The following is a 144,179-nucleotide window of genomic DNA, read 5'->3' as shown; positions in this document are numbered from 1 at the left end:
TTTGTTGGTGGAATTCTTGAACAACTCAATCCCAAAAGCTAATTCATGTGTTGAGGATTATTGCATAAGACCATATATAAGGAGACCAAATACCTTAAATTCCACCAGTGTAGGAAAACTCAACCTCCCCCGCCCCTCACCCCTCCCCACACGTTCAGCAAACTGGAGCATGGATAACATAATATATACCAACAACAACAACCCAGTATGATCCCACAAGTGGGTCTAGGAAGGATAGTGTGTACACAGACCTTACCCCTACCATGTGGGATAGATCGATAAAGAATTGGACGTTAGATCTAACTCAACTAAAAGTTAACTTATCAAATTAGGATCGCCCAAGACCAAGGACCTCAAATTCTACGAATATATGACAACTCAATATATAGTATCTGGTACATTAATCGAGAAGCGCTTAAGTGAGTTCAAACATTATTTTTATTGAAAAAAATAAAAGGGAAGAATTCTTCGTTATCAATTTTGGAATGGTAATCAATAGTAGAAACTACATATATAGCTCCGGGAAAAGGAAGAAAGAAAAAAAGAAGAAGAAAAATCGCCTTTCTCTTTTTTTTCCTTTTCCTTTTTTAATTAAAGATTCAATTACTTCCAATAATATTGCTCTAAAATGCAGGACGATTTGTTAGGCATGCAGTAATGTCATTCATAATTCCAACGACCTACCCTTTTTTTCTCTAGTCTAAACCCAGCCCCCCCTATCACTCCCCTCCCCCCCCCCCCAAAGCAAAACAAAAACGATCTTTTTCACGTCCTTTGGGATCTTCCAAAGGCCAGATTTAGGAGTACTTTTTTTATTATTTTATTTCTCCCCGATATCCGGTACCCGCATTTTTCTCCCTGATATCCCGGTACCCGCATTAGAGCCGATTATATTCGAATTAGTTCAGCGTAAGTCCTATTCAAAGGGAAGCGGAAGAGCAGTCTTATTTACTCCATCACATCATTTGGTGGTTGGAGGAGTACTTCTTGTAATTATATATAACGAGAAAAGTCTGTTTATAATACTAAAAGAATTAATACGCGGAGATTAGATAAAATAGCTCGTAGGAAAGTCGTCCAAAATTGTAGGAAATTAAAAGATTACTTAAGTAAACATCAGCTTGATTCGTGTTTCCCTTCTTTAACGGAATAGGTAATCTCCAATCCACAAATTTGAGGACAAAAAAAAAATGTCCACAATTTTCAAGAGGAAAATGATTGGAACAAAATGATACACGTTAAGCTCTATAATTTGCATTATGTTAATAATAATTTCTTTGTGCATTATTTTACTCCATATATGAGCTTTGCATTTTAATCAGAGGCGACGGGATAATCTGAAATATAAATTTGATGTGCTCATTTATTTTATTATATGCTCTATCAACTTCTAATAATAATATGATTAGCATACTATTTTTTTGTTAATTATTAAGCCTTTCTTTAATCTTTACTTAACTTGATTGTATTTGGCAAAAACTTGAACATGTGATCTGCGTGCTTATGACTTCTTGCTGCCGTCCAACCAATCAAAAGGTAGGATATTTACTTATTTCTCTCAGATTTTGATGAGATTCTTGAACAAGTTCAGCCTATTCATTTTAATTAATTACACAGCCTCTATTTTTAATTCTGTTTTGAAAATGCTTTTTTTTAGATTGAGTATTTATCGAAAATAGCCTCTCTACAATATATAAGGTAGGGATCAGGTTGCGTATACCCTACCTTCCCAAGACGTAAAAATAGCACGGGCTAGCCAGTTTTCAAACTGGTAATTGAAAAATAGCCAGCGTTTGCGACATCATTGAAAAATAGCCACTATTTTGCTGCAACACAGAAAATTCCAACATAATATACTGGAGATTGGAGCACGTATGAACTTCCAGCATATTATGCTGGAACTCCGGTATATTATGCTGGAACTCCGGTATATTATGCTGGAGTTCATATGTAAAAAATTCGAACTCCAGTATATTATGCTTGAATATTTTCTGGATTTTGAACAGTGTTTTTGTTCAAATTTATCTTTACATGAAAAGTGACTAACTTTCGATTACTTTTGAAACTGTGGCTATTTTGCAATTATCACTTATAAATCTGGTTATTTTTGAATTTTACTCAGACCTCGTTTATATGATCACATTAAGGGGTCGTTTGGTAGGGTGCATAAGAATAATGCTAAATATGGTATATTAATAATGTTGGTATTAGTTATACTTGCATTAGTTATGCTGTTATTAGTTATGCTGACATATTTCTTATCTATTGTTTGGTTTGATGTATTAAAGCATTAGCTCGGGATGTTAATCAATACAAGAAGTCGTTTTTTTAATAGAGAAAGATATCATCCCTTTTTAGACAAATTATTAAAAAGAAAAATGAATCACGTAAATGGAACATAGGGAGTACCTTTTAAATAGTAGAATTTTTATTGAGATATTAAATCTTCCTAATTTTCATTTTTTTAAAGACATTGAGACGTTATGTGGAAATCATTACAACAGGATCCTAACTAGTACAAATATCAAATGCTTCTCACTAGTCTTCACAAAGTCCCAACTTCAATAAAAGGTCTTTAAATACAAGGGAAGAAATTCATAATTCCAGAAAGCAACATAAACAAAAATAAATATTTCCATCACTGAAATAAGATTATCATCCCTAGCTATACTGTAGATAAAGTAACCACCAGAACAATTTCCTGTTATGTTTCTCAGTCAGTTACTTTACATAATATATCGCTTTTATGAAAGCCGGTATCTCACTTTTGAAAGAAATATCGACATGTTGTATACACCTAGCTCCATTGTTGGGCTAGAGGCCGATGCCTTCTCGGAAACCTTCCACCACTGACTGATGCGGACGCGGTTCTCTTGTTGTGAAAGGAAACGCAGAGACGAAGAGCGTTCTTTGCTGCTATAGATTTCTTGAACATGTAACAGTTCTTGATACTGACATGTAATGATAAATATTACTCCATCTTTGCAAGTAAATTACAGTAGAGAATGGCCAGAAGCAAATAGCAGGAATTTGGAATGTATCAACCAGTGCTGCCCGAGAGGTCTCCAGAAAGAGCACTACCATAAGACGCTGATCCAGTGTATGAACTAGTAACTCGAGACGAACTAGCAACACGGGTTTTTTGTAATTGGCGAATCTTGAAAGCATCTCTAGGAAGGGGCTGGCTTTGTACAGTCGACGATTCATCATCCTTTTGCCCTGCAACAAATTAACCAGGCCTTTGTATGTTATAAACGACACATTATATTTAGCATCATTATGCGAAGGCATATATGGGCATGGCAACATAATGCAAACTTCCAAAACAACAGTAGGGAATAAGTATTTGTGGATTACATGAAGCGAATAATAGGAATTAAACAGGCCTACATGCGAAGAGCGAAAGATGAAAACAGACAATGATTTGGTGCAACAGTGAGGCTGTGAGAAGAGACACATTCCCAGGCATTGCATGAGCAAGAACATAAATCATATCATAGGAAAAGGTTTACATACTATCCATGTCTTTCCTCTTTCCAGTCTGTCTGTCTCTCGACCTGAATTTGCTTGAATCAGAGATGTCACTCGTAGATGGAGCAGGGCCTGACTGCAACGGAAAAGAGGCGGTTCCTGATTTTCCGGTTGCTAAAGGAATGTTGCTTTGCAAACATACGGATATCACGAAATCAGCATCAGGAGTAGGACCTAGCAGTTCCAGGGAAAACTCAAGTTATTAAAGAGCAACACATACTTTCTGATAGAGGAAGGAATTAGCAGCCTTATCCTCCAGGAGAGATAATTGCTGTTTGTGAAAGTTTGATATTTAGATAGCATTGTAGGATAATTTGCAATGTGGGAAATTCTGTAAAAAGCACTTTTAACAGCATGTACTCAAGTTACCGATTCCCCTGTTTTTTTTATGCATCTACGAAAAGACTAGGTACAATTAAATGATGTTTAATAAACAAATTAGTTCTTTTTTCACCTTTTACTGTTCTTCAATAGTTTTAGGTATAATCTCCTTATTAGACAACTACTAATTTAGCTCCAGTCCAATCATTTGCACGTGCTATCTATGTTGCTGTTTCATTTGACTGCTGATTTTCATTTAAAGTTGGGATTAAAATACTTATAACATTCACATAAAAAATCTTCTCTCCAGATCTATGCCCACCTGCAGCAGATTCAATTGACGACCTATTGGATCCCACAAACGTAGCAGACATAATATACAGGAAGTAGAATGGAAGAAAAGAATTGAACTAAAATCACACATGGCAATTCCAACATTTAAAAAAAAAGAAAGGAAGCTCCAGAATTTTTCCATGAAAGGTGTTGCGCCTTCTTCAATTGGTAGACCACTATTGGCATGCAAGTGTAAAGTAGTAATTTAATAAAAAAGAAGGCTAACAACAGACTAAAAGCGATTTTAATAACCTTTATAAAGCACTTGATTAAGATTTCCAAGGTTAAGTGACTGTTAGATTTGATAGAAAGGAAGAGGAAAACTTGGAACTATACCTTCAACAGCTGGCAAATTTGCCATGAACGCTGCAAATGCAGGGGGCAACGATTTCAGAATATCATTAAGAGCATTTGGTGGTCCACCACTGCTACCAGAACAAGGTAAGGTGCCTGAAGCAGATGGAACCGCAAGAGCAGCAGGACCTGGAAAACAAGGATCATCCAACAAACATAAAGAGATGCAACTCTTCTAGCTTATAATAAAATTTCAAATGATTCTCAATGAAACTTGAGAAAAGGTTATTCGCTATACCCTACTATTCAGATCTGGATATAGTTTAGGCAACTGTGACCTGAAGGTGTGATCGAAATCTCAATCATGTGCAACTCTTTTAAAAAAATAAAAGTCTTCGAAAAGGTTAGAAATTATCCTTTTAGTAGAAAAAGAGAATCTGTTGATGACATTAAGAAGCATAATTTATTGAATAAGAAGTCAGAACATATTGCACCATTTATTCCTAAGTTTGTTAATCACACCTTAAACTTCAGAGTCAAACAATTGTTCACAGAACTTGAAAAAACAGTATATCTGTTTGGGAGCTTGTCAAGCAAAGAACTGCCCAATAGAATAAGAAGCTCCAAAGGCATACCTGACATTTGCCTTGGGTCATAAATTGTCATTTTTGAAGTATCTGGATACACAACCTTGGCAGGGGGATTTGTGTTGGACAAAACACCAGAAGAAGTCTTATCTAAGATGAGGAGACCAGGAGTTAGAGAGTCACAATTCAAAACATGAGTTTAATTCTGTATTAAATCAACCAAACAATGATACCTGCAGAACCTGCCTCAATACCAAGAGTAGGTTTGTCAGTTTTTTTGTTGATGTTCCTCGCGAGCCACTGAAAGGAGGGTAAAATTGCAAATAGGCAAAAAGTGCAAGTTAAGATAACGCTTGAAAAATGATAATAGTGCCCAATAACTGAATATCAGACTCTTCTGATTGCTAGATCAAAATCTGGAAAGTAAAACTGTGACACACACACACGCGCACAAAAACATATGCTGACAACCTCTTGGCGTGCTAGATGATCCAAGTCATTTGAAGAGCAAGGCCACAGATCCATGAAACTGTAGCGTGATACAACATCTTGCAACGAACTCTCTAACTCTGATGTTCCATCATCACCTGTTCTGGAAAGAGCTTCTTTCCTTCTCTGCTCAACCTGCCAATACAAACAATAGGGTGAACGCAGATGTAATAAATGTATATAATGATATGCCCTCCAAAGAGGGATATTCTGAATATAACTTCCCTGTTGGTGTTTAGTTGAACAGATTGACTGAAACTGATTCTAAGTTCATTTCATTTGCATATTACTTTAATGGACAAAGAAAGTAAACAAGTAGTTAGAGTTCTTGTGTTGGTGGATACCAACACTTGTTAAATGCAAAAAGGAATACGATCTAGAGGATATGCTACCTGGACATACCAATAGTTCAAAACAAACTAGTTTAATTTGTAATTGCACTTGAAAATAGTCCACAAAGTTCAAAAGAAAAACCAAGAGAATGTATAGCAGCATCAAATTTTCTGGATGTTAAATAAATTTACCTTCAACATGCTGGCAAGATCTCCATACGTTTGCTCAAATTGAGTGAATTTTTTCCAAACCTACATAAAGAGTAGGTATATTATTTCAGTACGATGTCATTTAAGCAAGAGCGGTCACAAGAATGTTAGATTTTGAAAACAGAGAAGAGTGGTAGTGTACAAGATATTTAAATTAGAATTTTCAACTTTCCAACTTCAGGAGTCCTGACACCACATGATCAAAAAGACTCCAACAAACCTAAGAACCAGGATGACACCTAGCTTATTTTATTGGAGTTCTTAACTGGTTATATTACACCAATAGAGGGAAGAAATTAGTCCGGTATACAAAGATGCTGAGAAGCACTTAGCAGTCTGTCTTAATTTTGGAGCAGCACAACCTCTACACTAACATTTGAACACTGCTTCATCAGTTACATGCTATCAGGCGGATAAGACAAGGAAATCCCCATGAAATATATGAGCTATGTACAGTAAAAACACAAAGGATACTTAGAGATGCGACCTTCCACATCTTTTGAATCATTAGCAGAAAGAAATCACCAAACATATGAGAGATGCAGTCAAGCTCATCCACTTAAAAGTAAGTACAACCAACGAATCACATCAATGAGCACACATAAAGGGAAGAATTGTTCAATTTCTAAACAGGGATTACTCGTCCAAAGACACTCTGAAAACAAGCAAGAACTGCAAAATTGGACAATTAAGAAAATAATAGAAAAAACACCTCAACAGATTCCTCTGGGGGGAGTGAGCTCAATGCACGTTCAAATAATGCTCTGATGTTTCTATCGTCATTCAAACGATAAAGGAAATCTGCATACCTGCAAAATTTAATTAGCTCCTGGTTATTTGTGCTCAGAGCAGAACGGAAAGCAAACCTTGCTACTTGTTCCCAGGCAGAATAGTCGTCAATACCTGTGTTACATGTTTTAAAAAAACTCCCTCCGGTTATTTTAAGGTCGTTTAATGTTTTGGCACACGCATTAAGAAAAATGTTTGATAGCATTTTATTAAATAAGGGGTATGACTAATTAACCCTTTACCTCTTCTCAAAATGATGGCAAAACTTTTACGACAGAAATCCTAATTTCCTGATTTCACGGGAACATCATGCAACCACCCCTCCACAGTAGCATTTATTAATTAGAAGAAAAGGAGACTCACTCAAGGATGTATCCAGGCTCATGCATAAAGCGTTTCAACCCTGCTTCGAAAACATTGTGTGCCATCTGCATGAATGCACAAAACTGAATGCATATCATCCAAAGGATAAGACAGGTAAAAGAAACACACAGGAACCTCTAGAAATAAAAGAAATTCAACAATCATAGACCAATTATTTTGAAATGAAACAGTTAGGATTGCATAATTTGGTTTAAAATAACAAAAAATTCAACATGTACGATCCAACAGATAATGAAATTATTATACACGAATTTGTGGGCAATGGCTTTAGAATTCCAGACATATTCTCTGAGATACAGAATTCCCTATCAAGTTCCATGCACCTATCCCATGCTTGGAACATTTGAAATTAAGATAGTCCTAATCACCTTTGCATCCTTGTCAAGACAAAAAGCCATCATTGCGTGAGCTACATAGACATGGTAAGTGCAATTTGGAGATTTCCGTGCATCAAGAAAGTATTTGCGAGCTGCTTCAACTCCTTCACTTCTTCTTAAAAACCTTATAAACTGCGGTATCAAGGAATAGAACAATTAAATGAAATTCACTGCTAGTCCATAAGAGAGTTGCAAATTGATACCTGTCTACTGACATGTTAGCTACTAATTGGGGTGTACCTTAATTAATTCAAAACTATTTTGTGTAAGGATTTATTAACAACTTTTTCTTAAATACGACCTAATTTCTTCAATGTAATTTCAAAATAGTCCAAAAAGAATTTCTTGCACTTGACTTTTGAACTTATTTCCAAACAAGATAATTTCTTCTGAAATATTACAAAATTTACTCGTCAAAAAAATTGCTCATAATCTAAAAAACTACTATCTTAGTCAAGAACATTTGAGTGATCAAACACAAAATCGTCCTATCTAATTATCATAGAAGCTACAAGGCGAATTGCTTTGTTATTTCCCACGTCCCATGAACATAATGCACACATAAGGTAAACATACTATTGATCCATCACAAAGTTGTTGTCACGTCCAGGGCTAACTGCCAAGGTATTGTTCCCTTAGGCCCAAAATCTTTGGGCCGCCTCAAGGATTTTGAGCATCACGATTTGTCCCCTTGGGCTTTAACCCCAAAGGCGGTTCAATAGTTGTATCTAGACTCGCACTCATATGGTTCCTAACTTTCCTCTCCCGTTCCGATGTAGAATTTGCCATGGCAAATTCGCTGCGAACCCCCTTTCGAGTTCAACCGCTAGCGATCGTCGAGCTGTTACACTCACCCCTCTTAGGGACTCAACGTCCTTTCAGAGGTTCACTCCACCATCGTACTAGGGGAGGTACCAGCTCTAATACCACCATTCACGACCCAAGCCCAACTGCCAAGGTATCGTCCGCTTTGGCCTGACCCCTTTGGGCCACCTGAAAGGTTTTTGCACCTCATGATTTTGTCCTTTTGGACCCAAAAGTGTCTCAACAATTGAATCCTGACTCACCCTCATATGGCCTCTAACTTCCCCTCCCATTCATATGTGTGATTTACCTGAGGCAAGTTACAGCACGAACCCCCTTTCGAGCTCAACCGCTAGCCGTGTGCTATTACAGTTGTACTCTCCAAGTGCAACTCTCTTGTACTATTGTTTTAGCTAAACCATACATTCCATGGTCTGATCTCCATCTTGCCTTCTGTTTCTCCAAAGGAACAAGGGAGAAGATGCTTTGGTTTACCAGCCTTTTTGGAATGGCTCTGAAGAGAAATATTGTCCTTCTATTCCGTTTAGTTCAACCAAAATGGAACAACTTTTAATGTTCCTTTAATTTCTCAGTTTATTAAGCTTGATAAGTTCCGTAGCTCATCTAAGAGTATATACTGTATACATTGGAGAATGCTACTCTGCAAAATGATTGTTCGGTGAGAATTTATACGTGTTCTAGTCTATTAACTTTTTAATTTCTCTACTGGAAGTAAATGGCTAGCACGAAGACTGACAACTAGAAGAGCTTCTTTTCTTTTTTCTTTTTCTTTTTTTTTTTTTGGGGGGGGGGGGGGGTTATGGATAAACTGACAATTATAGGAGCTATAAAGACCAGGATTACGATCATTGATGATAATGATAGCAGAGACCAGCGAATTATCCAGATGCAGAATAGTATGGTGCCTGCTGTATATGGTGTCATAGCACATTAGGACAATACTGAACACTGAATTTTGATTGATCTCTATGGTGCCGATCCCCCCCCCCCCCGGGCCTTGGGAACAAGAGTGTTACACCTTGTGTATTCGGCGTTATCGTGCTGTAAATGGGCTAATTCGATAGGAAGATAATTTCTATGAAATATTTAAATGATGTGATAGTTATACATTAAGATTGGAAGTCATTTGAGTTGTGATTAAAAATTCGACAAAGATCGAGCGCAAGTTACGGGTTTAAATTTTACTGGAATTTGGATAAAATGTTGATGAGCGTTTCTCTCAATATACTGGGAGTTGTGGTGTGTTCTACCTACCGAATCGAAGGTCTATGAGTCTAGTTTCCAACGCAACAAACCGTTCATTAATACGACTTCGGAGTAGAGAGATATTAACATTTTCGTACAGGGGTGCACACTGTTACGGGAACAGTGTGCCTAGTCGGGTTTAGTCAAAATTTCCTTATTTAAGTCAATTTTTTAAAACAGAACCCCTGCGTTTTATCCTCTCCAAAACAGAACCAAAAACCTAGGGATTTTCTCTCAAACTTCTCCCATCCATCTAGCCAAGCATAACAACAATTTAGTCATCCTCAAGATGGAGAACACCATGGTAGCTTCGGAATCGTGAATTCTTCGGTGTTTCACTTTTCATAGCAAGACTCCGCCTTGAAGTAATTTCGAATTTTGAGTAATTCTGGTCACGTAAGGTATGATTTAACTTCTCTTTGATCTTTGTAAACTTCTACCATAAGAATTCTTAAGAAATAGTTGAAACCTCTATAGAAATATTCTTGATTTTTCTTAAGAAACCTCTATTAATATGGCTTGATTGTTGGGGCTGTTCTATATGGTTTTATTGTGTTGTTTTGATCTGTGAAGACATGGATGGAATTCTGTTGATGAGGAGATGTAGTAAAGAAAAATTTGGTGGTGTGTTGGGGGGAAATTAATCTACAAAAGAGTCTACAAATTCATGGCCACAAGTTGTTCGCGTAAATGTCTAAATGAAGAATTATTTAAGCTATGAGCTTGAATTTGATTTTGAATGGTTTGTATTATGTAGGAAATCATTCCTAAGGCTTTTGAGGTCTTGGAAACAGTATATAACTCCATCGACAAGGTATGTAGGGCTTTCGCTATACTTTTCGGCATGACTAGAATTCGAATAAACGTTTATCGAATTGTCTCGTCGGATTCGAGTTATTTCACCTTCAACTTATAAAGATGCTTAGACCTGATCTTTTCTCATAGATTGCTTACTCTAGAGGATATCTATGAATTCTCGGATTTCCTTGTTCCTTGCTTAAAAAGAACTAGAGCCTTTTTACTCGTTCTCATTTCGACATTCATATAAATCATGAATAAGGAACACTTACTTCAAAGGTATTCATAATACATAACTCTCATGTTCTTAGTACTTGTTGGCTCGTAGTTGAAAAATTATATATTTTAGCAACAACCATGATAGTTGAGGAATAATGATGATAGGCCACTTCGACTCTTCTTAGAATACGTCTTTTAAGGTTGGTTTCGCATTGCACCTATATAATTCATGATTTAGTACATGTATGTATTTACTTTCATTACCGAGCCGCACTATAGACGGCCGGGTATGACACATATTGTGTAACCACTGATCAGTTGGGATTACCGAGCTCCACGTGGCCGGGTACGATTCTACCGAGCCTTTATTATGGCCGGGTATGTTATGGATATTATAGCCCCACAGAGGGATTTATTATTATATAATGTGATATATTATAAGTAGCGATAGTGAACGACGGTGTCACGAGCATACATTTATATCCATGTTGAATTTTAGTTTCCTACCGAGGCTAGTTTCAGAATTCAAATTATCTCTATGTCTCTTCTATTGTTAATTACATTTTTCATGTTACACTTGTCGCCCTACATATTCAGTACATATTTCGTACTGACGCATTTTTATGCGCTGTGTTCATGCCCACAGGTTCGAATAGACAGAGTGGCGTGCCTCCTCAGTAGGACCCCCAGGATCAGCGTTGGGTTTCGCACTCCACTTCTTCGGAGTTGCTGACTTTGAGTCCATAGGTACTATTACAGATGTATATGTGTGGTTTTGGGCATGTCGGGGGCTTTGTTCCGCCCTGTTGAGATTGTCTTACACTCTTAGAGGCTTGCAGACTAGCGGTCATTGTATATATATATTTTTCGTATCGCCCTATCGACCTTCTGGATAGCTGTTATACTGTTGTTACAGCCTTGTTGGCCTAGTTTTTATATATATATATGTCGTGTTGGGCTCTTCTGCCTGCAGGTTATTATATTTCAGATCATATCTCATGGTTGGTTCGCTCGGGCCTTCGGGCATCGGGTGCCAGCCACACCTCCCAAGGTTGGGGTGTGACAAACTTGGTATCAGAGCAGGTCAGTCCTAGGGAGTCTACAAGCCGTGTCTAGTAGAGTCTTGTTTATGGTGTGTTGTGCACCACACTTATAAACATGAGGCTATTGGGCATTTAGGATTATTACTTTCTTCTTGATCTAGATCGTGCAATAGAGCCTAATCATAAGTGTTCATTCCTAATTCTCTTTTTGTTTACCTTCTCAGTGATGCCTAACACTAGGAGAAGACAAGTGGCTATGAAATTTATTCAGAGGTTGGATGAGGAGGCGGGAGAGGGCACAAGTCAGGTGCCACCTGCTAATGTAGATCAACATGAGCCACAGAATGAGGTTGATTCTCAGGCTTCCGGGGCAGTACCCCCACCACCCCCGGAAGAGCGTAGAGGAGCTAACATACCTCCAGGCCCTCTCCCAGGTGTTCCTGATCAGGACCTAGACATGCGGAGTGCTGTACAATTGCTGACTCGAATAGTGGCCTCCCAGGCCCAACACCAGACCTTCGGTATTGCTGATAGGTCCGTGAGTGCGAGAGTTCGAGACTTTATCAACTTGGATCCTCCAGTATTTACAGGGGTTGATCATAATGCTGACCCACAGGATTTTCTGGATCTTATGCAACGGACCTTACAAATTATACATGCCACGGATGTTGAGTCAGTGGAGTTTACTTCTTATAGACTACGTGATGTTGCTGTGACATGGTATGAGACTTGGAAGCAAACTCGGGGGCCTAATGTGCCACCAGTGACATGGAAGGAGTTCTCTGAGGCATTTTTACAGCAATATTTGCCAATCGAGCTTCGAAGAGCCCGACGAGATAGGTTCTTACACTTAGAACAGGGTAATATGAGCGTTCGGGAATATAGCATGCAGTTCAACTCTTTGGCTAGGTATGCTCCTACGATTGTTGCTGATATGAGTGATCGGGTACACCAGTTTGTTAGTGGTTTGGGGGCACACTTGATAAATGAGTGCACTACAGCTTCTCTAAATCAAGGAATGGATATTGCCCGTATTCAAGCATATGCACAGGGTCTAGAGGATCGCAAGAGGCAACAACGAGCCAATCGAGAGCATGATAGAGGGCAACAGAAGAGGGCGCGGTTCGCAGGTAACATAGGAGAGTTTCGAGGTGGATTTAGGCCACAGTTTCCCCGGCGCCAGTCTTATCCGGCAGCCAGTGCACCGCCACAGTTTCAGGGACAGCGCCAGGATCGGACCACTTATTCTGGTCCAGGTCAGAGTTCACGGACCCCAGGTCCACAGTTTAGAGGCGAGTTCAGTCAGATGAGGCCTCAGTTTCTTAGATGTGATCGATGTGGCCGAAATCATTTTGGACCATGTCGCCAGGGTTCTGATGCATGTTATACATGTGGACAGCCAGGTCATATTATGAGACATTGTCCGATGACAGGTGGAGGGGGTATGGCTCAGCCGACGGCATCTGCAGGGGCTTCTTCTTCCTCGGTACGTCCTCCTAGACAGAGTATGCAGACATCAGCTGGCAGGGGTAGGGGAAGATTTGGAGCTTCTGGTTCAGGAGGTCAGCAGAATCGCATATATGCTTTATCGAGTCGTCGGGATTTAGAGTCATCTCCGGACGTGGTTACAGGTATACTATCCGTCTTTTCTATCGATATGTATGCCTTGATAGATCCTGGTTCTACATTGTCGTATATCTCCCCCTTAGTTGCTAGTAAATGGGATAGAGAGCCTGAATTATTGCAAAAGTCCTTTGAGGTATCTACGCCAATGGGTGAGTCTGTTGTAGTTAGACGGGTATATCGAAGTTGTGACGTGAAGATTCATGACCGCCATACGTTAGCTGATTTGCATGAGCTAGAAATGGTTGATTTTGATATCATTATGGGTATGGATTGGTTGGCTTCTTGTTATGCCAATGTAGATTGCTCGACAAAGATTGTTCGTTTTAATTTTCCAAGTGAGCCTATTATTGAATGGAAAGGTGATGCTGCAGCGCCTAAGGGAAAGTTTATTTCTTACCTTAAAGCTCGAAGGATGATTTTGAAAGGGTACATCTATCATTTGGTACGAGTGCATGATATGGAGGTGAAATCTCCAACCCTTCAATCGGTTCCCGTCGTGAATGAATTTCCTGATGTATTTCCTGATGAACTTCCTGGTCTTCCTCCAGAAAGAGAAATCGACTTTGCTATTGATATGCTTCCAGATACTCAACCAATATCTATTCCTCCATACAGAATGGCTCCTGCTGAGTTAAAAGAATTGAAAGCCCAGTTGAAGGATCTTCTAAATAAGGGCTTTATCAGGCCCAGCACATCTCCCTGGGGTGCACCAGTATTGTTTGTTCGTAAGAAGGATGGTTCGTTAAGAATGTGTATTGACTATCGCCAGCTCAACAAAGTGACTATCAAAAACAAGTACCCTTTACCCAGAATTGATGATTTGTTTGATCAGTTGCAAGGTGCCAAATATTTCTCAAAGATTGACCTTCGATCCGGCTATCACCAATTGCGAGTTAAGGAGAGAGATATTCCGAAAACGGCTTTCCGGACTAGATATGGCCATTATGAATTTCTTGTGATGTCTTTCGGTCTTACTAATGCGCCAGCAGCTTTTATGGATTTAATGAATCGGGTTTTCAAGCCATTTCTAGATATATTTGTAATTGTTTTCATTGATGATATTCTGGTATATTCTCAATCAGAAGCAGAACATGAGGATCATTTGCGTGTGGTGTTGCAGACTTTGAAAAATCAGAAATTATATGCTAAATTCTCCAAATGTGAATTTTGGTTGAATTCAGTGGTTTTCCTTGGGCATATCGTTTCCGATAAAGGTATTAAGGTAGATGGTCAGAAAATTGAAGCAGTACAAAACTGGCCTAGACCCACAACTCCTACGGAAGTTCGTAGTTTCTTGGGCTTAGCTGGTTATTATCGGAGATTTGTTGAGAACTTCTCTTCTATTGCTGCTCCCATGACAAAATTGACACACAAAGCCGTTAAGTTCCAATGGTCTGATGCATGTGAAAGGAGCTTTTATGAGTTGAAGAAACGCTTAACATCAGCACCTGTTCTAGCACTTCCTGAAGGATCTGAAGGTTATGTGGTATATTGTGATGCATCCAGGGTTGGATTGGGATGTGTTCTAATGCAGCATGGAAAAGTTATTGCATATGCTTCAAGGCAGTTGCGGAAGCACGAATACAATTATCCGACTCACGATATTGAGTTAGCAGCCGTTATATTTGCCTTGAAAATATGGCGTCATTATCTTTATGGTGTTCATGTGGATATCTATACAGATCACAAAAGTTTACAATATATATTTAAGCAGAAAGACTTGAACTTGAGACAAAGAAGATGGCTTGAATTGCTGAAGGACTATGATGTGGATATTTTGTACCATTCGGGCAAAGCGAATGTGGTAGCTGATGCATTGAGTCGCAAATCCATGGGCAGCTTGAAGCATGTAAAAGCTGGGAAATTAGAAATGACTAAAGAGATATATCAATTGGCTAACCTGAGTGTACGGCTACATGATATAGGTGACCAGGGTGTAGTAGTCCAAAATATTGCGGGGTCATCACTGGTAGCTGAGGTAGAAATGCGTCAATTTGAGGATCCGGAGTTACTCAAAATTAAAGAGAGTATCCCTTTTCAGAAGAAGCAGTTGTTCGACCAATCTGATAATGGAATTCTAAAATATAAAGGTCGATGGTGTGTACCTAATGTTGGGGAGCTTCGTAAGCAAATTATGACAGAGATGCACCAGTCTCGGTACTCAGTTCATCCTGGTTCAACCAAAATGTATCACGATCTTCGTCAGCTATACTGGTGGAACGGCATGAAGAAAGATATAGCCACATTTGTGGCTCAGTGTCCTAACTGCCAGCAGGTTAAAGCTGAACACCAGAAACCTGGAGGGCTACTTCAAAATATTGAGATTCCAGCTTGGAAATGGGAATCGATTAATATGGATTTCATTACAGGATTGCCCAATTCTCGCCGTAAGTTCAATTCTATTTGGGTCATTGTGGATAGGCTGACGAAATCAGCTCACTTTCTCCCAGTTAGGACCACCTATTCAGCTGAAGACTATGCGAGCCTGTATATCAAGGAAATAGTTCGGCTACATGGAGTTCCGTTTTCTATTATATCTGACAGAGGTGCCCAATTTACAGCTAATTTCTGGAGGTCTTTTCAAGAAGGTTTGGGTACTCTTGTTAACCTTAGTACAGCATTTCATCCGCAGACCGACGGACAAGCCGAACGCACTATTCAGACACTCGAAGATATGTTGCGAGCTTGTGTCTTAGACTTCAAGGGAAGTTGGGAAGATCATTTACCGCTTATTGAGTTTGCCTACAATAACAGTTATCATGCAGGTATTCAGATGGCACCTTATGAGGCACTATATGGGAGGAAATGCAGATCTCCTATTGGCTGGTTTGATGTTGGCGAGACAAAGTTGCTAGGACCTGAATTGGTACAGCAAGCTGTAGAAAAGGTAAAGTTGATCCAGGAAAGGTTGCGTACAGCTCAAAGTCGACAGAAATCATATTCAGATAACCGACGTCGAGACTTGGAATTTGCTGTGGGAGACTGGGTATTCTTGAAAGTGTCGCCTATGAAGGGTGTAATGAGATTTGGTAAGAAAGGAAAACTCAGCCCTAGATATGTTGGGCCATATCAGATTGTTCAGAGAATTGGGCGAGTAGCCTACAAACTTGACCTGCCACCAGAATTAGAAGCAATCCATCCGGTATTTCACATTTCCATGCTTCGGAAATTCTTAGGTGATCCTTCTTGCATCAGCCCTATCGAGGATATTGAAGTTTCTGAGAACTTGTCATATGAAGAAATACCTGTTGCCATTCTTGACCGTCAAATCCGTAAGCTACGGACTAAAGAGGTAGCCTCAGTAAAAGTACTTTGGAGTAGCAATAATGTAGAGGAAATGACATGGGAGGCCGAGGAGGACATGAAGTCCAGATACACCCATTTATTTGAGTCTTCAAGCGATATGCTTGAGACAAATATGGCAGGTGTTGCACATATATCAACCAGTGACAGTTGAGGTAATTAAGTTATGGCTAACCTTCTTATTATCATTATTGTATAAGTAAATGGTCGTGTGAGGCCAAGTTGATGTTATTATTATGATGTGTAGCCCTGTGTGGCCTTAGATATGTATGTTTGGGCTGATGACAGGTTTTGGATATTTCTATTTATAGGGGAAACTCTGGCGAAATTTTTTTTAAAAAAAAGAATTCAGAAGTTAGGTTAACCGTTAACATTCGAGGACGAATGTTCTTAAGGAGGGGAGAATGTTACACCTTGTGTATTCGGCGTTATCGTGCTGTAAATGGGCTAATTCGATAGGAAGATAATTTCTATGAAATATTTAAATGATGTGATAGTTATACATTAAGATTGGAAGTCATTTGAGTTGTGATTAAAAATTCGACAAAGATCGCGCGCAAGTTACGGGTTTAAATTTTACTGGAATTTGGATAAAATGTTGATGAGCGTTTCTCTCAATATACTGGGAGTTGTGGTGTGTTCTACCTACCGAATCGAAGGTCTATGAGTCTAGTTTCCAACGCAACAAACCGTTCATTAATACGACTTCGGAGTAGAGAGATATTAACATTTTCGTACAGGGGTGCACACTGTTACGGGAACAGTGTGCCTAGTCGGGTTTAGTCAAAATTTCCTTATTTAAGTCAATTTTTTAAAACAGAACCCCTGCGTTTTATCCTCTCCAAAACAGAACCAAAAACCTAGGGATTTTCTCTCAAACTTCTCCCATCCATCTAGCCAAGCATAACAACAATTTAGTCATCCTCAAGATGGAGAACACCATGGTAGCTTCGGAATCGTGAATTCTTCGGTGTTTCACTTTTCATAGCAAGACTCCGCCTTGAAGTAATTTCGAATTTTGAGTAATTCTGGTCACGTAAGGTATGATTTAACTTCTCTTTGATCTTTGTAAACTTCTACCATAAGAATTCTTAAGAAATAGTTGAAACCTCTATAGAAATATTCTTGATTTTTCTTAAGAAACCTCTATTAATATGGCTTGATTGTTGGGGCTGTTCTATATGGTTTTATTGTGTTGTTTTGATCTGTGAAGACATGGATGGAATTCTGTTGATGAGGAGATGTAGTAAAGAAAAATTTGGTGGTGTGTTGGGGGGAAATTAATCTACAAAAGAGTCTACAAATTCATGGCCACAAGTTGTTCGCGTAAATGTCTAAATGCAGAATTATTTAAGCTATGAGCTTGAATTTGATTTTGAATGGTTTGTATTATGTAGGAAATCATTCCTAAGGCTTTTGAGGTCTTGGAAACAGTATATAACCCCATCGACAAGGTATGTGGGGCTTTCGCTATACTTTTCGGCATGACTAGAATTCGAATAAACGTTTATCGAATTGTCTCGTCGGATTCGAGTTATTTCACCTTCAGCTTATAAAGATGCTTAGACCTGATCTTTTCTCATAGATTGCTTACTCTAGAGGATATCTATGAATTCTCGGATTTCCTTGTTCCTTGCTTAAAAAGAACTAGAGCCTTTTTACTCGTTCTCATTTCGACATTCATATAAATCATGAATAAGGAACACTTACTTCAAAGGTATTCATAATACATAACTCTCATGTTCTTAGTACTTGTTGGCTCGTAGTTGAAAAATTATATATTTTAGCAACAACCATGATAGTTGAGGAATAATGATGATAGGCCACTTCGACTCTTCTTAGAATACGTCTTTTAAGGTTGGTTTCGCATTGCACCTATATAATTCATGATTTAGTACATGTATGTATTTACTTTCATTACCGAGCCGCACTATAGACGGCCGGGTATGACACATATTGTGTAACCACTGATCAGTTGGGATTACCGAGCTCCACGTGGCCGGGTACGATTCTACCGAGCCTTTATTATGGCCGGGTATGTTATGGATATTATAGCCCCACAGAGGGATTTATTATTATATAATGTGATATATTATAAGTAGCGATAGTGAACGACGGTGTCACGAGCATACATTTATATCCATGTTGAATTTTAGTTTCCTACCGAGGCTAGTTTCAGAATTCAAATTATCTCTATGTCTCTTCTATTGTTAATTACATTTTTCATGTTACACTTGTCGCCCTACATATTCAGTACATATTTCGTACTGACGCATTTTTATGCGCTGTGTTCATGCCCACAGGTTCGAATAGACAGAGTGGCGTGCCTCCTCAGTAGGACCCCCAGGATCAGCGTTGGGTTTCGCACTCCACTTCTTCGGAGTTGCTGACTTTGAGTCCATAGGTACTATTACAGATGTATATGTGTGGTTTTGGGCATGTCGGGGGCTTTGTTCCGCCCTGTTGAGATTGTCTTACACTCTTAGAGGCTTGCAGACTAGCGGTCATTGTATATATATATTTTTCGTATCGCCCTATCGACCTTCTGGATAGCTGTTATACTGTTGTTACAGCCTTGTTGGCCTAGTTTTTATATATATATATGTCGTGTTGGGCTCTTCTGCCTGCAGGTTATTATATTTCAGATCATATCTCATGGTTGGTTCGCTCGGGCCTTCGGGCATCGGGTGCCAGCCACACCTCCCAAGGTTGGGGTGTGACAAAGAGCATCTAAACATTACATAATAATCATTACTTCCCACGTTTTAGGTGTTATAAGCATAAGAAAAGAACTCAATTTTAAGGACTTACTTTCTCAATCACGTTTACAATGAATGTGATTGCATTTCATCTTTATGGGAACCAAAGATAGTAAATTTTCATCTCAAAGAGAAAGAAGTAAATATGCATATGATTCTCATATGAGATTCATGGTCTTACCTGGATATGTGACAGTGCTGAGGCATTGGATCCATCCCCCAGAAGATTTTCGTATACTTTTTTAGCAGCCTGCACCAGACCGTGCAGCATAGGAAAATTGAAATACAGAAAACTGTATATTGAGGGAAAGTAAATGGATGCATAATTACCTGAAGGGCTCCACGTGATTCCTCAAGTTCAGCATAAGCATATCTGAGCATTTCGGAGTCTAAGCATAAGAGGCAAAAAATTATCTAAAATCAGAAGAAAATAACATCAAAAAGAAAAGACAAGTATCATCTTGTCATCAAGCATGAAAAGAAAAAAGGAAAATACCAGGAAGAGCTTTTAGAGCTCGCTGGAAAACCTTGATAGCAGAGTCTATTGAACCAGCTTTTGCATGCCATGTGGCATATTCATACCATATGTCAGGATAATGATACAAATACATGAGGCACTGTCATAGAACATCCAGATCAGTAAATCTTGTTTGAGCATAGAAATCAAACATAGACTAATAGCCACCAAACCCCAAAACCACTTCAATAAAAAAAAACAAGAATATCATATGTATCAATCAACTATACCTCAATGTTATATTAATTGGGGTTGACTGTATGAAAATCTTATGTATCCATTCCGCTTTCAGAGTTCAATTTCATTCCAATACAAAATAATTTGACTTTTACAGCAACTTTAGGAGCTAAAACTTGCAGTTCTCTGATTCGCTTATCACTGCACCGGATACAAGTCTTTAATCCGGTTAAAGGACTCCGAAAAAACAAGTTTTTTATGAGGCTAATCACCATTCTAGAAAGAACTAAATAAAACTAATGTGATGACATAGTTATGAAGTACAAAGTAGTCCTTAAACAAACTAAAGCAGCTCCTGACACTGTGTGTGAATGCAGAACCAACAATTTACTAAGACTCCACCGATATCAAGGTAATCCTTTGTCTGAGAGCTAATGATAGTCTTCAATATGATTCTTTATCTCGCTTCAGCACATCAAGGCGGTTTCAAACTTGTAATTTAAAAATAAAGCAAATGCATTCAGAGCTTTTCTACTCAATGGGGGTGATAGACCCTATGGAACATTTGGGAGCCGATTATCTAATTCAAGGATGCAAGTAAAGATACATAAGAAAAAGTCACATTATCATTAACTTTTAGATTAATCCAAAGAAGAATCTCTGAACTTTTAGAAGTTTATTTTAAAAACATTACTCTTAACAATAAATGTTTAGATGATTTATTTGGATAGGTAACAAAAGTTTAAAAGGTTGTGCTACTACCACTGCAAATCTTTACAGATCCATTTGTTAGGTGCTTATGTTACCACTAAACATATGCAGGCACGACCGAATAGTAGCCACAAGTTTTTACAGATCCTCTTGTCAGGTGCTTATGCCATATTAAACATGTGTGCACGACCACATAGAAAACGTGTATCAGAAAAGTTAAGAAGAAATCCACAGCTAGCCAGCCAGGAACCCTCAGGCCTCAGGTTGCAAGTATTGAGCTTCCCGTCCAATAGGAAGAGATTTGCTAAATGAAAGTAAGGTCAGTAGCTAAGCAAAAGGTCTCTCAATTTTTTATTGAAAGCACATATCAAAAAGGCAAGTACTTCAAGATACTATATAAGTCATAGAAGAATATAACATATGGGAACCACACACATAAAACTATACATTGCCATCAGCCAGAGAAAAGGAAAGAATGAAAATCTAAGTAAAGAGGCAATGATATTTTAATGTTTGTCTCCTGTACCTGCTCATATGTGAACACAATTCTTTTATTAGCAGAAGCACTGTCTATCCTCTGGGGGTTTGCTCTGACATGAAGACCAGAATAATTAGATGAAACTATTTTCGATTTTACTTTCAAAAGAAAAGAATCCACGATAAGAACTGACTTTTAAAAAGGAAAAGGAGAGTAACAAAGCAGCAACATGTGTGAAAAGTATAAACTCTTGCTTTTATAATAAAAAAATATTAGAAGTATCTATACACTCGGAAATCAGGTAGGTCATCACGCCAAACAAGTACATTAGTTCCAGAATAGAAAGAAGTATAATAGGTGAATTCAGCAGTTGATGTGAACATCGGGAATAAGGAACTACACAAAATTTATATGGGCCTCTGTTATAACTCCAAGTTACATGGTTAAAGCATTAGCAAGTGAAATATCAATAAGCAAAAGAAATTACAGACTTATGCATTATGTTAGGGACTAAAAAGACAATCAGAGAGGAACTAACTAATTTCGACTAAACTAATGTCTTTTAACTAGCCATGAGGCCAAAATTACAATCTAGCTGACTGACTGATGTTACAGGACCGTCCCTTACTTCTCAAAGGCTAGAAGTCTTTTCCATGCCATCCATTGCATTTCCTCCTGCAGACACATGAAAAGTGATTGATGTAAGCAAACATGCAGAAGTATAAGTGCAACTTGCAGAGACACAGAACTATCCTGTAAAACTTCTATGTCATCACTTTTACATTACATGAGAGTCTCAACATGAAACTAGTTGAGGTGAGTATGACACATTTCCATTAAACATCTATCTCGCATGCATGACGATGTTGAACATGCCCAATTAATGGGGTGGTGAAATGTGCAATCTAATTGGCCTGATTCAAGTGTAACTTAAAAGTTTACTAAAGATACTTAAGGAATTGCCTTGGAAGAGCCGGAAGGTGGAATCGCTAGCATATTCCAATCAATTTCATCAATGTACTTCTTCCTTTCTCTGTATACAGCCCTCGCACTGTTATATTTTGGTTGGTATTCAGACACCAGCCCTTTTGCCTGCAATTTAATCAACAGAGAATATCTCAAAATACCAGTTACTACTATCAGCATACATGCCAAACATTTATACCAGAAAGATTGCCACATTTTGAAAGAATTTAAAGAAGGTTAAAGTAATGTCAATGCCACCTTCTGAAAGTTAATATGAGCAAGTAGATGACTTCTACAGATAACCAAGTGGAATATGCCTAAACAAAAGGTAGATCTATCCTCCTACGAAGAGTTCAGGAACAAGAAAAAGTACAGAAACTTAAAGCATTATTCCAAATAACTTATTAGATTAACCAAATTAAGTTCCATCATAATGGTGTTGGGAGAACAAGTTGAGGGAAGTTTTTCCTAACTATATAGTGTATCTTGCTAGAGAGGAACCTACAAGATTGGGAGATGGAAGAATTTCACAGTTTGGTTGAGATTTTGCACGGATTGGACACACCAAACAATATATCGGATGTATGGAGATGGCGGGAGAGTACAGGTCCATCTGTTAAATCTTACTATAAGAGGTTATTAGTGAGAGAGGAACGAAATTTCCCTCACTGCTCTATTTGGATCCCCAGAGCTTCGAGAAAGGTCTGTTTCTTCGTGTGGTTGGCGGCAAGGGGAGTGATTTTGACAGCGAAAAATCTGAAAAAGAGGAGGATCACCTATGTTAGTTGGTGCTTCATGTGCAAAAACTCGGGTGTAGATGTAGATCATCTTTTACCGCAATTGTCAAGTGGCTAATCATTTGTGGAGGGTGGTCCTTAATTTGTTTGGGTGCAACGGGTGATGTCAGGCACATGAAGGAGGCGGTGCATAGTTGGACCCACATGAGGGGACAGAGAAGTCCAAGGGCATGGAGTGTTGCCCCTTTAGCTATCATGTGGGTTATTTGGAAAGAGCGAAATAGGAGGGCATTTGAAGGGGTGGAACAAAATTTTGTAAACTTGCAAAGAAGCCTTTTGTCTCTAATTTCTTTTTGTTGGACTCATGAGGTCCCTATTTGTATAGAGGATTGGACCTTCCTTGTTGAGAACCATATTATAGTATAGGTTCTCTTCTTTTGATATATGGATTATAATTGTTAATAAAATTATTTATCTTATCAAAAAAGAAAAGTTCCAGCATGGACTTTTATTATTTTGATAAATCAACATATTTTGATCCTATTCTCATGATATTTGGCTTGATTGCAGCTTGATTTACTAAAAATGTTACATATGAAGCTCTTTCTCTATTTTCTCTTCTTGCCTAAGAAAAAAAATCACCTTCAGATGGCTTTACGAGAAAGTCTACATGGTCATTTCCTAAGATCATCTGCTATTCTTCTAGCTAATTTAGAAAATAATGTTGGAGAATGCATGACAAAGCAAGAGAAAGTATAATCCATGTGCGAATCAAGGCCTCCAGCACATCAAGTCAAGCATCAACCTCTTTAGCCTTTGAGAACCTCAAACTATGTTGTGTCTTTTTTGCTTTTTTTATTTTTATGACGGTGGTGCCTGGACCAACTTATGTGCACTCCACTGTTTCATCAGGTACCAGTGGCTTCCATTAGCATAGGTACCAGGTCTCCGGCCACTAAGGCTTAGGCAGATGGAAAAAAATTACCTAGTCTTTTTGGTCTCTGCTGACCATTGGGATTAGAACTTGAGAGCTCATGATTCCCCTCCCACTTCATTCACCTCAAAACATGTTATGTTAAGTATTTGATTGGCTACTTTATTAATTACTTCCGGTATTTAAGTAAAAACCTAATATTTCAAGTCAATAAATATAAGAATTCAAAAAAAAGTTGAGAATACGGAGCAACAAATTGTGTAATAATAACCATTTAGGATCTTATGCTAACACACATAGAGAGTAGGTAAATCGCCTAGAAAGACAAGTTAAGCTGTTATAGGGATAAGAGCACTAAACTTTCAATCAAATGATTGGGAGTTCCAGTCAACCAGGACAGAAGTGGGAAAATATTGTTGCCCCTGGCGAGACGGGTTTGAGGGGTTTGGGTTTTACTAAAATAAAGAAAAAGGTACATAGCCTAGTAAGCTGATCATAAAGTGCACTGAGAGAAAATTCTAATCAGCCCATGAGTTTGAAGGTAAGTCCATCTAATTTTGACAAATAGAAAATCAATCAGCAACACTTACAGAATATATTCCAACTGGTTTCTTGTTATTTTTTTATCAGAAGCAAAGGATATTAAGATAGTGCTAGGCATTATGAAACAGCTATTTCAATGATTACAACGTCAATGGTTCTGTAAGCATTAATGTACTCTTAACATTTTTTCGACATCATACGCATCAGACAAGTTACACCAAAACGCTAAATTACATAAATATCTATGTTTTAGGGCATGTATTGATGATGCCCTCCTTGAAACATCTCTGGGTCCTCTCCTTCCAAATAGTCGGAAAAAACACATGCATGTATGGTTCTCCAGGTCTGCTTTTTTGTTCTTCTTTCTTTTAGGTTTTTTCTTTTTCTTTACTTCTTTTTTTTTTTGGTATCAACCAATAACACACCTAAAATAGCATACACAAAAAAGTAATACTCATTCACAAAAGTCCAATAAATTTTTCACTAGAGTTTACACACAATTTTCACAAACACATACATGTATTATTGTAACTGAAAATACGAGGATGTTCCTTTTTTTATCAAGTGAATATTAGTGTCTTTTCCTTCGAAAAGTAATAATAACAGTTTTCCGTTGAAAGTGAGACCCATTACATTGCTGGCCAACAATATAAAATCAACTAACAGTAGTCTGAGAACTTGTGCAGAGAGGAGAGGCCTACCAAGGCTCGACTAATTGAATTTTCAAAATTCTCATAGTCCCTCCAAAGCTGTTCCACGTGATGGGTTGGGGTGACAATAGCTCTTTGGTATGCTTTCCTCACTGAGGTCATTCGTTGTGATTCTTCTTGCGTGGTTTGAGCCTACATCATCATCATACAGCTTTAACCTTAAGGCTACATAACTAACAAAACAACTTTTATAAATTGTGCTTGTGTGTCTGTACGTAATACATATATGTACAAAGTATTGTTTATTGAGAAAGTGTGTCCCATACAGGCGAAGACCTTAAAAATGCAATGTACTCCATCCACACTGGACCAGATGCAATGTCTGCTCCTGTTAAAACGTAGGTTAGGAAAATGAAGCACTTTGCAAAAACAACAGAAATATCACAAAGCCATAATGCATGTGTTAGCAAGTAAAGCTTCTAGAGACATCATGCCATAGGAAATATGAAGTGCACGAGTAGCGAAGAACTAAAAATAGAAATTACGAGTTCCAAACCCAAATCACACCTTTATATCTGTAACCCCTATCTCAAAAATGCAACATCTCATACTTTAATTGCCAATGCAATCCTGAGTTAATAAACAAACATCAATTTAATCAACATGATGTCGTCTAAATATGCTGTTATAAACTCGAAAATTGTGTTGTCATTAAGTCCAAGATATTTGAAGCTGTAGAGGGAAGACTAACTGAGGTACAGCATAATGACAGTAGCTTCGCTTCTCCTTCCGATTGCAACAATATCAAACTGCCATGATTTTCTCTTGCTGATGAGAAGCAATTAAGGTCAAAAGTTCGATATTGCTAATACCATCCTTCATTTTTTGTCAAGTCAAATGCTTAATCTAAAGGGCTTTTATTTTTTATGGATCTTTTTGGAGACTAACGAGAATGAAAAGAGAAAGAAAAATGAAGAGGAAATATAGGGGAAAGTGAAAGAAAGTTTCTAACCATGGTTGGTAGGAGAAAAAAAACAGGAAAGAGAAGTCTACTCCATTTTATTTACTTTTCTTATCCTCGTAAACTAAACAATGGCAGTTCAACTTTCTTTTCATGTCCCTTCTTCTCCACAACATTAAGCAAATTGGAGAGTTCACCTAGTTTCATTCAAATTGATGAAATATATCAACGTAAGTCCAATACTAAAAGCAGAATTCCATACTACCAGTCTAACTATTGGCAAGGAATAAGAGGGTAAAGGGAAAGAATGTACGCAGTATATAGCATAATAGATTGGATAAGCATGCAAAATTAGACGCATCAATTTGGTCTCTTCATTCTTGGAATATTTCTTAAAGATAACATACCAACATAGTTAAGCATGAAATCAAAAGCCTTTCTTGTCTCTTCTTGACCCTCATTACCCCTCTTGTCATTGACTTTCCTGATAAAGCGGATGTAACAGCGCCTGAATAATCACCAAGAAAACTCTTGAGCTGATGCATGACAAAGAAAATTCAACGAAAGAATAATGATCTTGTCATGGTGAATAAATAACAGGATCTTCAGCTTAAAATGTGAAGCATCAGACAGCCAAACCACATAAATATGGATACATTTTGACAATGTAGTCCATGTTTTTCTTGGCAAGGAGAAAAGGTAAAACCACCAGTCAGTATAAGTTGGAATAACTTTTAGAACTTCAACAATAAAAAATTATAACGGCTTTTAAACCAGCAAAGCAGTTTCCCGCACCATCAATATCATTCATGTTACTTTAAATCCTTACTAATTGACATGAAAGTGCAAAGGGTTGAACAGCCATGGAAACTCCCAGGTCTCCAACCCCATTCCACACCAAAATGTGAGAGCAAAAAGATTCACTAACGAGAAGAAACATGGAAAAGAGAAACTCCAAGAAAATAAAATATCATCAGAATAAACATACCAAAGAGGAATCTGTAGACAGTTCAAGAGACAGCGACTAAATATTTGCTTTGTTGCATCATCATTATTTACCGCCATGTGTGCCTCTACATATTGCTTCCAGTATTTTGCCTAGATAAAAGTAAAGATAACATCAGCAAGGGATGGCGTCTTCAAGCACCAAAAAACCTCTTTCTAATCATACATTTCGCATTGCATAACTTCTTTTCCTAGCACTTAGGAGGAAATCAACTTCACGTGAATATGCAAATCTGAGAACTTAAAGCTTGGCATTTCTTTTTTGTTGGATCAGGTAACGTAAAGTTTTATTTCATCAGAAGGTACCAGCCAGTGCAAACAGGTGCAGTTACAAAAAAGCAAAAACTCAGTTCATTGACGAGCACATGTAATGAAACTGAGAAAGTCAGTTAATCTAGATTCTTCATTAAAGCTTGAGCAAATTAGATATATTATGTTTGACGCTTATTGGAAATAGATATATTAGTCTGAGACAGAGATAGAGTGAGGTCCCTTTGGGGACATCAGATAAATTGGAACAATACATAACAGATTAGTGTTGCCCTTCGGCAAGGACATGCACAAAAATGGTCAACAAATTGTCCTTCTCGTGCAGAGATAGAGAACGAGAAGAACCACTGAACAAAGGAAATATTTGGACCTCGTCCAAGTTGTCGAACATTCTAACACCATTGCACTACCTAAATAAAGTTTGGCACATCCAGCTCCTAGAGTACACTCTTTTCACTCCCAAATCAAAATAGGTGAGTGACTTAACTCACATGTTTTACGCTGAACGGAATATTCTAAATTACCATAATGTTTCCTATTCCTAATGTATTTGATCTGTACCGGTGTAATTCTTAATGATCATTTGGTATCCCCCTCTTGAGCATTCGTTATCCAATGGTCATTGACCTAGCAGATTGAGAGGGTAAAGTTGGGCAATTAGGAAGAGCCTAACAGACATTCTACATATCTTGTCATGGTTCTAAGTTAATCCAAATTCTGCCACTGAATTTTGTCAAAAAAATTGCCCACATTTCACCAACGATGGAGGTTGGATACACAAGGATGCAATAAATCCAGCCTTCTATATGCTACAGCAAGAGAAACAAAACATTCATGTAGAATGAAGAAAAGATTTCACTTGAAAACATGTAAGCTTTGGTCTAGCTCTAGTAGTAAGAACCCAGTGCATGATGTGTGGGTTAGGCGTGTGTCATGGGTTTGAACAAGTGAAGTGGCCGTTTTTCCAGCTAAGAGCACAGCCACGACGAACAAGTGAAGCGGGGTTATTTAACTTTGTTTTTCTTTTCCTTTTATTCAGTAATTGCGTCGAGATCAAATATCAATTAGCTTCTGTTTTCTATATTAGCAGACTAACTAGCAACTGCACTCCACCCCACACCAAGATAAATTAATATGTTTTCTTAAAAAAAAGGATTAATAATAATGTTGATAATAACATAAACAGAATTAAGAGATGGAGAGGATTACTGGCAACAAAAGCTTTCTTGTTCAACTATAAATCGAGCAAGCGAGCAGTACTTAATATAGGACTCACCGCAGTGGGAAACGTGGACAGAAGTTGCTCATATATCGGCACTGCTTCTGAAATTTGCAAGCGCTATATACAAAGAACACACCAAATTGTAATAAGAATGCATACAATTAAACCCTCCCCTAAACCTAATTAATTATGTTGATTAAACAGTTACCAGTGCCTCGTTAGCAAGAATTTCTGCAGCTTCAACATTATACTTTTCCGTCATAGATTTTTATCTACTGTTTCATTCTCCAATAAAAATCCAACCTTTGGTAAGAATCTGCTAATAAAACAAATTTTCATATCTAAACAACACCGTTCATATTGGCATTACAATAAAAATTCAGCCTTTGGTAAATTTGATAATTACCCAGTTCAATCTTGACACAACCCTAGAATCTGCAAATAAAACAAAAAATAACATTAATTCATAGAAATTCAAGAGAGTAATTATCTAGTAAAAAAGAAGCAGAAATTGATTCTTAACAGCAATGTCGATGTGACAAAAACTCGTCGAGCCTACGCCGGAGTTTAGCCGTTGACAGGTTTCAATTGGGGAATTTGGTAGCAAACCAATATTAGCGCCTATAGGTTTCCAGTTTAGTTGCTGCTTTTTTCTGTTTTCCTTTTGTTTGCCGAAGTAGTGTAAGCTCCGGTGACAGACAAATTATCAAACTTCTATTTGGAATTTTGGACATAGATTTATTTTTTTTCCACGTAAATATTAAAAATAGTATTTGTTTCCTGAAATTTGATCATCTTTTAAAAAAAAATTCAGTTCCAAAACTAATTTGTGCTAATTTTGGGTTAAAATTTTTGAGAAAATGACCCTGTATAGCCGCTTTTAAAATAGGACTTTTTTCGCTTTTAGCTCGTGCCAGAAACTAGTTATATTTCGTAGCCGAAAAAGTATATAATTTTATATATAACATACAGAATGTATATATAAAAAAATATACAAAAAACATTATTTTATTTTATTTGCTATTATTTTGAGAGCGGTTATACAATGTTATTTTTTCTTTAAAATAATAGCCGAAAAAATATATATTTTTGTATATACATTATACATGTTATATACAAATTTTATACACTTTTTCGGCTACGGAATGTAAATAATTTTCGGCGGGGGGCTAAAAGTGAAAAAAACTCAATGCATATCCAAACACAACTTCAAACCTCCAAAAATAATTTATCAATACAACTTCAAAAAAGTAATTAAATTTTAACTAAATTTATATGCAAACGCTAGCTAAGTAATCCAAGTGTATGGGATATAGGTCGCCTTTGGTAGGATCATTTACTTTAAAGTATAATTTTTCATGCTTATTCATGTTAATAAGGGAAAGTACCGATTATGTCCATTTATAAATAGCTCATTATAAAAATTGGTCAATTCATAAAATATTAATAATACTAGCCAAATATTACTAATATTAACCAATTAGTTGTTTGTAGCAAAAAAATATCAATTTTTTGCTTTCTTTTGAGTGGGTGTTATTAGATAGATTGAGTACATCTTAAGGGGCTTGAATCTCAGTTTCGGAATGATTTGGTGAAGTTTTGAGGTGGTTTGAATTGAAAATTCGAAGTAAAAACTAAACATGAAAAAAAAAAGATATGTGTGTCATACTATGTATCATTTATGTATCACATATGTATCATATTAGTATCAATTGTGTATCACATGTATATCCATGTATACATGTGTGTGAGATATATGCGCGATATATGTTTGATACATGTGTCGCAGAAGAATTTTTTGAACTCGATTTAATTAAGAATTTTTATACAAAACCAGTCCAAATCACCTCCAATCTTCTTCAAATTTTGTATTGACTTATCTATATGTTTTCAATGAATTTTAAATATACCCATTAAAAAAGTTCCTTTTTTGCTTAGATTTTTGGAATATTGTATATTGTTTTTATATTTCATCACCTTATTTGTTACCTCATCCATGATTTCCGTCTTGCATGTAAAGTTGTTAATCACGCTTAAAAATATGGAAGGAGATTTTTGCATGTGATTCTTTGAGAGAAACAATTATTTTTATTTGGTTTTTTAATTTTTATATGTGTCTGACTAGTTTTTTAAGACCATGACTAATGGCTAGAGGTTGGTAAGTTGAGACTTATTTAGGACATTTGTGTAAGTTTTCCTATTAATAATAGGGCCCCAATATACATATATGAATTGGACAGGATTTTTTTTTATAAAAAAAAAAAAAAAAACAGACCTTAAGACCACTAATAAACACTAATGCATCTTTAATTTGATATTTTGGGTTGTAACCTTAGGAATGGAATAACATTTAGTAGGGAGTTTGGGTACCACGAAGTAGCAATGCGAGTTCTCCAAACAATTAATTTGAATTCAATTTTTATTCGCACTATGTTGATGGTTTCGATACCAAACTATGACAATTTTAAGAAGAAAAATTATGTTGAATTTGTTGCTCCATTTTGTAAAGATTAATTCACGGCCACAAGGTCCATATTTCAGACTAAGACATTGTTTAAGTGTCATCATAAATTTAGAGAGATAGAGTATGAAGGAAAAAAAAAATTAAGACTTCTTATATTATAGAATTTTTTTAATCAAATTATATTGTCTTCACCAAAAGTCAGATCATATTATATAATTTTTTAAATCAAATACCAATAAATGTAATCCAAGACACATGATGTGAAAAATTGCAATCAAAAGTATTAAAAAAAGATATACCATGTTGTAAGTAAAAGTTGAGTTTTTTTTTTCAAAAAAAAAAAATTGACTATATGGTGAAATTATTTTTTGACGTTGGTTTGCAATATTGTAATGGAATAGCCAAACATAATATTTTTGGACAGCAGGTTAGTTATGAAAGAATCCCTTTAATGAACTCAATAGTCACTCACTACATTTATTGGCATGGTATAACAACGAAAAATTTTCATAAAGCACTATCTTTTAGTAGTTATTAGCCATCTATAAATACCATTTGCTATATACGGAGTATAGATACATTTTCTATGGTTATAAGATGTATTTGATGTATTTAAGCTATTGTATTCATTAATACAGTAGCAAAAATAAGTGTGAATTAGGGAAGTCCAGTTAATCAGTTGTGTCACGACCCGGATTTCCCACCCTCGGGAGTCGTGATGGTGCCTACTCGTGAAAGCTAGGCAAGCCGCGTAATATAGAATCCCTAACTCTTTTATTTAGCCTTTTTAATAATTTAAACTAACATGTAATTAACAGTGAAATATTAACGATAAATAGATACAAGCGGAAGACTTAATATGGTAAATTAACCATAAACAATACAACAATGCCAACATACATCTTTACCCGGAATCCGGTGTCACAATATCACAGACTGTCAATGAATACTACATACAAATGTCTGAAAAGAAAGTAAAACCTGTCTAGGAAGCAAATGAAAACAGAATACACATAGAGATAGAGATAGAAGAGAACGTCGGGCCTGCGGACGCCTGCACGACTACCTCGGGATCTCTAACTTAACTGAAGGCAGCCACCCAATGCTACGGTCCAAAAGTTGCCGCTCCGGGATCTGCACATAGTGCAGAGTGTAGTATCAGCACAACCGACCCCATGTGTTGGTAAGTGTCTGGCCTAATCCCGGCGAAGTAGTGACGAGGCTAGGACCAGACTACCAAATAAACCTGTGCAGTTATATAATAGGCAGCGGAAAAATAAAACAGGAATAACGAGTAAAGATGGGAGGGGGTACATGATGTGGGGGAATATCAATACCAACAGTAAATTAAGAGAAAAGCATAAGAACAAATTAGAATTTACGGCAAAACAATAAGGAACTCGTAACCAATCTATAAACCCTTCGTATTATCAATTGTTGCGGCGCACAACCCGATCCCAAAATATAATAACTATGTTGCGGCGTGCAACCCGATCCATATCATTTATCACTGTTGAGGCGTGCAACCCGATCCAATTATATTATTGTTGCGGCGTGCAACCCGATCCAAATATAATATTGTTGCGGCGTGCAACCCGATTCAAATATAATATTGTTGCGACGTGCAACCCGATCCAAATATGATATTGTTGCAGCATGCAACCCGATCCAAATATGATATTGTTGCAGCGCGCAACCCGATCCAAATATAATATTGTTGCGGCGTGCAACCCGATCCAAATATAACATTGTTACGGCGTGCAACCCGATTCAAATATGCAATCCAACACCAATCACAATGGAGCCCCGACAAGGGAACAACAAAATCCCGGCAAGGGAATCAATAACAATATAATAGAATCAAGTAACAACAGGAAATCAGTAAATAAACATAAAGGACAACATAACTCAATTATCAGCAAGATTCAAGAAAATCAAGGACAAGTGCACGACATCACCCTTCGTGCTTTAACACTCTCTTACCAAAACAATAATCACAAGAAATAAGGGCAAGAAAATAAATGAAATCACAATAAAATCCCGGCAAGAGAACAATATCAACAATCCTCTTCTCTTTTCCTTTTCACATTTACTTCACAACTCACTTCACAACTTGAGCCAATGCTCTATAGGGTTCAATTGTCAATTATACTTCCACAATTCATTTTACAACTTGAGTAAACACTCTTCAATATTCAAATTCTAATATTACTTCCACGAGACTTGTTCAACAATAGAAATCCTCACAAAGGCATGAACAATACAAACGGAGTCGCATTAATCATAGTATAAGACTCATGGGCATGCTTGACACCAACGTATAGATACTCGCCACCATACATATACATCGTACTCAACAAATAATATATAGCAAATAGGAAACTCATAATCCCTCAAGCTAAGGTTAGACCAAACACTTACCTCGGTGCCACGAACACAATTCAAGCCTCTAATACCGTTTTACCTCTTGATTTCACCACCAATTCGCTCGTATCTAGCCACAAGTTACTTAATTACATCAATAAATGCTAAATGAATCAATTCTAATGCATGAAAATGGGTTTTCTAAAGTTTTACCCAAAAAGTCAAAAATCGTCCCCGGACCCACAAGGTCAAAACCCGAGGTTCGAACCAAAACTCGATTACCCATTTTCCTACGAACCCAAATATATAATTTGTTTTGAAATCGGACCTCAAATCGAGGTCCAAATCCACAATTTTTGAAAAAAAAACTAGGTTCTACCCAAAACACCCAATTTTCCCCTATGAAAATCATTGATTTTGAGTTGAAATCATGTGAAAAGATGTTAATGATTGAAGAAAACGAGTTAAAATTGACTTACAATCGATTTTGAAGAAGAGTTATCTTTGAAAAATCGCCCAAGAGTGTTTTGATTTTGAAGGAGTGTGAAAAATGAAAGATTTTTAGCTAAGTTATAAAATTGCAGGTTGCAGATATGGGAATTGCGATCAGGGTTCAGAATTGCGAACCCGACCTCTGCTATGTTCGCATTTGCGAGTTGGCAAATGCGAACAAAGGATCGCATTTGCGATAACAGGCCCAAAAGGGTTGTATCGCATTTACGAAGGAAATCTCGCATTTGCGAGGAAAAGCAGGACTGGGTTGTTTCGCATTTGCGACTCAGCCTTCGCATTTTCGAACTCGCATTTGCGAGCCAAGTATCGCAAATGCGAAGCCTGCAGACCTGATCACACCAACTTAAAACCTGCAATTCACCAAGTTCAAAATCCACCCCGTGGCCTATCCAAAACTCACCCCGAGCCCTCGGGGCTCCAAACCAAACATGCACACCAACCTAAAAACATCATACGGACTCGCTTGTGTATTCAAATCACTAAAATAATATCAACAACTCTGAATTTAGCATCAAAATCATGAAATTTTCAAATTTTCTCAAAAACGATCCGATGCACGTCGTTTCAAGTCTGTTTCTTACCAAATTTCACGACTTATCTTAAATCACATATAAGACCTGTATCGGGCACCGAAACCAAAATACGGGCCCGATACCATCAAGTTTTAATCACAATTCATTTCCAAATCTCATAAGTAATTTCAGAAAATAGTTTTCTTTAATAATTCATTTCTCGGGTTTGGGACCTCGGAATTCGATTCCGAGCATGCGCCCAAGTCCCATATTTTTCTACGGACCTTCTGTGACCGTCAAATCACGGGTCCGGGTCCGTTTACCCAAAATATTGACCGAAGTCAACTTAATTTATTTTATAGCAAAAATTTATCATTTTTCACAGATTTTCACATATTGGCTTTCTGGCTACGCGCCCGGACTGCGCACACCAATCGAGGTGAGACAGAAAGAGATTTTTAAGGCCTTGGAACGTAGAATTTACTTTTAAAACAAGTGAAAGGTCATCACATTCTCCACCTCTAAAACAATCGTTCGTCCTCAAATGGACAAAAGAAGAAAGTACTTGAGTCGGGGAAAAGATGGGGATAACGGCTCTGCATATCGGACTCGAACTCCGAGGTTGATGCCTCAGCAGGCTGACCTCTCTACTAAACACGAACAGAAAGAAAACTCTTCGATCTTAACTGACGAACCTGCCGGTCTAGAATAGCTACCGGCTCCTCCTCATAAGACAAGTCCTTGTCCAATTGGACAGTATTAAAATCTAGCACGTGGGATGGATCGCCGTGATACTTCCGAAGCATGGATACATGAAACACTGGATGCACGACTGACAAGCTCGGCGGCAACGCAAGTCTAACCACCTCTCCCACTCGATCAAGAATCTCAAACGGACCAATGAACCTAGGGCTAAGCTTGCCCTTCTTCCCAAATCTCATCACGCCCTTCATAGGCGACACTCGAAGCAATACCTGCTCACCGACCATGAATGTCAAATCACGAACCTTACGGTCGGCATAACTCTTTTGCCTGGACTGAGTTGTACGAAGCCTATCCTGAATAATCCTTTGTCCAAGGCATCCTGAACCAGATCCGTACCCAACAACTGAGCCTACCCCGGTTCAATCCATCCAACCGGCGACCGACGCCGCCTAATATACAAAGCCTCGTACAGAGCCATCTGGATACTCGACTGGTAGCTGTTGTTGTAGGAAAACTCTGCTAAGGGCAAAAACTGGTGCCACGAGCCTCCAAAGTCAATGAACATGCTCGGAGAATATCCTCCAAAATTTGAATAGTCCGCTCGGATTGCCCGTCCGTCTGAGGATGAAACGATGTGCTCAACTCAACCCGTGTGCCCAACTCCCACTGAACTGCTCTCCAGAAATGTGAGGTAAACTGCGTACCTCGATCCTAAATGATAGACACGGGCACACCATGAAGACGAACAATCTCCCGGATATAGATCTCAGCTAACCTATCGGAAGAATAGGAGACTGCCACAGGAATGAAATGTGCTGACTTGGTCAGCCTATCAACAATAACCCACACTGCGTCAAACTGCCTCTGAGTCCACGGGAGTCCAACAACGAAGTCCATAGTGATATGCTCCCACTTCCACTCAGGAATCTCAATCTTCTGGAACAAACCACCGAGCCTCTAATGCTCGTACTTAACCTGCTGACAATTCAAACACCGAGCCACATATGCAACGATATCCTTCTTCATTCTCCTCCACCAATAATGCTGCCACAAATCCTGATACATCTTCGCGGCACCCGGGTGAATAGAGTACCAGGAACTATGAGCCTCCTCTAAAATCAACTCTCGGAGTCCATCCACATTAGGCACACAAATTCGACCCTGTAATCTCAAAACTCCATCATTACCTAAGGTAACCTGCTTGGCACCTCCGTGCTACACCGTGTCTCTAAGGACACACAAATGGGGATCATCATACTGCCGATCACAGATACGCTCCAATAAAGAAGAACGAGCAACCGTGCAAGCTAACACACGGTTGGGCTCAGAAATATCCAACCTCACGAATTAATTGGCCAAAGCCTGAACATCCAAAGCAAGCGGTCTCTCATCGACCAAAATATAACCAAGATGCCCATACTGGCTAACTTCCTACTCAAAGCATCGGCCACCACATTTGCCTTTCCCGGATGATATAAGATGGTGACGTCATAGTCCTTTAATAGCTCCAACCACCTTCTCTGCCTCAAATTTAGCGCCTTCTGCTTGAACAAATACTGCAGACTGTTCTGATCCGTGAATACCTCACATGCCACGCCATAGAGATAATGCCTCCAAATCTTCAACGCGTGAACAATGGCTGTCAACTCCAAATCATGAACCAGATAGGTTTTCTCATGAATCTTCAACTGTCGTGAAGCCTAGGCAATGACCTTGTCATCCTGCATCAACACCGCACCAAGTCCAATACGAGATGCATCACAATAAACTATATAAGGCCTTGAACCTATGGGTAAAACCAACACCGGTGCCATAGTCAAAGCTATCTTGAGCTTCTGAAAGCTTGCCTTACACTCGTCCGACCACCTAAACTGGACACCCTTCTGGGTCAACCTGGTTATTAGGGCTGAAATGGACAAAACCCCCTCCACAAACCGACTACAGTAGCCTGCCAAACCCAAGAAACTCCGGATCTCTGTAGCTGATGCTGGTCTAGGCTAGTTCTTGACTGCCTCAATCTTCTTTGGATCAACTTGAATACCTTCTGCTGACACAACATGACCCAGGAATGCAACTGAACTCAACCAGAACTCACACTTCGAAAACTTAGCATACAACTGATTATCCATTGAATTATAATGGAAAAAGGCAATGAATACAATGAAATAGAGCTTCTTCTGATAGTCGGCGAGTGTCGTATGACGTCGAATAGCTTCTTCTTCGGTAGCCATATCGGAATTTGCTCAAAGATCTGTGGAAATTGCTTTCTGATATCGATAATGAACAACCTCTCAACTTGCAAACGTGCCATTGTCTTCCTTAACCAACCAGTATGGGCAATCCTGAACCTTCTTCTTCCACAAACCCAACTTAAAACTATAAACCATTGTAACAATAACTAAGGAACTACTAGAGAAGTGATAAAATTGGGCTGTTTTAACGACCTTATAATCATTAGCAGAAGTATCATACCCAAAACCACCACAAATTTGGCTCAACCCTGCAACCTCTCTCAGTCCATGATTTTGTGGAGGGTTAACGTGACAAATCGGCAGTTTCCGGAACATTTTAGTGGATGGATTCCACACACCGTTGTCACTCAAGTTGTTGGATTTTTTCAGTTGAGAAGATGCGGTTAGAAGGAGGAGGAGAACGGAAATTTTAATGGGATGGGGAAGAGAATGGGATGTATCAAAGTAGAGAGAGAAAGAAAATAGTGTAAGTAAATAGCGTATTTAGTGGCTTACGGCTAGGAGGTAACCAAAATTAAATATTTTGCTATAAACCTTAAAAGGTATCTATAGAATATAATTTTTTTAAATGGTATTTATTTAAAATAAATAAGGTATTAACCTTTGCTATATGAGGTAAAAATTCCTATAACAACATACCCATATAATTGACAGAAAATGGCCCTAGTTATAGATATTGACATCTAATAGACAATAAATGTATATCATAATAATAATAATAATAATAATCACAATTTTTTCTTCTTCTTCTTTGTCTATATCAACATGTATATTAAAATTTTATTTTCATTCTTTGTATATAAATAATATTATTCTTTGTATATCAAGAATATAAAATTATATATATAGTTATTACTGCGTTTATATCAATGTATATCACAATAAAAATATTGTATTATTTGTATATCATAGTGTATAGCTCACCGGACATATGTATACCAAAGTAGATATCATAAATTTATTTTTCTTCTTTATGTATATTAAAAATAATTTTCTTTGTATACCAAAATATTATTTACTCCCACAATTATATTTATTATTTTTATATTTTAGAACTTGCTTAAACATGCTATATCAAAAATTTATTTTTCTTTTTTGATCAATAATTGTATAACATAATAATAATGTGATATACACTGGTGTACACGATATATAACGTTATATACACATATCGTAGTTGGATTTTTAGGTCTGATTTTTTACCTGAAACCAGTTTAAATCACTTCTAATCTTGCTCAAATTTTGTATATAGCCCCGTTTAGGTATTTTCAACCAATTTCAATCACACTCACTCATTCAATCCAACTTAAAAAGGAAGAGAGAAGAAAAATAAAGCTGAAATATATTTTTACTCTCTTAGTTTTTGCTAATCTTGCTCAAATTTTGTATATAGACTCGTTAGCTATTTTCAACCAATTTCAATCACACCCACTCATTTAATCCAACCAAAAAAAAAAAAAGAAGAGAGAAGAAAAACAATGTTGAAATACATTTTTTCTCTCTTAGTTTTTGCTTATGATTTTCTCTGATGTGAGATCAACCTTACCTTTTCATCCTACTGACTTTTTTTTGCATAATTTACAAGAATTTTTGCTAAACTATGAGAGCAAAAGAGAAGAGATAGAAGAAGAAATACAAGGAGAGAAAGGGGGAAGGAAGCCAAAATAAGCGTGTAGTTTTTTTAGAGAAATATAAAAGAGTAGTTTTTATTTTTATTTTTTATGATTTGGCTATATAATGCCAATTGTTTGGGGGCTATCTTTACCAAACCTAATACAAGGCTAAAAAATTACCAATTTCTATTATGTGTTGTTATAGGATGCCAATTTTTCCTTTGAAAGGCTAGGATGACAAATGTAGCCATAATATTTTGGGCTCAAACAAAAGGAGCTTGCAAGATAACAAACTTATTTTTTAAAGGTGAATTTGCAACAATGAGCCCATTTCATGAAAGAGCTAGCCCGAGAAGTACCCAACCCGGTAAAGAAGGTCTCCCATTAATAGGCGCAAAGCCTAACCAATACGATATCCAATGAGCCCAGTTTTTTTTTAGAGAAAAAAATCTAAATTTATTAAAGAAGATCAGTCATAGAGAGTCTTTCGAAAATAGCCTTTTTATTTTTACAAGGTAGTGGTGCGTACACACTACCATTTCTAGACCCCACTTATGAAATTACACTGGATTGTTACTGTTGTCGTTGTTGTTGCAATCATAGAGGAAAACGTATGGTCAAATAGAGATTCACAACTGAAGTTTGTTAAAGAGTCTGCTACTTGGTTATTTTCTCTAAATGTATAGATGATTTTGAAATTGACAGCCAAGAATTTGGATGGAATAAAGCAAACTCGAAGTTTAACCTCAAAGCCCAAAATAGAGTACTAAAATTTGAAGAATTTACCTAAATGATCGTCCACTTAACTACTTAAACAAAAAATAGCCGACTTATATATAATATGTGTATAATGATATATAATTAATGTATAATCTATGTATACCAGTTAGAAAAGTAAATAGTAAATCCAACACAGTCTTGGTTAAAGATTGTCTAATGAGCAAATGTTAGAATAAATACAATACTGGCTTTCTCTTATTTGTACAAGACTACTAATAATCGGAGAACCAAATAACTATTTTTTTAAAAATTCAAACATTTCTCCATACTTCAATATATTTTTGAATAATTTTATTTTATTTCAAAAACATTGAGAAGATTTATTTTAAGAAAAAGAAATTGACTATAGTATTCTGAATTCGGTCATTCTTTCTAAACAGAATAAGCTATGTCTATTTACCTATATCTAGCTAGTACATTTAATTTATTAATAAAACATGAAGACCACAAGTAAAATATTGACAGATCAAAATATCCCTATAATATTGCATTTTAATACCCTATTTAATCTTTTATTTTCCCATAAATGTATTACATAATTACGAGGCAACTCTTATATTTTCAATATTTTAGTGCATTCCTATGACTAATTGGTCAAAATTCCAAAGACATGAGGTGTATATAATAACTAAACTAGTTTTGTACACGGATTGCAGTAAACCATTCATTCACTCTTTTCAATCTCAACCTTTACAAATACTGTTTATTACTAAACTTTAGGAGTGACTTAAGCAACTTCCTTCGCTCTACCATTAGACAAAATCAAAGGAGAGAGAGAGAAAAAGAACTCCAAAAAAACACAAAGGTATGAAATAATAACACAAATGATGTTGTGTGCATGTTCAAAAGAACATCGACTTGTAATTAGGGGAATAAAATAAAATAAAATAAAAAAAACAAGAAAGAGGCAGAATACAAGGAGTTGAATTGATCAGCACCCCATTTTTTATTTCATAATAATGGCACAAATGCAACCTGAAAAAGTTGCTTCTAGTGTCCAAGAATCTACTCCAGAAAAATTTGTTGCTAAAATTTATTATAACAAGAAGCTGGCCAAGAACAATAATAATAAGCAGCAGCAGATCAATGCTGCTGCCTACAATACTAATGGTGGATCTTTCAAGTTCAATGTTCAAGCCCCCGAATTCGTGCCGAAATCACATGCCACAATCCCCATTTCAGGATATATATATCCCTATTTTCAGTATGTTAATACAACAATAACAACTACTACTAATGATTGGATATCTGGGGGTGATCTTACTATCTCCTTTGTTCAAGAACCAAGTTTTGTTTCAACTTTGTCTCAGAAGGATATCCTTCCTGAAGAACTCAGGCTAAAAGTCATCAAACAGGTCATCTATTCTTCTTTTCTCTTTTGTTGAGTTGAATTCTTCTCATTTGTGTAAAGTGCGTGACTGTCTCATATATACTTAATTTTATTATGTCCCTACACGAGTTTTGAGCATATTTTTTTTTCATGCACCAAATAGATAGTGAGATTTGAATCTAAGACCTCTTGTATGCTTCGATACCATGTTGAAGTGCGTGATCATGTCATTAAGATATTAAGCTCTCAACAATTTGATCTTGTTAACGTTCTTTGTTTTCCATTTTAATGGTGTATGGATCAAATTGCCATTGAGTTCTGGTCATTGGTTATCATTCTTTATACAGTCAAACCTCTCTATAATAGCATCCTCATATAACAGGCATTCACTATAACGGCCAAAAAATATCTGAATAAACGAGATTGTTATAGAGAGATTAGACTGTATTCCAATTTATGTCCTTATTGACCGGTCATTTTTTATATTGATCAACATGTCTGATTCGGATGGACGCTTTGATAAAATAGAAAAATAAGGTTATGATAACAAATATGGATTTTAACTAGTTTTTGATGTGGGGAGAAAATCGGGCTCAAAAGGAGTATGAAAAACATATGTAATGTAATCTATTTAAAGCAGAAAGGGCGTTGCAGCCTGAGCAACTTCGTCCTATCATTCCTTCTTTACTTGTTCGCTATTGCTTGACAGTTAATCGCTAAATGAGGGATGTTTGCGTATGTAATAAGAGCCTAAATCTCATAAATACAACTGCAGATTTTGTTCTGTTACATAACTCTTCATAAACACACTGCTATAAGAATAGTAACACACTGCTCTAATTTTTCTAGCATGGTTTATCACTGCTCTAATTTTTTTCTAGCATGGTTTATCACTGCAATCTTTATTGTCTTTTTACTACATTTTGAGGATTTGTATCTAAAATGTGATAGTTTATATGTTTGATAGGTTGAATACCAACTCAGTGACATGAGCTTGCTCGCAAATGAGAGCTTGTTGAAACAAATGAATAAGGACCCTAAAGGCTTTGGTAAGTACTATTGATACATAGTTAAAGAAATAGTCTACAGATTTTCAATTCATCAGTTTGACAAATTCTTGAGAAATATGTTTAATTACTATGTACAGTTCCCATTTCTTCTGTTTCGGCTACAAAGAAAATCAAGTCCCTCATCACCAACAACCAATTAACTCTTTCTCATGCCCTCCTTTCCTCTACAAAGCTGGTACGTTTTGAATTTTAGTCGCTGTGTTTAATTTCCTTATTGAATATCTATTGGCAACTATGATTTTGTATATATACTTGATTGTTTTCTGAAGATTGTAAGCGATGATGGGAAGAAGGTCAAACGAAAAATCCCATTTACTGACAAGGATAAAGAGGAATTGATGGTACATTTCTTTTCTCATATATATATTGATCTATGGTTTTGATATGTTCATAGTACTAATACTACTACTCTTTTTGGTTTGCTTCCTTTCAGTTGCGCACTGTGGTGGCTGAAAATTTACCAGATGATCACTCTCATCACAACATTGAGAAAATATTTAATGTTGCAGGAAGGTGATATTCTTGAATCTTCTCGACACATTTTATCTCTGCTACATTTATTTGTTTCCAACTCACATATTATGGTTCTTATTGTAAGTGTCAAAACCATCCGAGTATGCCATCCTCAAGATCCTAACACACGAACTAGAGGAGACTTGGGCATCAGCAGTAAGGTATTGAGTACAAACCTGAATTGTTCTGTGTTTTAAAAAGCCGATATTCCCTCTTTATATCAGGATCTAATTCCTTCTGTTTTACTTTCTTATTGCTTTTTGATCGAAAGCTCCATGCACTGATCGAGTTCGAGCATCCAGAAGCAGCTGAGAAAGCAGTATGTCATTATTTTTGTGCTTCCTTTGAAGTTCTTTTCTTTTTCTTTAACTTCATTATATTGTTTTAGTTAAAACTAATTTGGATCACCTAAATCTATTCTTTACCTTAACCTAATCAGGTGGAGAAACTAAATGATGAGAGGAACTGGAGAAAAGGCCTACAAGTGAAGTTGCTGCTCAGGCGTTCAGTAAGTCTAATTTCACTTAATGGAGATCTGAATCTGAATCATTCGGATCTCAGTCTAAGTACATTTTGTTGTTTTCATTCACAATAACTAATTTGATCTGAATATGTTTGATTCATTTAGAATTTGTGATCTTAAAATCATTAAAACGATGTTACTTAAAGATTTCTATGAATGTGACCATTTAATATCTCCCCCAACTACTTCACGTTCGTACTTGTGCTTCTATAAGCTCCTGTTTCATTTTTTGGTATATTATTCTTAAAAATGTTGCTAAATTTGCAGCCAAAGTCTGTTCTAAAGAGCAGGAAGTCTGCATTTGATGGCTGTTTCGACGATGAAGATTGGTTAGCTTCTGAACTGACAGATGACTCAAATCACACTAATCAGTCAGAAATAGCGGATAGCAATGTAAGTATGGTCATGACTAAACCAAACATTTGGTTTTGGAGTGTTCAATATCCTGTTATTGACAACCATATACTAAAACATGCATCTTTGTTCATGCTAAAATATACAAATTTCTCTCGCTTCATCCCCTTGTTGTTAGGTCGAAGAGACTTTAGCAACAAGGAAAACATGGGGTAAAGGCCGTGTGAGAGCACGACAAAGAAATCAAATGTTCAATGGTCGCGGCCTACTTGCCTCGTCTCCACAAAGCAGCAACTCTGGTCCATTTGAAGCACCTATAAAACAGGCTACAAAAGGACCAAGAATGCCAGATGGGACCAAAGGTTTCACAATGGGAAGAGGGAAGCCCTTAAATATTAATGTTCAAACTGGAGTACATGTGGTATAATGGAAGATGATCAATTTTGCCCTGGTTTACTACTCAGTATTCAATGGAAGTCTAGTCAAAGTTTTTGGAAAATGATGTCAATAATTCTAGAACTCTTTTTTTTGCAGACCTTTTTGAGCATCTATATTTTCATTCAATAAGAATGTAATAGCAAAAGTGTATAGGTTAAAAAAGGCTATGGCTTCCTTGAGATTACCAATTTTCTTTTGTTCATATATCTTCTTATCATGGGAAATAATTCTACTGAGTTTAAGATTCTGCCTCTATTTCACCTCTCATTGTTGTCTCTTAATGTTGTTGTATTTATTGCTAAATGTTTTTTTTTTCCATCTGTTGCTCAATGTTCATTAGTGTGCATTAGTTATAATATGTTGTTGGAAATACGTTACTGATGAATTCAGGCAAAGATCACTTTTAGCCTGCAATTGAAATTATTTATATCCGGTAGCCGCAAAAATGTATAAAAATTATATATTTTTATATATAATATTTAGAAATGTATACATATACAAAAAATATATATTTTTGATTATTATTTTGTGAATGACTATACAGTGTCATAAGAAATTTGTATAACTAACTTTTGTTTGAAACATAAAGCTTGTGTTACCCCAAAATTTACTGGGAAGTGCTCAAAAGTGAATTGCTTGTAGTGATGTCCCTAGTATCCCCTTATTGTTATTCTCAGCTTTTACGACATAGTTATCTGAGATATGTGTGTTGGTCTAAATTAGCAACTACTCGATGAACTACTCGAAAATAAAAGTACGTGCAAGTTGATTCAGACACCATCTATCTAAAAAAAATCTTGAATGTGTCTCTTAGTTATAGAACACTATATTAGAACCATGTAACAAGATTTGATTGAGAAAACGAAAATAAGAGGAAAGCAAAAGGATTGAGAAAAGGGAAACAAGGAAAGCTTAGTTTCAAAAGTGAAATAATAAAAAGAGGAAGATGGTTGGGTTGCCTCAGGCAGCTGATACTGATTGAACTTTTGTTTTGTACTACCTATCAATCAAACATCTAAATCTGCTCAGCCACCTCCTTATTTTCTTTTCTTGTCTTCTCCTAAAAAAAAAAAGCATAGATCTCATATTTCTCTCTTTTTCTGCATTATATCACTAGTCCCAAGAGAAAGAAGAAGAAAGATAGAGGGAGGTGAGATTCCCTTCCAAGCACAGATATGTGTTTTTACACCTTTCTATATATATATATATATATATATATTACGGGCATAAGGCGAGGCGTTTTATATATGCGGGGGCAAGGCGTAAGTCCCAAGGCACGGGGCGTAAGCCCCATGAATATTTAATTTTTAATATTTTATAAAATAATATAATTATAGTAAATATTTATAGATAGGTAAAATTGCATAAAAATTAAAGAAAATTATAAATATATGAAATATATATATAGATGCGCTCCATCCCCACAAAAAGCTAGTCAAAATAATCTGTTATTAGCTACTTACAAGCACAAGTAACTTAAGTTGAAAAGACAGTTTTCTACATGAAAGAACAAAAAAGATGACTTACATGCAATTTGAACTTTGAACTTGCTGCTACGAAGGAGAATGAAGTTCTCTTTATTTTTGCAAAAAAATAAAAATAAAAAAATAAAATTGACTATTCGTTGCTTTTGGGAGATAGTAGCAGACTAGAGGACAAGATAAAGAATTGGAGACTTTCGCCCCACACCATCGCCTCGAGGCATTTTTGGTGCGCCTCGCCTCAGGGCTCGCTCCAAAAATGCGTTTAAAATACTAATTATAGGTAATCTTTTTTACTTTGCAGATTACTAATCTCACTTTTTTTTAATGATTATATGTAATTATCTTTTAAGTAATCTGATGATATACTTATCGAATGTGTGTGTTAAATTATAAGGAGGGTAGCAGACAAGTATATTAAGCCAAGTGGCAAAGAAACGAAGAGTTAGATTAGCAATGTACTAACACTAAATAGTAGATAATGTAATCCAGAAAAATAAGAAACAAAAAAATGTTATGAATGTTACGATAAAAATCAAAATATGGTGGATGTCTACTCTTCCTCCATGATCTTTCTCTCAAATGGTTAATGACATATTCAATGACATATTTTCTATGTTCAATGATATATTTCATGGCATATTTTCTTCACTTTTCATGCCTATATAAAGGCTGTGTAATAGATAAGAAAATACACACAATTTAAGAAGAAAATCTTTTCCTTTCTCTCTATCTCTATTTCTTGTTCATGTTTTACTAAATTGTCTTTATTTCTTGTTCTTGTTTTACTAAATTGCTTTTATTTCATAACACGTTATCAGCACGAGTCTCTAACCAATTGTATATATATATCTACAAAATTTTTCCAACATCCAGAAAGATTACAATTAAAAGCCATACATATCATCACGTGGTTAAATGTAAAGAGAAACTACATATGGTAAGTAATGAAATGTAAGACGGTATGATTATCTTATACTTGTCATTCCTTTAAAATCTCATATGCACACAACTTCGTACTACACTTGTATTGCATAAGCACATATTAATATTACATCTTTTATATCACATGAATGGAATAAAATTTTCGAAGTTCTGTATGTTAAAATCATAGTAGCAGTTAATTGTTGATATGATGCATGTCATGGTAACCAAGGATATTTTATATAAATTGTCTTATGCATATTTATGTGTTAACTATCTTCAGTCTGTCCTGCCGCTTTTAACATTTTCTTTTACTTGGATGAATATTTTTTTCCTTTTGGATTTTTACACTTGCATATAGTACCAAAAAAAGGAATAAAAAATAAAATAAAATTGGTCATACTGATTAAAAGCATAAATCATCTTGAAGAAAACAAGAAATACTTCACATCTTTATCTAGGTTGATTAATTACTTCTTTGAAGTTTGGAAAACAAACCAGCTATTGAGAAAGTATACTTCATAATTTATGGTCGTATCATTTGAAAGCAAACAATGATTAGTATGACTACTAGAAGAGGTATTTTTGAGTATCCATGACCTACTTGATGTTTGCTACTGACTTACCATTTTTAAGTATTTTATATGAATGATGCACAAGCTACAACTGGTAAGTTGTTACCTATAATGTCACTTTTCAGGTAATATAAATGCTGAATTTATGTATTAATACTATATATGTGTTGTTACCTATATGGTGTACTTTTGATAAATTTATTCACTAATTGCTTGGTTGAATTGAGTGAAGGAAAGTCATGGCGTTAAATCAAATCCAATAGGTAGGGTATACCCCGAAAACAACAATATTTTTGAGAGAGACTCAATAAATATTATGACAATGATTTTATGATCCTTTTAAACTCTAATAGAATTTAGAAGAAATATTCTGACTACAAACAATTGTATTTCATATAGATGCTACAAATAATTAATAAAGCTTTACGCTGATTTGAGATTTGTACACTTATTTAAGAAAGCAAATTTGATTTGCTAAGTTGCAAATTAGTTGTGTATAACTTTCTTGGCATGTGATTGAAATTAAGGCTTGAGAATGAATCTCAATATTGTTTAGCCTATTATGCCATTAATTGAGGATAAGACATCGGGATCAAGTCCTGATGCTCCATAATGATAAGAGTTGAGTTTGAGTCCCAATTTATTATGGCCTAACATGCGTTTATATTGGTAAGACATTGGGTTTGAGTCCCAATGTACCATATTGATGATATAATGATGACTAAAGAAAAATAATATATTTTTCATGAAAAGTCATAAAAATTGTCCCACTTGATTTGCTCCATTCTTGAAGTGAATGTGATAACAGTGCATAATAAGTTTCAATGAAGACAAGTAGTTGAACAATGAACGTGGGCGTTCCAAATATCAAAATAATAATAATCATCACTATGATTATAAAAGGAGAACAATAAGGGTTCTCAAAATAGTCCTTCAAAATGTGAAGGCAATGCTTACCATCAAATTGGTATGAAAATAATAAAGCACGTCGCTGATTATGATCCATTCCTTGAAGAGAATGTGACTTGTGATAAGCATTGAGAATGCAAACCCATTCCTAAAGTTGAATGTGGCAATATGTGATAAAAGCAATGAATAAAGACATGCAATTCATGATTATATGAATACCACACAACTCACCTCTAAGGGAGGTTTGAGTAAAATAAAGAGAATAAATATTATTGTGTAGTTACATGAATATGTCATTGGTCGCGTACATGTGATATGCCAAATATTATTTTGTCATGCCTTATAAAAGTTATTAAAGACAAAATTAAAGCAAGAAATGTTTTTGCTTATGATGATTTTGACCATGATAATTTATTATGATATAATTTTCTCCGTGAAGGAGATATTTACCATATGAATGGTATGATAAAAGATCTTGTTGTACAAAAGTTGTTAAGAACTCCGAAAAAACTAATTTGTTACTACCCGGATGAATAAACTTATTCATGACATTGATATTGTAAAGTCTCAAAAGAAACTTTTTGAGTTTCAAATATATAAGTCAAAGTGATTGGCATATTGAGACTATAAATGAAAGGAAGATTGAATATCTTCATATTTCTATAATCATACCGGGTAGATATGAAAGGTTACCCGATCTTCTTTCTATTTGTACTACACAAATATAAGTATGATGCTGGAATCATATGCCACAAGTAAACTAGAGGTTTACTAAAATAAATATTAATTGGCATGACCGGTTGACCATCTCGGTTCAATTATGATGCGAAAAATTAATTAAGAATTACATTGACATATATTGAAGAATAGAAGATTCTTCAAGAATTCTCTTGTGCTGCTTATTCTCATGATATACCAGTTAAAGGTTGAGATTGAATCCTTTGATTTCTGGAAGGAATAAAAGGTGATATATATATGGGCCCAGTCACCTGGCATGTGGACTGTTTACTATAATATGATTTTAATAGATGCATCTATTTATGGTCACATGTGCATTTGTTATCAACTTGCAGTTTGGTTTTTGCAAGATTGCTTGCTCAAATTATTAGAGCACAATTCTAGAATATAAATTATGATGATTTATCTTAATAATACTGGTTTAAATCCAAGTTGGTTTAGTAGAAATTGTATGCCTCCAATTATAGCTAAATCATTGGTTATGAGAACAAAACTCCCAAAAACGAAATTTGGTATGAGATTTATTATTTAATATACAACAGCACTTGTACGCATCTAGCCAAGTTATAAAAATTTTTCCCTATCACAATCGGTTCAGGGTCAGGAACCAAATAATTTCTATATAGAAATATGGATGTGCTATATGATTTAATTATGCCACCAAAATGCACAAAGATGAGTTCCCAAAGATGGTTGGGAAATGTGTTGGTGATTCCAACATTAGGGGGAGAAAATGGGCAGCTGAGAAAGTGATACGTGAAATGAATTATTATGAATACATATAGATCCTCGTACAAGAAAATATAAACTTGAAGTTCAAGTGATAATTCATTTACAAATTATTGCCAGACGCATTTGCTGACCCAAAGCTAAATGTCATATTTCAGCTGCTAATGCTCCAAATAGAATAAAGTCCACGAGGGACAGAGTCTATGGCACGCATGAAGTGTAACAGACCAATCGGTTCCAAAGATAAAACTCCTTGAAGAAGGAGAGGGACAAATATTCAAAATGGTCATAATAAGGAGGCAAGTGCCCTAAAAGAGCACCACGACATAACACTTCATAAGACCTCATGGGAGAGGCTCAGGTACCTGAAAATAATGAAATAAAGAGATCTCAATAAGTTATGTCTTTATTGGATAATAATGGAACCGACATAAAATGATTGTCGACAATATTGTTAATATAATGTAGCGCTCAATATGATTAATATTGACGAGGATCTTGAGATCAAATCTGTCATGAAATTTGGACGGATAAAAGATTGGCCAAATAAAAAAATACGCAATGAAATTGACTTCACTTGAAAAATGTGAAGTTGGACGGATAGTCCAACACCTGAAAGTATAAAGTCAATTGAGGTATAAATGTGTTATTGTGCGAAAGGTTCAAGTCGATAGACATAAAGACGACTTGTGGCACAAGAAAATTAGTAAATATCCTCACATTGAATATATGGAGACATGTTCTCTTATAGTGGATATAGTCACTTCAGGTTTTAATCTGGCAATATATGAAAAACTTGATATGCGTATAGTGGATATCATTGAAAGATTTAAATTGTCTTGGAGCATATTAAGGTTTCCAAGAAATTTATTAAATAAAGCTTCAAAAATCCTTATACGTATTGAAACAATCAGGGCGCATGTGGTATAATCGCCCGAGAGAGTACTTGTTGAAAGAAGGGTATAAGAATAATTCAATTTGTCCTTGTGTCCTTATTAAAGGATATGGATTTGAATTTGTTATAATCGCCATGTATGTTGATGATTCAAATATCATTAGAACTCCCGGAGAGCTTCCTAAAGAAGTAGACTGTTTAAAGAAAGAATTTGAAATGAAAGATCTTGAAAAGACAAAATTTTGTCTTGGTCTACAAATTGAATATATGAAAGATAGAATTTTTGTCCTTCAATCAACATACACTAAAAAGATTTTAAAGAGCTTCTATGTGGATAAAACACATCCATTAAATACCCCGATGGTTGTGAGATTACTCGATATAAATAATGATCCACTCCGACCTCATGAAAATAATGAAGAGCTTCTTGGTCCTAAAGTACTATATCTTAATGCAATTGGTGCGCTAATATATCTTGCTAACACTACAAGGCATGACATAACTTTTTCAGTTAGTGTCTTAACAAGATATAGCTCCGCTCAAGGAGAAATTGGAATAAAATCAAGCACATATTGCGTTATCTAAGGGGGATTACCGATGTGTGCTTATTTTATGGCAATGATTGCAATACCGATCTTGTTGGTTATGTCGATGTGGAGTATTTATCTGACACACACAAGGCTTGATCTCAAACATGTTATGTGTTTACATGTGTGGCACTGTCATATCTTGGCGATCGACTAAGCAATCAATCGTGGCTACTTCTTCTAATCATGCTGAGATAATTGCTATTCATGAAGCAAGTCGAGAATGTGTATGGTTGAGGTCTACTATACATCTTATTCGAGACAAATGTGGTTTGAAGTGTGATAAACTACCCACAGTTTTGTATGAAGAAAATACAACATGCATAGCCCAATTAAAGGGAGGATTCATAAAGGAGTTAGGACAAAGCACATTTCACCTAAATTATTGTTCACACATGATCTTCAAAAGAATGGTGATATTAATGTGCAACGGATCCGTTCAAGTGATAATATGACTGATTTGTTTACCAAATATCTACCGACGTCAACCTTCAAGAAACTAGTGTACAAGATTGGGAAAAGAAGGCTCAACGATGTGAACTGATGATCTCATCAGGGGGAGTTAATATGCTTTGTACTCTTTTTTCCTTACAAGGTTTTGTCCCATTGGGTTTTCCTTGCAAGGTTTTTAACGAGGAAACCAAAAGGCGTATTTCTAAATATGTGTACTCTTTTTCCTTCATTAGGATTTTTTTCCCATAGGGTTTTTTCCTAATAAGGTTTTAACGAGGCACATTATTTATGGACATCCAAGGGGCAGTGTTATGATAAAAATCAAAATATGGTGGATGTCTACTCTTCCTCCATGATCTTTCTCTCAAATGGTTAATGACATATTCAATGACATATTTTCTATGTTCAATGACATATTCCATGACATAATTTCTTCACTTTTCATGCCTATATAAAGGCTTTGTAATAGATAAGAAAATACACACAATTTAAGAAGAAAATCTCTTCCTTTCTCTCTATCTTTATTTCTTGTTCATGTTTTACTAAATTGTCTTTATTTCTTGTTCATGTTTTACTAAATTGCTTTTATTTCATAACAATAAATAGTTTAAGGAGTGGATGCCCATACTGTTATCAGTGGCGAAGCCAAAAATGTTTCCAAGGGTGTTCAAACTTGAAAGAACACAAAAAAAAATTCTCGACAAAGGATGTTCAATATATATTTTATACATCTAAAATTAATATTTTATTTATATACACAATATAAATTTTCATAATATTTCAGTGAAGGGTGGTCAGTTGACCACCCTTTGTTAAAGGTGGCTTCGCCCCTGGCTGCTATGGACACCCATTTTCCCTACTGTTTGATGTTGAGTATTTCCATTCCTCTTACTATTTGTGAATAGAAAGTGTACTTTTTAGGCTTATAAATAGCCTTGTATCTCATGGGTAAAGAGACACCAAAGTGAAAGAAGAAAAGACTTCTTCCTTCTTTCTATCTCTTCTTATTTACATTTTACTGCATTGCTTTTATTTTATAACACGTTATCAGTACGAAGCTCTAATTTTATTCTTAACCCCCGCTAAGTTGAGTCATATTTTATTAAGGTACGTATCACTATATTCATTTTATTTATGATAGTACATATCATATGCTTATTGTTTGCAGATTACTTGTTCTCTTGGGCATCTTAAATAGTTTAAGTACATTGCAGTGATAAAATAACTATTTCCTTCGGTGCTTAACTCTTAGATGACCTCAAAGTCATCAAACTAGCTACCCACTAATGACATGCTTAAAATATTCATGGACTTCCCAGATCAAAATATATCTTTAAGGCATTTTGAAGAACTGTGAGAAATGAATTGACAAATAATAATTTCACATTAGTTTAATTACTTTATATTTATTGGATTTGAACATATAAATAATGGTAGTCACGTTCAATTCTATTAACACATATATATCAATAATATCAAGTGAAATGAAACAGTATGTTGTTTCCAATTTATGGCAAAATAGAATGAAATAGTAGGTTGTTTACATGATATAACTCTATTTCCGTCTCTTTTTTTCTTACTCGTTTTGTTTCATTAATTGTTTATTAATATAATTATTTCTCTAACTTATTTATCTTTTATGATAGTTTTCACTATGTCAAATTTATCAAAACTTGAATTTGTGGTACTTGACATCACCGGAAAGAACTATTTATCATGGGTGCTTGATGTTGAAATTCACCTTGACGCTAAAGGTCTTGGAAATACTATTATACAGGGAAACTCCATTCCCGGAAGTGAATGTTGTAGCAACATATGATAAGTTTGAAAGAAAACAAAATAATTATCGTGGTCGTGGACATGGTCGTAGAAGTGGACGTGGCAGGGGACGAAACAATTATCGTTATTATGGTGGAAATAAACAGGAGAACAATAAGGGTTCTCAAATTAATCCTTCAAAAGGTAAAATTAGTATGTGTCACTGATGTGGTATGAAAGGTCATTGGGCACACATTTGTCGCACGCCAGATCATTTTGTCAAACTTTATCAAGCCTCCCTTAGAAAGAAAGAAAATAATGCGGAGGCACACTTGACCTTTCAAAATAATGATGATGGAGCAGGTCCCTCAAACAAACATGTTTCTGAGGAACATCTTGCATATAAAGATGATGATTTTGAAGGCGTAGCAAATATTACTCATTTAGAAGCTGGAGACTTCTTTGAGGATATTGACTGAAGAATTAATCATTTTACTGGGGAATGAAACTATAATAAAAATAATCATTTTTTTATGTTTGCAACTAGTTTATTTTTCTTGAGTATATTTTCCTAATGCATCATGTGTTGCTAGTTTCTTAATGTTCTTATTCTGTTTGTCTTTCATATTTCTTATGATGTACTTTTTGATTTTTTTTATGAAGAACATGAAAATTCCCCAGTTTTCAGTTGGACTCAAGATTAATAAAGATGATATATGTCTTCTGGATAGTGCTACAACACACACTATTTTAAGAGATAAGAGATATTTCTCTTATCTGGTAATGAAAGAAGCCAATGTTAATACAATATCCGGTAGTACAAGATTAATTAAAGGTTCTGGAAGAGACAATTTATTACTACCAGGGGGAGCAAATTTGGCTATTAATGAAGCACTATATTGTAGTAAATCTTAAAGAAACTTTTTAAGTTTCAAAGATATTCACCAAAATGGCTACCATATTGAGACTACAAATGATGGAAATATTGAATATCTTTATATTACTACAATAATGTCCGGTAAGAAATATGTGCTTGAAATGTTACCTGCTCTTTCCTCTGGCTTATACTATACAAGTATTAGCAGGATTGAAATACATACCGTAGTAAACGGGAAGTTTACTAATCAAGATAATTTTATTATTTGGCATGACTGGTTGGGCCATCCTGGTTCTAATATGATGCGTAAAATAATTGAGAATTCACATGGACATTCAATGAAGAACAATAAGATTCTTTAATTTAAGGAATTCTCTTGTGCTGCATGTTCTCAAGGTAAATTAATTATTAGACCATCAACTATTAAAGTTCGGATGGATTCCCCTGCATTTCTAGAACGTATACAGGGTGATATATGTGTACTCATTCACCCTCCATGTGGACCTTTAAGATATTATAAGGTTTTGATAGATGCATCTACAAGATGGTCACATGTGTGCTTACTATCAATTCATAATATGGCATTTGCGAGATTGTTGGCTCAGATAATAAAGCTAAGAGCGCAATTTCAAGATTATGCAATTAAGACAATTCGTCTTGATAATGCTGGTGAGTTTACATCCCAAGTCTTTAATGGTTATTGTATATCAACTGGGATAACAATTGAGCATTCGGTTGCTCATGTTCATACACAAAATGGTTTAGCTGAATCATTGATCAAATACCTCCAATTAATTGCTAGACCAATACTTATGAGAACAAAACTTTCCATTTCAGTGTGGGGTCATGCTATTTTGCATGCAGCAGCACTTGTGCGGATACGACCCGCAAGTTATCATAAAGTCTCTCCATTGCAATTGGCTTTTGGTCAGGAGCCAAATATTTTCCGTCTTAGAATCTTTGGTTGTGCGATATATGTTCCAATTGCTCCACCACAACGCACAAAGATGCGTCCTCAAAGAAGGTTGAGGATATATGTTGGATATGAATCTCCTTCTATTATAAAATATCTAGAGCCGATGTGTGACGACCCGACCCGTCGTCTCATGAGTTACTGTCTCATTCGTCCCATTTTCTGCTTCCTCATGTTTCATTATCGGTATTGGGTGCATTAGAATTTATTTGGAGCGATTTTGATAAGAAATGAGACATTTAGTCTCTTTTAAGAAGGTTTAAGTTGGAAAAGTCAACCGGACGTTGACTTATGAGTTAGAGGTCTCGGATGTAAATTTCGACGGTTCGGTTAGTTCCGGGAGGTGATTTGTGACTTAGGACCAGGACCGGAAGTAATTTTGGAGGTCCGGTATTGAATTAGGCTTGAATTGGCGAAATTAGTATTTTGGCGAACTCCGGTTGATAGGTGAGATTTTGATCCGGGTGTCGGAATGAAATTCCGAGAGTTTCTGTAGCTTCATTGTGTCATTTGGGATTTGTGTGCAAAATTTCAGGTCATTCGGACATCGTTTGGTCGAGTTTTTGATCGAATGTGTGTTTTAGAAGTTTTAAAAGAACTTAGGCTTGAATTCGATATAATTTGATAATTTTGGCGTTAGTTGAGGTGTTTTGACGATTGGAGAAAGTTTGGATAATGTTTTAAGACATGTTGGTGCTTTTAGTTGAGGTCTCGGGGGCCTCGGGTGTATTTCGAAAGGTTAACGGATCGATTTAGGCACGGAAAAAATAAAGTTGCTGCATTTTTTTACAGCACTGTGAACAGTGCCCATGAACAGTACCCATGAACAGTGCCCATGAACAGTGCCCATGAACAGTACCTCGTAACAGTACCCGTAACAGTATCCGTGAATAGTACCCGTAAACAGTATCCGTGAACAGTAACACGAGTGAACAGTAACACGGGTGAACAATAATTCCGAAAAATTCTGGGCAGAATGTTTACAATTCATTCGTGAAAAACACCCCATTTCTCCACCATTTTTAGTCATTTTGAGAGCTTTTGGACGTGGATTGAAGGGAGTTTCAACTAAGATCGATTGGAGGTAAGTTTTATGAGTTAAATACATGATTTTATTGAAGAATCATCCTAGAAATCCATGAAAACATAGCCAAATTATAAGAAATTAGGGCTTGAGATTGAAATTCTAAATTTGGGATTTGAGGGGTCAAATGGACTCCGATTCTTGTGAATTTGGTATGTATAGACTCGTGGCGAGATAAGGAACATTTTGATGTAAAAATTTCTGGATTTCAAGACGTGGGACCGGGGCTCGGGCTTTGCAAATTTCGTGATTTTTGATATTTTTTGAGTCTTTTCGATTGGGTTATATTCCCTTAGCCTATTGTGATGTATTCGTTGTGGTTTTGGCCAGATTCGACGCGCGAGGAGGTCGATACGAAAGGAAAGGGCATCGCGGAGTAGTATTTGGCCGGCTAGAGGTGAGTAATAGATGTAAATGATGTCCTGAGGGTTTGAAACCCCGGAATTTCACATCGTAACACTATATTGAGGTGACTTGCACGCCGGATAACGGGCGTGGGGTAGAGCACCGTTGGGGATTGTGACTTGGTCCGTCCCGAGAGATATTTTACTACATTTTTGGTTGAGACGTATACTTTATTATTGTGAATTGGGCTTGTTGCCATGCTTGGGGCCTTGTGCCGACCTGTAGAACCCTTAGGGGATTTTTGACTGGTTTTCCTCACTTATTTTGTTAAAGAATTTATATCCTCAGTCATGTTTCCAATTGTAGGCTTCTTGCCAATTATTTGAATCCTTCAGGGATTGATATCACTGCTTTCGCATATTTTGCATATCATTTGACCTCAGTCCAAGGTTTTAAATACTGTTTTGCAAACTCAGCCATCTTTCTAAGATTTGAAAACTTAAATGATATTTCTAAATGATATTTCGGGCTGAGAACTACTGTTTTACAAATGCCCAAGGGGCTTATGATGATTTCTGGACTGAGCATGGATCGGGCTGCGCGCCGCAGCAGTGTTATATTGATATTGAGGCCGAGAGCCTGGTTGATTACATTGATATTGAGGCCGAGAGCCTGGTTGATTACATTGATATTGAGGCTGAGAGCCTGGGTGATTATACTGAGATTGATATGAGGCCGAGGGCCTAGATTTGATGCCACGAGATGGCTTGATATTGCGCTTGGGCTGTAGGAGCCCCTCCGGAATCTGTACACACCTCCAGTGAGCGCCGTCTACGATAAATAAATATGGATGGCTCGGGCTGCACGCCGTAGTGGGTACCAGAGGGTACCGTCATATGCATTGCATTGCACTCATGCATTTATTCTTTATCTGCATTATCTGCCATAATAATTATGTGCTCTTATTTCATTGACTGGTTGCTTTATACTGTTCTGAGCCTGAGGGGCTGATACTGTTCTGAGATACTGAGCCCGAGGGACAGATTTCTACTTATTATTTTGATACTGAGCCCGAGGGGCAGATTTCTAATTATTATTTTGATACTGAGCCCGAGGGGCAGATTTCTACTTATTATTTTGATACTGAGCTCGAGGGCCAGATTTCTAGTTATTATTTTGATACTGAGCCCGCGGGGCAGATTTCTACTTGTTGTTTTGATATTGAGCCCGAGGGGCAGATTTCTACTCGTCATTTTACTGCCAAATTACCTGTTTTACTGGTTTAAAAGAAATTTCACATGATATTTCACTGAATTGTTATTTTAAATGATTTCACTGCTTATGTATAGAATGTTGTGTGCCTTAACGTGTTTTCTTACCTTCAGTCATTATTTATATTTATTACTCACTGGGTCGGAGTACCCACATTACTCCATGCACCATGTGTGCAGGTATAGGTATTCCTGAGGCATAGAGCGAGTTTTCTGCTGTTCAGTTTTCATCGGAGTTATAGAGGTAGCTGCATGGCATTCGCAGACCCGTTTTCTCCCTTATCTTCTGTTATTTATGATATCTTCAGACTTTGTTCCTAATTCCATACTTTGTAGAATTTTAGTAAACTCTGTATTAGCTCATAACTTGTGACACCCCGGTTAGGGCTGAGTTGGGTTGGATTTCCGTATTTTATCTATACTTTCCGCTATTGGATATTATTAAACCATGTTTATACTATAATTGTGTTAATTAATTGTCTTAAAAGGATGAATTGGGTTGAATGGTTGGCCTTGTCTTCATGAGAGGCGCCATCACGACCAGGTTCGGGAATTGGGTCGTGACAAGTTGGTATCAGAGCCTAGGTTAATTGGTCTCACGAGTCATGATCCGGTTTAGTAGAGTCTCGCGGATCGGTACAGAGACGTCTGTATTTATCCTCGAGAGGCTGCAGAACCTTTAGGAAAACTTCACATTCTTGAATTCTTATCGTGCGTCCTTGATTCAGCTTGAAAAGTAACTCTTACGATTCCTTCCACATGTTCGTATGTGCGAACGAGCACTTAGTATTTGATTTACCTTGATGGCTTGTAATTCCTCGATAGAAGGGCGAGACGTGATCTCGGTGAGTTTGATGTTAGGCTAGTCTGGAGGACTTGAGGCCGGATCTTGCCTATGGTTTGAGCACTAAGGTGCTGATTGTGCGAGCAAGTGTTTTGAACCTTTATGTTTGGTATTGTCCTTATTAGTGGGAATCATGGCTGTATAGCTACGTGAAGAGTATGATAGTACTGCGAGATGTATCTATATGACTTGGAAGTGACGAGGAAGGTCTACTGGATGATAGATGAACTATTGAGTGTATGATTCCCATTGTGATAGGATGTGTAGTCCCAAGTTATAGGTGCGTGAAAAATCTTTTTATGTCTCCTATTTGGAGTGAAGTAAATTTCATGTTACAGTATGAGTTTAGACTCAGGAAGATTAAGTGATTGTGTAATGTGTATGGCAGTGGAAGGTATACAAAAAAATATTAACTAAAGGTAAAGCTAGTGGGTAATTGGCTTATGAGGGGAATCTATTTGTCATACTAGTTAGATAAGTCTGGGAGCTGAGATCGCTTCTGTAAATGTATTATGACGAAATCGTTGAGTCAAGGAGACCACCTTGAGGGTCGAAAACATTAAAGAAAGAATATGTTCTTACTCGGTTGAATAGCCCAATAATGGAGGATTGAAAGGTATTTTCTATGTGTTATGATTCAAATAGGTGCAACGCATGTCCATGTATCAATTTTGATAATATAATACATGTAATATTGAGATTAATGTTGTTGATATACATTGTGATGCTTTGTCAAGTTGTGGACGTGTTGTTAGGATGGTTTTGGTGATTCTCTGGCAGGTGGATAGGCCCAATTACAAAGGAAACTCTGCCAAAATTTTTGAAAAATTTGGGACTTAGTAAAAACAAATTTGTCGCCTAAAGAGTGGGCTTAAACGTTGTGTGAGTGAATGCAAAAATTGCAGAAGAGTTAAAATTTCCGATGATTCGTGTTTCCACAAGCTTATTAAGGAGTGAGTTTAATCTCACCATGGTATTACGGCAGCAATAGAGTATATGTGTTGTGATCTATGGCTTTGAGCCAAGTTGGGGATCTTGCTATTGGTTAGCGGATTGTACGATTATGTACTATGTTAGTTCCGATTTGATGCATGCTGGTGAATCAGTTCTGGTTGTGGAAATTAGGCCGAGAATGGCACGAGTGAAGGAAATTTTTTGACAAGATGTCATGAGCTCGGATGAGCAGGAGATAAGTTTCGATGTTTACGGTAAGTTGGAATTGTCTTCAGCGTCACCTAAGATCGGTGTTTTGTAAAAAGGGTTTTGCGTCCCGGTTAATGACTCTTGATCGCTCTTCAGCGTTAGTGCGATCGATGGTTTGGAGGTACGCTCCAGATATTGTTGTGGTAGGTTGTGGGAGTGTGTCCCACGGGAAGATTATATAAGTGTGACATGTGATCACTTGATTGATTAAAGATGTAAACCAAGTATGAAGTTTGTGATGGTGTCGTTAAATTAAAGATTCATGCCTGGAGGGCACTTGGCATATTGGGTTGTGAACTGGGGAGGATTACCCCGATTGTGATGGTTGTTCTTGTGTGTTATGAGAAAAATGGGAGTTATTATGGACCTTTGAAAGGTTATCAGACTAGTTCAGTGTGATCAGAATCGGTTTGAAGTCGATGGATAGATTTAATGTGAATAATGGCTCTATATCAGGCCAGATGTGTGCATTTTAGTAACGCGGTCCTCGTGGAGGAGTAGTTAGGTTGATGTTTCATTGTCAGATATTTCGCGTAGTGATACATTGCGCCGTGTGAGTTGTGAGACGACTTGAGAAATTGCTATGTGTTGAGAATCTGTGTAGGAATGACGTTATATGAGCATCTTGGCTCTTGAAATTCAGATTGTACATCGCACCTCAGTTGTGCTTGAGTTTTGTAGCTTATAACGCTATATGTCCCTCAGAGATATTATTATGCACTTAGCATGCTTACGACCGATACTCGGTATTTTGTTGTAATGAGCAAATTTGGCTCGATGTGCATCTCCTTATGTGAGATCTATGTGTGGATCGGGTGACATGCCGCCATGGGTATGTTATCTAGATCGGGTTGCACGCCGCAACAGTGTGATGTTGAGTATAGTTTTCTATATGCTATTTTGTATGCCTTGCTTCCTGTTTTCTAAGAAAAGTCTGTATTAGTGTGTGAGATTGGTAATTCCTTCCAGAGTTTGTTTTCCTTTTGTACCGCGTTCGAATTGGTAGCTTATTGGCATATTGTGGCATCATATGCGACTTTTGATTATGTCTGGGGTGACTTATTGCCTGAGCAGTTCGTACTGGGTGGGACGAGATCATTGAATTTGAGATTAGTGCAATCTGAGTATATGAAGTAAATTAAGGAGCTACGACCATGATTTTGCTCAAAATGAGGTGATAGTTCTTGCCAGGAGTATAGAACCAACGAATTGTTGTCTTGACAGTGGTCATGAATTTATGCATACCTCATCCGTCATGTCAATATTGTAAGAGTTAGAACAATACCTATGTACATCATGCAGAACATGAGATGTGTAGCGATTTTCTTCTAGGTGATTAGAGAAAACAAAGCTTCAGATGATTAGGGCGAATGATCTTCGGATGATTGGGGAAATAGTATTGCTAATTGAAAGCGACTTGATGAGAGTATATGTCTCATAAAAAGGTAATGTTATTAAACTAATGATATTTCGGTAGTATTATGGCATGTTCTTGTTGGGTCCGCTGATGGTACTGATGAGCTTGAGGTACGGCTCTTTCGTTTGAGTCATTTTTCATGACTTGAGTATGTTCAGGCCGCTTCTTATTGGTGCGCGTATTATGAAAGTTGTGCCTTAGGCCTGTATTGAGGTATCATATCACCAAAGTGGTGTGTTGGATTCGAGGTGATCATTGGGGTCATTGATGAATACGAACAAATTTGATTTCAGCATGTTTGATGGGTAAATATCGAGGTTCGGTTTTAAAAAAAAATTGTTACTATAATTGCTAGAGGAGAAATGGCCTCATGAATGGTTGATCTGAGCAATGGTTATGATTTATTGCGTGTTTCAATTATCATTGGCAGTATATGAGAGTGTTGGAATGAGACATTGGCTAATAAGAGATTTCTATCGGTATTTGGTTGTTGTGGGCAGCTGCTGTGAATGGAAGTTATTGCTGCATTTGTTTGAGTTATTGGTATATCATACAATTGCACCTAAGGTTGCAGGCATGGTCTATTACAGCTGGTTCAAACTTATTCTGAATGTAGGTGTGAGGTTCTGATCTTGTGTATGATTCCGAAAAGGTGAAATGTGGCTCTATGATTTATGGGCTAGACTAGATTGTGTGATCTTAGTTACAATGCGTTATCAGACCCATGTGAGATAGGGCGACGTGGGATCATCCCCGGGTTTATGCTTGATAAGGTCATTCAGCTTTTGGTTGGTTTCTAGGACAACTCTGGGTACGCTCGAGGACGAGCGTTTGTTTAAGTTGGGGAGAATGTGACGACCCGACCCGTCATCTCATGAGTTACTGTCTCGTTCGTCCCATTTTCTGCTTCCTCATGTTTCTTTATCGGTATTGGGTGCATTAGAATTTATTTGGAGCGATTTTGATAAAAATGAGACATTTAGTCCCTTTTAAGAAGGTTTAAGTTGGAAAAGTCAACCGGATGTTGACTTATGAGTTAGAGGGTTCGGATGTGAATTTCGACGGTTCGGTTAGTTCCGGGAGGTGATTTGTGACTTAGGAGCAGGACCGAAAGTAATTTTGGAGGTCCGGTGTTGAATTAGGCTTGAATTGACGAAGTTAGTATTTTGGCGAACTCCGGTTGATAGGTGAGATTTTGATCCGGGTGTCGGAATGAAATTCCGAGAGTTTCTGTAGCTTCATTGTGTCATTTGGGATATGTGTGCAAAATTTCAGGTCATTCGGACATCGTTTGGTCGGATTTTTGATCGAATGTGTGTTTTAGAAGTTTTAAAAGAACTTATGCTTGAATTCGATATAATTTGATGATTTTGACGTTAGTTGAGGTGTTTTGACTATTGGAGCAAGTTTGGATAATGTTTTAAGACATGTTGGTGCTTTTAGTTGAGGTCTCGGGGGCCTCGGGTGTATTTCGGAAGGTTAACGGATTGATTTAGGCACGAAAAAAATAAAACTGCTGCATTTGTTTACAGCACTGTGAACAGTAGTTATGAACAGTGCCCATAAACAGTACCCATGAACAGTTTCCCGTAACAATATCCGTGAATAGTGCCATGAACAGTACCCCGTAACAGTATCCGTGAACAGTACCCCGTGAACAGTACCCCGTGAACAGTAACACGGGTGAACAGTAACACAGGGTGAACAGTATTCCAAAAAATTCTGGGCAGAATGTTTACGTTTCATTCGCGAAAAACACCCCGTTTCTCCACCATTTTTAGTCATTTTGAGAGCTTTTGGACGGGGATTGAAGGGAGTTTCAACTAAGATCGATTGGGGGTAAGTTTTATGAGTTAAATACATGATTTTATTGAAGAATCATCCTAGAAATCCATGAAAATATAGCCAAATTATAAGAAATTAGGGCTTGAGATTGAAATTCTAAATTTGGGATTTGAGGGGTCAAATGGACTCCGATTCTTGTGAATTTGGTATGTATAGACTCGTGGCAAGATAAGGAACATTTTGATGTAAAAATTTCTGGATTTCAAGACGTGGGACCGGGGCTCGGGCTTTGCAAATTTCGTGATTTTTGATATTTTTTGAGTCTTTTCGATTGGGTTATATTCCCTTAGCCTATTGTGATGTATTCGTTGTGGTTTTGGCCAGATTCGACGCGCGAGGAGGTCGATACGAAAGGAAAGGGCATCGCGGAGTAGTATTTGGCCGGCTAAAGGTGAGTAATAGATGTAAATGATGTCCTGAGGGTTTGAAACCCCGGAATTTCACATCGTAACACTATATTGAGGTGACTTGCACGCCGGATAATGGGCGTGGGGTAGAGCACCGTTGGGGATTGTGACTTGGTCCGTCCCGAGAGATATTTTACTACATTTTTGGTTGAGACGTATACTTTATTATTGTGAATTGGGCTTGTTGCCATGCTTGGGGCCTTGTGCCGACCTGTAGAACCCTTAGGGGATTTTTGACTGGTTTTCCTCACTTATTTTGTTAAAGAATTTATATCCTCAGTCATGTTTCCAATTGTAGGCTTCTTGCCAATTATTTGAATCCTTCAGGGATTGATATCACTGCTTTCGCATATTTTGCATATCATTTGACCTCAGTCCAAGGTTTTAAATACTGTTTTGCAAACTCAGCCATCTTTCTAAGATTTGAAAACTTAAATGATATTTCTAAATGATATTTCGGGCTGAGAACTACTGTTTTACAAATGCCCAAGGGGCTTATGATGATTTCTGGACTGAGCATGGATCGGGCTACGCGCCGCAGCAGTGTTATATTGATATTGAGGCCGAGAGCCTGGTTGATTACATTGATATTGAGGCCAAGAGCCTGGTTGATTACATTGATATTGAGGCTAAGAGCCTGGGTGATTATACTGAGATTGATATGAGGCCGAGGGCCTAGATTTGATGCCACGAGATGGCTTGATATTGCGCTTGGGCTGTAGGAGCCCTTCCGGAATCTGTACACACCCCCAGTGAGCGCCGTCGATGATAAATAAATATGGATGGCTCGGGCTGCACGCTGCAGTGGGTACCAGAGGGTACCGTCATATGCATTGCATTGCACTCATGCATTTATTCTTTATCTGCATTATCTGCCATAATAATTATGTGCTCTTATTTCATTGACTGGTTGCTTTATACTGTTCTGAGCCTGAGGGGCTGATACTGTTCTGAGATACTGAGCCCGAGGGGCAGATTTCTACTTATTATTTTGATACTGAGCCCGAGGGGCAGATTTCTACTTATTATTTTGATACTGAGCTCGAGGGGCAGATTTCTACTTATTATTTTGATACTGAGCTCGAGGGGCAGATTTCTAGTTATTATTTTGATACTGAGCCCGAGGGGCAGATTTCTACTTGTTGTTTTGATATTGAGCCCGAGGGGTAGATTTCTACTCGTCATTTTACTGCCAAATTACCTGTTTTACTGGTTTAAAAGAAATTTCACATGATGTTTCACTGAATTGTTATTTTAAATGATTTCACTGCTTCTGTATAGAATGTTGTGTGCCTTAACGTGTTTTCTTACCTTCAGTCATTATTTATATTTATTACTCACTGGGTCGGAGTACTCACATTACTCCCTGCACCATGTGTGCAGGTACAGGTATTCCTGAGGCATAGAGCGAGTTTTCTGCTGTTCAGTTTTCATCGGAGTTATCGAGGTAGCTGCATGGCATTCGCAGACCCGTTTTCTCCCTTATCTTCTGTTATTTATGATATCTTCAGACTTTGTTCCTAATTCCATACTTTGTAGAATTTTAGTAAACTCTGTAGTAGCTCATGACTTGTGACACCCCGGTTAGGGCTGAGTTGGGTTGGATTTCCGTATTTTATCTATACTTTCCGCTATTGGATATTATTAAACCATGTTTATACTGTAATTGTGTTAATTAATTGCCTTAAAAGGATGAATTGGGTTGAATGGTTGGCCTTGTCTTCATGAGAGGCGCCATCACGACCAGGTTCGGGAATTGGGTCGTGACACGATGACTGGAGATTTATTTACGGCAAGATTTTCTGATTGCCATTTTGATGAATCAGTATACCCAACAATAGGGGGAGAAAATAAGCAACTGAAAAAGGAGATAGATTGGAATGCATTATCACTGTCTCATTTATATCCTCGAACAAATCAATGTGAACAAGAGGTTTAAAAGATTATTCATTTGCAAAATATTGCAAATCAATTGCCAGATGCATTCACTGACCTACCAAGAGTGACTAAGTCACATATTCCAGCTGCTAATTCTCCAAATTCGAGTTGATATCTCGATAGGACAATCAATTAAAGCAAATGAGTCTAAGCCACGCTTGAAATGTGGTAGACCAATTGGTTCTAAAGATAAAAATCCTCGAAGAAGAAAAGGAGAAAATGATCAAAGTGATCATAAGAAGAGCCCCAAGACGTAACAAATGATAAGACCTTAGGGGAGGTTCAGGTACCTGAAAATAATGAGAATGAAGAGATATCAATAAGTTACATCTCAACGAAAAAAAGATGGAACCGAAATAATATTGTTATCGATAACATTTTTGCTTATAATGTTGCCGTTGAAATAATGCAATAAGATGAGGATCTTGAACCAAAATATGTCGATGAATGTAGACAGAGAAATGATTGGCCAAAATGGAAAGACGCTATCCAGGCAGAGTTAACTTCACTTGAAAAACATGAAGTCTTCGGACCCATAGTTCGAACACCTGAAGGTATAAAGCCAGTAGGGTATAATGGGTTTTTGTGCGAAAACGAAATGATAAAAATGAAGTCGTTAGATATAAAGCGCAACTTGTGGTACAAGGGTTTTCGCAAAGGCCTGACATTGATTATATGGAGACATATTCTCCTGTAATGGATGCTATCACCTTCAGGTATCTCACAAATATGGCAGTGCATGAAAAACTTGATATCCGTCTAATGGATGTTGTCACAGCCTATTTGTATGGATCATTAGACAATGAAATTTTTATGAAAATACCTGAGGGATTTAAAGTACCAGAAGTGTATAAAAGTTTTCGTGAAACTTTTTCAATAAAGCTTCAAAAATCTTTATACGGATTGAAACAATCAGGTCGTATGTGGTACAATCACCTGAGTGAATACCTGTTGAAAGAAGGATACAAGAATGATCCAATTTGTCCTTGTGTCTTTATAAAAAGGTCTGAATCTGAATTTGCTATAATCACCGTGTATGTTGATGATTTAAATATCTTTGGAACTGCTGGGGAGCTTCCAAAAGCTGTAGACTGTTTGAAGAAAGAATTTGAAATGAAAGATCTTGGAAAGACAAGATTTTGTCTTGGTCTACAAATTGAGTATATGAAAGATGGAATATTGTCCATCAATCAACATACACTGAAAAGATTTTAAAGCGATTCTATATGGATAAAGCACATCCATTGAGTACCTCGATGGTTGTGAGATCACTTGATACAAAGAAAGATCCATTCCGACCTCATGAAAATGATGAAGAGCTTCTTGCTGCCGAAGTACTATATCTTAGTGCAATTGGGGCATTAATGTATCTTACCAATAATTCTCGACCAAATATAGCTTTCTCAGTGAGCTTATTGGCAAGATTTAGTTCTTCTCCAACACAAAGACATTGGAATGACATTAAACATATATTCAGATACCTCCAAGGGACCATTGATATGGATTTATTTTATTCAAATGGATCCAAGTCATCATTAATTGGTTATGCAAATGCATGATATTTGTCTGATCCACATAAAAGTCGATCTCAAACAGGCTATTTATTTACAAGTGGAGGTACAACCATATCATGATGTTCAACGAAACAATCAATGATTGCTACTTTTTCAAATCATGCAGAAATAATAGCCATTCACGAAGCAATCCGAGAATGCGTTTGGTTGAGATCGATAACTCAACACATTCAGGAAACATGTGGTCTCTCTTCGAAAAGCAATATTCCAACAATATTGTATGAAGACAATACTGCATGCTTAGCTCAACTGAAAGGAGGATACATCAAAGGAGATAGAACAAAACACATTTCGCCGAAATTCTTTTTCACTCATTATCTTCAAAAGAATGGTGAAATAGACGTTCAACAAGTTCGTTCAAGTAATAATTTGGTGGATCTATTCACTAAGGCATTACCAACCTCAACATTTGAGAAACTAATATACAAGATTGGAATGCGATGTCTTCGAGACACTAAATGATGTTTTCATCAGGGGGAGTAACTACGCGCTGCACTCTTTTTTCCTTAACCAAGGTTTTGTCCCACTGAATTTTTCTGGTAAGGTTTTTAACGAGGCAGCAAATAATGCGTATTACATATAACTATGTACTCTTTTGTAGTAAAATCTTAGTAAAGCATATTTATTTTACATGGACATCCAAGAGGGAGCGTTATAAATAGTTTAAGGAGTGGATTCGATGCTGCTATGGACACCCATTTCCCATACTGTTTGATGTTGAGTATTTCCATTCCTCTTACTATTTGTGAATAGAAAGTGTACTTTTTAGGCTTATAAATAACCTTGTATCTGATGGGTAAAAAGACACCAAAATGAAAGAAGAAAAGACTTCTATCTCTTCTTATTTATATTTTACTGCATTGCTTTTATTTTATAACAAAAAAAATATTTGATAACTATACGAGTCATTTGGCTATTGGGAAACAAGAAGGCTCTTAATAAAATTTTGTTGAAGCAATATAATTTAATCAAACAAGCCAAATTATAATTCGACATGTTTTTAATTTTTTTTTATATAATCCGTACGTCGTGCGAGTTCCAATACTAATTATGTGTTAAAAAAGAAAAAGTGTATGAAGTTAAGATTAAAGTTTATACATATTTTGACCCTTCTCGTATCTAAACAAGAACACATAATTGTAGTAGTACTTACTAATTAGTTGAAGCATGAGTGGTCAAGAATTTTTGGAGTACAATCATCAATTATTCCAACGTACGTAAGTCGTAACTCAACCGATTTGTGCAGAGCAAACTGCAAAGAACGATGGCTTTATTACATTTGGTTGACGATAATTAAGAAGTAATGCAAATGTAAAGTAACTACCAATTTAGGACATGAAGTAAATCCTTAGAACTACAATAATCGCATACCTAATCCACTTAATTGTGTGACATAAGGCCGACATTATTTGCATAAAATCTTGTGTTGCTATTGTCTCCAAAAACCTAAAATCTTTATATTTTTGTTTCGGATTAGTTAGTTCACTCTTGTGCGAGCGCAAGATCATTAAGGCGTTCATATCAAGACGAATTACATACCTGATTAGATTGTCGATCTTCATCAGTTCGAACTTAAATTAGAATATTTCACAATGTATAATTCATCATGAGGGTGTACAATATAGCTTTAAAACTTTAGGAAGATTTCTGAAAATCCTAACGAATTATATGAGATTGAGTGAATCTTTTGTTGTTGGTGTATGATTAAAGCATTTGATGTATCTGACAATTTGTGGGTAGAGTTTAACTAAAGGCATTAATTCTGATCTGTATTAAAAGAGATCAAACCTTACAAGAAGAGCCCCTCTCCATCCGTCATTTTAGGGGTGTCAATGGTTCGGTTCGGCCGGTTATTTTATAAAATTTGTACCATATTAATTTTTCGGTTATTCTGTTATGTATAACCAAAATTAGAATTTTCGAAACCGTCCCAATCATGTCGGTTTCTCTTTGGTATCGGTACGGTTCGATTAATTTTTGATATTTTTAATATCATGTAAAATTCACTAGTAGAAGTAGAATTGCAATAACATATGTTCTTTTATAGGACTTAGCAAAACTCTCTAGACATTTTTACTGTTTAAAAGAGTGATGAATTAAAAAAAAAGATGGCTAGAGTATAGATCCATCAACTATTCTACAACATCGTAAAAGAAATCAAACAAAGGCAAAGAAAATATTAATCACACGAGTTGAAATATATACCAAGCCGGGACTCAAGAATAAAGTCTATAGAAGATTAAATATTCAAAAAGATAAATCTAAATTATATGAAAGGAAGCATATTCAATATATTGTAGTTTGTTACTCATAATCGCTAGAACACTTTGTGTCTTTCTAATAAAGATACTTGAAATAAGTTAGTTTAAGTAGAAGTAGCATAATAAGTTTTAGGAATTAGTATTTTGAGTTTAATTACTTGTTGACTTGTAATAGTTTTCATAATTTCAAGGCTCAAAGAAAATTTAATGCATTATTATTTTTAAACTTACTAAATAAATATATTTTCTACATGTAAAATTTATTCGGTACGGTTCGATATTTTTTCAGTTTATTTTTATCAAATAAAAAACCTACTATAATTATCGGTGTTGTTATATATTTATATAAAAACCTACGGTTTCTTAAAAAGAAACCTAAAAATCGATTCGGTGCGGTACGATTCGGTCAATTTAGTCGGTTTTCGGATATCCATTGACACCCCTACTTCATTTAATCAAAAGAAATGACGAGATGTGCTAGTCACATTTATTTTCAACCTAAAAATTATAAATTCGAATCGCCAAAGAAAAAAAAAAATTAAAAGCATTTTTGATGAAGGATGAAATGGCTATATGGTAACAAAAAAAATAAAGTAAAAATAAATAAATAGAGGAACAAGATCAGTGTACTATTAGAGCCCGTTTGGAAAGAATATTTTCGCTTTTTTTGAAATGAGTGTTTGACAATAAAATTTTAATTTTCACCTGAAAATAAATTTTGATATTTTTCGAAAATTTTAAAAACTCCAAAAAGTTATTTTTCAAAATTTTTCACTTAGATCACTCACCAAAATTCAAAAATAACCCAAAATTAAATTCATGTCGAAACACTAATTTAATTTTTAAATACCAATTTCACTTAAAATTTATTTGTACTTTTTCCCAAATTTTACTATTCTTATGTTCAAACGCCCACTAAAATTTAAACTAGTTAACGAGTCAAATGAACAGTTCTGATTTTTCAGTGGTCCCAGGCATATGCTACTACTAGAAAATTATGGGATGCAGTGTAACAGTACAAAACCAAATTTTTACCCAGACAAAACAAAAGCAGAGTCCTGTTTTCAAACTAGAGTACTGGTCCCAAAGACATGTAACTAGAAAAGTTTTAATTTATATATTTTAACAGTATACATAGTTTTTGCGCGGTTAATTTAATTTAATCACTTGGGGTGTGTTTGGTACAAAGGAAAATGTTTTTCATGATAAATGTTTTTTTAAAAAATATTTTCATGAAAAATGAGTGGTTTTATCACTTATTTTTCTTTGTTTGGCTAATTAATTGAGTGGTCGTTTTATTTGAAAACACGTTATGCTAGGATTAGTTATGCCAGAAATAGTTATACTGAGATTAGTTATCATGATATTATTTTTATATTGATTGTTTGTTATCTTTTATTAATCTTGTGACTGTCAATTTTACTGTTTTATCTTGTGATTACTATTCCACTCTCTGTCATGTATAAGTTATCCAGTATTATTTTTTAATCCTGAGATAACTTATCCCAGGATTAGTAACCAAACAAGGGATAAGACAGTACTAAATTTTTATCTCATAATTACTTTTGCTTATACATCATACCAAACGACCCCTAACAGTAGATGCCATGCTTTATTTTTTATTGGTAATTCTAATTATTATGGATATTTACTCAGTGATACTCTTCCCTATTTAGTTTATCCCAAAAAGAATAAAACTTTTATAAAACATAAACACTTTAACTTTAGACTTCTCATTTTACTCTTAATGAGATGATTTATATGCACACAAATGTCTATGACTTGTTTTAGCCCATATATACGACATGATATTGTCGTCGCCATATTTCAAATGTCACTTAGTCATCTCTGCTTCACTGCGGGTCAGCACCTCCGAAAGAAACAAAGGATTTCATTCATTGACCCACGATCGCCACGTGAATGATCAGAATAAGGTAAAGCTTGAAGATAAGTTTTGTACTCAATTAATTTTCCGGTCCCTTTCCTAAAAAGAATTCTATCTTTCTTAAACTAGGTATCTAGCCAAACAACATTACATTTCATAAAATATAATAAAAGTAAAAATATAAAAGTTCTTTTACACAATCAATATATAGAACTTAAATTCAATTAGAATTATACCTGGGAAAATATATAACAGAACAGAAGCATAGAGAATCAAAATCTGACTAAAGTTTGGCTTTCAGTGATACTGCTTAAGCTCAGGGGGGCGTGTTGCAGCAGATCTTTCTATCTAGTCCCTTTTAACCAGCTCACTGCCATTTCAAGATTTCATATCACATCAAAAACCAGTTCCTCATATCTTATTGATCCTCATAAAAGAAAGAAACAAAGAAAGAAACAAAGAAAGAAGATTCTAGCTCACCCCCCCCCCCACCCAAACCCTAGACATTTGCTGTCCTGTTATTTTCAACCTTTGTATATATAATGAGTAGTATATATAAAGTTCCTTTTCTTGAGCTTTACCCCTAAAACACAAACATACCTTAATATATAGTACTATAAATCTAAGTCTCAACAACCTGGCCTTTTTCTTCCACTTTTACTTGTGTACCTTTCCCATTTCTTCTTTCCTTAGTTTATTCAACCACAAAATCATTACCACCTTCACTCTTTTGCTTCCCATTCTCATTTTACCATGCATCTAACTCCTTGTTAAGGTTATGGCAATATGGATCATCTTTACTTTCCAAAAGAGAGTCAATCTTTGATGAGCAGCTCTAGTTCTTTTGCTTAAAGATTAATATTGCATTCAAATCACTTTTCTTTTTTGCTTTAGACATCTTCAGGTATTCGTCAATTACTGGCTCGAGTCTCGACTAATTCAAATTTATACCACCCAAACCCATTCATCAAAAAGTTGGGAGTAAACCGCTTCCTACCAAAAAATTGTCAGACCATTTTATTCATGTTAGCATGCAGTCCAATAGAAAGGTGAAGTAGTGGTATTTTCTTTCCATTTAATTAGAAAGACACACTTCCTCTAAATATTAAATTCTATGGAAGAATAATCAAGTTGTCATTATTTCAGCCCTGAAAAGAAATAGAATATCATCAGAAAAAACCTCAAGAAATTTTCATTTTCTTGATTTTGCTATCCTTCTTTATACTACAAAATGTCCTCCACACAAGTTATGGATCCTCTACAGCAACCACCACCAATGGTTTTGAACCCGAAACCTTATTCGGATCATCGAGATCACGGGTTGGTTGGACCAGTGATCGGTGTATTAGTAGCGATAGCTTTTCTAGGAGCAATTGCTGTGATGATAGGTAAGATATGTTCGGGTCGTGGGATAATGGGTCGTGGTTACTATGACATTGAAGGATGGGTTGAGACCAAGTGCGGGTCTTGTATTGATGGACGGGTTGACCCGCCATGTCCCCAGGTGACTGGTTCACCGCCGGTGGTGGCGGAGAGCGGTGGGTCTGGCACTGTTTCCCCTGTGCCGGAGGAGGAGGTGGAATCAAGAGAAGAAGAGGCGTCTGATCAACAAAGTACTACTAATATGCATGAGCATATACAAAGGTCGGTTTAAAATTTTAATTCTATGAGTTCAATATTTAAAGTTTATAGTACTGAATCTACTATGGTAATTTTTATAAATTTATGCTTCGCAATAAAAATATTGCCTTCAGTTGAAACCGGTATGCTTCACCTGCCTCCGAGCATATATCCTGTATCCACATGAGAAAAGCTAGCTGATGATCAAGTCTTGAAAAGAGTGGCTCACACTATGGTTTTCTTTTTTATTTCTTTAATAATGGGAAAAAGTAGCCTTTTATTTTTTCTGATTCTTATTTTTGTGTTAAATTAGTTCGAGGTATTTCTCTAGATGTGGAATTACCTGCATTGGATATTGTAATTTGTAGCAATTCTTTCTCAGTCAGTAGGAGGGTTAAAGAGGATTGCGATTTTTTCACTTGTATATTTGCATTATATTTTTATTTTATTTAAATTAAGTAGATAGGTTCTTTAATTTTCACGTTTGTTCGTCAAGGCTTTCAAGCAAGCAACTCTTTGCTTCTAAAAGAAGATAGACCAACCAAAGAAAGATGAGGTTAAAATTTCACTCCGTTTTTGAAGAGTTGTCTACGTACCTTCTTTTTTCCGTAAAATAGAATATTCAAGTGTCACGTAATTCATAGCTATAAATCATGTTTAAAACCCGATTAGATAGTTTTCTATTTAGGAGGTAACTTAAATGTTGTAGCGGTAGGTAGAGGTGTCAATGAATATTTAAAAACCGACTAAACCGACCGAACCGTACCATATCGAGCTGATTTTTAAGGTTCTTTTAATAAAATCGTAGGTTTTTATATAAATCTATAACCGTACTGATAATTAGGATAGATTTTTTATTTTATGAAAATAAACCATAAAAATACCGAACCGTACCAAATAAATTTACATGTGAAAAATATATTTATAGATTAAGTTTAAAAATAATAAAACATTAAATTTTCTTGGGTCTTGGAATTATGAAATAATTACAAACCAAAAAGTAATAAACTCAAAATCATAATTTCCAAACCTATTATGCTACTCCCATTGAAATTAAATTATTTCCAGCATATTCACTAGCAAGACACAAGGTATTGTAGCGATTATGAGTAGCAAACTACCATGTATTGATTATGTTTTCTTTCGTATGATTTAGATTTATCTTTTAATATTTAATCTTCTATAGACTTTATTCTTGAGTCTCAGTCCCAGCTTGATTAATATCTTTTCATTCGTGTGATTTATATTTTCTTTATATTAATTTGTTTAGTTTCTTTTACGTTGTTGTAGTGTATTTGATGTATCTATACTCTGGTCATCTTTCATATTTTCTTAATTCACCACCCTTCTAAAATTTAAAAATATCTAGAGAGTTTTGCTAACTCCTATAAAAGTATGTATGTTATTGCATTCTATTTTTACTAGTGACTTTTACATGACATTTTAAAAAAATACCGAAAATTAACCGAACTGCACCGATACCAAAGAGAAACTGATATGATTGGGATGGTTACGAAAAGTCTGATTTTGGTTATGCATACTAGAATAACAGAAAAATTGATATGGTACAAAATTTATAAAATAACCAGCCGAACCAAACCAAACCATTGATACCCCTAGTTGTATGGGTCAAAATCTGACCACAAATGGGTTATCATTAAAAGGAATGGTAAGGGGTCGATCAAGCCGTAGTCATACCCATGAGGCGTAATAGCGACGAGTATCTCGGCCACCGCCAAGATCGAGCAATCATAAGGCTTACACGGCAGAACATATGTCGTAATACTTGGACGAGTAAGCAAAAGTATAGTCATGAGAAGGTACGCTAGTTAAAGAATATTGGATAAATGGGAAGATTGGTAATATATATATATATATATATATATATATATATATATGAGAGAGAGAGAATAAGATACGGCAATATACTAACTACTAAGTGTATAGTATATAAGCTATATTCGAATTTCGATATAACATTAGCTATATATATATATATATATATATATATATATATATATATATATATATATATATATATATATATATAAATATATGTGAAAGAAGAAGGCAGAAGTGTACCCTCCTGTTGTCCTTTCGTTTTTAGCTCACTTGTGGTTTGTTTTTCAGCTGAAAGGCATGCACCCTCTCCTGTCTTCGACATTAAAGATTGAGTGGCTCGCGTGTTTCCTCACATGGTGGGGATTCGTGATTGGACGACTTTCCACAAGCGTTTCAGAACTAATGTCCCATCTAGTAAGTGTTATTTTTACTGCTCATCCTTTAGTACCTAAGGAGTTGGCTTCTGTAGTTTACCATTGCCCGTTGATGCGACCTCCTTTTGGTGCTAGGTCGGCGCATTTCCAAGAAGAAGGCTCCAGTGCCGTTATTTCACCAAGCTATCGCGTCGACTATGATGCAATTTGCTTTGGCCGAGTTCGTTTGTGGAGGCCGTACTTGATCGGTTCCAAACCTGCACTACTATAGAGTAGCAAGGATGGTCGATGCAGTTTTACCCAATAAAGGTCGGGATCGAATCCACAGGGAGTTAATTAGTTTGGAGTTAGGTTTATATCCGAGTAAAGATGCGGGTTTTACCCTTAATTGCACTTCCACAAATAATTGGTTTTGTTATCTACTTCTAATTCTACTTCTATAGCATGCAATAGTTAAAGCTACGTACAATATTTTTGTTGGTTGTTTTCAAGGATTAAAAGGGACTAAGGTAGTGACTTTCACCTAGGTGGGTATCTAACGGGTATTGAGAATTCAGGACAAACTTGTTATGATTGGGGTCGTGATATAACCATCACACATAAGTGCTCACTCTATACCTCTCAGTTGTTTGAGTGACTTTTGTCTTTCTCAAGTCCAAATGGGTGTTCATGCATAACAAATGATATTGGCTCAAGTAGGGTATTACTATCTCTAAGTTTAACCCTTTAATTGGGGCTATCAATCTCTTGAATGCACCTTAATTCCTTGTTAGCCTCATTTTCCGAGATTAGTCCCTCTTTCTTAAGAAGAGTCTAAATCATAAAGGCACGAATCAGTGTTTGCAACCACCAATTCTACAATTAAAGCATGAATCAGGCTAAATATCACTAACCCATAAACAATTAAGCCCTAAAATTCAAGACTCATTAATACCCACACTAGGGTTTGGTCACAACCCTAGCTATAGGTTTAACTACTCATAATAACAGCATAAATCAAAAATAAAGATGAAATATAAGCCATAAGATTTAACTACAAGATGAAAATCTAAAATTTGAAGGTTACTCTACTTTAAAATTACTCAAAAGGTAAAAACCAGTCGTTCACATGCTCTCCTAAACAAAACTTAACCCAAAAATCTGAAAAAAATCTATTTATACTAGACTAAAATTTATGGACAAAAATGCCCCTGCAGAAGTTTTGTGGAGGCGTCATCCCACCGCGTCCGTGCTTGAGCTCTCGCGGCCGCGCAATAACAAGCACGGTCCGTGTTTCTTCAATTCTGGGCTTGGTTTTGACTTGGTCTCGCGGACAGCGTAAAAGCCACCGCCTCCGCGTTAGCTTGAACAACGGCCGCATAATTTGGACGCGGACCGCGTTCTTCTTTTAAGCTTGACTTGCAGGGTCTCTGAACTTCAATCACCACTCTCAGCGAAAATACCACCGTGGCCACGCTTCTTCATCGCGATCACGGGTAGAACTTATACTCAAAATAACTTCTCTAAATCTCATATTCGCGGGCCGCGTATTTGTGGCCGCCTCAATGGTGGACCTTAGGCGGCCACTATTTTCATCGCGGTCAGCGCTCCAATCCCAGCTTTGGACTTGTGCAAGTTTAACTCCTTCATGAGTTGATGATGGCTTCTTTGCCTCATTTTGAACAAACCCTGCAGGCAATCACATTAAGTCAGTTTTTGGGAATACTTTTACACATTTTTTAATCCAAAATCTAAGCAAAATATAGCATAAGATAGGCTAAAATCCATATTTATCAACTCCCCCAAACTTAAGCTTTTGCTTGTCCTCAAGCAAACAAAGTAATTCCTACCTCTACAAGAAAAAAAAAAAGGAAAATTTCAGTTGTCCTAAGGTGACTTCATCAAGCATCATTTGGGACTAACAATTACCTTCAACACAAATACATTATCAACAATACACAACCTTTTTAGAACCATCGTTCTAGTGCAACACAAGAGCATCAAGAGTTGACTTAACTCATCAACGAAGCTCGCTCTACTACGTAGGTCATTGTGGAACCCAAACTCTTTCTCCTCTACTCTCCATAAGCAAATCTTACTTTAGATTGTAACACTCAAAACAAGGATTGTGGAAAAGTAAGCTCATCTCTCTCAAGGAAGGTCACAAGTCCGGCTCTAAGTACTGTAGACATGTGATTTTTGACCCTCCCCAATTTTTTTTATATTTTAGCACGTAAATATTTAATTTAGGCCTAATATAGCTATTTCAACTCATTTTTACTCTTTTACTTTATTTTATTACAAGAAAATAAAAATTACAAAAAAAATATTTTTATTTTATGTACCTTTCATAAAGTAATAATAATAATAATATACAAAAAAAGTACCTTATTTTATCTTTATATAATTTCAAAAACACAAAAATAGTTTCATGTTTAGTTTAATTAATTAGGATTAGCTTTGGATTGTGTAGTATTTTTATCTTATTTTAAAAAGGAGTCAATTAAGGTATTGGATCACAATTTAAAGAGTTTTAGAGCCCAGTTCTTGGCCCAATTTGGATTAGTCCATTAAGCTTAGGGACCCTTCTAAACTCTTCTTTGGAGCAAAAACAAATAAAAAAGACTTAGGGACTAATGGACAAAATACACAAAAATACACCTAAACCTAGACTCTACCTATAAAGTAAGGCTTAAAAAATCTAAAAGAAAAAAGGGACACACACACAAAAGCTGCGCAGCTCTAAAGGGACCTCTCTTCTTCTTTCTTCATCTTGATTTTTCAAAAAAAAAACACACAGGTACAAAACGAAAAATTCTGTTTCTTTCAAAAATTCTCAAAAGCTGGAACTTAGAGAGCTAAAAAATGAGTTCTAAAATCCAAAAGTGAGACTCCAGATCTGAAAATCCGAAGCTAAAAATGGAAAGAAAAAACTTGAATTTTCAATGAAGATTTGAAGAAGAATTGATTTCAAAGCTCGATTCCTTCTCTTTCTGGGTTTATAAAGCTGTTTTGGAACCGTGGATGTGCTTCGTTGATTCTGCCACTGCTGTTTGGCTTCTGTTCTTCGACATCTCGACCTCTATAGCTGATCGTCCCTGTATTAGATACTTGCAAACAAGTTTTCGAAGCTCAACATCACTCAGTGGTGCATTGAAAGTATGTTTTCTTTATTTTTATTTTTTAATTGTATTTCTATTTTTATATTTTTGAACTCGCCTATTCTTTACCTCATTAATGGAAATCGTTGGAACTCAATTTCGGGTGTGTCTTTTAGATCTTGGTAGTTGTTTTCTCATGAATGAATCTAATAAGTGCTTGTAGAGGTTCATTCGAAATGTTAATGGCGACATATGGGGTCTAATTTTTTATTATTTAATATTTTTTGATTTAGTAATCTTACGGTGTTGATTTTTGTATTTACTTGTATCTGCACATTGAACTAGGTTGAAATGGTAATCTTTTCCAAAATTTGATTGTCGTATTTTCCTATTGAGTCAACTTGGCCAGTTTTTGGAGTTAGATTGGATTTAGGTGACCCAGAAATAAAAAACATGCCTAACATATTAAGGGAAGTGCTGCAATTTGTGGATATCTGGTTTCAAAACGATGAAAAGATATTTTAAAATGTTAATCATATATCATTTAGTTTTAACTCTCAAGAAAAAAAAAAGAAAAAAAGAAGAAGAAGGGTGAAGATGGAAAAATCTCGCTGTCTGATCTGGAAAGAAGTAGTGCTACAGCTGTTTAGATACATCCTTGCGTTTTCCATTATCCATTGAGATCAGTGACTAAATTTGACATGCTTTCTTAGCTTGTTTGTTTACGTAAATTTCACAATATCCACTTGATTAAGGCTTTAACCTTTTAAATAGTAGAACCAATTGTTTTTCTTTGTTTTTCTTTACCAGTTTGTGTAGAAATTCATTGGTATATGCACTACCAAATGTCTATATCGGAACCTCGCAAGAATCTCCAAATTTTAGGATAATGGAAATCATGAACATTCATAGTATTGCTTTAGGCACGTATTTTAAATCGTCATGGCTATGGGTACGATTCTCGTCGCATGGTCACTATACGTAAATCCAATTTGGAGGTACATTTCATGTAACCCGATTATAACAACTTCAAATAATAAAACCCTTTGAAATAATTTGAGGTGTGCCATTTTCATTAAATAGCCCATGACCCTCATTTAATTAGTTTTAACTCTTTAAAAATCGAGGTGTGCCATCAATTGAACTTTCCATGCCCCTCGCAAACTTGAAAGTGCGTAGTTGCTTTAGGCGCACTATTTAAATTAATTTCCTTAAACTCGGGTGTGCATTTCATGTGACCCAAATCCAAATCTTAAAACGTTGAATAAAATATGTTTAGGATTGCGGGTGCATTTCATGTGGCACGATCCAAAGACGTGTTTTAAATGACGTTCAATCTTCTTTTAAAATTGATTAAAAGCGGTTAAAAGTTTAAAATGGCATCATAGGTTAAAACGTATTTCTAAAATCAGATAATTAAGCCGAATACAACAGTTGAACGACCGTGCTAGAACCACAGAATCCGAGAATGCCTAACACCTTCTTCTGGGTTAACAGAATTCCTTACCCGGATTTCTGATTCGCGGACTGTAGTACAGAGTCAATCTTTTTCTCGATTCGGAATTTGAACTAGTGACTTGGGACACCATGAATTATCCCAAGTGGCGACTCTGATTTTAAATATAATAATCATGTTTTGATTTTCACTTTAAGTTGAAAAAAATCCCTTATACCCTTCCGGGGGGTGTAGGTAAAAAGGAGGTGTGCCAACTCTGGCGACTCTACTGGGGATCGAATCCAGAATCTCTGGTTCAGGGTTCAAGAATTCGAGCTTAGAATAATTGTTATAGTTGGCTTTATCCATTATCTGATTTTGTTATATGATTTGGGCCTAATGTGCTAATTGATTGCTTTTACCGCTTTGATATTCCGTGAACTGTATATAAACTATTACGAAACCCCTGCTCTCTCTGAGTCTTCTAAATCATGAAGAAGTGTGCACTTTGTGTGACTTCTTTTCTGTTAGAGTCATATCCCAAATTTAGAATGAGGTTCAGACAAGTTGCAAAGCCGGTGAAGCTTCTGTATTCCTGGTACGCTGCTCCCCCCGGCTCGAGCTGTCCGCTCGGGTAAGCCAGGTCTAGAACAATAAACCCAGATTTTGAACCTAGTATAACAAGACCTCATGCCGAATCTCTAGTAGGAACGTTCGCTTGCATCACGTGCATTTGACTTTGGGGACTCAACATAGGGGTTGGGTCCGTCTAGGACAGGTGTACCCAAAATAACAGACCATCTTGATACATCCTATGTGCTACATGTTGCATTTCTTCAAGGGTAAAAGGGTCATTTGGCGGACCAATGATAATTGAGGGCGAATGAAAAAAAAAAGAAAAAGAGAGAGGATGAAGTGTGAGGATGAAGCGAATAGGGCCCAATTATATTTTTTGTTACATTTTATTAAGAAAAAAAGATCATGGAAACTTCAAAAAGATTTTACACTTTTTATCATTTTTCAAAATCAAAAAAAAAAGAAAAAGAAAAAGAAAAAGAAAAAGAAAATCCATAAGTTTCATCATTTTTCGAAAAAAGACAAAAAATGTGTTTTCTATAAGTCAGTTATTTTTTTTATTTCTTGCCCGTATCCAATCTGCCCGAACTACGCATACCTGATTCTCGTCTTTCGGGGCGTGATACGTAGGCAACCCACATAGAGTCCGGTCTTCCTAGTAAATCTTAGGTTCTTGGCTTTGCGGGGTCATAACCAAATTTTGCACTTCTAGCCACCTTTTGGCCAAATAAGCCAATTTGCAAAAATAGTCTCAACCATGTCTTCCATGTGTCCAGTAGGGAGTGTTATTGTCTCACATAGTGTTGATTTAAAGTTTTCTCATACAGGTGTGGATTTATTTACCGAAGTTTGAGCATGACAAACACCCCGTGACCATCCGGTCAGGATCGTTCAGTCAGGAGTTGCTTGAGGAGATTTGTTTTATTTTTAAGTTTTGAGTTTGTACTTCATTTTGTGTCGTCTTTTACTTTCTAGTTTTGTACAGTAATGTCAAGCCTTTTGTTATTGTATTTTCTGCTTTATATTTGAAAAATATGCTGTAACTCAAAAATTCAAAAAAAAAAAAAGAAGAGATGTTGCATTTTATATTTCGTTATAAATTTTCTTTAGAATACTAATTCTAGAAATGAATTTTTTTTAAGGTTGTTTTCCTTTAGGCAATTAATATCTAGGACTTAAAATGAATTGTTTTTATGTTTCTTTTAGTATATTAGGACCAAAATTTTAAAAAAAAGAGAATTTTCTTTTAGTACTTCTTTAAAAGCTTTCTTTAAGGTGTTAATCCCAAAATCCAAAAAGATTTTCTTTTGAGGTGTTTCTTTGGGAAATTAGTGAAAAATGAAAAAAAATTCTTTTATTTTCATTAGAACTTTAGGATGTTGTACATAGAAAAAATACTTTATCTTTTGTTTATCATTAGAATTTCTTTTTTAGGTAATCAAAATTGAAATCCAAAAGCATCTTGTTTTATCTTTTTCATTGCTCGTTTCGAAAAAATATATATGACGTTAAGCTTGAGTTTAGAATAAGTTATAGAACATTAAGTCTAGAAAATTCAAAAAAAGAGATTTGTTTCTTTTATTTCCCTTTTCTCGTCAGAATAGTCTTTAAGGTAAAAGAAAAAAGAATGTTAGTTTGTTTCCTTTATTCCCGATATTCCAGAACTACGCAAAGGTCTGATTCATGCGGCGTCATGATACGTAGGCAACCTACATAGGATTCGATCGAATCATTTTTTTTATTAAAAGAAAAAAGAAAAAGAAAATAAAATAAGAAAAGAAAAAAAGAGATGAAATTGTGGGATGTGAGATATGAGAGAAAGAAAGAGTGATGATTAAAAAAAGAGAAATGAAGGAAAATGGGCAAGCCAGCAAGTGCTAGAAAAGCAAAGAAAAAAAAAAAAAAAAGAGAGAGAGGTTGAAATGAACAAATCGGGATGATGCCAACTGACCTTTGTACTCTCGAAGTCATTTTAGAACCGATAACTGTGGCTAGGTGCATTGCACATAAAGTGAGATTATCTTATGTTAAATGCCCTAACGCTAACATGATGGCTTCATTTTGTTATATTCATAGCAGAAGGGTGGTTGGTTTGTGGTTTTAAAGTGGTAACTCTTCTCTGCAACATAAAGTCAAAAGGCAATGGCAGACAACAACAGAACTGAGTTGGTTGATACCGACGCTCGAAAGCAGTTGGTTGAACAGGACAATGAGTTGGTTGAAGAGGTAAAGATGTTAAAACAACACATGGCTGACATGTATCAGGCGTGGATGATTGGGAAGGCACCACCCCCGCCACCACCTAGCTTCCTAGATGCTACCCTTACCCAAACTCTGGACACAATGCCAGATGATCCTCCACACTCTCTAGATCCACCCGCTTATCTCCAAGCTCATGATGCCCAATATTACCCCTCGGAGGTTTCCCACAAGGTTCCTTACTCATACAAACAGGGCCCAAAGGATGAGCCTCATATTGAAAATAAAAGGTTCACAGGAAGAAAAGGGAAAGATGGGGCACCTAGGAGGCTGAAAGGCATAGAACAATCCTTAAATAACAAGCAAGGAATGGGAGGCCAGGGAAGCGTGGCTTACAAAGAACTGTCTGTGTTCCCTGACGTTCACCTGCCCGCGGGGTTTAATGTGCCAAAATTTAACTTGTATGATGGGTGGGGATCTGGTAGCCCACCTGAAGGTTTATTGCAGTGAAATGAGAGGTGTTGGAGAGAAAGATGACTTGATGATGACGTATTTCAGTGAGAGCCTGACTGGGGCAGCTTTGCACTGGCATGCTCGTCAAGATGTTGGTAAGTGGCCTACATTGTGTGACATGGCTCAAGATTTTGTTCAATACTTTCAATACAAATCAGGCGTTACCCCAAACCACTCCTCCATATCTAGAATGGGAAAGAAGCCGGAGGAAAGCTTTAGAGAGTTTGGGCTCAGATGGAGGGAGCAGGCTGCTCGAGTCAATACCCCGATTGGTGAAGAAGAAATGGTTGAGCTTTTCCTACAAGCCCAAGGACCCACCTACTTCAGTCATTTGATCCCGGCCTTGGGGAAACCTTTCAATGGTGTGTTAAAAATGGGGGAGCTAGTAGAAGAGGGAATCAAGTCAGGCAAAATCATGAGTTGTTCGAAAAACATTCAGAACATCCCAGTAAGCTTGGGTGGAAGAAAGAGAAACAGAAAAGATGATCCAATGGGTTTTCCCGATCAACACTTCCAGTCTCGACATCGTCCCCGTGGATATCCTTATGCACCAGATGATCCTCCCCAATGCCACTTCTCTCCACAGAATTCCCAAAGTCGTACATCACTCTCCCAGTACCCAGCTCCATAAAATGCCTATCTACCCCCACGAGTCTACCGAAACCCCCTGGATCAGGTTTCCGGCCCAATCAAGCATTTAAGAATGAGAGGTTGCGGAGGAAGAAAACCTTCACTCTATTGGGAGAGTCATATGCCAGTCTGTTCCAGAGGCTAAGGAAATTGGACATGTTGAAGCCGATCCAGATAAAAATGCCAAACCCTCTTCCAAAGAAGTTTTATTTTTCTCAAAGGTGCGCATATTGTTCAGATGCCTCGGGGCATGACATAGAGAAGTGTTGGAATCTAAAGAACGCGATTCAGAAGCTTATTGATGCAGGCGACATTGTCATGCAAAATCCAGATGCAGCAGCCACTAGCCAAAGTCCGTCACCTGTGCATAATGAGACGCATATGGTGGGGATGATTTATTTTGAAAAGGAATGTGAGAATTCTTCTGGGATCCTAGGAGGTCCACGTGCTATGAAGCTTTTAGTGCTATCAAAGGTTGATCCTAAGAACGAGCAGGCAAAGGGAACCCAAAGGCACTCTGTTAAGAACAATATGATGGAGACTTGTGAAATTCCTAGTATCGTTGATGTAGAAGTCGTAGCTAAGATGTTGAGTTTTGATGATTGGAAAGACGCCCCTTTCTTGGTTAGCTAGGGAGGAGTTTTGGTTGTTTATTTTGTTGTCATTTCTGCTATCTGGGTTATTTTAGGGTTGTAATCCGGATATTGTCTTGTGACTTAAACCATTCTATCCTTTTATTTTGCTTAGTTTGTTTAGTCATAATAGCCCGTTTAGTGTTGTCTAGGTTTGTTCTAGGTTTGTAACCCCAGTTTAGTTTGTTTGTTTTGTTATCTAAACCCTTTCACCATCTGTCTAATGCCATTTTCTGTTTTCTGTGATTTCTAGTCATTTTCGTTTAGTTATCTTTTCTTTTTATAGTTCTTTTCCTGTTGACTATAGTGACGTGACATGCACGCGTAATTCTCAGCCTGGTTTTAAAAGTCAGTTTAATCACAAAGCAATGAAACAATGTTGAAGATGTAAGGACATTTGAGGGAAATAAGTAAAGGCATTTTGGGATCACTTCAAGCCCGAATTGTGTGAAACTGGGGCAGATAGAACATAAAGAAACACTATTGAAACGCATCCTGCCGTGTCAGGTTGAAGCTAAAGGCAAGTTTGTCCCAAGTTGGCAGGGGTCGTTCGTGGTAACGAGAGGGTTGTCCAATGGTGCTTTGTATGTAACAGATGTAGAGGGCAAATGTGTGGATATGATTATCAATTCTAATGCAGTCAAAAGATATTGTGTATGATTCCTTTGGTTTGTTTAATTGTGTTTGTTTGTACGGGCATGTTTTGAAGATTAGAATGACGAAGACATTTATTTCTTTTTCATACCCCTCTTTTGGAATCAGTGGTAAAGTTCAGAAACGCAAGTGCAAAATGTAAGTAAAGGACAAAAAAGAAGAGAAAGAAAAGAATGAAAAGAGAAAGAAAAGAATGAAGAGAGAAAGAAAAGAATGAAAAGAAAAAAAAAGAGAGGGAAAAAAACAACAAAAGAAAAAACAAAAAGAAGAAAAGAAGAGAAAGAGAAAGAAAAGAAAAATCACAACAAACAAAGTAAATTCTTATGACATGAACTACACTCGACCTGATTCCTTTTAAGGATACGTAGGCAGCCTCACGGTTCGGTCCCATCAAAATAAAATCCAAAAGTCCCCAAGCAAAGAAACTGGGGCAAAAGTTGCAGTCGTTGCAAGAAGTCCGATTCCGAAAGTTGTAAATTTTAACCCATTTGAATCATTTTGAGCCTTTTATATCCTTTCTTTCTAACCTAATCCAAAAGCCCACATTACGGTCCAAAGAAAGACCTTCCGATTAGTCTTCGAGAAATGCCAAGTCGAACAGGCAGAGGTGATTCATATCAGGGGCAACACTCTGGTCCAAACAGGAAAAAGAGTAAAAAATGAGAGAGCCTTATTGGTGAAAATCCTCACGGGCACCGTAAGGCGACGGGAGCTGATAGAAATAAAAAATGAGAGAGTCTTATTGGTGAAAACCCTCGCGGGCACTGTAAGGTGACGACAAGTTGAGAGAAAGAACAAAATGAGAGAGGCTTGATGGTAAAAACCCTTCGGGCACTACAAGTCGAATAAGGATTGTGAATCAGATTGGATAATCGGAGCATTGAAGCCCAGTTTCACAGTTTAGGGGTATAACAGGAGTTGAACATCAGACTTGCTCAACAGCATAGGCCACAGGTGCATGTCATGGTCATTAGAGTTGGTATCCACATCTGATATGTGTCTACTTTATAGCTTTCTTGTTAGGAATCATCCCGTTCTTTTGTCCTTTACTCTGTTCCTTTTGTCTTGTTTACCCCCTCTTTCCGAGTCTGTTTGGTCAGAACAAGTGAGAAATGACTTCAAAATTTGCCATAAGCTTTTCAATTGCACAAAACAGGATCTGGCCAGTACATCAAAGTGTCATAAGTCAGGAAAGAACAACAAGTGCACTGAGACCCTTGTGAAATACAAAGGTTTGGTACATATCAAATCAGGAACAATGCAACAGATGGAGGGTGCTAGGTAAACAGATCAAAGGTATTTCCGGTGAAACACGAGGGTTTGGTACATATCAATTCATGAACAATGCAACAAGATGGAGGGGTTTGGTGAACGGATCAAAGGTATTTTCTGTGGTAAGATTGACAAAAGGTGTTTAATTAGTGACAAGTGAGGTCCTCCAAGCATAAATCAAAGTTATCGTGGCAAGTGAAGGAGAAACAGACCTCAAGGCCAGGGCCAGTGGTTTAAGTCAAGAAAAAACAACATGCGTGATGAGTGGGTGGAAATTGTCGTGCTTTGAGATTCATGAGAAATACAAAGGTTTAGTACATGTCAATGCAAGAGCACAATGCAATAGATAAAGGGTATTGGGTTGGAACGGATCAGAAGTATTTTCCGTGACAAGGGTGACAGAGAAAGTGGTTAATCAATAAACAAGCAAGGTCTTCGAGTGGAAATCAAAGTTATCATGGGAAGTGAAGGAGCAACCGTTCTCAAAGTCAAGGAAACAAACCAACCACCATATATTTAAGCTGACAAGATTTTCCTTTGATTTGAAACAGGGGCAGGAATTTCGTTTGTTTTGGAGAAACCCTCCGTAAGGAAAGGCAAGCACCAAACAGGTTTGACAGTAAATTTTCAGGACCCTCCTGGAAAATGGGAACTAGTTTAAAATTCGAAACAATCATGAGTAGCATAATCTAGTAAAAAGGTACCCCAAAGGAATATAAGTTGGCTTCAAAGTTTGTATGTTTAAGATAGGATTCAATTAGGAGTTTTCAGGACCCTCCTGAATAATGAGACTTAGCTTTAAGATTTCCATTAGATAACAAGATTTAGCGTAAGTTCTGCTGTAGGGTAGTATAATTTAGCCGTAAAATTGTCGCTCTTAAGATAAAACTTGACTTGTGATCTTCAGGACCCTCCTGGATAATGGGATGTAGCTTTAAGACCCTCTTAGATAACAAGATTTAGCGGAAGTCACACCTTTAGAAGAAATAACATAGATTTATAATGGTCGTTTAATTGAGAGTTGTCAGGACCCACCTAGATAATGGGATTTATCTTTCAAATTCTTACGAATATTTTGTAACATTGTTCAGTTCAACACTCACATATGAGCCCAACCACCAAACTGGGGCAGAAAGTTTTCTTTGTTTTGTCTATTTTGTTGAAATCAGGTACCCACTTGGAGAACATGGAGAAGAAATTCAAGTCAGCAATCAGGAGCCTGCCTGAAGAGCAGGGAATACATTTCAAGTCAGCAATCAGGAGCCCTCCTGAAGAGCAGGGAATACATTTCAAGTCAGCAATCAGGAGCCCGCCTGGAGAGCAGGGAATACATTTCAAATCAGCAATCAGGAGCCCGCCTGGAGAGCAGGGAATACATTCTAAGTTAGCAGTCAGGAGCCCTCCTGGAGAGCAGGGAATACATTTTAAGTCAGTAATCAGGAGCCCGCCTGAAGAGCAGGGAATACATTTCAAGTTCAGCAATCAAGAGCCCGTATGGAGAGTAAGGAATACATTTCAAGACAGTAGTCAGGAGCCCTCCTGGAGAGCAGGGAATACATTTCAAGTCAGTAGTCAGGAGCCCGCCTGAAGAGCAGGGAATACATTTCGAGTCAGCAATCAGGAGCCCGCCTGGAGAACGAGGGAGTACAATTCAAGTTTTAGCTTTTAAGTTCTTATTTATATTTGGTAACATGATTTAGTTTTACACTCACATCTGTGCCCAGCCACCAAACTGGGGCAGAAAATTTTCTTTGTTTTGTCTATTTTGTTGAAGTCAGGAGCCCGCCTGGAGAGCATGGGAATACATTTCAAGTTTAGCAGTCAGGAGCCCACCTGGAGAGCAGGGAATACATTTCAAGTTAGCAGTCAGGAGCTCGCCTGGAAGCATGGGAATACATTCAAGTTTATCAGTCAGGAGCCTGCCTGGAGAGCATGGGAGTACATTTCAAGTTTAGCAGTCAGGAGCCCGCCTGGAGCACGGGAATACAATTCAAGTTCAGTAGTCAGGCGCCCATCTGGAGAGTAAGGGAATATAGTTCGAGTTCAACAATCAGGCGTCCACCTGAAAAAAAAAGGAAAAGCATCTCAGATTGCAATTCAAGTCAGCAACCAAAGAAGCTCGCGGCAAGAATGTGAGTCAACAGTCCGAGGTGATCAACAAAAGTTAGTCACAATAAAGAAAAAAAAGAGAAAGGCAAGAAGTGAATCCAAATGCAGAAGTTGATGGAAGATGTGAACTGCTTAAGACATGGTGGAAGTCACAAACACTACATGTCCGGTCTTGATCAAAAAGCTGTAGAAGAACGAGCTAGCACCTGCAACTAACAAGCGCCAAGGTTCAAATCTAAAGTCTGCATGAAGAACCATTCAAGACTCAAGATCAAGCTTCAGAAGACTTATAGATAGGAATCTTGTAACTCGTAGTTGAAAGACTTAGTCTTTTTCATGTTTTGATTTTTGATGTAATAACAGGACTGCGGACCGGAACCTCCGCGGAACGGCACCTCGACCGGCTCTCCACCTCGACATACTCCATCATCTCACTCACCTCTGAACTACACGTGGCCTGATTCCTTTATAGCCAAGGATATGTAGGCAGCTCAGATACCGGGGCTCGGTCACATTCTCCTTTTCTCTTAGTTTTGGTTTCCTAAAATAAGGGTCGGGTCAAAATACCTGTCTAGTTGTTCTTTGTCCGAAAACGCTTAGCGTTTCCAGTCAAAGAGGGGCAACTGTAGACATGTGATTTTTGACCCTCCCCAAGATTTTTTATATTTTAGCACGTAAATATTTAATTTAGGCCTAATATAGCTATTTCAACTAATTTTTACTCTTTTGCTTTATTTTATTACAAGAAAATGAAAATTACAAAAAAAATATTTTAATTTTATGTACCTTTCATAAAGTAAAAAAAAATAATAATAATATAAAAAAAGTACCTTATTTTATCTTTATATAATTTAGAAAACACAAAAATAGTTTCATGTTTAGTTTAATTAATTAGGATTAGCTTTGGATTGTGTAGTATTTTTATCTTATTTTAAAAGGAGTCAATTAAGGTATTGAATCACAATTTTAAGAGTTTTAGAGCCCAGTTCTTGGCCCAATTTAGATTAGTCCATTAAGCTTAGGGACCCTTCTAGACTCTTCTTTGGAGCAAAAACAAATAAAAAGACCTAGGGACTAATGGGCAAAATACACAAAAATACACCTAAACCTAGACTCTACCTATAAAGTAAGGCTTAAAAAATCTAAAAGAAAAAAGGGATATACACACAAAAGCTGCGCAGCTCTAAAAGGACCTCTCTTCTTCTTTCTTCATCTTGATTTTTCAAAAAAAAAAAAACACACAGGTACAAAACGAAAAATTCTGTTTCTTTCAAAAATTCTCAAAAGCTGGGACTTAGAGAGCTAAAAAATGAGTTCTAAAATCCAAAAGTGAAACTCCAGATCTGAAAATCCGAAGCTAAAAATGGAAAGAAAAACTTGAATTTTCAATAAAGATTTGAAGAAGATTGATTTCAAAGCTCGATTCCTTCTCTTTCTGGGTTTATAAAGCTGTTTTGGAACCGTGGATGTGCTTCGTTGATTCTGCCACTACTGTTTGGCTTCTGTTCTTCGACATCTCGATCTCTATAGCTGATCGTCCCTGTATTAGATACTTGCAAACAAGTTTTCGAAGCTCAACAGCACTCAGCGGTGCATTAAAAGTATGTTTTCTTTATTTTTATTTTTTAATTGTATTTCTATTTTATATACTCGCCTATTCTTTACCTCATTAATGGAAATCATTGGAACTCAATTTCGGGTGTGTCTTTTAGATCTTGGTAGTTGTTTTCTCATGAATGAATCTGATAAGTTCTTGTAGAGGTTCATTCGGAATGTTAATGGCGACATATGGGGTCTAATTTTTTATTATTTAATATTTATTAATTTAGTAATCTTACGGTGTTGATTTTTGTATTTACTTGTATCTGCACATTGAACTAGGTTGAAATGGTAATCTTTTCCAAAATTTGATTGTCGTATTTTCCTATTGAGTCAACTTGGCCAGTTTTTGGAGTTAGATTGGATTTAGGTGACCCAGAAATAAAAAGCATGCCTAACATATTAAGGGAAGTGCTGCAATTTGTAGATATCTGGTTTCAAAATGATGAAAAGATATTTTAAAATGTTAATCATATATCATTTATTTTAACTCTCAAGAAAAAAAGAAGAAGGGTGAAGATGGAAAAATCTCGCCGCCTGATGTGGAAAGAAGTAGTGCTATAGCTGTTTAGATACATCCTTGCGTTTGCCATTATCCATTGAGATCAGTGACTAAATTTGACATGATTTCTTAGCTTGTTTGTTTACGTAAATTTCACAATATCCACTTGATTAAGGCTTTAAGCTTTTAAATTGTAGAACCAATTATTTTTCTTTGTTTTTATTTACCAGTTTGTGTAGAAATTCACTGGTATATACACTACCAAATGTCTAAATCGGAACCTCGTAAGAATCCCCAAATTTTAGGATAATGGAAATGATGAACATTCATAGTATTGCTTTAGGCACGCATTTTAAATCGTCATGGCTATGGGTACAGTTCTCGTGGCATGGTCACGATACGTAAATCCAATTCGGGGGTGCATTTCATGTAACCTAATTATAACAACTTCAAATAATAAAACCCTTTGAAATAATTTGAGGTGTGCCATTTTCATTAAATTGCCCATGTCCCTCATTTAATTAGTTTTAACTCTTTAAAAATCGAGGTATGCCATCAATTGAACTTTCCATGGCTCTCGCAAACTTGAAAGTGCGTAGTTGCTTTAGGCGCGCTATTTAAATTAATTTCCTTAAACTCGGGTGTGCATTTCATGTGACTCAAATCCAAATCTTAAAACATTGAATAAAATATGTTTAGGATTGCGGGTACATTTCATGTGGCGCGATCCAAAGACGTGTTTTAAATGACGTTCAATCTTCTTTTAAAATTGATTAAAAGCGGTTAAAAGTTTAAAATGGCATCATAGGTTAAAACGTGTTTCTAAAATCAGATAATTAAGCCGAATACAACAGTTAAGCGACCGTGCTAGAACCACGGAATTCGAGAATGCCTAACACCTTCTCCTGGGTTAACAGAATTCCTTACCCGGATTTCTGGTTCGCGGACTGTAATATAGAGTCAATCTTTTCCTTGATTCGGGATTTGAACATGTGACTTAGGCCACCATAAATTATCCCAAGTGGCGACTCTGATTTTAAATAAAATAATTCCGTTTCGATTGTCACTTTAAGTTGGAAAAAACTCCCTTATACCCTTCCGGGGGGTGTAGGTAAAAAGGAGGTATGACAAGTACCATAAGCTTGCCCCTTATGTAAATCACCACTAATGTAAGCTCACTCAACTCGAAATCATATAGGGCTTTTGCGGGACTATAATGAAGGCTTTTGGTTTAAGGTAGGATATATCGGTCTGTGAAGGTTTCATCTTTTCTTAAGCACTTCATTTTCTCATTTCGGCTCACACTTTCTTGACTCTTTGAGTCATTTTCTTCCTCCTAGGGGACTAGAGAGACACACTGTCGCTCTTTCTTGTTCATGACAATCATTTTCTCCTTTTTTAATCATTCCAAGCCTTTCTTCATTGCTTTCATTGAATCCCTTCATTTTTCTATTCTATTCACTTTCTTTTTGACTTTTTTGGCTTTTCTTTCTTTTCTTTGCCTTCCCTTTTCTTTATTTTGTACCTTTTATCACTTTCACACTCCTCGTCTCTCCCCCCAAACTTATGCTTTTGCCAATTGTGCTAAGTAAAGATCGGGTGCCAAGAATGGGTCATTATAGAACGGATAAAGGCTTGTATCATATTTATTGAAAGAACAAAGGCTTTGGCTCAACGGGGTTGACTAGGGATATCATATTTGGTGGGATATGGATGCATTCAAGTTTCAAATTGGATAAAGGAGAGCCTATAATCATTTTTCACGTCTAGCTACACTTAGAATTTCGCCCAGACAAACATTCAGGGCAAGTTCTAGACTTATTGGCACATGACTTGGACTTGCAAATTAATATCTCACCTCACAAGCTGTTGGATTGATAAAGAGAACAGAGTCGAGGTCCCACAATAACCCTAGCTAATATTGAGAAACACAAATGGCTCCAAGAAGCCACTCGATGATTGTTTAGCCAACACGAGAGTCTAAAGGTCATAACTAGAACCATTCTTTTCAAATAAACTTGTTTTTAACCATAAGGTCAAAGGTAAATGTGCTAGGCCAAGTGAAGCTTGCCAGAGACACTTTTATTCATTACTACTATTTACACAAAACATAAAGAAAACAGACTCAAACCCTTAAGAAGGTTGTCATGCCACCCATCATCGGGAAGAGTCACCCGGTTCACACAACCTCCACCTTTGGAAAGAACTGCGACATTAAGAAAACCAAAGGCTTATTAATCACACATCTAAGTACTCAAAAAGAAACTACTAACGGAAGTAAAAAAAGCTAAGCTATTAAGGAAAAAGAACACAAGAAGTTATAAAGTAAACTACGAAAAGTAAAATGAATATGTATAATAGCGGAAAGAAATGAATATATACAAAATGGGAATGAATACATACATGGAATGGTAAATTTATATACATACCTAAAGTGAAAAATAAATGGTAAAGTTATATACATAAGAAAAGTGAAAAATAACGATAAAGAAAAATAAGTATCATAATTACATTCCAGTCATCAAATCAAAAGTAGGACCACCCCCCCCCCCAAATAAAAGCTAATATTGTCCTTAATGCTAAAAGAAAAAATAAGATCAAGAATGGATATAGAGTAGAGAAAACTCCCTATGTGGTCTGCAACGGGTCCTACACATCAGTGGGGTCATCTCCCTCTGGATCCTCTAACTGTATCTCCAAGTCCTCGGACTGGGGTACCATAAATCCTCTCATAGGCTCTCTGTCAGCCTCCTACTCTGGTGCCTGTGCTACCTGAGCTATTGGAACTTGCTCCTCCAAGAATAAGTCCATTGTGATGTCTCCATCTGATGTAATCTTCTCTACCTCATTCCTCAGCAGCTTTACTAACTCCTATGAGGCCCAAGTCTTCTTTATCTTCTTGATTTGTTTGCCCAGGTCCTTGATTGCTTTTCGCTATGTATCTAAAGCTTTCAGGATCATCTCCTGGTTGCCCAAGAGCTTCTTCTAATTGTCCAGAAGCTCCTTTAATGAATCCTTTAGTGATGAAGGTACCTGAAGCTGAGCTGGAGCTGCCTGAACTATGCACTGGATAAGGCAGATAACTTTGATATAGCTACCTGCATCCAATTGTTGATGCTGGATAAAGTCTGATTAACCCGCAGTGTAGTTAAAGGGTAAGCTGAGGTAGAGGGCACAGACAATGGGGCTGTGACAGAAGGGCCGGATGATGGAGGTGGCATACCAGATGTCGCGCCCCCTTTTTCCCTCGCGGGAGTTCGGGTTTCGACATTCATAGGGGAACAACTCATTTCCTTTTGGGAATTGGGTATTTGAAGAGTCGACACCTAACAGATTATAAAGCGTTAGGGCACCTAGAGCGATTAACTCATGTAACTAGTTTGCATTACTAGAGATTAGGGTAATTGCTCGAAATAACCTTGAGAGGAAGGTGTTAGGCACCCGTCGCGGTCCACAACGGTGGGTTCCGACCGAACTTAAACTATGTGAATTATTCCTTTTAACAAGTAAACAGTTTCAACACGTATTTGCAAATAAAGGTAGTTTTCACATTATAAATACATATATGATCAAGGAAATTCAGATAATGAAAATAAGAGAGGTTTGGACAGCTTACACATGTATATGTAAAGGAGAAGAAGTTTATAGAATTTAAACACATAGGGGAATTGGGAAAGGGAAGTCCTAAGTTGATTAGCCTACAGGATCATGTACTAAGTATGTAAGGCAGGGAACCATAAATACGAACAGTAATGTAAGCAGGGATAGAGAATATACAACCTGGAACATATGAGTACCTCTGAGGGCTACTAACATGAAATTCATGATACATATGTATGTATACATAAACTTTTAAAACATACGCCTCTGTGGGCATCATCATCATCATATCGTACCCAGCCATAATAGGCTTGGTAAAAACGTACCCGGCCGTCAAAAGGCTCGATAGAATTGTACCTAGCCACGTGGAGCTCGGTAAAACCCAACTGGTCAGTGGTTGCACAATATGTGCCGTACCCGGCCAACTATAGCGCGGCTCGGTAGAGTAAAATTGATACATATACATAATGCATGCTCGACTCATGGAATCACATTCTAAACCTTTCGGAGTGACGTAAAGTCGGTATCCTCTGTACACGTTATTAGGACCAAATCTTCATTACGAACCTTATAAGAATCAGGAAGTACCAACAACATTGATAACATAAGAATAAGAGAAGCAACATTAACATTAATCGTTCCATAAGAGGGAAAGCAATGTAAGTACTGCTAGTTTCTAAAAGTAGAGTATCTTTGGAAGCTCGTTCATTACATTATGTACAATCGGAGTCGTACAAAAGAAGAAAGTGATAGCCTCACATACCTTGTATATACTACCCCAATCACAAGCTATGCAATTGTCACAACTCCTTAGTCTACAATAAGAGAAACGATACTATCGTTATCATTTAAGCGTCATAACTATTATGTATCGACCACAACCTATTTTACGTTGAAACGGACAACACCTACCATATATATATGAATTCACACCATTCCAAACAATCACCAAACAGACCAAACAACATCAATAATAAACATATCGAGCCTCCCAAAACAGTCCACGCACAACCTAATTACATCATACATATGACGATCACCGTAGTCGTGTCAAACGACCCGGAAATGTTATGAATAACTATCAGCCCACAAACCTACATATATATGGTATTTATACACACCCTTCCACCTCCAAAACTCCACAAAATAGTAGTAAAACACGCAGCCCAATAGCAACACAAAATATTCCACAAAATAGTCCGCTACAAGTGAATAACTCGAACTCACGGCTTCCGATCACCGTCCCGTGAGTTCTTACATGTATAGAACGAATTACCATGAATTCACAGCAGAGAAAAATGTATGAAAGATGGCAGTAACTTACCTTACTTGTTGGATAACTCAGCCCTTCCCTTGGTTCTTCAAACTCTAGGTTTTACCTTCAAATAGAACTTGAAAGAGAGGGAAAATCGATTAGGGTTTGTGTGGGATTTTTGGGGAGGAGTTGCAGGGGTTAACTTTGGTTTTGAGGGTCTGAAATATGGATGAAATAACTGAGTTCATAACCCCTTAAAAGTCCTCTCTTGGCCGACTTAGGTCTTTTAATTTTGTCCTATCATTTTGGCAAGTAGGTGATGCACCTACTTGTCATCTACCAATCTGCGCAGGCTTGCGAAAATATGAATATCTCTATACTCCGAGATCGTATTGACAAATGGTTTAATGCGTTAGAAACTAGACTCATAGATATTTAATTTGGTGGGTATATCACCCTGTAATTCCTTGTAAATTAGGATAAAAGCTTAGAAACATTTAACTTAATGTTTAAGTAAAATTATGAACCTAAGTTGCGACAACGTTTGTCGACTTTTGTTTCATAACTTGTTTGACTTCAAGACTTATGATACGGATATTATATGATTCAAACACTTTAATACATGACCTTGAGTGTATTAAGAACCTCTAGGTTTACCTGAAAATATGAGTTACAACATACTTGATTCGTTTAACTTCTAATACTTGTTAATCACCCTTATGCACCCTTGTATCACTTAAGACCAATAGGATTAACTTCTTATCATCTCAAAAGTAATTCATTCTTGGATTTATGTTAACTAATATATGGCATGAACTAACGCGTGTGGATATGGGTTGTAACACCCTTCCCCCCTTAGCAACATTTGTCCTCGAATGTAAGGGTTCATGGGGAGTATAAATCATCGTGGATTCCGGTCAAGTTTCTCCCATAAATAGAGGACAAACTTGCAAGCGGTTAACTCAATGTATGGCCTTACAAGAGTATGGAAAGCATTATGCATATTTACATTATCTACATATCACCATTTTGTATTAAGGAGGAGTATTCTCAAATTATTGCTTACCTCATAGAGCCGTTTCACCTTCCAATGTATCCTGTCTTCCACCAGCATCCTTGTTATCTTCATTCTGGAATAAGTAAGGGTATTTAGACTTCATCTCCTCTTCTGCTTCCCATGTCATTTCTTCCATATTTTTGTTCCTCCACAATACTTTGACGGAAGCTACATCTTTTGTTCTCAGCTTGCGGACTTGCCGATCTAATATCGCCACTGGCACTTCTTCATATGATAGGTCCTCTGTAACTTGTACATCTTTGATAGGGACGACTCGAGAAGGGTCTCCAATACATTTTCTCAACATAGATACATGGAATACCGGGTGGACAAATTCCAATTCGGATGGCAATTCTAACTCATAAGCAACCTGTCCAATTCGTCGAAGAATTTTATACGGCCCGATATACCTTGGACTCAGCTTACCTTTCTTCCCAAAACGCATAATACCCTTCATTGGTGAGATCCTCAGGAAAACCCAATCACCAACCTCAAACTCTAGATCACGACGTCGGACATCAGAATAAGATTTTTGCCTGCTTTGTGCCGTCCTCAATCGCTCCTGTATCACTTTCACCTTCTCAATAGCTTGGTGAATCAAATCTGGCCCATATAATTCTGTTTCACCGACTTCGAACCATCCAACTGGTGATCTACATCTCCTCCCGTATAGTGCCTCGTATGGGGCCATTTTAATACTGGAATGGTAGCTATTGTTATAGGCGAATTCTATGAGTGGAAGATGATCATCCCAATTCCCCTTAAAATCTAGAACACATGCTCGTAGCATATCTTCCAGTGTCTGAATGGTACGTTCAGCCTGTCCGTCAGTCTGCGGATGAAATGCAGTGCTGAGATTTACTTGTGTGCCTAAACCCTTCTGGAAAGACCTCCAAAAGTTAGCCGTAAATTGAGCTCCTCGGTCTGATATAATAGATATGGGCACACCATGAAGCCTAACAATCTCCTTGATATACAACTTCGCATAATCTTCAGCCGTGTAAGTTGTCTTCACTGGCAGAAAATGGGCACATTTTGTAAGTCGATCAATTATCACCCAGATGGAGTCAAACTTATGATAAGAGCGAGGTAATCCAATAATGAAGTCCATATTAATCACCTCCCACTTCCAGGTCGGAATCTCTATATTTTGAAGCAATCCACCGGGTTTCTGATGTTCTATCTTTACTTGTTGACAATTGGGACACTGGGCTACAAATTCTGCAATAGACTTCTTCATATTATCCCACCAATACTGCTCCTTGACATCATGATACATCTTTGTCGAGCCGGGATGGATGGAATATCGGGATTGATGAATCTCATTCATAATCTTCTCTCGCAACCCTGCCACATTAGGCACACACAATCGGCTCTGGTATCTCAGTGCCCCATCTCTTCCGATCTCAAAAGCCATACTTTTACACTACTGAATACTCTCTCTTAATCGTACTAAGATAGGATCTTCATATTGCCGTGCATTTACCTCGGCTACCAAAAATGATTCTGATGTATTCTGTACAGTAACACCTCTGTCATCAGAGTCTAACAATCTGATTCTCATATTGGCTAGCTGATGAAGCTCTTTAGTCAACCCCCATCTACCTGCCTCAATATGTACTAAGCTTCCCATTGATTTACGGCTGAGAGCGTCTGCCACAACATTGGCTTTACCGGGATGATACAATATCTCGATGTCGTAGTCTTTCAATAATTCAAGCCACCTACGCTGCCTCAAATTCAACTCTTTCTGCTTGAAGATGTATTGTAAACTCTTGTGATCTGTGTAGATGTCAACATGGACGCCGTATAAGTAGTGCCGCCATATCTTCAAAGCATATATTACTGCAGCCAATTCCAAATCATGGGTTGGATAATTCTTTTCATGCTTCTTCAATTGTCTTGATGCATAAGCAATCACCTTCCCACGCTGCATCAATACGCACCCCAAACCTATACCTGAGGCATCACAATATACCACATAACCTTCTGTTCCTTCAGGAAGAGTGAGCACTGGTGCGGATGTCAATCGATTCTTCAGCTCCTGAAAACTACGTTCACAAGTGTCAGACCACTGGAACTTGGTAGCTTTCTGTGTTAACTTAGTCAATGGTGATGATATAGAGGAAAACCCTTCCACAAACCGCCTATAATATCCTGCTAGCCCTAGGAAGCTGCGGACTTCTGATGGTGTTGTAGGTCTCGGCCAATTCTTTACTGCATCGATCTTCTGAGTGTCGACACTAATACCCTCGTCAGATATCACATGGCCAAGGAACGCTACTGAGTTCAGCCAAAATTCACATTTGGAGAGCTTAGCATATAACTTACGATCCTGAAGCGTCTGTAATACTATCCGCAAGTGGCCCGCATGTTCCGCCTCCGAACGAGAATATACTAGAATGTCATCAATGAATACAATCACGAACACATCAAGATAGGGCCTGAATATAGTATTCATGAGATCCATAAAAGCTGCTGGGGCATTTGTTAGCCCGAACGACATCACCAAGAACTCAAAGTGCCCATATCTTGTCCGGAAGGCCGTCTTTGGAATATCTTTCTCCCTAACCCTTACCTGATGATACCCTGAACGTAAATCAATCTTGGAGAAATACTTGGCACCCTGGAGTTGGTCAAACAGGTCATCAATTCTTGGAAGTGGATACTTGTTCTTTATAGTAGACTTATTCAACTGTCGATAGTCGATACACATCCGTAACGACCCGTCTTTCTTCCGCACGAATAGGACTGGTGCACCCCAAGGTGAAGTGCTAGGCCTAATAAAGCCCTTATCCAGCAAGTCCTTCAACTGCACCTTCAACTCTCGCAACTCTGCCGGGGCCATTCTGTATGGAGGAATAGAGATCGGTTGAGTGTCAGGCAACACATCAATGCTAAACTCAATCTCCCTTTCAGGAGGAAGGCCTGGGAGTTCATCTGGGAAAACATCTGGGAATTCGTTGACCACGGGGATTGATTGTAAAGTAGGTGGTTTCGCCTGTGCCTCCCTAACGCGAACGAAATGATAAATGTAATCTTTTGAAATTATTTTCCTTGCCTTAAGATAGGAAATAAACCTACCTTTTGGTGTAGTAATATTCCCTTTCCATTCAATGATGGGTTCACCAGGAAATTGAAACCTAACCATCTTCGTACGACAGTCAACATTTGCATAGCATGAGGCCAACCAGTCCATTCCCATTATCACATCAAAATCAACCATTTCTAACTCAAATAAATTTGCCGAGGTTTGACGACTACAAATCATCACAGTGCAACCTCTATATACCCTTCTAGCAATCACAGAATCTCCTATCGGAGTAGATACCGCAAGGGGTTTACTTATCAATTCAGGTTCAATGCCAAACTTATTAGCCACAAAGGGTGTAACATATGATAATGTAGATCCCGAATCAATCAGCACATATACATCATAAGAAAACACAGATAATATACCTGTAACAACATCTGGAGATGACTCGAGATCATGTCGACCTACTAGAGCATATGTTTGATTTTGACCACCCCTCAAACTCGGCACTGCACCTCTACCTCTACCACGACCTGTCGACTACTGAAAACCCTGTGCTGGAGGTCGAACTGATGAGGAAGAAGCAGACACAGATCTAGTCGGCTGAGCCATACCATCACCTCCCCTGTTAGGACAATCCTGCATCATATGGCCAGGTTGTCTGCAAGAATAACATGCATCAGAACCTCGACGGCACAGTCCAAAGTGGGCCTTGCCGCAATAATCACAACGTGGTGTTGTGGGTCTCGTCTGACTAGTATCCCTGTGATGTTGCGAGCCTGATGCCTGCGAACTCTAACCTGGACCAGAATGGGTAAATCGATCATATCGAGGCCTCTGAAACTGCGGGGGAGCACTAGCTACAAGTGGCGCCGAACTCCTCGAAGACTGGGGCCTGACGCTGCCTCTGAAGTCATTAGAATACCTTACAAATATCTCCCTCTTAATACGGGAAATATCCATGCCCTCCACCAAGGAGGCTGTCGTGCGCTCATTTATCAGATGTGGTCCCAATCCGTTCACGAACAAATGCACCCTGTCACTCATCTCGACCACCATATGGGGAACATACCTTGCTAAAGAATCGAACTGTATACTGTACTCTTGCACACTCATATTACCTTGTCTAAGGTTCAAGAACTTATCAGCTCTAGCTCGTCGTATCTCAACTGGCAATTAATGACGAAGAAAGGCCTCAGAAAATTCCTTCCACATAGTTGGAGGAGCGTTCGGACCCCTGAATCTCTCCCAACTATCATACTAGAGAACTGCTAAATCCCGTAGCCGATAAGAAGCCAACTCTACTGCCTCTGTATCACTAACATGCATAACCCGCAGTGTACGATGAACCTGGTCAATAAAAGTCTGCGGGTCCTCCTTGGGGTCTGATCCGGTAAACATTGGAGGGTCTAAATTAATAAAATAACGAACTCTCGTACTAACTGGTTTCTGAGCAGCACCTGTATTCTGCCTATGAGCCTGAGCAGCTACCAACTAGTCAATAACTGCAAAGCACTCCGCATATCCTGGTCTGTAGTGCCAGACGGAGGAACTAGAGGTGCTGGGTGCCTCCTAATATCATCTGGAGGAGATGGGGTAGATGAGGTATGAGATGGCATCTCACTCTGAGCCTCACTTTGGCTTGCTCTGGCTTGGGGCACCTGACTGGTACCCTCTCCCGCAGCTGTATCAAGCCGTCTACTAATTGTTTGCTTCCTAGTCGAAGGCATCGCTGAAAGAAAACAAGGTGAATATTAGAGACAAACACTTACGACTCAACTCTACGCACGATCTAGATTCAGGAAGAAGGTAACAACCCTAGATGTCATGTAGCCTCCTGATTATAAATGTGGCGCGCTACACATCCATAATCAAGACTCTACTAGACATGGCTCATAGACAATCCCTAGGACAGACTTGCTCTGATACCAAGTTTGTCACGACCCAAACTGGAGGGCCATGACTAGCACCCGACCATACTTGCCGAGCACCAACGTACATTTCATCTAACCTTCATTATTATCTTTTAGGGCTGACGAGATCAATATAAATGGTAGACCTGGATCATGGACAACCAGCAATAAAATATGACGGCATGAACATACATAGCAGGGGATGACCAGACAATCAAGAAACTACATATAAGGTATGAGCTACCACGCGACTCATGGAATCACATTCTAAACCTTTCGGAGTGACATAAGGTCGGTATCCTCTGTACACGTTATTAGGACTAACTCTTCACTATGAACCTTATAAGAATCAGGAAGTACCAACAACATTGATAACATAAGAATAAGAGAAGCAACATTAACATCAATCGTTCCATAAGAGGGAAAGCAATGTAAGTACTGCTAGCTTCTAAGAGTAGAGTATCTTTGGAAGCTCGTTCATTACATTATGTACAATCGGAGTCGTGCAAAAGAAGAAAAGGGATAGCCTCACATACCTTGTATATACTGCCCCAATCACAAGCTATGCAATTGTCACAACTCCTTAGTCTACAATAAGAGAAACGATACTATCGTTATCATTTAAGCGTCATAACTATTATGTATCGACCACAACCTATTTTACGTTGAAACGGACAACACCTCCCCTATATATATGACTTCACACCATTCCAAAACAATCACCAAACAGCCCAAACAACATCAATAATAAACATATTGAGCCTCCCAAAACAGTCCACGCACAACCTAATTACATCATACATACGACGACCACCGTAGTCGTGTCAAACGACCCGGAAATGTTATGAATAACTATCATCCCACAAACCTACATATATATGGTATTTATCCACACCCTTACACCTCCAAAACTCCACAAAATAGTAGTAAAACACGCAGCCCAATAGCAACACAAAACAGTCCACAAAATAGTCCGCTACAAGTGAATAACTCGAACTCACGGCTTCCGATCACCGTTCCGTGAGTTTTTACATGTATAGAACGAATTACCATGAATTCACAGTAGAGAAAAATGTATAAAAGATGGAAGTAACTTACCTTACTTGTTGGATAACTCAGCTCTTCCCTTGGTTCTTCAAACTCTAGGTTTTACCTTCAAATAGAACTTGAAAGAGAGGGAAAATCGATTAGGGTTTGTGTGGGATTTTTGAGGAGGAGTTGCAGGGGTTAACTTTGGTTTTGAGGGTCTAAAATATGGATGAAATAACTGAGTTCATAACCCCTTAAAAGTCCTCTCTTGGCCGACTTAGGTCTTTTAATTTTGTCCTATCATTTTGGCAAGTAGGTGATGCACCTACTTGTCATCTACCAATCTGCGCAGGCTTGCGAAAATATGAATATCTCTATACTCCGAGATCGTATTGACAAATGGTTTAATGCGTTGGAAACTAGACTCGTAGATTTTTATTTTGGTGGGTAGATAACCCCATAATTCCTTGTAAATTAGGAGAAAAGCTTAGAAACATTTAACCTAATGTTTAAGTAAAATTATGAACCTAAGTTGCGACAACGTTTGTCGACTTTTGTTTCATAACTTGTTTGACTTCAAGACTTATGATAAGGATATTATATGATTCAAACACTTTAATACATGACCTTGAATGTATTAAGAACCTCTAGATTTACCTGAAAATACGAGTTACAACATCCTTGATTCATTTAACTTCTAATACTTGTTAATCACCCTTATACACCCTTGTATCACTTAAGTCCAATAGGATTAACTTCTTATCATCTCAAAGGTAATTCCTTCTTGGATTTATGTTAACTAATATATGGCATGAACTAACGCGTGTGGATATGGGTTGTAACATAAGGCTCATGTTTACCTCTACATGTACATAAGCAAATAAGTAGCACGTCTCAAATAACTGATTATAAATAAGTTCAGAAAGCATAGGAACATGATATCTAGATGAACATCATAAAAGAGAATATGCAGCGTTTGTTTTAAGGGAAGTGGCAGGGTCCTAACCAGTTTGCCTACTGGTTTTACAGCCTATTAAGCCTGGATAATTTCACACATAAATAGAACTGGTTTCACAGTTAATTAACATCCTAAGACTTGCCTAAGTGTGTATATGCAGTCACAATTTTGGGAAATAGTTTGAAGTTCTTTATCCTATAGGCATGCTTTCTAGTGATGTTTAACAAGACACTGTATGAAGTTCCAGTTTGAATATGATAATTACTCTATGGACATGAGTTCTAATGAGTGAAACTGCTATTAGTTCTTATTAGACGCGCATACTGACTGAGCAAGTGTGACAACCAATTAAACCTACCTGCATGATTTCTAAAGAGATGGATTGGACTATATGCTGTAATGAAAGTTTATTCCCTATAGGCATGGCGTCTAATCTTGTAAAGTGAAGTAGACAGAACTCATTTCAACCAATGTAAACCCTCTAGGCATGTTATCTAACAAAGCACATTTGAGCCAAAGTAAACCCTATGGGCACGTTATCTAATAAAGCACATTTGAGCCAAAGTAAACCCTATAGACATGTTATCTACCCAGCTTTACCCACAATACCATATAACTACCCTCCCTTTTCACTGGTCACCCCAATATCTGTTTACAATTAATTATTACAGACCAATAATTGAAAAAATTACATAGATAGAATATAAATTAAGCTATAGGGAGCCTGAAATAGGCCCAAAGCAAATCCTGGTGTACCAGGCCTTCACTAGTCTCAAATGCCAAGGATTTCATAGCCCCAATTCATGTCCAGGTGTGTCAAAGTTCCCTAAGGACCTCAAGGATCCCAGACAGTGCTCATACCCAGACTTTCCTTAAGTAAAGACTGATTATGTGCAATGTGGAAGAACTAGCCCTGATATGCCAGAGTTTAGAGAGATCTCAAGGATCTCTAAGCAGTACACATACCAGAGGGGCAAGACTTAATAATCTAAGAGTAAGTGAGAGTGCATAATTTTGAAAAGGGGTTTTGGTAAATAGTATAGAGAGGACTCTTAGAGGTGAAAAGATTTTCTGAAAACCAGTACTAATTTTGGGGTAGTACAACTTGAGAAAAGTATGAAAAAACTTTGAAATCAAAACACAAATCACAGGACAACCATATTCAGAAACACTTGGCAAACAGGTTCCACACAGGGAAAAAAGGGTTGGGGATACATAGAATACACCTTAGTATATAGTGGAGCATAGAAGCAAACAGATGTCCAGAATTACTAAGTTAGTTACAAGGGCAGGTGATTGAGACATGGAGCAAAGATGTTGAGAACACATAAACCTCTACCACACAACTAGAGTTGCCTTGAGAGACTAGGCGATTTAGCAAAGCAGAGTAGGAAAGGACTTAAATGAACAGACTAGGCAAAACACCACACAAGCATTCATAATATAGACATGGTAATCACACACTGAACAAAACAAGATTTAGACATGCTAGATAAACAGTAGACAGTCAAGTATAGTTGAGACATGCTAACCACATGTTGAACAAGGCAGTATTAGGCATGCTAGGTAAATAGTAGACAAGCAAGTATGCTAATCACATATTGAACAGGGAAATATTAGGCATGCTAGATAAATAGTAAACAGGAGTAGGAATGAACTCAGGACTGATGAACTAGGGCAGTAATGAAACACATAGGGCTTAGATTCTAAAATTTAATTAGAGGCATACCAGTTAGGAAAAGAGAACACAAGATGTAAGATAGGTGTTGTGCAATATCTAGCCTTGGCTTATAGCTGGCAAGACTAATGAAGATCACAAGTAGCAGAACGAACAGAGAACTTTTTAGAGTGTAAGAGTGGTGGTGAACTGATGTTCGTTTTTTTAAGAAGCTAAATAAGAGAGTGTATATAGTAGTTCAAGAGTAAAGCAAATATGGTAAAGTAATCAATAATCAGCAATTAAAGGATCTCAGAATCAATCACATAAAGAGTTTTAGCATAGTCTTCCCCTTAATTAAGGGCAATTAGTCAACGGTAATGACATGAACTAGTTGAGGCAAGAGGTTCAAATCAGACTGAGTAAAGAAGTAAAGAATCAGAGGCCTTATTAAGGAAAGAAGTTCAAATCAAACCAAATAAAGAACTTCAGAATAAAATAATCAAGGGTTTAATTAAGGAAAGAATCATGTAAAGAATCAGTAAATATACAACAATAAAATAAAGCAAGAATGACTAATTAAGCTCATAATACGGAAATAATCAAGAATCATGCACACGAATTTTTTAGCAGAGCAAATCACTCAACATTTCTGGAAATAACATATCAATTCCCATAAACAAAATAGGTTGAGTAAAACTTTTAAGAACACAGAGAAATTAGACGGAGAATAATTCAAAAAACCCTAATTTGAAAACACTTAAAGAAGGAAAACAGCCATGGAAAACTTGAAAGCACGTCAACACACAGAGATTCGAACAACAAAAATCATATAAATCGAAACCTGAAGTACGTAGTGTTTAAAAATCGGTTAGTAGTAGAGAAGTAAAAAACCCTAAAAGAATAGCCATGGAAGTTTGAAAATACTTCAGATACCCAGAGGTTCGATCAATAAACAACAAGAAAAACAAACCCTGATATAACAAAATGTTCAAAAATCGATTAATCAGTAAAGAAATAAAAGAGCCTTAAGGAAAAAGCAATGACGAACTCAAATCGCTCCAGATCTACAAGGATCTGGACGGATTCAAGTCCAAATTCTAAGTTTTGAAGAAAAGAGAAAGGGTAAAGAGAATCTACCCTTTGAATCAAAGATTTGAGCCGTGAAACTTTGATAGAAATCACTTACAGACCATAGACAGACTCTTGAAGAGTTTTAAACGAGATCTGGACCAGATCTCTTCGATGTCCTTCTACAAAACCACATAATCGAGCAACCAGGGGAAATAAGAGACAAGTAGAGGCCTCGTACAGCCATGAGAATCCATATATAGAGTAGGAATCAAAGATATTAGAATTGGTTTTGGGTGGCGGCGATTAGGGTTAGGGCGTGGTCTCAAAGAGAACCAGAGAGGAAAGGGTTTTGTGGGAAGCGGTATGAAGGAAATGATTTAGGGTTAAGGGTCATTATGAATAAAAAAGGAAAGTCTTAATGTGGACCATTGATCTAAAACATCAACGACCACGATTTGATTGGGTTTTGGGTTGGGTAGGTGCCTCTAGGTTTGGGCTGGGTGGTTTTTGGGCCCGGTTTAATTGAATTAGGATGGGGGGGGGGTGTTGAAATTGGGCTGATTTAATAGGCTAGGCCCGAAAAAATAAATGAATAAAAAGGCTATTTGTTAAATACCCAAGTATTTGAATAAAAAATTATTTTATAAAATAATTAATGGATAAAAAAATAATTTTGATGCACAAAGGTACTTTAGAATAATTATTCAATATTTTAAAAATATAATGAACCAATTTCTGATAAAATAATGCAGTGATGTATGCATGGGCTATGATTGCAAAGTTATTGCAATTATAGCCAAAAATTGCCAATTTGGTTATTTATGAAATAATTTGGACTCAGTAGGATTGTAAATAGTAATATTAAATCAAGAAATATTTTTAAAGCATTTGTGATGCAATTTGTAATTATTTGAATGGATAAAATACTGAGATAAATTAATTTAAAAAATGCAAAAATTATGGAAAAACACCAATTGACGCTGATGTATGATTTTGAAGAGATATATGCATTTTAATTTTTATAGAGAAAAATTGGGTATCAACAGCTTCCCCTCTTTACCCGAGAAGGATGAAAGAGTTTTCGGCTAAAGAAATGATGACCAATTTTGACTGAATGAGATGTTTTGAAAGATAGAGGCCGGACTCTGGTCTTTGAGCTGCTTAAATATCCCTGGTTTTATAAGAATCAGGCCATGTGTAGTTCTAGATTCATTGGCGGAATATACCGATAAAATCATTACAAGAATGAACACGAGATTTCGGAATAGGTGAAAGAATGGTTGTGGTGAACGGTCAAGTTTGAGATAGTTGAAGGAACTGGAGCAAGATTGCTCCCGCTAGGATAGCAGTTGCTTACTTGCCACCTGCAAGTAAAGAGATGCTACATGCACTTGTGCGAAAATTTAAACATGATGCAGATTCCCTTTGGACCATGAAAGTTGTCTTTGGACGGTTAGGGATGATGTCCTGAGACCATGATTTCCTGGGCTATGAATTGTTCGGTGAGGGATTCGTAGGCCATGAAATGATATTCTTAGGCCATATTTCAGCCCATGAGATGCAATAATATGATGTTAACAAGACAAGTCTTAGTCTTGTGAAATGAAGGGCAAAGCTTAGCCCGGTAGAAAAGCAAATAGATAGTACCGGAATAGAGCTATATTTATGCAAGGAGGGACAATACTTAGTCCCATGCAAATGGAAGACAGTGCCTAACCTTATGCAAATACGGAGGCAGGGCTTAACATCATGCAAATATGGAGGCAGGGATTAGCCTCATGCAAATGTGGAGGCAGGGATTAACCTCATGCAAATATAGAGGCAGGGAAATACGGAGGTAGAGATTAGCTATATGCAGATATGGAGGCAGGGATTAGCCTCATGCAGATATGGAGGCAGGGATTAGCCTCATTCAAATATAGAGGGAGGGATTAGCCTCATGCATATATGGAGGGAGGGATTAGCCTCATACAGATATGGAGGCAGGGATTAGTCCCATGCAAAGAACAAATAACAAATATGGGTAGGATGTTTCTTAGCTAGGGATACGTTCAGTGTCTTGTGGCATGTTTGACAGTGATTTTGCTTTGTGTATATATGTTTGCGAATGCTATCGCTACGTCAGATGTTCCTGTGCTCAAAGAAAAATGGTAAGTTCATAAGGGGAGGTTGGTTCGTGCCTCTATTTGTTGGCCTTGCTATGTTCTGTTCTGGAGGCCTTGTTTGAGTTTCCCCGGGTAACACCTGACTGTTACGGAAATTCAGTTTTTGAAAATATGCAAATATTGATAAAAATAGAGTCATTTTAGAAACATATTGAAATATCAAGTAATTTTAGATGAACTAGTGATTGTAACACATTTAAGAGGCATTGCATCTTTCTCATATTGGAATTTTGAGGGTCCTCCTTAAAATTCTGCCCCAGTTCGGTAAATGATCCTTCGGCCGTTTGCGAGTAACGAAGCTTGTTGTATTTTCTACGGAATTTTGAGAATCCTTCTCAAAATTCTGCCCCAGTTTCTTAACCGATTTCTGACTGTCTGGCATATGTTGGCGTCGGCTGAACTTGCTCTGAAATTTTGAGGGTCCTCCTTAAAATTCTTCCCCAGTTTCTGATCTTGGGGAAAATGAAAATTTTATTATGATATGACCGAACCCACAGGACTGCCTACGTATCCCCTCTTAAATAAGAATCAGGTCAAGCATAGTTCTACATTAGATGAAGAAATGTAAGTAGTCTAAACATAGTATCTTTTGACTGCGTCTGAATTAATTGGTTTTGACCATACTTCTCCATCCATTTCTGCAAGTATGAGTGCTCCTCCTGTTAGCACCCTGTGAACCATATAAGGACCTTGCCAGTTGGGAGAGAATTTCCCTTTGGCTTCATCTTGATGTGGGAAAATCTTCTTCAGCACCAACTATCCTGGTGCAAACTATCTTGGTGTGACTCTTTTGTTGAAATCTCTAGACATTCTGTTCTAGTAAAGCTGACCGTGACATGCTGCATTCATCCCTTTTCCATCTACAAGGGCCAATTGTTCATAGCGGCTCCTTATCTATTTTGCATTGCTGAATTCGGCTTCATGTATGATCCTTAAAAAAAGGGATCTCTACCTCGGCTGGGATGACAACTTCGGTACCATAAACCAACATGTAAGGAGTTGCCCCGATTGATGTGCGAACTGTAGTGCGGTATCCTAACAAAGCAAAGGGTAGCTTCTCGTGCCATTGCTTGTGGTTTTGTACCATCTTCCTTAGTATCTTCCTGATGTTTTTGTTGGCAGCTTATATAGCTCCATTCATCTAAGGTCTATAGGCTATGGACTTCTTGTGCTTGATTTGAAAGTCTCACACATGGCTTTCATCAGATCACTGTTGAGATTGGCGGCATTATCAGCGACAATAGACTCAGTAACTCCGAATCGGCAGACAATACGATCTTTGGCAAAGTCTGCTACGACTTTCTTGGTTACAGCTTTGTAAGATGCAACCTCTACCCATTTTGTGAAGTAATCAATGGCTACTAGAATAAACCTGTGCCCGTTTGAAGTTGTGGGCTCGATAGGACCGATGACATCCATTCCCCAGGCGACGAATGACCAAGGTGAGCTTGTTGTATTGAGTTCATTTGGAAACACTTTTATCATATTGGCAAGTACTTGGCATTGGTAGCATTTACGGACATACCAGATGCAATCTGTCTCCATAGTCATCCAAAAGTAACCAGTCCTAAGTATCTTCTTGGCTAGGACAAAACCATTCGTATGCGGGCTGCATGTCCCAGCATGTATCTCCTCAAGTAGCTTAGAAGCCTCTTTTGCATCGACACACCTTAGCAATCCCAAATCAGGAGTTCTTCTATACAAGTTTCCTCCGTTGTGGAAAAAGTGATTGGATGATCTCCGAAGTGTGCATTTCTGAGTTTGGTTCGCATGCTCCGGATATTCTCATTTTGCCAAATACTCTTTGATGTCATGGAGCCAAAGTTTTCCATCTATTTCTTCTTCAACGTGGGCACAATATGCCGGTTGATTATGAATTCTCACTGGGATGGGATCAATGAAATTCTTGTCTGGATGCTGTATCATGGATGACAAAGTGGCCAATGCATCGGCGAACTCATTCTGAATTCTGGGCACATGCTGAAACTCTATCTTCGTGAACCTCTTTCTCAATTCCTGTACATGGTGCAGATATGGTAATATCTTGGAATTCTTGGTGTCCCACTCTCCTTGTACCTGGTGCACAAGTAGATTTGAATCGCCTATTACCAGCAGCTCCTGAATATTTATGTCGATTGCCATGTTGAGTCCTAATATGCAGGCTTCATACTTTGCCATGTTGTTGGTGCAGGGAAATCTGAGTTTTGCAGATATCGGATAATGTTGACCTGTTTCTGATACCAAAACTGCTCTGATGCCCACTCCTTTTGAAATTTGCAGCTCCGTCGAAGAACATCCTCCAACCGTCGTATGCTTTGGTAATATCCTCTCCCACGAATGACACCTCTTCATCAAGAAAATACGTTTTTAGGGGTTCGTATTCTCCTCCCACTGGATTTTCAGCAAGATGGTCTGCCAATGCTTGTCTTTTGACCGCCTTTTAAGTTACGTAGATGATATCAAACTCACTCAACAGTATCTGCCACTTGGCTAGCTTCCGAGTTGGCATGAGTTTCTGAAATATGTACTTCAAAGGGTCCATTTTGGATATGAGGTATGTGGTATAGGCACAGAAGTAATGCCTCGGCTTCTGGGCCATCCAGGTCAAAGCACAACAAGTGTGTTCCAGCAGAGAGTATCGTGCTTCATAAGGTGTGAACTTCTTACTTAGGTAGTATATGGCTTGCTCCTTTCTCCTTGTCTCGTCGTGGTGTCCCAAAACATATCCGAAGGCTCCATCCAATACAGATAGATAGAGTAACAAAGGCCTTCCTAGCTCTGGCGGGACCAAGACCGGTGGTGTGGATAGGTACTTCTTGATTTTGTCAAAAACTTTCTGACAATCCTCGGTCTAGCTTGTTTCGGCATCTTTCCTTAGCATCTTGAAGATGGGTTGACATATGACTTTGGATTGTGCTATGAAGCGACTGATATAGTTGAGACATCCTAGGAAGCTCATCACGTCCTTTTTGCTCCTAGGTAGCGGTAACTCCTGAATAACTTTAACTTTAGACAGATCCAGCTCGATCTCTCGATGGCTGAGAATGAATCCCAATAATTTCCCTGCGGGAACCTTGAATGCACACTTTGTGGGGTTCAGTTTCAAGTTGTACCTCCTTAACCTGTCAAAGAACTTTCTCAAGTCTGCTATGTGATCCGTGACCCTCTTAAATTTGATAATGATGTCGTCCATATACACCTCTATTTCTTTGTGTATCATATCATGGAAGATGGTTGTCATGGCCCTCATGTAAGTAGCCCCAGCATTCTTTCGACCAAATGACATTATTTTGTAATAGTATACCCCCATGGTGTAATAAAAATGATTTTCTCTGCGTCTTCTTCATCCATCCAGATCTGGTGATAACCTGCGAATCAATCTACAAAGGATTGGAGTTCATGATTAGCGCAATTGTCGATCAGGATGTGTATATTTGGCAATGGAAAGTTGTCCTTGGGACTTGCTCTATTTAAGTCTCGATAGTTAACACATACTCTAACTTTTCCATTTTCTTCGGAGCTGGCACAATGTTGGCTAACCAGGTTTGGTACTCAACCACCCTAAGGACTTTGGCTTTGATCTGCTTAGCAACTTCCTCCTTAATTTTCAGGCTCATATCTGGTTTGAATTTCTGAGTTTCTGCTTCACCAGCGGACACATAGGATTGGTAGGCAACTTGTGAGCCACTATAAACGCGCTCAAACCGGTCATGTCATCATCTGACCATGCGAAGATGTCCTCATATTCCTTTAAGAAATGAATGTACTCTTCTTTCTCTATCGGCGATAAGTAAATGATGATGCGAGTCTCCTTGATGGTTTCAGCGTTCCCCAAATTTACTGCCTCAGTTTCGTTGAGGTTGGACTTAGGCTTATTCTCAAAGTTTTCAACCTCCTTGATAACTTTCTCGGGTATCTCATCTTCTTCATCCGAATCACTATCCTCATGTTGCGTTGCCTCGTTACATATCACAGTCACCGGTTCATAAGGAAAAATAATAATAACGCTGTAAAAAGAAAAATGTGGAAGATGATAATGAATAATAAAGAGCAATGCGTTTGATTAAAATTGAAAAACATCTGAACAAGTACGACTCAATGAATCAAGCATTAATTTTGAAACAAATGAGTCTTTAAAACAAAATTACTGAAAATCTTAGATGCCTAGAATGGCTATAGAAATAAAATCTGCCAAGCTATCCAGGGACTCGTCGGGCCTGGGACAGTGTGGCAGTCCAGTTCCTGAGAACAACTCCCTTCTCCACAGTCTGAACAGTAAGGCCTTCTTCTTCTTCCTCCTCCTTAATTATTGCACTGCAGTCCATGTCTTCATCCTCCAAAAACATATTCCTCAGCCCAACCAATGCTTCTTCTTCTTCTTCAGTTCCCCATATTATATCAGCTTGGTGAAAAGCCTGATCCAGATGTGGCACTAGTTGCTCGAGAGGGTAATAAGGCCCACGCCATGGAGGCGACCAATCATTTTACTCTTGCCATGTATATTGATATCCGAGCCGAAGGTAGTACCATGACATTTCAGTTGTATTAGTTTGGTAATACCCTGTAGATTCTTCCCAAGCCCTTTGCCGGGTTCATACCTAAACCATGCCAGTATGCTTTCTATTTTGCTACTCCACCATTTGTCTTTCTCAATAGCATTGACACGTTCAATGTGATAATAGGTTTCCCCTCCTAGACCTTTTCTATTCCCGACAACCGGGATGGTTTGACTAGTGTAAATGGGGTTACTCCCATCTCCGTGAATGATCACCTCCAGATTGTTCCATTCGAATTTCACGGCTTGATGTAGTGTGGAAGCCACAACCCCAATGGCATGTATCCATGGTTGTCCCAACAGAAGATTGTATGAGGCTGATATGCCGAGCACCTGGAATTTGACGTCAAACCAAGTTGGCCCCATCTGCAAACAAAGTTTAATCTCCCCAATCATGGACCTTTGAGACCCATCGAAAGCCTTCACGTTCATGCTCCCTGCCCGTATTTCATGAACCTTTGCCCAATCTTTTCAGAGTATCCAATAGACAAATATTGAGGCTTGAACCTCCATCAATCAAGACCCTGGCGATGAATTTGTCCTCAAATTGCACTGTGATATACAATGCTCGGTTATGATTAAACTCTTCAGACGGTAGCTTGTCTTCATGGAAGATTATCTTATGACTTTCCAGCACCTGCCCTACCATATTGGCCATCTCCGCAGGTGATATTGTTGGGTACATAAGCTTCACTCAACACCTTCATCAAAGCATTCTTGTGTGCCTCTGAATTTTGCAACAGTGATAGGATGGATATATGAGCCAGGATCCGGGAGCCAGGATCCCATTCTTCATCCATCTCGATCACATGTATCCCGCCACCCCTATGATCCGGGAGAAGGTTGTTACGGACATTGGGTGCAACTTCTTTTACCTGTATAACCTTGTTGTCAATTAGTGTTTGGATTTTATCTTTCAATGTTCGGCACTCGTCAATGGTGTGCCCTTTCATACCGGAAGGGTATGCACAAGTTTTGTTTGGTTGACCTATTGGGCTGGATTCTCTAATGCCACAATAGGAACAAGGGTGACGTAATCAACGGCTTTCAACCTTTCAGATAGCTGGTCTTTAGGCTCAACAATAGAGGTGTATTGTCTGGGTAGTTTGCGGTCAAATTTGGGTCATGGTATTGGATAATTTTGGCGAGTCGGAGGTGACTAGAAATGAGATAGTTGGGAATTATAGGTATGATAGACAGTGGCTGGTTGGGAATATTTGGGAGATGGGGGTTGATATGTAGGTGGTGGTGCTTGGTATGTGGGTGGAGGTGTTTGATATGTGGGTGGAGGTGTTTGGTAGGTAAGTGGAGATTTCGGGCCTTGAGCCACCATTACTGCTCCAACGTCTTTCTTCTTTGATATGCCGCCTAATTGTAATGCCTTGTTTGTGGCATGTAATGCCTCAAAGTTTGTTACCATCCCGTTTTTGATGCCTTCTTCGATTCTTTCCCCAAGTTTGATGATATCAGAGAATTTATGGTTTTCAATAATCATCAATCTTTCATAATATTGCGGATCCTGTGCTTTGATGAAGAATTTGTTCATCTGTTCCTCGTCCAAATATGGCCTGACCTTGGCCGCTTCTGACCTCCATCGAGTAGCATACTCGCGAAAAGTTTCGGTGGGTTTCTTCTTGAAGTTCTGGATGTAGAAAACACCTGGTGCATTTTCTGTGTTGAACCTAAATCGGTCCATGAAATCAGATGCCATAATCACCTTGTTGGACCATTTCTTAGGATCCTAGCTGATGTACCAGGACAAAGCGTCTCCCGTAAGACTCCTCATAAAAAGCTTCATCCGGATCTTTTCATCCTTTCCGACCCCGACAAGCTTGTCACAATAGGTCCTCAGATGAACCCTGGGATCACCTATACCATCAAACATCTCGAACTTGGGAGGTTTGTACCCCTCTGGAAGTTCTATATCTGGTTGTATGTACAGGTCTTCATAATTCAAACTTTCTATCCCCTTGCCTCCTTCGACGCCCTGAACACGACTTGTCAACTTCTTGAGTTCTTCAGCCATGTTCTTGATGAGCAGGTCCTTCTTAGAGGATTCTGGTGTATATGAAGTTGGTTGGATAGAGTGAGGTACAATTTCTACATATATAGGTTTGTTTTGGTGAGTGCCAGGCGCTTGGGTGTAGTGGTGGTCATTGGTTGAGTTTTGGGGATCAGGAATAGTTGTGGTGTGTTTTGGGGGGTGTGATAAGTGGCAGTTGGTAGGTACTGGATTGGTTGATGGTGATGTTGTGGCGGAGTTGGTATTGGTAAGGATTGGGATTTTGAGGTGGGTTTGCATATTGATGTGGTGCAAGAGGGTTTTCTGGATATTGGTTCAGTGTATTTTGGGGAGGTGCTGGGTTCTTGGTGTTTTGTTGATTGATGCCGGGGACATTCAGGGTGAGGGATAGGTTTTCTAAGTTGCGGACCTGCTCAAGCTCTCCCTGTAGCTCAAGTATCTTTTGTTCCAACCTCAAAACTAGATCATTTGGTGCCGGAGTACTCCGACGTCTTAAGTTTCTGCATTTTCCACATTCTCTTTTCGAATACCGCTTAAGTCGTCCATTATAGCTTTCCCTTTGCTCTTTGTATTGCTTAGAGGAGGAGGAGGTGGAGGGCCTCTAGATCTGGTTTGATACGGTGATGATGCCAGTATGAGCGAATCAACAAGTGGAATATGATGTTGAGCATGATTTATGCAACAATAAATAGCATGTTGTCAAGTATTTGCACGTAAAAAAATGATAAATGCAGTATTCAAGTAATTGAAAGATAGTTACAGAAAAAAAACAAAGAAACAAGTCAGTTGCAGGAAAAAAAATAAAGAAATCATAAATTCTTGAAAATATGCAGTTAAATTCAAATAAGGGGAAAGGGTACGTGGGATGGATCATGCTTAGACTAATTCACAAAAATAAGTTCTTTATGGTAAGAGCCTAAATTATCCCTAGTAGAGTCGCCATGCTGTCGCACCCCCTTTTTCCCTCGCGGGAGTCTGGGTTTCGACATTCATGGGGGAACAACTCGTTTCCTTTTGGGAATTGGGTATTTGAAGAGTCGCCACCTAACGAATTATGGTGTGTTAGAGAACCTAGAACAATTAACTCATGTAACTAGTTTGCATTACCAGAGATTAGGGTAAGGGCTCGAAATAACCTTGAGGGGAAGGTGTTAGGCACCCCTCGCGGTCCACAACGCTGGGTCCCGGCCGAACATAAACTATGTGAATTAGTCATTTTAACAAGTAAATAATTTCAACACGCATTTGCAAATAAAGGTAGTTTTCACATTATAAATACATATATGATCAAGGAAGTTCAGATAATGAAAATAAGAGAGGTTTGGACAGCTTACACATGTACATGTAAAGGAGAAGAAGTTTATAGATTTTAAACACATAGGGGAATTGGGAAAGGGAAGTCCTAAGTTGATTAGCCTACAGGATCATACCCCTGCAATGCCCGGTAATCACTCCTCAATGAGAGGGGATACACGTTGCATTATCTCACAAGTCATCATATCCTTTTAGTACCCATTACCCTCCCCTTAGTGGTTATATACACGAGTTTAATTAACGACCTCTACACGTGTTGCTACCCGTCCCTTCCTTTTGGTCCTGGAGGAATTTAGGACCTCTAAATCTGGACAGTTCTAGACAACCTAAGGTTTTTAAAAGGTAAAAATCTAGGCGACAAGCAAAGAACACATAGGACAATCAAATTGAAAAAAAGCAGTTAAGGCTCAAATTTACCTCCACATGTACATAAGCAAATAAGCAGTACGTCTCAAACAACTGATTATAAATAAGTTCAGAAAGCCTAGGAACATGATATCTAGATGAACATCACAAAATAGAATGTGCAACGTTTGTTTAAGGGAAGTGGCAGGGTCCTAATCAGCTTACCTACTAGTTTTATAGCCTATTAAGCCTGGATAATTTCACACATAAATAGAACTGGTTTCACAGTTATTTAACATCCTAAGGGTTGCCTAAGTGTGTATATGCAGTCACAATTTTGGGAAACAGTTTGAAGTTCTTTATCCTATAGGCATTCTTTTTAGTGATGTTTAACAAGACACTGTATGAAGTTCCAGTTTGAATATGCTAATTACTCTATGGACATGAGTTCTAATGAGTGAAACTGCTATTAGTTCTTATTAGACGCGCATAATGACTGAGCAAGTGTGACAACCAATTAAACCTACCTGCATGATTTCTAAAGAGACGGATTTGATTATATGCTGTAATGAAAGTTTATTCCCTATAGGCATGGCGTATAATCATGTAAAGCGAAGTAGGCAGAACTCATTTCAACCAAAGTAAATCCTATAGGCATGTTATCTAACAAATCACATTTGAGCCAAAGTAAACCCTATAGGCATGTTATCTAACAAAGCACATTTGAGCCAAAGTAAACCCTATAAACATGTTATCTACCTAGCTTTACCCACAGTACCATATAACTACCCTCTCTTTTCACTAGTCACCCCAATATCTATTTACAATTAATTATTACAGACCAATTATTGAATAAAAATTACATAGATAGAATATAAATTAAGCTATAGGGAGCCTGAAGTAGGCCCAAAACAAATCCTGGTATACCAGGCCTTCACTAGTCTCAAATGCTAAGGATTTCATTGCCCCAATTTATGTCCAGGTGTGTCAGAGTTCCCTAAGGACCTCAAGGATCCCGGGCAGTGCTCACACCCAGACTTTTCTTAAATAAAAACCGATTATGTGCAGTGTGGAAGAACCAGCGCTGATATGCCAGAGTTCAGAGAGATCTCAAGGATCTCTAAGCAGTACATATACCAGAGGGGCATGACTTAATAATCTAAGAGTAAGTGAGAGTGCATAATTTTGAAAAGGGGTTTTGGTAAACAGTATAGAGAGGACTCTTAGAGGTGAATAGATTTTCTGAAAACCAGTACTAATTTGGGGGTAAAACAGCTTGAGAAAAGTATGAACACACTTTGAAATCAAAACATAAATCACAGAACAACCATATTCAGAAACACTTGGCAAGCAGGTTCCACATAGGGAGAGAGGAGTTGGGGATACAGAAAATACACCTTAGTGTATTGTGGAGCACAAAAGAAAATAGATGTCCAGAATTACTAAGTTAGTTACAAGGGTAGGTGATTGAGACATGGAGCGAAGATGTTGAGAACACATAAACCTCTACCACACAACTAGAGTTTCCTTGAGAGACTAGACGACTTAGCAAAGCGGATTAGGAAAGAACTTAACTGAACATACTAGGAAAAACACCACACAAACATTCATAATGTAGACATGCTAATCACACACTGAACAAAACAAGATGTAGACATGCTAGATAAACAGTAGACATGCAAGTATAGTTGAGACATGCTAATCACATGTTGAACAAGGCAGTATTAGGAATGCTATGTAAACAGTAGACATGCAAGTATGCTAATCACATATTGAACATGGCAATATTAGGCATGCTAGATAAACAATAAACAGGAGTAGGAATGAACTCAGGACTGATGAACTAGGGTAGTAATGAAACACATAGGGCTTAGATTCTAAAATATAATCAGAGGCATACCAATTAGGGAAAGAGAACACAAGATGTAAGACAGGTGTTGTGCAATTTCTAGCCTTGGCTTACAACTGGCAAGACTAATGAAGATCACAAGTAGCAGAAAGACCAGAGAGCTTTTTAGAGTGTAAGAATAATGGTGAACTAATGTTAGTTTTTTTAAGAAGTTAAATAAGAGAGTTTATATAGTAGTTCAAGAGTATAACAAATAAGGTAAAGTAATCAATAATCAGCAATTAAGGGATCTCAGAATCAATCATACAAAGAGGTTCAACATAATCTTCCCCTTAATTAAGGGAAATTAGCCAACGGTAATGACAGGAATTAGTTAAGGCAAGAGGTTCAAATTAGACTGAGAAAAGAAGTAAAGGATCATAGGCCTTATTAAGGAAAGGAGTTCAAATCAAACCAAATAAAGAACTTCAGAATAAGATAATCAAGAGTTTAATTAAGGAAAGAATAATGTAAAGAATCAGTAAATATACAAAAATCAAATAAGGAAACTAAGAAATAATCAAGAATCATGCATACGAATTTTTTAACAGAGCAAATCAGCCAACAATTCTGGAAAGAACATATCAATTCCCATAATCAAAATAGGTTGAGTAAAACTTTTAGGAACAAAAAGAAATTAGACGGAAAATAATTTAAAAAACCCTAATTTGAAAACACTTAAAGAAGGAAAACAACCATGGAAAACTTGAAAGCACGTCAACACACAGAGATTCGAATAACAGAAATCATAGAAATCGAAATCTGAAGTAGCATAGTGTTTAAAAACCGGTTAGTAATAGAGAAGTAAAAAAACCTAAAAGAATAGCCATGGAAATTTTAAAATACTTCAGATACCCAGAGGTTCGACCAACAAAAAACAAGAAAAACAAACCCTAATATAACAAAATGTTCAAAAATCGATTAATCAGTAAAGAAATAAAGGAGCCTTAAGGAAAAAGCAATGGCGAACTCAAATCGCTCCAGATCTACAAAGATCTGGACGGATTCAAGTTCAAATGCTATGTTTTGAAGAAAAGAGAAAGGGTACAGAGAATCTGGCCTTTGAATCAAAGATTTGAGCCGTCAATCTTTGATAGAAATCACTCACAGACCATAGACAGACTCTTGAAGAGTTTTAAACGAGATCTAGACCAGATCTCTTCGAGGTCCTTCCACAAAACCACACAATCGAGCAACCAAGGGAAATGAGAGACAAGTAGAGGCCTCGTACTGCCATGAGAATCCATAGATCAAACCCTTCCCCCATCAGGCACTAATAAATTTTTAACGTCTAATTAGATCGGGAATCATTCAAATTAAGAACAAAAGCTCGTTGCTTTTTCTTTCCCTATAATTTAATTGAAGCCACAGCCCTATCCATTTATTCATTCAACCCACCTTTATTTTGTTCCGTTCCAAGAATTCTAACACAGTTTTATACCCATCTAGGAACAATGAAATATTCTCAGAACTTTTCGTTGATACGACATGCTATTTTTACCATTCATTCCCTTTTAGGATCAGTCGTGGTCTTCCAAACTTTACCGAGAGTATGGATGAATCCCTCACTTCATCCATATGTATAAAAGAGACTAGCCGTACTTAAAAGCCGAGTACTCTACCGTTGTCAAAGATATTAGAACTGGTTTTGGGTGGCGGCGATTAGGGCTAGGGCATGGTCTCAGAGAGAACCATAGAGGAGAGGGTTTCAGGGGCGGCTGTATGGAGGAAATGATTTAGGGTTAGGGGTCATTAGGAATAAAAAAGGAAAGTCTTAATGTGGACCGGGTATCTAAAGGATCAACAGCCACAATTTGATGGAGTTTTGGGTTGGGTAGGTGTCTCTAGGTTTGGGCTGGGTAGTTTTTGGGCCTGGTTTAATTGAATTGGGATTGGGGGGGGGTGGGGTTGAAATTGGGCTAATTTAATAGGCTAGGTCCGAAAAAATAAATGAATAAAAAGGCTATTTGTTTAATACCCAAGTATTTGAATAAAAACTTATAAAATAATTAATCAATAAAAAAATAATTTTCATGCACAAAGGTGCTTTAGAATAATTATTCAATATTTTAAAAATATAATGGACCAATTTCTGGTAAAATAATGCAATGATGTATGTGTGGGCTGTAATTGCAATGTTATTGCAATTATAGCCAAAAGGTGCCAATTTGGCTATTTATGAAATAATTTGGACTCAGTAGGACCGTAAATAGTAATATTAAATCAAGAAATGTTTTTATAACATTTATGATGCAATTTGTAATTATTTGTATGGATAAAATACTGAGATAAATTAATTTAAAAAATGTAAAAATTATGAAAAAATACCAATCTATGCTAATGTATGATTTTGAAGATATATATGCATTTTAACTTTTATAGAAAAAAATTGGGTATCAACAGCAGCAGAAGAACCTTCAGCTATGGAAGGCTCAGAACCAGTGACCACTACCCTTGGCTCTTCAGACTGTCCAGCAGAGGTGGTGGCTTTGCCTTTAGACTTGGGGTTGTCTGCTCCCTGAAGGCTGTACCAAGAGAAGGGCCTTTTTGGCTTTATATTTGTGTCAAAACTCCTCCCTTCTACCTCTTGATCCTCCAAATACATGGTGAGGAAGTTAGGGTAGGGGTATGATACTTCATCCTTCCCGACAGCTTTGACGATGATTCTTGACATGAGATTTCCCACATTTATTGGGAACCCTGCCATAATAGAAGCCACAATGATTGCCCGGGAGACTGGGATATTACTATCATGTTGGGCTGGGTCTAGCCGATTGTAGACAAATGTACAACACCCTTTCGCTCAAAGCTCAGAGTGTTTCTAGCTATATGGACCCCAGGTGTAAGTCAAGCCGGTGTTGTCCCGGGAATGGCTATCACCTCTGCAAGCCATGGATGGGCTACCTCATCTAATACTACCTTCTCCAAGTACAAGGATTCATCTACATCATCGAACCCGGCATATGCATTCGGCGTCTTGCCATCAAATCTGATCTTCCGGTTCCGCACCTTGGTCACATAAGTGCCCTTTTTGATGTGGGCCACATTGGCGTATAATTCTTTGACTATAAATTAATTGGCCTCCGGCAGCTTGCTCATGAAGAATTTCCACCCCACTCTTTCATCAAATTGCCTCTTCACATTGGGATTGTGGGGTAGAAGATCCCTTTCTGTGAATTGCCTCTCGAAGGTGAGTGACCTCTACGGCCACCATTCCCGGAATTTGTGGTAGGCTTTTTCACTAACAAATCTATCCTCCCAAACTACAGCTTTTCTATATCTTTCCAACCCCCCGACATTGGTGTCACCCTCTCTCCCATAATCCGATATATCAGCATCAACATTAATAGGGGCCGTTGGTGAGGCCAAAGTTGTAGCAGGTGCGGAAGCTGATGCCGAAGCCTCACTACTTTCCTCTGAGTCATCAGACGACTCAGAAGAAGAAGAGGTTGTAGGCTCATCTCGCAACTAGAATTTCCCTTGAAAGTCTGTGGGAACATGAGTTGGCACCGAGTCTCCTTCCAAATCTTCCCGGGAAGGGACAAATTCACTACCGTCAGAATGGGATGCAGCTTTGTCTGCAGCTTTGATTGCAGCTCTCATTTTACCAATTGATTTTTTCATGGCGAGGGGTAATTTGATTTTCCCTTTACCCCGACCCCAGGAGGACTCTGCTCTCCTTTTTGGTTTATCACTTCCGCCTCTAGATTGGACCATTGTCTGCAGAGAACAAGCCATGAAACAAAGTTAGAACAAGGTAATAATCATATGGTTAAGCATTGCAGATGAAACTAAAACAATGCAGATGGAAACTAAGACATTGCAGATGGAAGTAAACATTGCCGATGACTCGCATATACTGCCTCTCAAAATTAGGCACCGCTGATCGCGAAAAAATAGGCGCGGCCACGAAAAGGCCACCACGATCTACGTAAAAAGGAACGTGGCTGTGAAAGACTGGGGATCGAACTACCCATTCTCTGATGTTATGGTACCGCTGACAGCGTAAAAAGGGGGCGCGATCGCGAAATATGCAACACAGATTACGTAAAAGTGAACACAGCTGGGAAACCAATTTGCCAACTCTCTGAATCTCTTTTACACTGACCGCGAAATTATGGACACGACCGCATAAAGGCAACTACGGACCACGGGAAAAGCACCACGTCCACGAACCTACAAGTAACTTAGTTCTCACAAAGAATGAACACGAACAACGTAATTTGGACCTCTGTTCGCGAAATTTAAAACCAGACGAGCCTTTTGAGTTCTCTTAGACCTAGGGTTTCACCTTTTTATCAATTAACAGGTATAATGAACAACTCTATCCCCCATTAGGTATGCAAAACAATTATCCTCATGAGATTTTAGCATCAACTTAAAAAACAATTGCAGCTAGTGAACCCTAATTACACAGAAACAAAAAAATAAAGATGAAAGAAAAGAAAGGAGAAAAATTAATACAAGTATTTGAGCAAACCAGTTGTGAGATGTGTAGAAGAAGACTAAATCTTGAATAATTGAGATTGAAAGATCAACGATAAAATGATGAATAATGCTTTAGGTTCAGTGAGAGTCAAGGGTTCGAAAAGGGTAAAAGGGCTAAAGACCTTTTATTTATACTAAAAGTACAGGGACCCACAGACCTACCTAAGTGCGGTCCGCAGAATTTCCATCGCGGTTCGCGCTTTTACCTTTTTGAAGGGCTATTACCAAGAAAGAACCGCTGAGAGTGAAAAAACATGCGCGACCACAAAAGAGTAATGCGGACCGTGAAATTTCAACCGCGGATGTGAATACAACTTCAGAGAGTTGCTATTCTGGACTTTTGAAGTCCCCGTCCACTGACCATTTACGCCCCCGTGAAAAGCATCCACTGACTGCAAAATTTGAATGTGGTCAGCGTAATTCTTATACTTAGGCAAATTTTTCCCAGCAATAGTCCTGCACTGCACAAACAATTCCTACACAAACTTCACAACCAGTTAGTCCAAAAAAAGCCTACACTAAGAAGAAAATCAAAAAGAAAGAAAAACACATGGGTTGCCTCCCAAGAAGTGCCTGATTTAACGTTGCGACACGATGCATGTGACCATTAATCACTTGAAATGGATCATTGCCACCACGTGGCTATCATCAAACTTGCCAAGATAGTGCTTCACTCGGTGCCCATTAACTCGGAAGATTTCACCATTTTTGTTTTTCAAATCAAGAGCACCAAATGGAGTTACATGTATCACTTTAAAAGGGCCACTCCATTTTGACTTGAGCTTTCCCAGAAATAGTCGTAACCAAGAGTTGAATAGAAGAACCAAGTCACCTTCCTTGAATTCCTTGCCCCGGGCATATTTTTCATGTAAGTACTTCATCTTGTCCTTATACAAGGACGAGGTGAAATAGGCATGAAACCGAAACTCATCATGTTCATTTAGTTGCTCTACCTGGAGATTTGCAGCGACATCCCATTCAAGGTTTAACTTCTTCAGCGCCCACATGGTCTTTTGCTCTAACTCAACCGGAAGATGGCATGCTTTCCCAAATACCAACCGGTACGGAGACATACCAATTGGAGTCTTGTAAGAAGTCTTGTAAGCCCACAAAGCATCATCTAGTTTCCTTGACAAATCAGTCCGGTTTGCATTGACAGTTTTGGATAATATGCTCTTTATCTCCCTGTTGGAGACCTCAACTTGTCCACTAGCCTGGGGATGATAAGGGGTTGATACTTTATGATTGACACCATACTTGGAGAGTAATGTATCAAAGGCCTTATTGTAAAAATGAGAACCCCCATCACTGATAATTGCCATTGGAGTGACAAACCTTGTGAAGATATTTTTCTTTAAGAACGCCACCACACTCCGTGCCTCATTGTTGGGCAAAGCCACAGCTTCAATCCACTTGGAAACATAATCAACATCAACTATAATGTAAGTGTTATCACATGAACTCACAAATGGTCCCATGAAGTCAATGCCCCACACGTCAAAAATGTCAATCTCAAGAATAATGGTGAGAGGCATTTCCTCCTTGGAAATTCCACCAGCTCTTGACACTCATCACATCTCTTAACAAGCTCACTAGCATCTTTATACAGGGTAGGCTAATAAAATCCACAGCTGAGAACCTTTGAAGTAGTTCTCGCCCCACCATGATGACCACTGTAGGGAGAGGAATGGCAAGCATCAAGAATACTCATTTGCTCCTCTTCCGGAACACATCTCCGAATCACACCATTATTACAAATCTTGAAAAGATAAGGCTCGTCCCAGTAATAATCCAAGCTGTCCCGTTTAAGCTTCTTCCTTTGGTTAGAAGAGAGCTCATTGGGGATAATGCCGGTCACAAGAAAGTTAGCAACATCGGCGAACCAAGGCATACTATTCAAAGAAATGGAGAGGAGTTGTTCATCCGGAAACAAAGCATTAATTTCGAGGCCATCATGGGGCCTCCCCTCCTCTTCCAAGCGGGACAAGTGGTCCACCACTTGGTTTTCACTTCCTTTTTGATCAATAATTTCAAGGTCAAACTCTTGAAGCAAAAGACCCCATTTCATAAACCTAGCCTTAGGCTCCTTCTTTATCATCAAGTAACGGAGTATCGCATGATCGGTGTGCACAATCACTTTGGTACCCATGAGATATGGCCTGAACTTTTCCATGGCAAAGACAATGGATAGTAACTCTTTTTCGGTCACCCTATAATTGACATAGGCATCATTCATTGTTTTGCTTGTATAATAGACCGGATGAAATATCTTGTTGATTATTTGCCCCAAAACCGCTCCTACCGCAACATCACTAGCGTCACACATGAGCTCATATGGCAAGCTCCAATTGGGTACGGTGATGATGGGACTGGTAGACAATCTATACTTGAGAAGCTCAAAAGCTTTCATGAAATCATCATTAAACACAAACTTTGCATCCTTTTCCAATAACTTGCACAATGGTTTCACCACCTTTGAGAAGTCCTTGATGAACCTTCGGTAGAACCCCGCATGCCCAAGAAAGCTCCTAACTCCCTTGACGGAAGTAGGAGGAGGGAGTTTTGAAATCACTTCAATCTTCGCTTTGTCCACCTTAATACCGTTCTTTAAGATCTTATGGCCAAGGACAATGCCCTCCTTGACCATAAAGTGACACTTTTCCCAATTAAGCACTAGGTTGGTCTCTTCACATCGGACCAACACTTTGTAAAGATTATTCAAGCATTCTTCAAAGGAGTCACCCACAATACTAAAATCATCCATGAACACTTCCAAGAAGTCCTCCACCATGTCCGTAAATATAGCCATCATACACCGCTGAAATGTAGCCGGTGCATTACATAAACCAAATGGCATCCGTGGGAATGCAAAGGTTCCATACGAACATGTGAAGGGGGTTTTCTCTTGGTTTTCAGGTGCAATCAAAATATGGTTGTAACCTGAGTACCCATCCAAAAAGCAATAGTAGGCACGCCCGACAAGTCTATCCAAAATTTGGTCGAGAAAGTGCAACAAAAAATGATCTTTGCAGGTCACTTTGTTCAGCTTTCAGTAATCCATGCATACCCTCCATCCGGTGCTAGTCCTAGTGGGGATCAACTCATTTTGCTCATTTGTGACCACAATCATACCCCTCTTCTTTGGCACACATTGTACCTGCAAAGTCCATGAAATATCCAAAATGGGGTACATAACCCATGCATCTAGCCACTTGATAACTTCCTTCTTGACAACCTCTTGCATACCCTCATTCAACCTCCTTTAATGTTGCACGAAGGGTTTGGCATCATCTTCAAGTATAATCATGTGCATGAAAAAGGTGGGGCTTATCCCCCGAATATCAGCTAGAGTCTATCCAATTGCATTCTTCTTTCTTTGAAGCATCGCAAGGGTGGCATCTACCTACACGTCAGTTAAACACGAAGAAAGAATAACATGTAAAGTTGAACAAGGGCCCAAGAATTCATACCTGAGGTGTGAAGGAAAAGGCTTCAACTCCAATATGGGAGGTTCCTCGATTGAGGGCTTTGTTGGTGGAGTCTCTTTGTTTTCAAGGTCCAAAGAAAGTTTCCAGGGCTCATATGTATAAGAACTCATTCCTTGCAAAGCATTGACATATTCTACAAATCCTTCATCCTTAGTCACATCATGGTTCAACAATACAGTTTCCAAAGGGTCCTCCATATTTATCACAGCACTGGTGTCTTCAACAATCACCTCGGTCACAAGATCCACAAAGGAACATAATTCGTTGCTATTGGGCTGCCTCATTGATTTGCAGACATGGAACACAACTTTTTCATCACCCACCTGGAAGGTGAGTTCCCCTGCTTCCACATCAACCAAAGCCTTCCCTGTATCTAGTAAAGGTCTCCCTAATATGATTGACACCTCATAGTCAACCTCGCAGTCCAGAATCACAAATTCCATGGGAAGTATGAACTTGTCGACCCGCACAATCACATCATCTATAATCCCCAATGGCCTCTTCATTGTCCTATCCGCCATCTGCAACCTCATGGATGTAGGCCTTGGTTTCTAATCCCCAATGTCTTAAACATATAATATGGCATCAAGTTAATGCTTTCCCCCAAATCACACAAAGCTTTGGCGAAATCGGCACTACCAATAGTGCATGGGATTGTAAAAGCACCGGGGTCTTCTAGCTTTAGGGCCATGGAATGCACAATGACACTCACTTGATGCGTCATCTTGATTGTTTCACAATTCATGGATCTCTTCTTTGTTACCAAGTCTTTCATAAACGTGGCATATCCTGGCATTTGTTCTAGAGCTTCCACCAAAGGTACATTTATCCACAAACTCTTCATCATATCAATATATTTCTTGAATTGGTTCTCATTGTTTTGTTTTGCAAGCCTCTAAGGGTATGGTGGAGGAGGCCTTGGCAAAGGAGCCTTGGCTTTGGGCACTACCGTTTCCGGTATGTCTATCACGTGTTTCCTAGATGGGTTCACATTATTTTGTGTCTCTTCCACGTTGTCATCAATGTCAATTCTTACTTCTTTATTCACAATATCATCACTCACTTGCATATCATTGCTTTGATCATCATTCTCTTGCACCAACACTTCATTACTCACAACCTTTCTTGCATTAGAGGTACTAGCAACTCCACCTCTACCACTCCTTGTAGTAACCGCCATAGAGTGGCCCCTATTGTTCCTTCCCTTCGGGTTTACTATCATGTCACTAGGTAGTGCCCCCTTAGGGCGAGTGTTCAAAGCTTGCAAAATCTGTCCAAGTTAGACCTCCAAGTTGCGGATCGAAGTATTATGGGATGCCAATTGGGCATCGAAGTCGGCGTTTCTTCATCATTTGCTCAAACATTGACTCAATCCATCCCATATCATTGTTTGACAAGCTAGGACCTTGTGATGGAAATGGAGGTGGGTTGTTAGGTTGTTGAAACATCGGAGGCCTTTGAAAGCCCGGCCCCCGGTTACCTTGATTACCGTTATTCCAATCCCCTTGGTAATTGTTGCCTCCTCAATTGCTATTGTTATTGCCACCAATTTTGGTTGTTGTTCCCCTAGTTGCTTTGGTTGTTGTTATTTGCATTGTTCCAATTTTCTTGTTGATTTTGTTTTCCCCAATTTCCTTGGGATTTCCCTTGTTGTTGTCGATTTGGAGCATTGACCCGTTGTCCTTGGTAACTGTTCACATACTGAACCTCTTCACTTTGCTCATCATACCCATCATCTTGGTTGTAACCACTACTACCTTGCTCATATTGATCCGAATTTCCTTGATTTTGTTGGCCTCTTTGCCTCCTCTTATTGACCATCATATTTACCCCTTCCAAGGAATTCACTTGTTTTGGCCCCTGTACTTGTTGCAATTGAGCGTTGGCTAACTGGTTCATAGTTGTAGTTAACTCGGCTATTGATTGATCGTGGTCATGGAGCTCTTTGTATAGGTGAATGACATTGGGATCACCTTGTGGCACATTAGCTCAACTTTTTCACGCCGAGGAAGCATTAACCATCTCATCAAGTATATCACATGCCTCAACATAAGGAGTGTTCATAAAGTTTCCCCCGACGAGTTGGTGAACTATACACTGGTTGGTAGTGTTGATGCCACGATAGAATATTCGCTGGATCATTGCTTCGGTCATGTCATTGTTCGGACATTCTTTCACCATCGTCTGATACCTTTATCAAATATCATGAAGCGGTTCATTTGGCTCTTGTTAGAAGGCAAGGATCTCATCTCTCAGCGTCGCTATATGTCCCGACGAGAAGAACTTTGCTATGAATTTCTTGGCCAACTCATCCCATGTGGTGATGGAATGGTTGGGCAATATCTCAAGCCAATCTAGAGCCTTAACCCTTAGAGAGAATGGGAAAAGCCTCAATCTTAACGCATCCTTAAAAACGTTCGTTTTCTTGCTCCCCCAGTATGTATCAACAAAACCTTGAGATGCTTGTAGGCATTTTGGTGTGGAGCTCCGGTGAAGAAACCCACTGTTCCAAGAGTGTAAGCATCACGTTGGTTATTTAGAAGTTTCCCGCCCTGATCCGAGGCGGGACTATTGCACTGGCGTATCCTTTGTTGGGCAACACTCGGTGTGCTGCCCTTGCTGGAGGTGAGGGAGGGTTTGGAATATTATCATGAGGCGGTCGGCCTCTCCTTTGTGCTTTTGGTTAGGTTGAATTCCATCCACATTATCATCATCTACCGCCACCGTAAAAGGCAAATTTCCAGGAGCATCATTGTTAAGAGCCATATTGTACCTGAGAGCAATTTCACAAATAAATTAGAAAATCTAAAAGAAAGAAAAACAAAACACATAAATACTTGGAGATATAGCTAAAACCGTTTAACTCCCCGGCAACGACGCCAAAAATTGATCGGTTCCAAACCTGCACTACTATAGAGTAGCAAGGATGGTTGATGCAGTTTTACCCAACAAAGGTCAGGATCGAATCCACATGGAGTTAATTAGTTTGGAGTTAGGTTTATATCCGAGTAGAGATGCAAGTTTTTCCCTTAATTGCACTTCCACAAATGATTGGTTTTGTTATCTACTTCTAATTCTAATTCTATAGCATGCAATAGTTAAAGCTAAATACAATATTTTTGTTGGTTGTTTTCAAGGATTAAAAGGGACAAGGGTAGTAACTTCCACCTAGATGGGTATCTAAAGGGCATCGAAAATTCAGGGCAAGCTTGTTATGATTGGGGTCGTGATATAACCATTACACATAAGTGCTCAGTCTATACCTCTTGGTACTTTGAATGACTTTGCCCAATTTGGCTTTCTCAAGTCCAAATGGGTGTTCATGCATAACAAATGATATTGGCTCAAGTCGGGTATTACTATCTCTAGGTTTAACCCTTTAATTGGGGCTATCAATCTCTTGAATGCACCCCAATTCCTTGTTAGCCTAATATTCCTAGATTAGTCCCTCTTTCTCAAGAAGAGTTGAAGTCATAAAGGCACGAATCAGTGCTTGCAACCACCAATTCTACAGTTAAAGCATGAATCAGGCCAAGTATCACTAACCTATAAACAATTTATCCCTAAAATTCAAGACCCATTAAATACCCACACTAGGGTTTGGTCACAACCCTATCTATGGGTTAGCTACTCATAATAACAATAGAAATAAAAAATAAAGATGAAAGATAAGCCATAAGATTACAAGATGAAAATCTAAAGTTTGAAGGTAACTCTACTCTAAAATTACTCAAAAGGTAAAAACCAGTCGTTCACATGCTCTCCTAAACAAAACTTAACCTAAAAATCTGAAAAAGATCTATTTATACTAGGCTAAAATTTTTGGACAAAAATGCCCCTACAGAAGTTTCGTGGAGGCGTAATTCCCACCGCGTCCGCGCTTGAGTTCTCGTGGCGGCGCAATAACAAGCGCGGTCCGCGTTTCTTTAATTCTTGGCTTGGTTTCGACTTGGTCTCGCGGACAGCGTAAAAGCCACCGCCTCTTCGTTAGCTTCAACTGCGGCCGCGTAATTTGGACGCGGACCGCGTTCTTCTATTAAGCTTGACTTTCAGGGTCTCTAAACTTCAATCACCGCTCTTAGCGAAAATACTACTGTAGCCACGTCACATATTCTGCGGCTGCACTTCTTCATCGCGGTCAGCGGTAGAACTTGTGGTCAAAATAGCTTATTTGAATCTCATGTTTGCGGGCCGCGTATTAGTGGCCGCCTTAGTGGTGGACCATACACAACTGCTATTTTCCATCGCGGTCAACGCTCCAATCCCAGCTTTAGACTTGTGCAAGTTTAATTCCTTCATGAGTTGATTATGGATTCTTCGCCTCATTTTGATCAAACCCTGCAAAAAAGCACATTAAGTCAGTTTTCGGAAATAATTTTACACATTTTTTATCCAAAACCAAGCAAAAGAGAGCATAAGATAGGCTAAAATCCGTAGTTATCAGTACTCAAACTCCGTCGATGAGGGATTCCACCCCTCAGACTGCTGTTATGCATGATGAGATCTCTTCCTGGCCTATCTATCATCTTGTAGACGAGTCGTTTAATGGAGAAGAGTCACCATCAATAAAAAGGTGAAGGATGGAGCTTGGGAAGGCCGTCGTCACTGATATTGAATCGAAGAAGCTCATTGCTCCGGAAGCGGTGTCTGCACTTACACCAAATGTAAGGGCTATGTATATAACGGATACCGTTACAGAGAAGAGGCCCTTTGGAGCATGGGGGTGCATGATGGAGAGGATCTTGTAACGACCGCAAAAGGTGGCGCATTATCAGCGGTTGGGGGAGAGAGAGCGGTACCTGTGGGGGACGACAGTTATGGCTCAGATATCGATCCTGAAGAGGTACGGGCCTTCTTGGAGAGGAATACTCGCGTGGAGGTAAGGACAGTGGGTCCTAACCAGCACATGATCATTCTCATGGGTTATGACCTTTTGGCGAACTCTGAACTGGCAATTTTGTCCTTTGCCCCCTTGTGCACGACTTTTGAGAACACGACGCTACAGGTGATGAGCGATGCGGAGTTATCACTGAGTATATCTGGCATGGCTTTGCGAGTAAGTGCTTGTTAATATTAGGATTTGTTTTGCATGTGTAATTTGCTCATGCTGACTCTTCTCTTTTGCATGTCAGACTCTTATCATGGGGTTCGAGCATGACCGGCGGGAGGAGCGGAGAACAACCATTTTTAAGAAGGTGACCTCTAAGTACAAAGAGTACCGTACTAAGCAACAAACGTTGGCTGACGTCTTCAACTAGGATAGCGAATTTTAGTTGTTTCATGACGGGCTTAAATAGAAGGAAGAGGAGTTGGTGAGGAAAGATAAAGAGCTAAAAGAGCAGAATGATTAGCTATTAAGAGCCATCGGTTGGTGCAGCAAGCTTGAGGCAGCTCTTAAGGCCAAGGAGGATGAGCTCGAGGTGCGCAAGGGGGTGATGGATGAGAATGCCGATCTTCAAGCGCGGATGGCATCTTTAACTGCTGAACTTGTGCAAAGGGAGGTGAAAGCTGTTGATCTACGAGGCGAGTTAGGCGCTAAGGTCAAGGAATTGACTCGTGCCGAGACAGGCAGAATGGACGCTATGTATAAAGTAGCAGCCTTAGATGATTCCTTCCATGTTTGTAAGTCCGAACAGGATAATGAGGTGGAGACGTTGCCGCTTAAAGTGGCGAGGTTAGAAGAGAGGATCCAAGATCTTGAGGTGGAGTAGTTAGGATTGAATGAGCAAGTCGTGGTCTTAAAGGCTGAGGAAGTGCGACGGCAGTCACAGCCATCTACGTCTCATACTTATGCCGATCCCGGTGTACCATGTGAGTTGTATAAGATGTGGGTTCACATCGAGGATTAACTCGACGTGTATAAGTCTTTGAAAGCCGACGGGAAAGTTTCCAAAGTAAAACTCGAGGACGTTTGCACTAATGCACGTGCGACATATAAAGCTTGTGGTTACGCCCCAGTTATGCCTGGTGGGGATGATGTTGATGATGATGCATACAGGCTCGCCTTCAATTATTGGTATGATGATGAGTACGCCAATGGGGATGATGCGGCGTAAAGCTATTGTACTTGGTTTTTGTTTTGTTTTGCTATTTTTGTGAGGTCGTCTTTTAGGCCATTTGTAAAAAGTATTGTAATTTGACAGATATAATGGAACAACTTCCTTTTTGCTATGTATTTCTTGATTTGTGTTCTCTTTTGTTTTTGCTATGAGTTTCTTGATGAGATCGACATTCACGTGGTCGAATGTTGAAGATTTCGAGCGAGGTCGAATGTAACATAATTCGAGTGAGGTCGAATGTAACACAATTCGAGTGAGGTTGAATGTAAAATGATTCGAGCAAGGCCGAATGTAATGTAATTCGAGCGAGGTCGAATGTACAACTATTCGAGCGAGGCCGAATGTAACGTAATTCGAGCAAGGTCGAATGTACAATGATTCGAGCGAGGTTGAATGTAATATAATTCGAGCGAGGTGGAATATAACACAATTCGAGCGAGGTCGAATATAATATGATTCGAGCGAGGTCGAATGTAACATAATTCGAGCGAGGTCGAATGTACAATGATTTGAGAAAAGTCGAATGTAATATAATACGAGCGAGGTCGAATGTACAACGATTCGAGCGAGGTTGAATGTAATATGATTCGAGCGAGGTCGAATGTAACGTAATTCGAGCGAGATAGGATGTTACATCTCGCATGTTCGTACGTTAAAATTTCTTCTTCAGTTAATTGACGTAGACTCGGGGATGAGATTATCTTGAGGTTAACGTATTTATGCTATTTATAACGAGCAATAAGTAAGTTTCATGAAGGATAAAGGGTACACGAATTAAAGAAAACGAGTTTCGTTGAAGGTGGCAAATTTGGAATAAAATACGGGTCGAGCGATAATACCCGATAATTATGGACTAGTACCATGCAAAGTGCCATATGACCACGGTAGTATGATGTATAAAATATATTAAAAATAAGTAGGTTTTAAGTAATTTGAGATAATTTTTAATTATGCGGGTAATTGATTAATTACTAGGTAACGAGACATTACCTAATTAACTAATAAATGTGTAACGATTAATAATTCCCACCCCAAAAAAAGTGGCAGCTAGCCACATTATAAGGAAATGACTAAGGTCATTCCTTGATTATGTGTCATAAAACTACATATCCTTTCCAATTCTAAGGATTTCATTTCTTGAAAGTTTTAATTCCAAGGTTACATAACTTTATCATTTCATTCCTTAACGTGAGCTTTCTATAACACTTCTAACTTTTCATTCTCAAAAGAACACTCCAAATCAGATACATTACATTAAGTAACGTGGTTAAGCCTGTAGCAATGTAAGTCTTTAACAGTTCAACGTAAAACTTTTGCGATTAAAGGAGTACGGTACAATCTTTCCCAATAATATCATACAGATTTTTCCTACTCCAGGTATGTTAAGGTCATTCCTTTTTTCTTTTTGGCATGGTCCAAGTTATATAGAAGAAATGAGCAAACGCACGGTTTTATAAATGACTCTATTTATTGAAATACTAGGGGTCTCTTTGTTCTTGATTCCCCATGTGACATATTATTATATCTCCTGTTTATGGGTGTCAGAATAATACGCAGTTGAAAAAGTTTATCCGGAAAGAATATTGAGATTATTACATATTTTTCATGCATGCCATTCATTTATACGTGTACATTGACCCATGACCAGATGACGTTATATACGTGTATTTATATGTATTTATACGTGTACATATATTCCCATATCCCATATTTATATGTATATGTACATATATACATATATATTTATATGTATATGTACATGACCAGATGACGTTATATATATATATGGGATATGGGAAAAAGGTTATGACGTTATATATGTAACACCACCTGATCAGTTGGTATATGTTGATGATGTTGCCCACAGTGGCCGAGATGATATGATGGGATGCCCTCAATGGCTTGATGATGTTATGTACACCTATACCCATGCATGACACGACATTTATATACACGTGCATAACACTATAAATGTTTCAAAATTTACAAAGTTATTCACATTTACAGATGGATTTCTTTATTTCATGTTTCATCTATGCCTTTTACGTACAAATTTTCATGCCTTACATGATCAGTAAATTTTTCGTACTGTTGCCCTATTTTATGGGGCCTGCATTTCATGCCCGCAGGTCCAGGTAGGCAAGCTGACGGTCCTCCTTCTTAGGATCCTTGATCTGTGAGAGTTGGCACACTCCACTTGATCCAGAGTTGCTTTTGATTTCGGTACGTTATGTTCGTGTGTGTATATATATAAGGGTATGACATGGCTGAGTCCCGTGTTTGTATAGTTACATTTCTATTAGAGGTCTGTAGACAATATGTCAAGGTGGGTTGTATGTGTCCTTGTTGGTTTTCATTTTTGGATGTATAGTGTTCTATAGCAGCATTGTTGGCTTGCCCACTGTATTCTGCATGTATATGTACATATGCCTATTTGGCAGGTTTCCTTCATGTATGTTATTTTTGTAATTCAGCAGATGTTATTCAGGTCCATATCTTAGACGCATGTTTAGGGGTGTTTGACAGGTAGGACTCAAGCACCCATCGCGACCCATCAGTTTGATTCGTGACAAAAGTGGTATTAGAGCAGTTCTGTCCTAGGGTTGTCTACAGACCGTGTCTAGTAGAGTCTTGTTTATGTGTGTGTTGTGCACCAAACTTATACACAGGAGGCTACATGACATATATGATGTTATCCTCTCTTTTTATCTTAGATCGTGCGATATAATAATTCATGTTCCTAACGATATGTTATATTTTCAATGATGCCTCTAAAGACTACAGCTGCCTAGAAGGGAAAGTTCGTGGCTGGTGAGACTACTAGTTGAGCGCCACGAGTTACCAGGGATCGGGGAGAGTCTCATAGTGAGATTCCATCTTAGACTTCACATACCTCGCCCTTTCCAGAAAAGCTCCAAAGGGCACCAGCTCCAGCACCCATCCTTGTACGTTCAGCACCTCAGCCAGATGCACCAGGTCAGAAGATGCGAGATGCTATTAAGCTATTAACTCGATTAGTAGCCACACAAGTTCGACGTCAGAAAGTAGGTATTGGTCATGCAGATAGGTCTTCAGCGCGAGGGTTAGTGATTTCATTAATTTAGACCCTCCGGTATTCACTGGGGTAGATCCAAACGAGGACCCTCAGGTATTTATTGATAGAATGTTGATGACGTTAAGGGTAATGAAGGCCACTGCGACTGAGTTAGTTGAGCTAGTTTCTTACAGACTCCAAGATGTTGCAATTAATTGGTACAAATCTTGGGAATTGTCCAGAGGTGAGGATGCCCCTCCAATAGTATGGCAGGAGTTTACATAATCTTTTCTTTGTCATTATCTGCCACCAGAGCTTAGACGGGCCAGAGTTGATAGGTCTTGACCTTTTGGCAGGGTAACATGAGTGTTTGGGAGTACAACCTTCAGTTTGATTCATAAGCTAGGTATGCACCTACTATCTTATCTAAGATGGAGGATCGGGTTCACCGGTTTGTGATGGTATTAGAGCCTCACTTGCTTAACGATTGTATGTCAGCTCACTTCAACTAGACATGGAAATTTCTTGTATTCAGGCATACGCTCAGGGTGTAGAGGAGTGTAAATAAAAACATAGGGCCGGTCGTGAGCATGATAGGGACCAGAATAAGAGAGCAAGGTCTTCGGGGTCCTTTTGGTGAGTTTCGAGCTGGTCAGAGGCAACAGTAACCGAGGTATCCAGCCCAGCCATCGTCTAGTGTGCCCCCTCAGTTTGGCGGTAAGAGATTTGATTGTTCCACATATTCAGGGTCTGGTTAGAATTTTAGGGCCTCAGGTTCTCAGTATAGGGGTGAGTCAAGTCAGATGATGCCGCCCTTGCCACGATGTGCTCAATGTGGTAAGCAGCAATACTGGGCAATGCCATATGGTATTAGGTATTTGTTATACTTGTGGTTATCCGGGCCACGTTATGAGGGATTGTCTGATGAGAGGTGATGCAAGCATAGCTAAGCCAGTGGGATGTGTAGCTGGCTCATCATCATCAGTACGCCCCCCTGGGCAAGGTCCACAAGCACCAATGAGTCGTGGTAGAGTTAGAGGCGGAGCATCTAGTTCGAGCAGTCCTCAGAACTGCATTTATGCATTGGCAGGGCGACATGATCAGGAGTCATCACCTGATGTCGTTACAGGTATATTATCAGTCTCCTCATATGATGTATATACGCTGATTGACCTAGGTTCTACCTTATCATACGTTACTCCGTTGGTTGCTAGTAAGTTTGGAATAACACCAGAATTGGTTAAACCTTTTGAGGTATCTACACCTGTTGGGGACTCAGTGATAGCTAGCAAGTATATAAGGGGTTGTATAATAGTAGTTCATGGTCGATCTACCGTAGCAGATCTAATCGAGTTAGATATGGTAGAATTTGATGTTATAATAGGTATGGATTGGTTGGCTTCTTGTCATGCCAACGTTGATTGTAGAGCAAAGATAGTCCGATTTCAATTTTCGGGGGAGCCTGTTTTGGAGTGGAAAGGTAATACGACATTGCCGAGAGATAGATTTATTTCCTATCTCAAGGCAAGGAAGATGATCAGTAAGGACTGTCTTTATCACTTAGTTCATGTTCAGGATATGTAAGTAGAGTCACCAACTATTCAGTCCATCCCGATGGTTAATGAGTTTCTCGATGAGCTTCCGGGTCTTCCGCCAGAGCGAGAAATTGAGTTTGCCATTGACCTACTACCAGATACTCATCCAATATCTATTCCCCATATAGAATGCCCCCGTAGAGATGAAAGAGTTAAAGGAACAACTACGGGACTTGCTTGAAAAAGGTTTTATCAAACCTAGTACATCACCGTAGGGAGCACCTGTGTTGTTTGTGAGAAAGAAAGATGGTTCCTTACGAATGTGTATTGATTATATGCAGCTGAATAAGGTGACGATCAAGAATAAGTACCCGCTCCCGAGAATTGATGATTTATTTGATCAGTTACAAGGTGCCAAGTATTTTTCAAAGATAGACTTGAGGTCTAGGTACCATCAGGTAAGGGTTAAGGATGAAGATATTCCGAAGACAACATTCAGGACTAGATATGGGCACTTTTAGTTTCGGGTTATGTCGTTCGATTTTACCAATGCCCCAGCAGTATTCATGGATTTGATGAACCGTGTGTTCAGGCTCTTTTTAGATCTATTTATAATTGTATTTATCGATGATATATTGGTGTATTCTTGTTTAGAGGCTGAACATGCAGATCATTTGCGTACTGTGCTCAAAACTCTACAAAAAGGGAAGTTGTATGAAAAATTCTCTAAATGTAAATTCTGGTTAAACTCTGTAGCTTTCTTTGGGCATATCATTTCAGGTGAAGGCATCCAAAGCTGAAAGCCGACAAGGCCACATACAACCCAACTAGACATACTGTCTACAAACCTCTAATAGAAATGTAACTGTACAAAGACGTGATTGAACCACGTCATACCCCATATATATATATATATATATATATATATATATATATATATATATATATATATATATATATATATATGTATATACACACACACACACACAAACATATCATACCAAAATCAAAAGCTGCTCCGGATCAAGTGTAGCACGCCAACTCTCGCTGATCAGGGATCCTAAGAAGGGGGACCGTCAGCTTGCCTACCTGCACCCACGGGCATGAACCGCAAGCCCCGTGAAATAGGGTGTTAGTACGAAAAATGTACTGAGTATGTAAGGCATGAAAATTAGTACGTAACAGACATATATGAAACATGGAATATAGAAACACGTCTTTAAATTTGAATAACTTTGTAAATTCTAAAACGTTTATAACGTCATGCATATGCGTATAAATGTCATGTCATGCATAGGTATGGGTGTACATAATTTCATCAAGCCACTGAGGGCATCCCATCATATCATCTTGGCCACTATGGGCACATCATCAACATATACCAGCTGATCAGGTAGTGGTATGTATATAACGTTGTAACCTTTTCCCATATCCTATATACATATATTTACAAATATACACGTATATAATGCCATCTGGTCATGGGTCAATGCACATGTATAAATGAGTGGCATGCATAAAAAATACGTAATAATCTCAATATTCCTTCTGGATAAACTTTTCCAACTGCGTATTATTCTGAGACCCATGAACAGAAGATAATAATAATTCTCATGGCGAAACAAGAATATAAATACCCCTACTATTTCTATAAATAGAGTAATTTATGGAAACAATGCATTTGCTCGTTTCTTCAGTATAATTTGGACCATGCCAAAAGAAAGAAGGGAAGGCCTTAACATATCTGGAGTAGGAAAAACTCCGTATAATATTCTGTTGGAAAACCTTCGTTGATTGAACTTAGAACTAAAAAAACAAATTAAGCTTCTACTTTTTTTTTTTTGAAATTCTAGAACGAAAACTTCTCCTGCTTCTTTGAATATTCTTTTTGTTTGGATCGCTAATGCCTTCCAAAATGAATTTAGATCAAACTCATTCTTATTATACTTAAATGGTGGTCTACTGCCACGTCTCTTTTGAGTATAATTAATTACGTTTTGTCTTCTTATTAGTTAATTGGGCAATGTTCTGTTACCCGGTATTTAATCAATTATCCGCATAATTTAAAAATTACCACAAATTACTTAAAATTCTATTTATTTTAAAATACTTCATATATACTTTATATACTATACTACCGTGGTCATATGGTATCTTGCATGGCACTAGTTCATAATTATCGGGTATTATCACTCGACCCGTATTTTATTCCAAATTGGTCACTTTCAACGAAACTCGTTTTCTTTAATCCATGTACCCCTTTATCCTTCATAACACTTATTTATCACTTGTTATAAATAGCGTAAGTACATTAACGTCAAGATGATCTCATCCCGAGTCTACGTCGGTTAATTGAAAATGAAATTTTAACGTACGAAAACGCGAGATAGTTCAGGTCACAGAGCAGCTATCATATGAATAAACTCTAATTGCTATACTAGACAGACAGGTTCGGAGATTGAGAACTAAAGACATAGCTTCGGCGAAAGTACTTTGGAGAAACAACAATGTGGAAGAAATGATTTGGGAGGCCGAGGAAGACATGAAGTATAGATACCCCTACTTATTTCCTCCTCCAGAGAAGGGTCCAACTGAGACGCCATAACTTTAAGGTATGTGTATGGGCTCTTGTGTCAGTTATTGTCGTTGGTCGTGCGAGGACATTATCGTTATTGATGATTATGGTCCTATGTGGCATTGAATTATTGAGTTTCTATAGGAAAAGTTTGTAGTAGTATTGTTACAAAGACGACTCTGCCAAGGTTATATAGATCCCGGAGAGTTAAATATTCGAGGACGAATGTTTCTAAGGGGGGAAGTATGTTACATCTCGGGTCTTCGTACATTAAAATTTCGTCTTCAGTTAATTGACGTAGACTCGGGGATGCGATTATCTTGAGGTTAACATATTTATGCTATTTATAACAAGCGATAAATAAGTGTCATGAAGGATAAAGGGTACACGAATTAAAGAAAGCGAGTTTCGTTGAAGGTGGGAAATTTGGAATAAAATACGGATCGAGCGATAATACCCGATAATTATAGACTAGTACTATGCAAGGTACTATATGACCACGGTAGTATGATGTATAAAGTATATTAAAAATAAGTAGAATTTTAAGTAATTTGAAATTATTTTTAATTATGCGGGTAATTGGTTAATTATCATGTAACGGGACATTACCTAATTAACTAATAAGTGGATAAAGATTAATAATTCCCACCCCAAAAAAAACGTGAAAGCTAGCCACATTATAAGGAAATGACTAAGGTCATTCCTTGATTTTGTGTCATAAGACTACATATCCTTTCCAATTTCAAGGATTTCATTTCTTGAAAACTTTAATTCCAAGGTTACATAACTTTATCATTTCATTCCTTAACGTGTGCTTTCTATAAACCTTCAACTTTTCATTCTCAAAAGAACACTCCAAATCAAATACATTACATTAAGTAACGTGGTTAAGCCTGTAGCAACGTTAGTCTTTAACAGCTCAACGTAAAAATTTTGCGATTAAAGGAGTATGGTGGAATCTTTTCCAATAATATCATACGGATTTTTTCTTCTCCAGGTATGTTAAGGCCATCTCTTTTTTTCTTTTTGGTATGGTCCAAGTTATACAGAAGAAACGAGCAAACGCACAGTTTTCATAAATGATTTATTCATGGAAATACTATGGGTCTCTTTGTTCTTGATTCCCCATGTGACATATTATTATATCTCCTGTTCATGGGTCTCAGAATAATACACATTTGAAAAAGTTTATCCGAAAAGAATATTGAGATTATTACATATTTTTCATACATGTCATTCATTTATACATGTACATTGACCCATGACCAGATGGCGTTATATATACATATTTATATGTATATATACATGTATATGGGATATGGGAAAAAGGTTACGGCGTTATTACACAATACCACCTGATCAGTTGGTATATGTTAATGATGTTGCCCATAGTGGCCGAGATGATATGATGTGATGCCCTCAGTGGCTTGATGATGTTATGTACACCTATACTCATGCATGACACGATATTTATATACACGTGCATAACACTATAAATGTTTCAAAATTTATAAAGTCATTCACATTTACATATGGATTTCGTTATTCCATGTTTCATCTATGCCTTTTACGTAAATATTTTCATGCATTACTTACTCAGTACATTTTTCGTACTGACGCCCTATTTCATGGGGCCTGTGTTTCATGCATACAGGTGTAGGTAGGCAAGCTGACGGTCCCCCTTCTTAGGATCCCTGATCAGGAGAGTTGGCATGCTCCACTTGATCCGGAGTTGCTTTTGATTTTGGTACGATATGTTCGTGTATATATATATATATATATGACGTGGCTCAGTCACGTCTTTGTACAGTTACATTTCTATTAGAGGTTTGTAGACAGTATGCCTAGTTGGGTTGTATATGGCCTTGTCGACTTTCAGCTTTGGATGTATAGTTGTCTATAGCAGCCTTGACGGCTCGCCCATTGTATTATGTATGTATACGTACATATGCCTTTTTGGCAGGTTTCCTTCATGCATGTTATTTTCGTAATTCAGCAGATGTTATTGAGGTCCATATCTTAGACACATGCTTAGGGGTGTTTGACAGGTAGGACTCAGGCACCCATCGCGACCCATAGGTTTGGGTCGTGAAATCAAATGTACAACGATTCGACAAGGTCGAATGTAATATAATTCGAGTGAGGTCGAATGTAACACAATTAGAGCGAGGTCGAATGTAATATGAATCTAGCAAGGTCGAATGTAAAAAGACTTGGTGGAGATTGAAGGGGCTGCTTTATTTCATTCATTGGAGAATGTAAAAGGCTTTTGATTTCGGTATGATATGTTCGTATATATATATATGACGTGGCTCAGTCACGTCTTTGTACAGTTACATTTCTATTAGAGGTATGTAGACAGTATGTCTAGTTGGGTTGTATGTGGCCTTGTCGGCTTTCAGCTTTGGATGTATAGTTGTCTATAAGCCTTGCCGGCTCGCCCATTGTATTCTGCATGTATACGTACATATGCCTTTTTGGCAGGTTTCCTTCATGCATGTTATTTTCGTATTTAAGCAGATGTTATTGAGGTCCATATCTTAGTCACATGCTTAGAGGTGTTTGATAGGTAGGACTCAGGCACCCTTCGCGACCTATAGGTTTGGGTCGTAAAATTAAATGTACAACGATTCGACCAAGTTCGAATGTAATATAATTCAAGTGAGGTCGAATGTAACACAATTAGAGCGAGGTCGAATGTAATATGAATCTAGCGAGGTCGAATGTAAAATGTAAAAAGACTTGGTGAAGATTGAAGGCGCTACTTTATTTCATTCATTGGAGAATATTACGTGTTTGCATTTGTTTCATACATATATTGGTGATGTTCCCATGTATCCAGTCCCTTCATCATCTGGCCTGGAGAGGTAGTTGGTAGGCGGGGCGATGAAATGTACTTGAATTTTGATACGTCCCCTTTGTCGCCTCATTAAAAACTTCCCCAAGAAAACTCAACTAGGATAAAACCTGGGTGAAGGAAAAATTGTACGATGCGGATGGCGTCTGTTTTTAGAAGTTGAAGTATTTGAGGTGGGTGACGTTCCAATTGTTTTGCAGTAACTTTCCTTCCATTATTTCTAGTTAGAATGATCATTTGTTTGCTGCTTCCGTGATTTTGTATGGCCCATCCCAATTGGTTCCTAGTTTGCCTTCTCTCGAATCTTTGCTTGTATGTGTTTTGGCCTTGAGTACATAGTCTTCGACTTTGAGTGGTCGTACTTTGACTTTGTTGTTGTAGTGTTGTTCTACTTGTTGTTTTTGGGCTACCATTATTATGTAAGCCATGTCTCTTCGTTCCTCTACTTCGTCGAGATCTTGTTTCCTATTTTCGTCGTTGCTTGGTTCACTTTTATTGGAGTATTTCAAATTGGGTTCCCCAAACCTCGACCGGTATTATGGCGTCAATCCCATAGACTAGTGTATATGGCATTTCTCCAGTGCTTGTTTTTGGCGTGGTGCGGTATGCCCACAATACTTCTGGTAGAAATTCCGGCCATAGTCCTTTGGCGTCCTCAAGATTTTTCTTCAAGATATTAAGTATTGTTTTGTTGGAAGATTCAGCCTGACCGTTGCTGGCAGGGTGATATGGCATGGAGATTATTTGCTTGATATGCCATTTTTCGAAGAACTTAGCGGTTTTCTTTCCGATAAATCGGGGTCCGTTGTCACAGCTGATTTCTTTGGGGATATCGAAGCAGCATATATGTTTCTCCATATGAATGTGATAACTTCATGTTCGTGTATTTGGGTAAACACACATGCTTTTACCATTTGGAGAAATAGTCAGTTAAAACCAAAAGAAAACATACATTACCTCACCCTGCTGAGAGGGGTCCGACGATGTCCATTTCCCATTTGATGAACGACCATGGTGATGTAATAGAGTGGAGGTGTTCGCCCGCTTGGTGTATCATAAGAATATACTTTTGGCACTGTTCGCACTTCTTGACGTAATCGACAGCTTCCTTCTTCATTGTGGGCCAATAATAACCTACTCTAATAAGGCATCTAACGAGGGCCCGGTTGCCGATATGGGCACCGCAGTGGCCTTCGTGTACTTCCTCGAGCATGCATCTTGTTTGATTCGGCCCTATGCATTTCGCAAAGGGGCCTCCAAACGTTCTTTTATATAGGTCATGATTTATGATGTTGTATCTGGCCGCTTGCATTTGAAGCCTTTTGGATTCCTTTTTGTCTGCTAGGCGTACCCCTTCCTGCAAATATGTTATAATATGGTTGCGCCAGTCCCAAGTCAAATTTACAGAGTGTACCTCGAGCTGGTCTATTGATGAGTGTAAGAGCGTGACCACGTTTTCCTTCATGATGTTTTTGGTGGCTGTCGCTAACTTGGCGAGACCATCTGCCTCTATGTTTTGTACCCGAGGTATTCGTTCGAGTCAACGTTCATCCAATTCTGGTAGCAGTTTATGAATTTATGCCTAGTACTTTTGTAGACTCTGTTCTTTGATTTGGAAAGTCCTTGTGACCTGGTTGACAATGATTTGCGAGTCACATCTAAGGACGACTCGTCGTGCTCCGTATTTGAGAGCTAGCTTCAATCCTGCAATTACGACCTCATACTCAGCCTCATTGTTAGTCATATCAGGGCACCGTATGGATTGGCAAATGATTCGCCTATTGGGACCTCGAGTACAAGTCCCAGTCTAGATCCTGACGCATTGGATGCGCCAACAGTGTATAGGACCCATAGGTCGGGTAGGCCAGACGAGGTACGATAAATTTCCTTTTCAACCTTGGTTACTATTTTGGTACTGAAATCAGCGAGTACCTGCAATTTTATCGTTGTTTGCGGCTGATATGTTATATCATGCTTACTCAATACTATGGCCCATTTGGCCAATCTCCTCGACGGCTCGGGTTTATGCAGGATACCTCATAAGGGGAAGGTCGTCACTAATAATATGGGGTGGCATTGAAAATAGGGTCTAAGCTTCGTAAAGCTATGAATAATGCCAAAGCCAATTTCTCGAGGTGAGGGTACCTTGTTTTGGCGTCGATAAGAGTTTTACTAATATAATAGATCGGAGACGGCGTA

General features: G+C 37.9%; 4 protein-coding genes and 1 long non-coding RNA gene across 7 annotated transcripts; 3 read left to right on the top strand and 2 right to left on the bottom strand.

Moving 5' to 3' along the window:
• Positions 1 to 2,529: 2,529 nt before the first annotated feature.
• Positions 2,530 to 29,351, bottom strand: LOC104223092 (cleavage stimulation factor subunit 77). 3 transcript variants are annotated; one of them, XM_009774447.2, is made up of 24 exons: positions 29,160 to 29,351; positions 29,043 to 29,071; positions 28,845 to 28,955; positions 28,691 to 28,753; positions 27,128 to 27,237; positions 26,547 to 26,647; positions 25,505 to 25,566; positions 25,230 to 25,370; positions 22,312 to 22,440; positions 21,977 to 22,023; positions 21,397 to 21,460; positions 19,962 to 20,082; positions 19,796 to 19,854; positions 19,647 to 19,715; positions 7,639 to 7,779; positions 7,250 to 7,314; positions 6,810 to 6,906; positions 6,080 to 6,139; positions 5,538 to 5,690; positions 5,300 to 5,366; positions 5,115 to 5,216; positions 4,522 to 4,668; positions 3,517 to 3,705; positions 2,530 to 3,219 (listed from the first exon to the last, which is right to left on the bottom strand). In XM_009774447.2, exons 3-24 carry the CDS (start codon positions 28,896 to 28,898, stop codon positions 3,041 to 3,043), a joined length of 2,220 nt encoding a protein of 739 aa, XP_009772749.1. In that variant the 5' UTR covers positions 28,899 to 28,955; positions 29,043 to 29,071; positions 29,160 to 29,351; the 3' UTR covers positions 2,530 to 3,040. The 3 variants fall into 3 exon arrangements, with proteins under 3 accessions (XP_009772749.1, XP_009772748.1, XP_009772750.1); XM_009774446.2 differs by having other exon boundaries at positions 28,845 to 28,952; XM_009774448.2 differs by having other exon boundaries at positions 28,845 to 28,911.
• Positions 17,348 to 19,256, top strand: LOC138884284 (uncharacterized). The gene is made up of 3 exons (XR_011404450.1): positions 17,348 to 17,747; positions 18,104 to 18,160; positions 19,010 to 19,256. It is a non-coding gene; the product is annotated as an uncharacterized lncRNA (long non-coding RNA).
• Positions 29,352 to 40,651: 11,300 nt separating the features above from the next.
• On the top strand, positions 40,652 to 44,322 carry LOC104223094 (la-related protein 6C-like). Its single transcript, XM_009774450.2, has 10 exons — positions 40,652 to 41,194; positions 42,137 to 42,218; positions 42,317 to 42,414; positions 42,509 to 42,580; positions 42,673 to 42,752; positions 42,838 to 42,913; positions 43,024 to 43,071; positions 43,192 to 43,260; positions 43,543 to 43,668; positions 43,808 to 44,322. The coding sequence occupies exons 1-10, from the start codon at positions 40,799 to 40,801 to the stop codon at positions 44,054 to 44,056; spliced, it is 1,296 nt and encodes a 431-aa protein (XP_009772752.1). The 5' UTR covers positions 40,652 to 40,798; the 3' UTR covers positions 44,057 to 44,322.
• A 27,323-nt stretch (positions 44,323 to 71,645) lies between these two features.
• LOC104244899 (uncharacterized) lies at positions 71,646 to 74,822 on the top strand. The gene is made up of 2 exons (XM_070165453.1): positions 71,646 to 72,684; positions 74,791 to 74,822. The coding sequence occupies exons 1-2, from the start codon at positions 72,272 to 72,274 to the stop codon at positions 74,792 to 74,794; spliced, it is 417 nt and encodes a 138-aa protein (XP_070021554.1). The 5' UTR covers positions 71,646 to 72,271; the 3' UTR covers positions 74,795 to 74,822.
• Positions 74,823 to 92,922: 18,100 nt separating this feature from the next.
• On the bottom strand, positions 92,923 to 109,364 carry LOC138884019 (uncharacterized). The gene is made up of 2 exons (XM_070164756.1): positions 109,010 to 109,364; positions 92,923 to 93,143 (listed from the first exon to the last, which is right to left on the bottom strand). The coding sequence occupies exons 1-2, from the start codon at positions 109,362 to 109,364 to the stop codon at positions 92,923 to 92,925; spliced, it is 576 nt and encodes a 191-aa protein (XP_070020857.1).
• Between the last annotated feature and the right edge of the window lie 34,815 nt (positions 109,365 to 144,179).

This window comes from Nicotiana sylvestris, chromosome 12, assembly GCF_000393655.2.
Source record: "Nicotiana sylvestris chromosome 12, ASM39365v2, whole genome shotgun sequence".
NCBI lineage: Eukaryota > Viridiplantae > Streptophyta > Magnoliopsida > Solanales > Solanaceae > Nicotiana > Nicotiana sylvestris.
This window is presented reverse-complemented; position numbering and strand designations above follow the sequence as displayed.

Bases quoted from the DNA above. Each gene is read 5' to 3' on its own strand.
- LOC104244899 (XM_070165453.1), top strand. From the start codon at position 72,272: ATGTCCTCCACACAAGTTATGGATCCTCTACAGCAACCACCACCAATG.
- LOC138884019 (XM_070164756.1), bottom strand. From the start codon at position 109,364: ATGGAGACAGATTGCATCTGGTATGTCCGTAAATGCTACCAATGCCAA. The intron at 93,144-109,009 runs GTGAGACTTTCA...TGCCTTATCCAG, and splicing joins TGATCTGATGAAAGCCATGT to TGCATAGTTCAGGCAGCTCC.
- LOC104223092 (XM_009774447.2), bottom strand. From the start codon at position 28,898: ATGACGGAAAAGTATAATGTTGAAGCTGCAGAAATTCTTGCTAACGAG. The intron at 22,441-25,229 runs GTAGGCCTCTCC...ATTAAATTGCAG, and splicing joins ATTCAATTAGTCGAGCCTTG to GCAAAAGGGCTGGTGTCTGA. The intron at 19,716-19,795 runs GTAATTATGCAT...GGTCTGGTGCAG, and splicing joins AATCACGTGGAGCCCTTCAG to GCTGCTAAAAAAGTATACGA.
- LOC104223094 (XM_009774450.2), top strand. From the start codon at position 40,799: ATGGCACAAATGCAACCTGAAAAAGTTGCTTCTAGTGTCCAAGAATCT. The intron at 41,195-42,136 runs GTCATCTATTCT...TATGTTTGATAG, and splicing joins GGCTAAAAGTCATCAAACAG to GTTGAATACCAACTCAGTGA. The intron at 42,914-43,023 runs GTATTGAGTACA...TTTGATCGAAAG, and splicing joins ACTTGGGCATCAGCAGTAAG to CTCCATGCACTGATCGAGTT.